A 144179-nucleotide genomic window follows, 5' to 3' on the forward strand; every position below is an offset into this window, starting at 1 on the left:
AATATTTTTTCAAATGGCTTAAAATGTAAATACTCTTTTTAAAGTTGAAGGTATTTATGGTGAGCAGATTTGTCCTCCCAGACGCGGGCCAATGCTAAGTGCCTCTGCGGCTAATCCGGTCTGGCAGTTATGCAGTGATGTCTTAGATCCAGTGCACACATTCACTTCCAGCCTGCCAAAAGCAGACCTGAATTCAAATACTATTTGAAATAATTTCATATACTTTATCGTTGCTTGATTGAGCTTGACTGACTTAATGGAACCAATAGATAGTTGGAAAAGGGCATTCCAGGTCGCCTAAAGTAAACACTTAAAGAATTTGAAGATTTTAAATTGTATATGAACCCAGGTCTGCCTGCTACTGGAGTTAACCTCCACTGGTTAATTCAGCATAGGCTTCCTTCAGGTCATCCACACTGAATGTGTCATTTACAATTCAAAGCAGGGCAGAGTTTTTAATCTCAGGTAAATGTAAACGTTATTGAATAAAATAGACTATTGGTGAGAGTTTCAGGCCTGTTTTTAAACGGTAGGCTATTTTGTTTTTTAATCGTCAAATGTTAATGTATATTTTCATAATGGTCTATTGCTTTGAAAAATATTCTAGGTTTTTATGTTGTGGTGGAAAACTAACCGTTTTTCTATGGATTGCCGTACACATGACATGCATCTATATGGGTATGCATATCGTGCACCACTTACACACAGACATCCCCCTTTAAACCTTAAGTATACATGTTAAAAATAAACACTATACACACATTTTATCTTCAAATATGTCAGTGTGAATGTTGGCAGTGTTTTATCACTGGTGTCCCAGCAGTGGATGGCCTGTTCTCATTGTGCTGTGGCTGTTGGCAGCAGGCTTGAATCGTGTACAAGACCTCTGTGTGCCCCCACCCCCACAATCAGACACTCCACACCAGACACTTGTCCAAGGACACATATTCTGACCAACATAGTTGTGTACTGCAAGTACTTGATGCATTGAACCCCACAAGTGAAAAGGCCATTTCTGTTTGTAATGATATGAGGTTTGATCTATGTGGATAGAAATGCTAATTTCTTAGTTTGGGTGTTCGGTTGGGTTGTGGTGGTAGAACATGTTGATCAATGGGCTTACTGTATGAATTGTATGATACAGTATATCCTGCATGTAGTGTAAAAAAATATTAGAAAAACTATTTCAATTTGTATATTTTTTTATCAGCCTTTAAATAGCGCCACTAATGGACACAACCATTAACTCCTCAGTGCTTTCATTCTCCTCTACCCGTAGTGCTTTCATTCTCCTCTACGCTACCCTCGGTGCTTTCATTCTCCTCTACCCGCAGTGCTTTCATTCTCCTCTAACCGCAGTGCTTTCATTCTCCTCTACCCTCGGTGCTTTCAATCTCCCCTCTACCCTCGGTGCTTTCATTCTCCTCTACCCTCGGTGCTTTCATTCTCTTCTACCCTCAGTGCTTTCATTCTCCTCTACCCTCGGTGCTTTCATTCTCTTCTACACTCAGTGCTTTCATTCTCCTCTACCCTCAGTGCTTTCATTCTCCTCTACGCTAACCTCGGTGCTTTCATTCTCCTCTAACCGCAGTGCTTTCATTCTCCTCTACCCTCGGTGCTTTCATTCTCCTCTACCCTCGGTGCTTTCATTCTCCTCTACCCTCGGTGCTTTCATTCTCCTCTACCCTCGGTGCTTTCATTCTCCTCTACCCTCGGTGCTTTCATTCTCCTCTACCCTCGGTGCTTTCATTCTCCTCTACCCTCGGTGCTTTCATTCTCCTCTACCCTCAGTGCCTTCATTCTCCTCTACCCTCAGTGCTTTCATTCTCCTCTACCCTCAGTGCTTTCATTCTCCTCTACCCTCAGTGCTTTCATTCTCCTCTACCCTCAGTGCTTTCATTCTCCTCTACCCTCAGTGCTTTCATTCTCCTCTACGCTACCCTCAGTGCTTTCATTCTCCTCTACGCTACCCCCGGGGCTTTCATTCTCCTCTACGCTACCCCCGGGGCTTTCATTCTCCTCTACGCTACCCCCGGGGCTTTCATTCTCCTCTACGCTACCCCCGGGGCTTTCATTCTCCTCTACGCTACCCCCGGGGCTTTCATTCTCCTCTACGCTACCCTCGGGGCTTTCATTCTCCTCTACCCTCGGTGCTTTCATTCTCCTCTACCCGCAGTGCTTTCATTTTCCTCTACGCTACCCTCGTGTTCTTTCATTCTCCTCTACGCTACCCTCGGTGGTGCTTTCATTCTCCTCTACGCTAAGGCTCGCAGAAAGCTGTTACGTCTGACGGGGCTCCGATCAATAAGTTCATGATAAAGCCTCTCTGTCTAGACTCTGGACTAGTGCATGCATGGTGCAGTCTCTCCCCTCATCCCTCTTCTGCCCATCACCACCCATACTCCTGTCAGAGCCCCTGACAAACGTCAGCCCCTCAGCTACTTTTGCTAATGGAAACTGACTCTGTTCTACACTGTTAGTAGATGGGGAAGGGAGGATATTTCTCTTCATCATAGGGATTGGAAGAAACAAGTTCCACTGTTTGCTGCCAGATGCAGCATCAATTATGCAGTACACTGGAGCCGGTGGGTATACACTACAGTATTAGGACAGGCACATCATTCTCTACCCCCTCCTCCCGACAGACCACTGTTGTGTTCATCCACTGAGGCTCTGCTGCGTTGGTGGATGTGCTGGTAACATTTAAAGGCCAAAACTCAGACTTTTCTGTGTCGGCTGGCTTGTGTCCTCCCCCCCCTTTGGGAATGTTAGGATTCATGCCCCTTGGTTTATAAAGAATTTTAACAAATCTGTTTTTTGTGAAATACCATAGAGGGTAGGCAATAGACTTCATCTTAACTGGACTTGCATCATTATCGCTTAGAAAATAACTCTTAGATAAAGAACTCTCCGTCAGTCTGATGTGAAATTCACTTGGCGGCCTGACTACTGGTGCTGTGGGTTCACAAAACCTGATGTGAATAATGAATAGAACGGAGATGTATCCTCTCCTCCTGGATACTTTCAGTCCTCTGCTTTCAAAGCAGTCCATTTAATCTCAGGGTTGTCCAATTTCTGTCCAAGTGAGTAGGTTGGTTACGTGCCAGCTGCATGTCGGTTCCATGGACATCAATCATTAATTATACCTCACTGTGTCTGTGGCTAGCTTATAGGCTTCTGGCATATGACTAGAATATGTTTGGACTGATTTCCTTAAAACGTAGTAGAAAAATTATTATATTTCTGTGGAGATATTTTCATGTAATTGCAAATACAATTTCTAATAGTCTTTACCCTAGAAACCTCAGTGAACTGTTTTGGTTTAATAGGGCCCTTTTATGTACATACTGTTAGTTTATCTGTGATCATTGTTGAAAAGGACCAACTGCCTACCAAAAGGCAAATAACATTGCTAACTCTTTTATAATTATTTTAATTGCACATTCGATGCTGGACAGATTGCTCACTAAGATCCTGAATTCTGGGACCAGTGTGAACACTGAAGTAATAAAACGCACGTGGAGAGCTCTGAGTTACGGTGTATTCTTATCCCATGGTGATGATTGGGGGGGGGGGGGCAGCTTATAAGTTATCCGAGGGGCCTTTGTTCGTCTGATCCCTCCGTAGACCTCTCCCATCAGTGGTTTAGTGGTGCCTGGAAAAGTGTGTATACTTTTAATTTGCCCCAAATTTCCCAAACGGCCCACCCAAAGAAGAAAAGGCGCCCTGTGTAGAAAAATTCTATGAGAACACCGTGACATACACTCTGAATTACCTAAAATGAGAACTCCCATGTTGGTCTTTCACAGTCAGGCCAATCTAAGCTGTACTGTGCTAGTAGGCTAATAGTAGGCCTACTATTGAAACAGATAAATGAGGCTGTCAAATGACTCAGAAATTCACAGGTTTCAGATTTTTTCCATTATGTTCAGGTTTTCACTCAGTCACACTTTTTTAATAGAACATCCAATTTTGTTGTTTTTCTAAGGCCACAACAATGCTTAAACCACATCAGGAGACAACTTTGGAAGTGTGGGAAGTTTTAGAAATGTACATTTTATTTTTTAGTGTAGGTGTCCTTTAATTCAAAAGCAGGCCCCTAGCACTGTTGGGTTAGCGGTGTTTCTGTAACACATGAGGTGACATTTGCAAAACAAATGGTCACTGGATTGATGCAAATAATCATGATATCATTCTTCCAGGTATACATTGCTCACTTGGGTAGACACTGGTTAAATCAGTGTTGTTTCCATGTCATTTCAATGAAATTACGTGAACCCACGTGGATTAGACGTTGAATTGACATCTGTTCCCAGTGGGAGACGACTTTGTAGCTAGTTAACATTTAATAGAGATGGTTTTTGGGTAAGCCTTTCCATCTACCAGAAGACTGTTACAGTGCCTTCACTGCTAGACAACCATTTTCAGGTCTTGACAGATTTTCAAGCAGATTTAAGTAAACTGTAACTCAGGCACTCAGGAACATTCACTGTTTTCTTGGTAAGCCTCTCCAGTGTAGATTTGGCCTTGTGTTATAGGTTATTGTCATGCTGATATGTGGATTAATCTCCCAGTGTCTGGTGGAAGGCAGTGTACCCGAGAAACTCCCCAGTCCTTAACGATTAAAAGCATACCCATAACATGATGCAGCCACCACTATGCTTGAAAATATGGAGAGTGGTACTCAGTAATGTGTTGTATTGGATATAACCCAAACATAACACTTTGTATTCATGACAAAAAGTGAATTGCTTTGCAATTTTTTTTGCAGTATTACTTTAGTACCTTGTTGCAAACAGGATGCATGTTTTGGAATATTTTTATTCTGTACAGGCTTCATTCTTTTTAGTATTGTGGAGTAAAACTACAATGTTGAACCATCTTCAGTTTTCTCCTATCACAGGCATTCAACTCTAGCTGTTTAAGTCACCATTGGCCTCATGGTAAAATCCCTGAGTGGTTTCCTTCCTCTCTGGCAACTGAGTTAGGAAGGATGCCTATATCTTTGTAGTGACTGGGTTTATTGATACACCATTCAAAGTGTAATTAATAACTTCACCATACTGAAAGGGATATTCAATGTTTTTGTTTTGTTTACCCATCTACCAATGGGTGCCCTTCTTTGCGGGGCATTGGAAAACCACCTTGGACTTTGTGGTTGAATCTGTGTTGCAAATTCACTGCTCGGCTGGGGGACCTTATAGATGTGTGTGGGGTACAGAGATTAGGTAGTCATTCAACAATCATGTTAATCCCTATTATTATACACAGAGTGAGTCCATGCAACTTATTATGTGACTTGTTAAGAAAATATTTACTCCTGAACTTATATAGGCTTGCCATAACAAAGGGTTTGAATACTTATTGACTCAATACATTTCAGCTTTTCATTTTGTACTAATTTGTAAAAATGTGTAAAAACATAATTACACTTTGACATTACGGGGTATTGTGTGTAGGCCAGTGTAAATTTTTTTATCTAAACAAAATACATTTTAAATTCAGTCTAACTCAACAAAATTTGGAAAAAGTCAAGCGGTGTGAATACTTTCTGAAGGTCTATCATTAACATTGCTTTATTTTTCCTGCTTGAAACTGACATTTTACTTCATATTATGAGGTATGTCTTACCTTGCTTCAAAGTAGCCTATAGCCAAAATCCCTCCATAGCAACATGGAGGCAATTGTTTTATAAAGACTTCCTCGTATGCGTTCTGCTGTTTTATTGGTTTTCTTTCAACTTTCTTTTTTATTGTCTAGCAGCCAAAGGCATCCTAGTCATATTAGCAACCGATAATAGTTGTTGCATCTTTAGATATCACCTCTTTCTAAATTCCTAGCGGATATTTCTAAACTGTGTGTGGTTGTGTGGTGAGCATTTTAGAAAGATGTTTTCCCGCAAATTGCATTTGGGAACATTCACGCTTAGGCCTAACGCCGTGTGCATATTGCTGCACTTTAAATGTGAAGAAATAATAGTTTATCAACATTTTAAGCTAAACATTCTGATCTGTTCCATCAGCCTTATTAATTGATACGATGTATACCTCCACTGCACTACTTTGATACGCATCATGGGGATTAAGAAGTGAGTAAACGCAATGACCACTGAAAAATAAGTGGGTATGCGGCATATACCCTACACTACACCATGGTCTCCTACTTGAATAACAAAACCTATGGTTGGCCATTGGCCATGTTGCTCATCCCTGTGTCCATCCCCCAATCAGTCTCCGCTCTCAGCCGCCATCACAGTGCAGGGCGACCGGCGCCGGCCATGGTGTTGTTGCCATGGAAACCCCAACCCCTATTGCGCCTGTGGGGATAGGATTGAGTGAGTTGCGGCTCTGCAGGGTTTGGGGATTATGCTCAAGATGCATTAAAATAGGGTCTGTTCTCCCCTTATTAAAATAGGGTCTGTTCTCCCCACATTAAAATAGGGTCTGTTCTCCCCACATTAAAGTGAAATATCTCACCGTGTGTACCAGCGAAGACTTGCGTAAGCATCAGAATGTAGGAACATAATGTTTTGCTGGGGGTTGTGCCAAACCTTGCATCTGTTTACATTATCACCATGACACTTTGTGCTCTGCAGCAACCTTTCTCTTTATCCAGGCAGCTCCCTACATATTTAACATGACTGAGAGAGAAAAGGATCAAAGGACTGCCGGTGCCTGTGACAGATCAGTGTCAGAGCAGCAGACCTGTAATAATAAGCTGAACACCCCTCTGTTCTACCACTGTGGACTCACTCCATACAAACACCAACAATACAGAACAAAGCTATTTCATTAACACCTTCAAATGAATAGATTTGACCATGTTGAAATGTTAATGAATAGATATTGCCATTTCTCCAAATAGTATCTCCAAATATTTTGAAATGCCTAGGTGCACTCACTGCTCAAACATCTGGAGTGGAGGTGCTGGCCTAGCTTAAGTGGATACTGCAAGTAAACACAAGGTGTGGAAATCTCCATGTAAAATACTAGACTTAATCTACTAGAGCTAGTGTAGTATTTTTATATGAGATTGATGCACCTTGATTTTAAACCAGCTCTGTGTACTTACTATCCTAGCCCATGAAGACTACTGCAGTGACAGCCACACACTACTGTTTAGTGAGAACACTGCACTTTGTAGTTTGAGATGGGTTAAGATGCCAAACACATTTCCTCTTCCTCTCCCTCTCCTCTTCCTCTCTTTTCCTTGAATGAGGGGGAATCTCCTTCCTTGCTCTAGGATGCACCATACATCATTTATGATCCCTTTATTAATTGAAGGTCTGTCTCCACCGTGTGTGTATATGTCTGTGTTTGTGGGCCAACCCACCCTCTTTTATGCATGAGTCTGTAGTAGTAGTAGACCACATTTGTCTGGTGAAGTGAGGAGGTAAAACTCAAGACAGGCTATCTGGGACTGGGAGCAGTTAGTTTAGGCTGGTTTCAAACACTCCTAATGAGGCTCATCTGGCTCAGCTCTGACCACTGATCCCGTAGCCTGGTCCCAAGACTGTATTCCGTATTTACACAGAAAGAGCAATTCCATTATACTGGGAGGATTCTGCAATAGACAAAGTACATAATATATGAGGACAATGCAGAGACTAACCATATAACTAGGCCTAATAAAAGTGTACTCTCTACAGGCAGTTCATGCATTGTGTGTCTTCAAAGAAGAAAAGACAAGGGATGTACAATATATCGGTGAACATATCGGAATCGGCCAATATTAGTTTAAAATGCCAACATCGGTATCGGCCTGATGTCTAGTTTAACACCGATCTGCAAAACGGATGTCAAAGCTGACGTGCATACCTATATAACGTAGGTACATGGCGTAATGACGCCACGTAAAATGTTGCGCTACACGTGCAACACAGCATTCCTAACCTAGCCCACAATGTCTGCTGTGTGGATCGAGCAGTCAACAAGTCGAGCAGTCATTTGAAAGAGTAAGAAAGTCGTATTGCATGCTCATGAATGTGCTGGTTGTCATACCGCTGCTGCCATTTCAATGGCATTTCAGAACATGTTTGAAACTTGGAAACATGAACACACTAGCTAGCTCCTTTCGAACAACTGACTCGAGAAATAAGCTCATCAACTGCACCTGCAGCATACATGATACCCTCTGTCATGGCATTGAAACACCTGCACAACAAAACTGCCGACACAGGCTGTGAACAAGCGATTCGGTGGCATTCTCTCTTTACTGTGTCGCCACCATGCTCAATGCTATGTACAAGGACCGCTACTTTGATGCAGACAAGAAACAGGGTTTATGTGAAATGTTACATACACAGCTGGACAAGATGGAAACAGACACAGTGACAGTGCACACTGAGAAAGAGAGGCCACAGACCGACAGAGCTGAAACTTCACTGCTTGACATGTATGACATGCACTCAACACTGCCCTTTCCCACCTGGACAAAAGGAACACCTATGTGAGAATGCTGTTCATTGACTACAGCTCAGCGTTCAACACCATTGTGCCCACGTAGCTCATCACTAAGCTGAGGACCCTGGGACTAAACACCTCCCTCTGCAACTGGATCCTGGACTTCCTGACGGGCCGCCCCCAGGTGGTAAGGGTAGGCAAACACGACTCCAACACCGTCATTAAGTTTGCTGACGACACAATAGTGTCACAATCACCGACAACGATGAGGCAGCCTATAGGGAGGTGGTCATAGAACTGGCTGTGTGGTGTCAGGACAACAACCTCCCACTCAACGTGAGCAAGACCAAGAAGCTGATCGTGGACTACAGGAAAAGGCAGGCAGAACAGGCCCCCATTAACATCGACGGGGCTGTAGTGGAGCGGGTCTAGAGTTTTTCAAGTTCCTTGGTGTCCACATCACCAACTAACTTTCATGGTCGAAGCACACCAAGACAGTCGTGAAGAGGGCACAACAAAACCTATTCCTCCTCAGGAGACTGAAAAGATTTGGCAGATCCTCAAAGTTCTACAGCTGCACCATCGAGAGCATCCTGACTGGTTGCATCACCGCCTGGTATGGCAACTGCTCGGCATCTGACCGTAAGGCACTACAGAGGGTAGTGTGTACAGCCCAGTACATCACTGGGGCCAAGCTTCCTGCAATCCAGAACCTATATAATAGGTGGTGTCAGAGGAAAGCCTATAAAATTGTCAGACTCCAGTCACCCAAGTCATAGACTGTTTTCTCTGCTACCGCGGTACCAGAGCACCAAGTCTAGGACCAAAAGGCTCCTTAACAGCTTCTACCCCCAAGCCATAAGACTGCTGATCAATTAATCAAATGGCCACCGGACTACTTACATTGACCCCCCCCCCTCCATTTGTTTTGTACACTGCTGCTACTCGCTGTTTATTACCTCAACTAACCTGTACCCCTGCACACTGACTCGGTACCGGTACCCCTATATATAATATAGCCTCATTATTGTTATTTGTTACTTTTTCTTATTATTTTAACTTTAGTTTATTTTGTAAATATTTTCTTAACCAACAGTGCAGTTCAGGAAGAGTTAAGGGCTTGTAAGTAAGCATTTCATGGTAAGGTGTACTCTTGTTGTATTTGGCGCATGTGACAAATTGATTTGATGATGAAATCCTGGTTGAGAATAAAACGACTGATGAACGAATGAACGAAACAGCACTGCAAGTAAGTGAAAGAAATATAAGTGTTGATGATGTTTTACTGGTAATGGGGACATATGTGAATGCCAACAACATAACTTGTTGGTCTCTGTGTGTGTAAAACCTTTATTTAACTAGGCAAGTCAGTTAAACTTCTTATGGCTGAAGGGGCAGTATTGAGTAGCTTGGATGAAAGGTGCCCATTTCAAACGGCCTGCTCCTCAGTCATAGTTTGTAATATTTGCATATTATTATTAGTATTGGATAGAAAACACTCTAACGTTTCTAAAACTGTTTGAATTATGTCTGTGAGATTAACAGAACTCATATTGGCAGGCAAAATCCTGAGTTGAAATCAAGACAGGAAGTCAGAAATCTGAGCTTGTCTGTATTCACCAGAGTCCCTTGAGAAATCCAATTGAGTTATGAATGATGTTGCACTGCCTAGGGGTTCCACTAGATGTCAGCAATCAATAGAAATTCCAATGAGAGTTCTATGATGTTGTGGGAGAGAATGAGAGCAGAATCAGTCAGGTGTCCATCAAGCAGCCATGTCCTGATCATGCCTTTTCTTCATGCAAGCCACTGACGTTCCATTGCTCACGCAGACAAGAACGAATACTCCAGTTGGAACTTTATTGAAGCTATATGTTAAAAACATCCTAATGATTGATTCAGTACTTAGTTTGAAATGTTTCTTCGACCGGTAATATCACATTTTGAAGTTTTTGTCCGATATAACGCTGACCAGAATTAGCGTTTGGATATGTAAACCAGACGCGCTAACAAAAGAAGGTATTTGGACATAAATAACGGATTTTTTCGAACAAAACAAACATTTATTGTGGACCTGGGATTCCTGGTGTGCTTTCTGATCTAGATCATCAAAGGTAATGGAATATTTATCATGTATTTTATTGTTTATAGTGACGCCATCTTTGCAGCTGTGGTATGCTACTTTTGAGCGCCGTCTCAGATTATAGCGTGCAATTATTATTCCGTAAAGTTTTTTTGAAATCTGACATAGCGGTTGCATTAAGGAGAGGTATATCTATAATTCAATGTGTATAACTTGTATTATCATCTATATTTATGATGAGTATTCATGTTGAAACGATGGGCTATGCAAAGTCACTTGATGTTTTTGCATTTAGTGAATCTTGTAGCCTCAATGTAAACTCAGATTTTTTGATATAAATATGAATTTAATCAAACAAAGCATGTATGTATTGTGTAACATGAAGTCCTATGAGTGTCATCTGATGAAAATAATCGAAGGTTAGTGATTCATTGTATCTCTATTCTGGTTTTTGTGAAGCTATCTTTAGCTGGGAAAAATGGCTGTGATTATTTTTGGTTTTGTGGTGACCTAACATAATCGTTTGTAGTGCTTTCGCTGAAAAGCCTATTTGAAATCGGACACTTTGGTGGGATTAAAAACAAGATTACCTTTAAAATGATATAAGACACATGAATGTCTGAGGAATTTTAATTATGAGATTTCTGGTTTTTGAATTTGGCGCCCTGCACTTGGACTGGCTGTTGTCATATCGGTCCCGTTACCGGGACTGCAGCCATATTAAGAACAAGTTATTATTTACAATGATGTCCTACCCCGACCAAACCCGGACCATGCTGGGCCAATTGTGTGCCCTATGGGACTCCCAATCACGGCCGGATGTGATACAGCCTGGATTCGAACCTTAGACCTCTTTGGTCTTGGCCATAGTGGAGTTTGGAGTGTGACTGTTTGAGGTTGTGGACAGGTGTCTTTTATACTGATAACAAGTTCAAACAGGTGCCATTAATACAGGTAACGAGTGGAGGACAGAGGAGCCTCTTAAAGAAGAAGTTACAGGTCTGTGAGAGCCAGAAATCTTGCTTGTTTGTAGGTGACCAAACACTTATTTTCCACCATAATTTGCAAATAAATTCATAAAAAATCCTACAATGTGATCTTCTGGATTTTTTCTTTCTCATTTTGTCTGTCATAGTTGAAGTGTACCTATGATGAAAATTACAGGCCTCTCATCTTTTTAAGTGGGAGAACTTGCCCCACTGTACATACATACATTCTAAGTGATTTTCAAGGGGTCTTTCTCCATTCTGAGTTTTTTATACTGTTCAACCCCCCAAAAAATGAAGTACATTTCTGCATTTCCTGCGCTCATTTATGGTAATTTCCACACTGCGACGTAGGGCTGCACGATATGAGGCAAACAATCTAGGCCGTATTTTTAACCAAATGTTGCAGTTGCGATTTGACACTTAGGTGAACTGTTGGAATCATAAAAATATAATGATTATTATAAGTATATAGTTTGTATTCAAAGTGCCCACTATTAAATTCTGTCTTTGACATGACAACAAATGAAAATGCGAGGGAGGAGTTATTGTGACAGGGTAGGAACCAAAGTGTTGGTCAGTGTTTCCTAGGGGATCCTATAATCTTTGGCTACATTGAATGTTTTCTCTTAGCTGCTTCATGTAGTTAATATATTCATGCTTTCCGTATTCCTCTTTGATTTAAAAGATACATTTGCACAAACATCGTTGTCATCAACATTTTTGCATGTGCTGCATTGACTATGCAGACTGAACGCAAGTGTGTCATGGTCGAGGAGCAACAAATGCGCTCCTTGAGTGACGGGGCTGGGCTAGCTCTGTGTGGAAAGCGGCAACGAGAGAGAGAGAGAGAGCATGGAGAAATGACTCAAGTAGTGGAGTAAACTATAAAAATGGAGACATGGTGTATCACATTTAACAAACCAAACATTCAAATACTGTTATAGAAGGTAACGTAAAAACCCAAACTGGTCCGTGCATCAATACAGGTATATCGTAAAATATGGTATACCGCCCAGCCCTAATTCTTGTCCACGCTCACTTAAAAAAAAAAAAAATGTTCAGGTCGTCTAATAATTTGGTCATGTAAAAATGATTTGAACTCGCATTTCACGATCTGACATAATGGCAGGCAACAATTTAGGCTTTAAATTAGTGACTCTTTTTTTCTTCATGGTTTTAGGTCCATTTCTAAGCATTACTGAACAAAAAGTCGTTCATTTGGCTCCCAAATGGCTCTTCGTTCAGTAATGCTTAGAATTGGACCTGAAACCATGAAAAAAAAAAAGTAACTTTTAGGTGAACAGAGCTAAATGATCCGGCTCACAGAAAAGACTCGGAATGCCCAGCACTACGCAACACAGCTCAAAGGGGACAATGGTGTCTTAAAAGGGCGATAACATACTTTGTAAAAAATGAATTGGAGTGAATAATTTGTAATTATTTATACATTTTATAATAAAATAATTATTAGTAATAATTACAATCGGGATGTTGTGTCCAGTGAGGTAAATGCAGATGGACAAATCCATGCTTCAGCCTATGTACATTTTATAGCCACTATGATGCATCATTTAGGTTACAGGTGATAATGCATATTGCTAATAGTACATCTGATAATAGAGGCCATAGTCCAATCTGTTAAAATAATTTTTACCCATATGTTTTTGGGCTCATTTCTGGAGGTGATAATTACATTTTAAGTGTTAGCATAATTTTTTTCCCATACATTTTGAGTAGAATGTCTGTTTAAAAAGTCACCAGAACTGAGCTTCAGTCCTTCTATATGGGACCCCGGACTCACTGTTACTTCAGGAATTCAACCAGTGTTCTCTTTAAATGTGAGTAATGTGCTAAAGTGTGTGTCTGTAACTGTGACATTCTCAATTTGGCTACACCATTGTAGTGCATATTTTAAGCAGGCATTATGAGAACCCAGGGGTCCTGACTGAAGTGTGACCAGCTTTCTGTTCTTTCCACAGCTCTGGGATGTGCGTGTGTAAGACAGGCGTGTACGGTGACAAGTGTGATGATTGCCACCCAGGTTTCTTCCGGTTCAGCAGCACGGGTTGCCAGCCATGCCAGTGCAATAATCACTCCAACTACTGCCACCCACAATCAGGTGAGTCACCCTCGCTGTGCCCAAGGTTGAAACAAATGTCTGCCATGGCCTCTACTCTATGCCAGGGCTGTGCAGACTACAGAGAAGCCACACATTTGCACAGATGCAGAAATGCATTAAGCAAACTAACTTTTATTAATCAAATTAACTCTAGGGAAGCCTTTTCCATGAAATCATATTCGTAACATGTCCCCAACAGAGCTGTTTATGCAGTAAACACGAAACTGCATTAGTTGTTATGTAACGGTAAAAAAACTGCCATACTGAATTCTCCTCCAGAGCGATTCACTCCCATGCTCCCTGCTGACAGACTGTTTGGGGAGTTGCAGTGATTTGATTTGTATTCACACTGTGTGATATTGCCCTGGCCTTAAAAGGAAGAAAAAAAATAAAATCCATCGGCTGTTAAAATGAGTTTGTCGACCACAGCCAACGTAGCTTCCATTCCGCTAATGAGGAAATGCCAGAGTCATCACTCCGCTGCAATCACTGTGATAAGCATTTTCGCCTGTTCCCTTTCACTTTTCCATAGTTCACAGCTGGGCAGAATGGCAGGCCTAAGTACGTGCAGCATGATAAGCAAATTACGCACCTTTCCTCCTACACACATTAATGAGTATAGATCTGTATATAATGACGAGATGCCGATGTCTCCGCCCTAACAATGGTAGTGGTTGACCCAAAGGCGGAAAGGCAGGAGACCATTTTAGGGCCAAAATGAGCCCATAGAAACACATTGGGCATATTTTTGGACAGATTTTGGCGAGAGGGAAATCTCTCGATTTGCATTTTCCTCTCTGTTTACACACACACATCTTCTCTGTTTACACACAGATGCCAAGCCCCTCCCCCCGCCATTCACAACAACAAAGATGAGAGATCACTTCTTCCCCTCTGACAAATGGTTTCAGTTCACTATTTGCATTTGAGGTTTGGTCGAACAGAATCGGTCATATGGAGACCCAAACACATTGTCATTATTTTACTGTATTAGAGGAGAAGTTAACCTTTCTAACGAAACCATGTTTACGTCTCAACTCCTCAGATTACATGCAGAGCAGACACTACTAAAACGGGAGTTTCAAACAACTTTGATTTTGGAAAATGAATGCTCACTTTGTCGCGCACGGCTTTGCGGTACCACGTACCCGTTATACTAGCTGTTTAGTCTGTGTTTTAAAAACACAATTATATAAGGAATTGGCAACTCGTTCTCATTCTGAGAAATAAGGTAGGCCACTTGATTTCAACATCTGAACAAAGTGTACAGGCTAGCATCCTTTTAAACACTTTGAGACGGACAGAAGTGTGTGTTCATAACAATTCAACTGTTCTGCCTTGTTCGCTAGCAAATGGATCCAAGTTGACTAAACTTGAAATATAAATATTAGCTGGCTACTCACTATCACGTGGGCTTGTGCTTGAGAGATTGTTTATAAGACCTGTGTTAATTTCCTATAATGCCTTCTACAAGAAGTTAGTAATTGGGCTATAAGTGAATGTGCATTATGCTTGGTTCAAAAAAGCAGCTTAAACTATTTTAAAAATAATGTTTTATTATACCCATATGGTATACGGTCTGATATACCATGGCTGTCAGCCAATCAGTATTCAGGGCTCGAACCACCCAGTTTATAATCAGGGACAATAAAAGGCCACTCTAAAATGTGCAGTTTGTCACACAACCCAATGCCACAGATGTCTCACGTTTTGAGGGAGCGTGCAATTGGCATGCTGACTGCACGATGTTCACCAGAGCTGTTGCCAGAAAATGTAATGTTAATTTCTCTACCATAGGCTGCCTCCAACGTCGTTTTGGAGAATTTGGCATTATGTCCAACAGGTCTCACAACCGCAGACCACGTGTAACCAGGCAGTGGGTGGGCCTGGCTTCCAAGTGGGTATGTCTATGCCCACCCATGGCTACGCCCCTGCCCAGTCATGTGAAGTCCATAGATTAGGGCCCAATTCATTTATTTCAATTCTCATATCCTTATATGAACTGTAATTCAGTAAAATCATTGAAATTGTTGCATGTTGTTTTTATATTTTTGTTCAGTATAATTCAATTATTAGTGGGTCTTATGGTTGTGGAAGGCTTATATTAAGCCTAGGTATAATTTCACAAGCCCTGAATTCATTAGATTATTGATGACTGTTTTAAATGCAGTGTATTTGACTTTTAGTTGTACAACAAAGCTAATTTATAGAAAACATTTTAAAAAATCGAGATATACATTGCCTTCGGAAAGTATTCAGAACCTTTGACTTTTTTCACATTTTGTTACGTTACAGCCTTATTCTGAAATGGATTGAATAAAACAATTTCCACAGCAAGCTGCACACAATGCCCCATAATGACAAAGCAAAAACAGGTTTTTGGAAATGTTTGCACATTTATTAAAAATAAAAAACATTCCTTATTTACATAAGTATTCAGACCCTTTGATATGAGACTCGAAATTGAGCTCAGGTGCATCCTGTTTCCATTGATCATCCTTGAGATGTTTCTACAACTTGATTGGAGTCTACCTGTCATAAATTCAATTGATTGGACACAGGCCAAAAACCAAGCCATGAGGTCGAAGGAATTGTCCGTAGCGCTCCGAGACAGGATTGTGTTGAGGCACAGATCTGGGGAAGGGTAACAAACATTTCTGCAGCATTGAAGGTTCCCAAGAACACAGTGGCCCCCATTCTTAAATGGAAGAAGTTTGGAACCACCAACACTCTTCCTAGAGCTGGTCGCCCGGCAAAACGGCGCAATCAGGGGAGCAGGGCATTGGTCAGGGAGGTGACCAAGTTCCCGATTTGTCATTCTGACAGAGCTCTAGAGTTTCTCTGTGGAGATGGGAGAACCTTCCAGAAGGACAACCATCCCTGCAGCACTCCACCAGCAGCCTTTATGGTAGAGTGGCCAGACATAAGCCACTCCTCAGTAAAAGGCACATGAGAGCCCACTTGGAGTTTGCCAAAAGGCACCTAAAGACTCTCAGACCATGAGAAACAAGATTCTCTGGTCTGATGAAACCAAGATTGAATGCCAAGCGTCACGTCTGGAGGACCTCAGATTAGGGCGAAGGTTCACCTTCCAACAGGACAACGACCCTAAGCACACAGCCAAGACACTGCAGGAGTGGCTTCGGGACAAGTCTCTGAATGTCCTTGAGTGGCCCAGCCAGAGCCTGGACTTGTACCCGATCGAACATCTCTGGAGAGACCTGAAAATAGCTGTGCAGCAACGCTCCCCATCCAACCTGACAGAGCTTGAGAGGATCTGCAGAGAAGAATGGGAGAAACTCCCCAATACAGGTGTTCGAAGCTTGTAGGCGTCCTACCTAAGAAGACTCGAGGCTGTAATCGCTGCCAAAGGTGCTTCAACAAAGTACTGAGTAAAGGGTCTGAATTCTTATGTAAATGTGATATTTCAGTTTTTTTTATAAATTAGCCCAATTTTTTTTTTTTGCTTTGTCATTATTGTGTGTAGATTGATGTCAGGGGGAAACAATTTAATCAATTTTAGAATAAGGCTGTAACGTAACAAAACGTATAAAAAGTCAAGGGGTCTGAATACTTTCCGAAGGTACTGTATATCATGAATCGCCCATAAGTTAAAAAAACTCAATGATATTTCGGCCATACTGTATCACCCAGCCCTACGGTATACACAAGGCACTCATAATACCAGTCATGTGAGTGTTGCAGTGTCATTCATAACGTCCTTTATAACACATCACTGGTCTACGACTATTATGGACATGTTTTGACTTTCTGTGTATATTGGGCATTGTCACATAGAGAAATGCATCAATTTAGAGACAGTAGCCAAGTTAATGCCATGGTAAGGATACTGTTTTGTGAGTGTTGATCTGGACAATGATAATTACATCTATACAGAAGAGGAAGTAGGACCGACACCCTCCCAGCTTATGTAGGTTACCATGAAGTAGCATACATTTCAAGCTTATGCAATGCTTTTCAGTGCTTGAATGCTAGTCTTGAGTCATACAATCAATATTCTTCACGAGGGTTGAAAAATCCAGAAATCCTAGATGGAGGATTCCTGGAATGAGGAGGGAGTAAGAAGGGAGGGACTCCTCCTCTCACCAGAATTTCGACTGCTTGCCGCTCCAGCCTTAGAATAGGGTGTGTACTGTACGGTCCAGTTACTCATCTATCTCACTTTCAGATCACCTATGATCTCTAGCCTGGTCCCAGATCTGATGCCATGGGAGTTGGCTATATAGTACAAACACACCAGGCCTTCTGAGCACAGGTCAGAATAGCAGAACTCTCCGGAGAGCTGGTTGCCTCAGTGGGCCTAGGGCAGTCACCATCTTTGAATACAGGACATGAACAGGAGACCTAATGATCCATCGCCATCTTTGTTCTGTGTCCCAGGGGATGCCAGGGGGCCTTGTGTAGGAAAATCCCCAGCGGAGGTGTCTTACAAGGGGGTTTGTCTTGGTAGACACAGCCCCTTTGATCCCTGCCTTCAAAGACGGATTGGAATAAAAGACACCCTTGCCTAGTGCCTCCTAAGCTGATTCCATTATGTTTCTTGGTGTGTCAGACTGTCGGGGAAATATGCTCTTCATCTGGTGTGCTGCTACTACGGAGAAGCAGTTCGAGGCCATTGTATAAGAAAAATTGGATGTCAAGACTGAAAGCTCAAAGCAATCGAACCTCCATTGCGGTATTTACACAGGCATTTTCTTGCCATGATCAAACAAAGTCTCAGAATGGTTTGCCATTGTAAAAACCTACTGATTTTAAGATCACTTTATTGGTCAATTGCACTCAAGGTCAAACTGTAATTCCGCTTGTAATTCAACCCTCAGAAAGGCACACATACATACACATACAGGTTTTTTGAGAGTTGCAGGGGGCTGTTGTGGGGGGTTAAGTGCCTTGCTCAAGGACACAACGGCAGGCAATGGCATCTAGGATTTGATACCAGAAACCCTCTGGTTGCCAGCTCACGTCCCGGCAGATCTTTCCCGATGAACCCGGGATTTGAACTGGCAAACCTCCGGTTGCTGGCTCCTACTCATTGATCACTAGGCTACCTGCCACCCGACTGATGCTACCAGTTAGAGCCTACCATGGAGGACAATATCAGAATGACAGGTGTGCAGATGTGAACAAGACACTGCGATAATAATAGTAATATAATGTTATTCTTAAGCATTTCCCTTAAAAACATTAAAACACCACCTGTATGTACAAGACATATACATTAAAAACGGATTCAAAACCATCTTGAGGGAAGCAACACAATATCTGATAAGCGCTATTTAATATGGTCTAAACCTTATCTTTTTGAGACAAGTGGGAGTGGTCAAAGAGAAATTAGTGAAACTACAGCCTCAATGTGAGGTAGAGGACCAGGGAAGGAGGTTGCACAGCGGTGTAATGTACTCCCACTACTGTACTTTAAATATACTACAACTATAACCTGTGGTCCCCATCACCACATGCAATGACATTGGCATAGTAGGACTAACTATGTAAGCCAAAATACCAGATGTGGGTTCAACTACTAAACTCTGCAAAAAAAGAAACATCCTCTCACTGTCAACTGCGTTTATTTTCAGCAAACTTAATATGTGTAAATATTTGTATGAACATAACGATATTCAACAACTGAGACATAAACTGAACAAGTTCCATAGACATGTCACTAACAGAAATGGAATAATGTGTCCCTGAACAAAGGGGGGGTCAAAATCAAAAGTAACAGTCAGTATCTGGTGTGGCCACCAGCTGCATTAAGTACTGCAGTGCATCTCCTCCTCATGGACTGCACCAGATTTGCCAGTGCTTGCTGTGAGATGTTACACCACTCTTCCACCAAGGCACCTGCAAGTTCCCGGACATTTCTGGGGGGAATGGCCCTAGCCCTCACCCTCCGATCCAACAGGTCCCAGACGTGCTCAATGGGATTGAGATCCGGGCTCTTCGCTGGCCATGGCAGAACACTGACATTCCTATCTTGCAGGAAATCACGCACAGAACGAGCAGTATAGCTGGTGGCATTGTCATGCTGGAGGGTCATGTCAGGATGAGCCTGCAGGAAGGGTACCACATGAGGGAGGAGGATGTCTTCCCTGTAACGCACAGCGTTGAGATTGCATGCAATGACACACCACCCCAAACCATGACGGACCCTCCACCTCCAAATCGATCCCGCTCCAGAGTACAGGCCTCGGTGTAACGCTCATTCCTTCGACGATAGACGCGAATCTGACCGTCACCCCTGGTGAGACAAAAATGCGACTCGTCAGTGAAGAGCACTTTTTGCCAGTCCTGTCTGGTCCAACGGCGGTGGATTTGCCTATTGCGGACAGTCTGAGCACTGATGGAGGGATTGTGCGTTCCTGGTGTAACTCGGGCAGTTGTTGTTGCCATCCTGTACCTGTCCCGCAGGTGTGATGTTCGGATGTTCCGATAATGTGCAGGTGTTGTTACACGTGGTCTGCCACTGCGAGGACGATCAGCTGTCCGTCCTGTCTCCCTGTAGCGCTGTACGGACATGGAAATGTATTGCCCTGGCCACATCTGCAGTCCTCATGCCTCCTTGCAGCATGCCTAAGGCACCTTCATGCAGATGAACAGAGACCCTGGGCATCTTTCTTTTGGTGTTTTTCAGAGTCAGTAGAAAGGCCTCTTTAGTGTCCTAAGTTTTCATAACTGTGACCTTAATTGCCTACCGTCTGTAAGCTGTTAGTGTCTGAACGACCGTTCCACAGGTGCATGTTCATTAATTGTTTATGGTTCATTGAACAAGCATGGGAAACAGATGTTAAACCCTTTACAATGAAGATCTGTGAAGTTATTTGGATTTTTACAAATTATCTTTGAAAGACAGGGTCCTGAAAAAGGGACGTTTCCTTTTTTGCTGAGTTTATTTGAAATAATTTCAAATACAGTACATGACCAAAAGGATGTGGACACTTGCTCGTCGAACATCTCATTCCAAAATCCTGGGCATTAATATGGAGTTGGTCCCCTTTTGCTACTATAACAGCCTCCACTCTTCTGGGAAGGCTTTCCGCTAGATGTTGGAATATTGCTGCGGGGCTTGCTTCCATTCAGCCAGAAGAGCATTAGTAAGGTCGGGCACTGATTTTGGGTGATTTAAGCCTGGCTCACAGTCCGTGTTCCAATTCATGCCAAAGGTTTCAATGATGTTGAGGTCAGGGCTCTGTGTAGGCCAGTCAGGTTCTTCCACACCGATCTCGACAAACCATTTCTGTATGGACCTCACTTTGTGCATGGGGGCATTGTCATGCTGAAACTGGAAAGGGCCGTCCCCAAACTGTTTCCACAAAGTTTGAAGCACAGAATCTTCTCAAAAGTCATTGTATGCTGTAGCGTTAAGATTTCCCTCCACTGGAATTAAGGGTCCTAGCCCGAACCATGAAAAACAGTCCCAGACCATTATTCCTCCTCCACCAAACTTTACAGTCGGCACTATGCATTTGGCCATGTAGCGTTCTCCTGTCATCCGCCAAACCCAGATTAATCCGTCGGACTGCCAGATGAAGTGTGATTCATCACTCCAGGGAACGCGTTTCCACTGCTCCAGAGTCCAATGGCGGCGAGCTTTACACCACTCCAGCCAATGCTTGGCAATGTGCATGGTGATCTTAGGCTTGTGTGCGGCTGCTCTTCCATGGAAACCCATTTCATGAAGCTCTTGCGCTGACATTGCTTCCAGAGGCAGTTTGGAACTCTAGTGAATGTTGCAGCCGAGGACCGACCATTTTTATGCTCTACGCGCTTCAGCACTTGGTGGTCCCGTTCTGGGAGTTTGTATGGCCTACCACTTCAAGGCTGAGCCTTTGTTGCTCCGAGACATTTCCACTTCACAATAACAGCACTTACAGTTGACCAGGGCAGCTCTAGCAGGGCAGAAATTTGATGAACTAACTTGTTGGAAAGGTGGCATCCTATGACGGTGCCATGTTTAAAGTCACTGAGCTCTTCGGTAAGGACATTCTACTGCCAATATTTGTCTATGGAGATTGCATGGCTGTCAGCAACAGGTTTGACTGAAATAGCCAAATCTGCTAATTTGAAGGCGTGTCCACATACTTTTGTATATGTAGTCTACTTTAGTGGTGCTTGATTGAGCTTGCATGTTGCAATGGAACCAATTAAAAAGGCCCTCGCATGCAAACCCTGTCCCCTGGCACACCAGGCGAAATAAAATGTTCTGATATATACAGAGCTCAACTGAGTAAACTAACTGCAAAGTCTGACACTAAAAACTACTGCTATTGGTTTAGGGGGTCCATAGAGCCCAAAGAGCAAAACTTTTCCCGAGCCAGCTGGTCAGCTTTACGACTTCAACTGATGTGGGTTTTTCTATTGGCATTCATTCACTTTCAAGAGCAACAGAAAATTGTAATCCCACCACCTCACCAGCCACTGCTGTGCGGCTTAGCCCTATGTTGAAAGCAGTGGCCTGATTGAGTAGCATGAAATCATGTGGCTGTTGCCAAGCCTCTGTCCAAATCAATATACCTGTCTACAATGGCGTCATCCTGTCCACAATTAGGTCAGTCAGATAAGGCCAACTGTCACGAAGCAATCAGGTGTTAAATAGATATATATTAGCAGAGGGATTTGTCGTGGTGAAAAAGGTGCGTAAGCACTGAACCGCCGTCGGCATGACGGGTGGCGAGTAACCTAAACACGCTACTGCTAACAATGCTAATTTAGCATGCTACTTGCTCCTCGTAGTTGAGATGCTTTCTGGCTTCTAGCAAATAATGTAATTTTACAGTTTTAAGTTTAATGGGGTCCTTAGAATAAAACAATAGATCAATTTTAGATTTGAGTTGTAGTGGAATGCCTGTGAGGGAAATATCAGGCCTATAGCATGGCGGGCTTGTTTCAACAGCTCATCACTAAGTGATTATGTTAATTTGATTAGGTTCACTTAATATTTCACCGTCTCTTATGAAGGGGGGAACATATGTAAAAATCCAGTATTTCCCAAGAAATTCCATTTCACCTTGAAAATGACTGTTACTTTGTGGGAAAATTCTTGTTACTCAGTACTGCCTATACTTGCCATATTCTGTAGGCTAGTTTATGTTCAGACTGTATGTAACATTATAGAAGTTCTCCTGTTGGGATCATAATGAAAGCACTAGGGCTGTCCCCGTGTCTTGTCTTTCGACAAATCGATTGGACAAAATTAAAACGTATTTTTCCATATATAGACACACCCTATGTGTTTTTAATAAAATAAACTCTATGTAGGCTACTGAACTTTTCTGATGCTTTAACCACACTGTTTGATTAAATAATTAAGACCCACAAATTACTTGACGAAGCCAGAGATTAAGGTCTTGAAGTTGCTGGTAATAGGCTACACCAGCAGTCAACAACCTTTTCCATTTGGATTGCCAATTTAGCTTAACATTTCTACCCATCTGCATGCCAATTATGATTTTCCTATGCAACTTTTCATGGAGCAGTTTCATTAAATTTATAATAGTCTTTGTATCTCAATCATTGTCTATGGTTAATCTACATTCTATCTAAATGAAAATTATACAAATCTAAAGGTAACTTTTATTGCCATTGCCAACTATGTAAAAATAGCCTACATAAAGCCAACAAATAAAAACATTGCAGCCTGCAGGTAGAAAATGTCCTAATAAAAATGAATATCCTATCAATCACATTGGCTACCCATGGCCTGTCTGCAACAAACTTGAAACATTGTATCAACTAGGTGGCAAGAGACTGGCACTAGCAAAATTGCAACATTGTATAAAATATTCTGGGCCCTGAAGAGTTTCCTGCACCAGTGAGCTCTGGATAGACAGCTGTAGGCTATTTATGCAAGGGATAAGAAGTAATCAGGTGTTTTATGACGTTTCCACTGGATCAGAGCATTACATTTTGCCATTTCATGCTGAGTGGTTATAGAAAGGGAGAGAGATGGAAATATGTATTAAATACTTTGAGGAACTATTGACATTCTCAATTGATTCTAAAAACCGACTTTGTTTACTTGCTCTTTGAGGTGAAAACCTTTCTTTGAGAAGCTCCACAGTTTATTATTGGTGGTAAATTAAGACAATCGCAAATACTATCAGACAACCCCAAATCAGCACATGTATAGGCCTACATTTGCGCGCAGGCCAGGTATACTAGTCCTACTTCTATATGCGTAATCAGGTGTGAGTCCTTACTCAATATTGACGGGCGCATTTCAAACAGAAGACCATGAATAAATTGACAACTTGTAAATGGAATGAAATAAAAAAAACTTGTTTCTCACAAGTGTAACATAGGTTGTGAGTTCTGCAAACATAATGTCCACTCCGACAATGAGAACGGTAAACGACTGTAATAATAATATATTGAATGCATTAACAAATTATTGTATCCAAACAAACATTGCAGATTAGAAATTATTGGAATTAACGGTAAATGTAGGCTACTACTGGTGATATATGTTATGGGGAATTGATAGACACAACAAACCATGCACACCAATGAAGTTATGAAACAATGAATACACAGGAAATGGCGGGAGACAGCGCATTCTGGAGGGAGAAGTCCCTTCTGCATCTGAGCCACACTGCCATTATTCTTGGACTGTGTCATCCCCGCAGCCTTCTCAATGGATTAGTCCACTGAGACAGGCGCAAATCAAACAGGTGTCTCGTGTGCTATGATATATTTACAACTGCACAATTTATTATTATTATTATAAAATAAAATAAATGTAAAGCCTCTTGACCAAACAATCGACCAGTTTACTAAATGGGGTCAGCCCTAGAAAGCATACACAGTTTGAACACTGTTCCTCCCCCTACAGAGTCACTTCCTGGTCCTCTGAGCTTTGCAGTCACATTAACTCTTTTGCACTTCCAGTTACCCGGCTGAGTTTTTTTACAACCCTCTGCCTGTCTTTTTCCAACTCAGTCAGAAACTCACTCTCCACTGCCCTGCGCACTAGCGCCACTTCCGCCCTTCTACCCTTGTGACTCTACCTCAGTCGCTCAACACTGTGTCAGTCAGCACAGTCAACTGTTTACTTAAAACCCCTTGTCCCTCCTCTTTTTCTCTCAGGCATCTGCTTGAACTGCCAAGGGAACACCAAAGGACCCGGCTGTGAGGAATGCAAGTATAATTTCTACCGGAGGCCCGACGCTGCCCTTACTGAAGTCTGCGTCCCCTGCCCCTGCTCCAGCGTCACCTCTTCTGGCAGCTGCCACCTTGGTGAGTCTCCGAATCTACTGTGCCACTGACCACCACCTCATTTAATAACTCTGCCAACTCTGGCTGGCTGTGTCTCTCCCCTTTGTGGGCAGGAAGCAGGGAGGCCAAAGCGGGAAGTGCCCCTACATTTGTTTTGGTTTACAAGACTGACTAACTGGCTTAATTATGTAATAGTAGCTGCCAAGAAGCAGCCATTATAATTTTCGACAGACATCTTGTACTAACACACAGCAGAGTTTAGATCCTTTTGACTAGAGAAGGTTTAGGATTCAGTAAAGGACCAATGTTCTATCCCCCTCTTAGTCCATTTTCTGTTTCCTATTGAGATTTGTTAACAAACCACATCTATGAGAACAATTTCAACATTTTCAATGTTTCATCATGTTCACAAGTGTTGTAATAGCCCTGGTTGTAATAGCTTGTTGTCTGTCAGTACAGTCAGTTGTTCCATGCCAGAGTGGTGTGTTTTTATCTCAGTGGAGATCTCTCTCTCACCTTCTCTCTCTCACCCGCTCTCCCCTCCCTCTATCACCCCCCCTCCCCCCGTCTCTATTCAATTCAACAGGATTTATTATTTTTAATAGACAATTTAAAAAAAAGTTAAATAAACAGTTAGAAATTAACAGTAAACATTACACTCACAAAAGTTTCAAAGGAATAGAGATGTTTCAAATGTCATATTATGGCTATGTACAGTGTTGTAACGATGTGTAAATAGTTACAAAAGGTACAATAAATAAACATAAATATAGGTTGTATTTACAATGGGGTTTGTTCTTCACTGGTTGACCATTTCTTGTGGCAACAGGTCACAAATCTTGCTGCTGTGGTATTTCACCTAATAGATCTGGGAGTTTATCAAAATGGTGGGTCTGTGTAATCTGAGGGTAATATGTGTTGCTAATATGGTCATACATTTGGCAGGAGATTAGCAGAAGTACAGCTCAGTTTCCACCTCATTTTGTGGGCAGTGTGCACATAGCCTGTTTTCTGTTGAACGCCAAGTCTGCCTTCGACGGCCTTTCTCAATAGCAAGGCTCACAGAGTCTCTAAATATAGTCAAAGCTTTCCTTAATTTTGGGTCAGTCACGGTGTTCTGGTATTCTGCCACTGTGTACTCTGTTTAGGGCCAAATAGCATTCCAGTTGACTCAGTTTTTTTGGTTAATTTAAATGTGTTGCTGTCCTAGGGCTCTGAGGGGTCTGTTTGTGTTTGTGAACAGAGCCCCAGGACCAGCTTGCTTAGGGGACTCTTCTCCAGGTTCATCTCTCTGTAGGTTATGGCTTTGTTATGGAAGGTTTGGGAATCGCTTCCTTTTAGGTGGTTGTAGAATTGGAACTACTTTTTACTGGATTTTGATAATTAGCGGGTATCGGCCTAATTCTGCTCTGCATGCATTATTTGGTGTTTTACATTGTACATGGAGGATGTTGTTGCAGTCTCAATTTGGTGTTTGTCATATTTGTGTTAATTCTTGGTTGGTGAGCGGACCCCAGACCTCACAACCATAAAGGTAAATGGGTTCTATAACTGATTCAAGTATTTATAGCCAGATCCTAATTGGGATGTCAAATTTTATTTTCCATTTGATGACGTAGAAGGCCCTTCTTGCCTTGTCTCTCAGATCGTTCACAGATTTGTGGAAGTTACCTGTGGTGCTGATGTTTAGGCCGAGGTTGGTATAGTTTTTTTATATGCTCTAGGGCAACGGTGTCTAGATGGAATTTGTATTTGTGGTCCTGGAAACTGGACCTTTTTTGGAACACCAATATTTTTGTCTTACTGAGATTTACTGTCAGGGCCCAGGTCTGGCAGAATCTGTGCAGAAGATCTAAGTGCTGCAGTAGGCCCTCCTTGGTTGCAGACAGAAGCACCAGATCATCAGCAAACAGAAGACGTTTGACTTCAGATTCTAGTAGGTTGAGGCCGGGTGCTGCATGCTGTTCTAGTGCCCCCGCCAATTCATTGATACACTATAAATACAAAGGTATGTGGACACCCCTTCAAATTAGTGGATTCGGCTATTTCAGCCACACCGTTGCTGACAGGTGTGTAAAATCTAGCACACAGTCATGCAATCTCCATAGACAAACATTGGCAGTAGAATGGCCATACTGAAGACCTCAGTGACTTTCAACGTGGCACCGTCATAGGATGCCACCTTTCCAACAAGTCAGTTCATCAATTCTGCCCTGCTAGAGCTGTAACGGCTCAGCTACGAAGTTGTAGGCCACACAAGCTCACAGAACGGGACCGCCGAGTGCTGAAGCGCACACTCACTACGAAAATGCCCCTGGAAGCAACGTTAGGAGCTTCATGAAATGGGTTTCCAATGCCGAGCAGCCGCACACAAGCCTAAGATCACCATGCGCATTGCCAAGCAACGGCTGGAGTGGTGTAAAGCTCGCCGCCATTTGACTCTGGAGCAGTGGAAACGGGTTCTCTGGAGTGATGAATTATGCTTCACCGTCTGGCAGTTCGACGGCCGAATCTGGGTTTGGCGGATGCCACGAGAACACTACCTCCCCGAATGCATAGTGCCAACTGTAAAGTTTGGTGGAAGAGGAATGAATAATGGTCTGGGACTGTTTTTCATGGTTTGGGCTATCCCCCTTAGTTCCAGTGAAGGGAAATCTTGACTGGCCTGCACAGAACCCTGACCTCCACATACTTTTGACATTTGCTCAGTACATTGTTTTCACTGAGGAAATGTACGAGTCTGTTGTTAATGATGATGTAGAGGATATTCTCAAGGTTGTTGTTGACTCATATCCCATGGTTGGTATTGGGGTCAAATTTGTCTTCACTTTTGTGGATTGGGATGATCAGTCCTTGGTTCCAAATATTGGGGAGAATTCCAGAACTGAGGATGATGTTAGTGTTTAAGTATAGCCAATTGGAATTTGTGGTCTGTGTATGTTTTATCATTTCTCCCCCCTCTCTCTCTCCTCCCCTCTCTGTGTGGTCCACTCCTGTTCATGCTGTATAACATACTTGAGATAAAGGCTCTTTAGAGGACACTGATCAGACCGGGTGTTTTCTGATCTGTTTTAAAAAATGGCTTCTCTTTAAGACCTATTCTAGACTGATATTTAGCGAAGCAAAATTCTGTCTGGTGATCCCAGGCCATCTTCTCACCATAATCTACCACCTACCAATCAAATAGCCTTCCCCACCATAGCCTTTGGGGGTTTGTTTCATTTTATGAAGCCTTATAACTTTAGCCCCAATTAACGACAAGGTTTATTTAGCAATCCCTGATTTAAAGTAGTTTTCTCTAGAAGGAGATGGCACTCTGTAGGGATCACTGCCCTGCAGAACGATTCTCTTACAAGCAGGCTTAAGTCATCTATCAAAGTGATAAATGCATCTAATATACATCTTATCCTCCTTGAAATTACTCCTGATGCTTCCTTCTTGTGAAGGAGAGACTGCAAAAGTAGCCATTTCACAGTGATTAAGTGCTCTGTGTTTGGACTGCAGGGTAAGTAGGCAATTAGTGACCTTCTGCACAAGGATAAAAAGTGGATTAAATACACACAGGTTGTGCTCATAAGCAGGGGTGCAACTTTCACCAGGCCCCTCCACATTCTGAAATTGCATTTTTGTGCCCCCTACCAGTTTTATCATTGGAATGTGATACAAATGAGGCTACTGTGTGCTTTAGGACCATGCGAATGCCTCCGAGCGGTCAGGTAGGCTGTTTTGGAGTGTTTATCCGAGAGAAAAAAAATATTATGTCCCCTCCACTTCTAAAACCAAAGTTGCGCCCCTGCTCATAAGGCCATTCATGGAATGACTTGAAAAGCATTTTCGCTGGAGATTTAGATTTTCCACTGAGCAGGCTTTTTAGTTCAGGAGTTTGCCTAATCTGGGTTATGAGAGTTTGCATATGAACTCAGGATTAATGGGATAGTTCACACATGATAAAATATATTTTTTAAATCATACCTTAAAATTAGTCTATGGGCGAAGAGAGACAATTCCAATGTGTTACTTAGTCACTGCCCTGGAATGCTGTTCAGACTGTAGGCGTGCCATCTCTCAATTAATTCAAACCAAGTTATTACACAATCACTTTGAGGAATAGCAACTCTGCCAGGGATTGTGTCATTAAACTACTTGGTTTGAAGGTATTATGATGATTTTAGCCTACTTTTTTGGGGGGGATTTTGAATTGCTTAGATTGGTATATTTAAAGGCAAGGTGCAGTCAAAAACTTGATTTTGAAATAATACTGTGAAATTGTGGAAAGGATAATAATGCCCTTTTAGTGTAAGAGCTGTTTGAAAAGACCACCTGAAATTTCAGCCTGTTTTGGTGGGATGGAGTCTTGCCCTGCCTGGTGACATCACCAGGCTGTAAATTAGTTTATGGATCAATAAGAAAGAGAGTTCCAAACCTCTCAGCCAATAACAGCTAGTTTTCAGTTTCCCCCTCCCCAGTCAGACCACTCCCCCTCCCCAGTCAGACCACTCCCCCTCCCCAGTCAGACCACTCCCCCTCCCCAGTCAGACCACTCCCCCTCCCCAGTCAGACCACTCCCCCTCCCCGGTCAGACCACTCTCCCTCCCCGGTCAGACCACTCTCCCTCCCCGGTCAGACCACTCTCCCTCCCCGGTCAGACCACTCTCCCTCCCCGGTCAGACCACTCCCCCTCCCCGGTCAGACCACTCTCCCTCCCCGGTCAGACCACTCTCAGACAGTCCTAGCTAAATTCTTGCTTGAGGAATTGCTCTTGGCTGAGAACCACATATTATAAATAAATTGAAAACAGTCACAGTAAGGTACTTAATTGCTACCCAGAAATGATTTGACATTGAGATAAAAACGGCTGCATTGGACCTTTTTAAAGTTATTGCATGTAACAGTATACCATCATATTGTTGAATTGCTTACCACCACCTTTAATGGCAATTGATTCACTCTTGTCCTTCATACTCTACCTATATAATGGCACAATATATTAGATGTACCTAGATTGTCCTTGATGTGGAAGCGTCACAGCTGTTTTAGCACCGTTCAGTCTTCATTCAATCTTTTTAGTATCTATTGATGGATCCAACTCCCCGTCTCTGTCATTTAACTACACACACTACTACTACTATTCACTCACTCACACAGCGTTTAATGCACAGTAAGAATGATTGACAGCCAAACTGAAGGGACCACAGAGAAAGAGACTGGTTGCCCTGGCAACGCCAACAAGTGTTAAAATGCCTGTACCCCTGATAATGCACTGGGAGGGCTGTGAAAGCCCCTCTGGCTAAGTTGATGATGGGGATAAATGCTCCTGCAGTCCAATGCATACAAATGGAGGGTCAATCAGATACAGTGCATCCTGGGGTGTTTTTGTCTACCGAGCAACGCCTGGCTGCTGACTATGAAATAGGCTAGTATCTTTTTTAATAAAATGTTATGCTGTTTCAAATGAAACAAAATACCCTGCTCTTGTTAAAGCTTTTAGAATTCATTTGGTTTGCTTGTTCCAGAGATTATTGCATCCATTCATCCAATACTTCACTGACTGTATACAACAGCAGCATACTGAATGGAATTCTGTGTGTTATGTTTATTTGAGTTAGTAAATCCAAGAAGGATAATGTAGCATTTTATTGCATTTTATCACCTACCAATCATAAAATCAAATTATATAGCTATGCCGATATTGGATGGGTATTTCACGACTCATTCACATTTTTACAACAAACTTCTGCATAAATGCTTCTTCAGCACGTTTAGGAGCATGTCTTCTCCTGTTAAACTTTACAACTTGGTCCCTAGATTTGGATGTGCAGTGGGGGCGACAGCTTGACCCCTTGAGCGTGTGTTGGGTGGCAGGTATCCTAGCTTTTAATAGCGTTTGTCCAGTAACTTAAAGGTCGCTGGTTCGAATCCCTCAGCCAACTGGGTGAAAAATATGTCTGTGCCCTTGAGCAAGGCGACCCTAATTGCTCTTGTAAGTCGCTCTGGATAAGAACGTCTGCTAAATGACTAAAATGTAAAAAAATATATATATATGTGCTTCGGCACGTCTCATCTCATTCTCCACTGACTCAGAAGATTGAAGTGTGTGTGTTTGCTGAGGAGGAGAGAAGGATGAGAGGGGAGGGAGGGGAGATTCCTGTCGTCCACTAAGCAGTGAAGGAAACTGGGGGGAGCCCCCTAGCTACCACATGCCTCCTCGCTCGTGTGTCCCAGATCTTGGTTTCGTTTCACATGCTCTGTCTAGCATGGGTAGCATTGGTCACAGCGTCACTGGCCAAGACGCTGAGCGAATTGTAAGCGGGAGTGTTATACTGTAGTCTAGTCTATCAAGCAAACAGGCTTGGAGATGTATAATATAAGGGTCGTGTGGGTTGAGGTCTCTGTCAGTCACCTCACAACACCCCTGACCCATGGAAATCCAAAGCCATTTTTAATATGATGTGATAGAAGGAAACTGCAACAACCAAAAACATTTTTTTGTTTATTCATATGCTGCTAAAAGCTGAATTTCAATATACAATACATACAGAACCTCATAGATTTCAGACCAATGCTGATTCTTGTAATTTTGTGAGCGTTTTCCATCTAGGGAAGGATCCTGCCTCCATTAATTTGCTATCGGGTCAGAAATTGGGCCATCCTGTGTACACATGACCCAAATCTATGAATATGTCACTTTGAGGTTTTAATTAACTACTTGAAGGCCTATGAATGTCTTTTGGGAAGAAGCCTCTACACTGGTACTCAGTTAATAATTCAACAATTCACTAGATAAATGATCAACATGGTACTGTACATACATGTAATGTTAAATGGTTTCAAGAGGCAGTTACGTGCTTTTCCTGATTGTAAGTCCTCGTTTTGAAAGGTAGCATGCTGTGTTTCCTGTATCTGTTTGTTAGTTCCTTGTCAGTGGTGCTGACAGATGAGTTTATTAAGGGGCCACGTGTCCAGCTGGCAGCCACCCTGCTGTTTCCTTCCACAACACAGGAGCGGACCAACAGTACAACTTCCTGTCATCCTGTAGTTTTCAGACCAGAGGTTCCCCTGCTTTGTTTCCCCCTCCAGGGCCACTCTATATCCCAAAATAGTATTAACAACCAGTGTATATGAAACACTGAGTACGTTTACATGCACATTAATAATTTGATATCAAACTGATTATGGCAGTAGGCTGAGTATGGCATTAGTCATGTAAAAAACACCTTACTCTGCTTATCTTAATCGATGTAAGGTCAAAATCGAAGTAACACAATTTCCCCTCTACTGTTCACTGGAAGCTGCACATTGAGATAAATAAAGTATGGTGGGACAAGGGGACGTCAGAGGTTCCAGTTTTGCTTTAGTTATGGCCATGACCTTGTAGGCTCAGGCAATTTCTGCAGACAGATACAAGTCTGTGTTTTGACCAACATTAATACAGCAGTTCTGTATGTTTTAAAATGGGACTCCCCTGTGGCAAAAGTCAAATGAATTGCACATGAAGGATTTATCACCCAATACACTGAGGCTGGATATTTATTAGGCGAAAGGTAAAAAGGCCAATGCTAGAAGAGGAAACTGTTTCTCTGTCTCTCTCTCACTCTGTCAAATGACACTTTTTCACTAGATAATGTAGTGTCATTAGGCTCCCTACAATGATCTGGCACGCACCACACAGGTTTTAATCGTCTGGCACGCACCACACAGGTTTTAATCGTCTGGCACGCACCACACAGGTTTTAATCGTCTGGCACGCACCACACAGGTTTTAATCGTCTGGCACGCACCACACAGGTTTTAATCGTCTGGCACGCACCACACAGGTTTTAATCGTCTGGCACGCACCACACAGGTTTCAATCGTCTGGCACGCACCACACAGGTTTCAAGGAGTGTCTGAGGAACCTGAATAGTTCCAGCATGCGTCACTAACCTGTCATTGTGTGTATAAGCGTGTGTGTGAAATGAATTTTCAGCCTCTGCTGCAACAGTAAATGCTTTTAAATGAGCCCCTCTAATATTTCACTAATTGTCACCGCCTTCTATTTCCCTGCTGTGACTGATGATGGTCATTATCCTCCTAGCCTGTTACTCTGCACATTACCTGTGAAATTGGTTTAGCTCAAAGTGTATTCCTCCTGAGTGGCAATCATCTGATGAGTCGAGGTTCTTTGATCTGCTTGGTTTACATTCTGTTGGCAGTCCTTTGCAGAAGGCAAAGTGACAGAAGGTACAGAGAGGGGTTCTAGTGCTTAGATTTAGTTTATATGTCACCATTCACCAAGCCTTTGCACCAGAGCAAATTTCACACCTTTTTGTTTATCTTCCTCACAATTGAAAAATTATGAGGTAAAGTTAACTCAAATAGTAAAACAGTAGAAGAAATGGTGCTTTTGCATTCTTTAATTACCTCTCGTTGCCATAAGAGCAAGTGACTGATCGATTAATTAATGATATCTGACAATACATTTGAAGTCAGTACTCACTCTTAATGAAAGCTATTAAACTACAGTACCCCCAGTGGGCAGAAGTGTCTGAGAACGAGATTACTGTACGCACAGTCTCTCTGGCATGTTTTTTCTCTGAAGACCTTAGACTTTGTGGGCCACGACACATCCATTTTGAGTTTAGTGATTCAAATTCAGGGCATAAAAAACAAAGACGATGCATTTTGAGGAGATCTTGTCATGGTTTGTTTTCACAGTTAGTTTGAACACGACTCGCCTCTGGCGGATAACAGAGGCTTCTGTTGTTAATCCTTTTTTCATTAGATTTGGAGTAAAGAGGGCACAGAAACAAAGGGAGAGTGGAACCAACCGCACAGATTGTGGAGCTCTGATGTAGAACAGAAATGTGTCAGTCATATGTTGGGGATTCAGTTTAATAGTACAGGACTAGCTGCTCATGCAATTTCACCATTTAGGAGGTGCATGAATGAGAGAATGGACACACCACCTTTCTTTCTGATATTATTTGTTCTAGACTGTTTGGCCCTGTGTACTTCTGGTTGTAAAATGCATCTGGTGATAGGATTGTAGCCACAGAGGGACATTGGATGTTTCTGGTCAACTAGGTGTACAGTATGTGCAGAGCACAAATCACTATCTTAGTGTGACGGGATCTTGGTGTGACGGGATGGGCGTTGAAAGTTAGTGTACTCAGCCTCTTGATGGTATCCTAGCATCTTTGTCAATAATAATAATAATATATGTAATTTAGCAGATGCTTTTATCCAAAGTGACTTAGTCATGAGTGCATACATTTTACATATGGACAGTCCTGGGAACTGAACCCACTATCCTGGCTTTGCAAACACCATGCTCTACCAACTGAGCAAGGCCATGACGTACTGTATGTTGACTTCTTATCCACAGAGAGAATAAATGAAACCCGTCAATATAAGCAAGTGGGGGGGACACTTTACCCTAGCACATTCCTGAATGCTTCACATGTGAAGTTGTCTCTGGTGGAACTGTAATGTTACATCTCTGCCACAGTGCTTATGCATCCTGAGAAAAGTTGTTTTGTGCAGAGATTTGCCGTCCAAAAAATAAATAAAAGGACGTCGTAATATTAGCGTTTTGTTCTCACAAAAAAGCTCTTATTGTGCTGCGTAAAGCATCATTTCTATTTTTCAGTTTGAAGTGTTCAATTGTCTATCATACAAGCACAACCCATGCTACAGTCAAGCGCTCCAAAATGTTTATCCCAAAGAATGCTACCACCACCTAGTGGTAGAAGGTCTTCTTGACTCCCCATACTGAATCATGCTGTGATGTTTCTATCTTCCTCCCAGACCCCAGGGGACAATCTGTGTGTGACCAGTGTAAGCCAGAGTACCAGGGGCCCCACTGTGACCAGTGCAAGGGTGGCTTCTACAATGCGGACAGCATCTGCCTTCCTTGCAACTGCAGCGGGAACGCCGACCCCGGGACCTCGCCCCGCATCTGCAACCCTGAGACGGGTCACTGCCTGAGCTGCGTCAACAACACGTCGGGGAAACACTGCGAGCGCTGTGCTGAAGGATACGTGGGTAGTGCCATCATCCACAGCTGCAAAGGTCAGAATCATTTAATAATAATCATCATCTTTGTTCTACCGACTATCTTTTTTTTTTTTTGCTTCAAAGCAATTAACTCTGGTAGTGTTAAATTTAATCTTGCTTACTGTCTGTGTTAAATTAAAATGTTGACAATGTAACTCTAATGCAGTGTTATTTTTTCATCACTCTTATAAGCGTTAATATAATACTAGATTATAACAATGGATTCATATGTACACTGTGAAAGTGTTAAATATACATTAACAACGTTTCTATGACTGAGATATTCTCCTGTAATCACCATTGAATAATTCCACTGTAATATTAAAGATGTATAATAAAATCAACAAACAAAGCTGAGGATGCATAATAGTAAAACAATTAGCAGTGACCTTTATCAAGAGTGTTCATTGTGCTAAACAGACACACTTGCCTCTCTTCCCCAGCTATAGTCACTCCCACCCCTGAGCAGAACACGACAACAACCGCCTCCACCACCACCCTGACCCTGCGCTCCACCACCACTACCCCCTCTAGTGGCCAAACTATGACTTCCACCTCCAACGCCACCACCACTCAGCTGACCACCACAGCCTCCAGCACCACACCAGGTCTCCTCGCCAACACCACGGCCGCCATCTCCGAGGTCTCCTGGACCCAGTTCAATGTCATCGTCCTCGCGGTGATCATTGTGGCAGTGGTGGTGCTGATGGGCGTGGCGGGCGGTGTCTATACCTACCGTGAATACCGCAACCGCAAGCTGAACGCTCCGTTCTGGACCATCGAGCTTAAGGAGGATAACATCAGCATCAGCAGCTACCACGACAGCCTGCCCAACATGGGGGACGTGTCGGGCCTGCTGGAGGAAGAGGCCAGCATGGAGGTGGCGCCCAACGGCCAGCTGGCGCTTAGCAGCCCCATCAACATGTACAAGGCGTGATGATGGGCCATGGGCGGGGATGCTTCTTCTTCTTTGGTGTTTTAACGGCGGTGTGCAAGCTAATATTTATTGGTGTTACCGCAGCCTTCTGGACTAGTGTGATAAAGACGCATCCTCCGGGAAACTGTATTCTGTCCCATCTCTACCACACCCACCAACCCCACCCGTGGTGGCCACACCCACCATGAAACTCTGACTGGGGGAGGGATGTCTCTGACTGGGAGAGGCAGGGAGGGGGGAGGAAGGTCTCAGACTGGGAGAGGCAGAGATGGGGGGGAGGGAGGTCTCTGACTGGGAGAGGCAGAGATGGGGGGGAGGGAGGTCTCTGACTGGGAGAGGCAGAGATAGGGGGGAGGGAGGTCTCGGACTGGGAGAGGCAGAGATAGGGGGGAGGGAGGTCTCTGACTGGGAGAGGCAGAGAGGGGGGGAGGTTTATCGTCCAGTCCTCAGGATTTGAATAATAAATGATCTGCTTGTTGTGATGACTTCAACAGAGAGAATAATGTTGCGGTTACTAAAATGAGGAGGAGCTGGAAGGATGGACTAACTACAGAATCAGAAATCCAGTGACTCCTGAGTCACCCAGACTGGGAGAAAACATGTAACATGACAACCTGAGTTTGAATGGTTCAGAAGGGCCTGGGAGTTTGAATGGTTCAGAAGGGCCTGGGAGTTTGAATGGTTCAGAAGGGCCTGGGAGTTTGAATGGTTCAGAAGGGCCTGGGAGTTTGAATGGTTCAGAAGGGCCTGGGAGTTTGAATGGTTCAGAAGGGCCTGGGAGTCTTTGTGCCCTTCATGATTCAACCTTTGAGCCACAGGGAACCACATTGAGCTAGGAAGAGAGTGAAGGTGAGCATGTGGAGGTCCGTGAAGGCTGAGTGTCCAGCCAGGCCTGTGAAACCAGTGAACTGAAGCCCACTCTGAAACGCTGCATCACACAATCAAAAACATACTGAATATTGACAGTATGTGCACCTCTTCATATACACATCCTCAAACACTATGTTTGCACACACAGTACTGCATACACATGCACAAGCACTAAATAAAACACACACACATGCACACCTTGTACCATAATAAAACACATACACACAAAATAAAGAGAGAGTGTATTGTCCTGGTTGGTTTCAATGGAGGATAACTTGTTTCAAAATTGTTCATTTACATTGTATAATGAGAGAGAAAATGGACAATAGTTTTGCGACGATTATTATTCATACAACACTGCTGTGGGGCCATTTTGGTATGTTTGACACTAAAATGAAACGATTGCAGGGCTCTGGTACACTGTTAAGTCTAGGACATCTATTTCACTAGGAGAAAACAAGAGGCTCCAGAATTTAAACAAGTGTTTTTGTTCATTTTATTTGATAATTTATTGCTTTTTGTTTTCCTCAATAAGCTTACTGCTAATGTGTTGCACAGCCAGATTTTAGCCATGCAGATGCCAGAAGGCCCATTACAGAAAATGTATTGGTTTACGGCTGAAACTGACGTTAAGGCAGGAGAAGCCATTTTCATGGTTTCTTATTTTATTCATAATAATAATAATAATAATGAACTGGATTTGTGTAGCAAGTGCTCAAATAGTTTTACTATTATCCACTACTTCCACCTGGATGATGACGCTCGAGTTCAGTAGGCATGAAACAGAAGAAAAAGACTGAAACGGGGAGACACTAACTGGACTTGTTTTCTTTTTTAAAAACATTTTACCACCCGTGTTACCTACTGAACATGACCCAGCTGTCACAGTGGACAGATGAGGAAGTGCATCATACTAATTAAGAATCAGGGGGTGATTATGTGGGCATGATTGTCTGAGGGCCTGACTGGGAATTTAGCCAGGACAGCAGGGTTTAACAACACCCAGACTCTTGCAACTTTTTTGGAGCATAGCTAGTAATACTTATGGAAAAGGATTAAACCATTTAGCGGTGAATTCAAAAGCATGCGGAAATAGGGAAGGCAGAGCTCTTACCCAATTATTTTGAATACAACGCAAACTGGTTTGAATTATTAGATTTGGTAGAACTATTGTCACCATACCAGATAAAGGTTTCTTTGAAATTGTTATTACCTGACCTTGTGCACCGAGTGTACAAAACATTAGGAACACCTTCATAATATTGAGTTGAACCCTCTTTAGCTCTCAGAACAGCCTCATTTATTCAGTGCATGGACTCTACAAGGTGTCCAAAGCGTTCCACAGGGATGCTGGCCCATGTTGACTCCAATGCTTTCCACAGTTATGTCAAGTTGGCTGGTAGTGGATCTCTGCTCTGAATAGCTTGTTCAATCTCATCCCGCAGATGCTCAATTGGATTTAGATCTGGTGACTGGGCAGGCCACTGTTTGTGGAACCATTCCTGGACAATCCTAGCCTTGTAGCATGGGTCATTTTTTCCTGCTGAAAAAATCAATTTGCAGATGGATACACTGCTGCCATGAAGTGATGCACTCAGTGTATATCAAATGTCCAGTTTCAGTTATCAAAAATGGTTCTTACCTTCCTTCAAGCTGCTCAACGGATCTGAAGCTTTGAACCGACCCCCCCCCCCCCAACCATTTCCCTGCAATACATTTCTCCCCATCTTTCCACCTAGAGATAATATGCACTTACTCCCTCAGGTACTGTCCTGCTCATTGTAAATATGAACATGATGTACAGATTGGTTGTAAATAAGAAGCTACTATTGTAGATAGGAGAGGGTGAATTATTTTCAGGACTGGGAGATTCTGGGCCTCTGGGTTGTTTAGACATCCAGGCATATTAGGGGTATTCTCAACTCTGATCTCTTCCCATTGAAACGACATACCAACCATAATTCTTCCATAGAAGCATAGGTGCTGAGATTTACCAGATGCCTTTTCTGTCTGATACACCTTGTACATACCACAGCTAATGTAACCTACCAAAATTAAACTCTGTTTTTGTTTAATTTTTGTGTCAGTGTTGTTAATTTATTATATGAATGGTGCAATATGCAGAAATTGCTCCGGCATTTCCTTTTTGATCAAATTCGAATAGTTTGCCAAATTTCAGTTTGTGACAAAACAAGCAGTCATTGTGTACCATCTAAAGCGCTGTGAAATTGTATTTTCAGTTTGAAGCTGGTGTACAAAACCTAAAGTAAAAGACGCAAAAACTAAACTTAAGAACGGGTAGCATAGAAATAGCACACATACTTTAGAACAGATCTACCACTTCTCACTTAATATGGATTTGGTCCCCCCTTTGCTACTACAACAGCCTCCACTCTTCTGGGAAGGCTCTCCACTAGATGTTGAAACATTGCTGCAGGTACTTGCTTCCATTCAGCCACGAACATTAGTGAGGTCGGGCACTGATGTTGGGCGATTAGGCCTGGCTCGCAGTCGGCGTTCCAATTCATCCCAAAAGTGTTCGATGGGGTTGAGGTCAGGGCTCTGTGCAGGCCAGTCAAGTTCTTCCACACAAACCATTTTTGTATGGACCTCACTTTGTGCATGGGGCATTGTCATTCTGAAACAGGAAAGGGCCTTCCCCAAACAGAATCGTCTAGAATGTCATTGTATGCTGTAGCGTTAAGATTTCCCTTCACTGGAACTAAGGGGCCCAAACCATGTAAAACAGCCCCAGACCATTATTCCTCCTGCACCAAACTTTACAGTTGGCACTATGCATTCGGGCATGTAGCTTTCTCCTGTCATCCACCAAACCCAGATTTCATCCTTTGGACTGCCAGATGGTGAAGCCTGATTCATCACTCCAGAGAACTCGTTTACACTCTTCCAGAGTCCAATGGCGGCAAGCTTTAAACCACTCCAGCCGACGCTTGGCATTGCGCATGGTGATCTTAAGCTTGCGGGAGGCTGCTCGGCCATGGAAACCCATTTCATGAAGCTCCCGACAAACAGTTCTTGTGCTGACGTTGCTTCCAAAGGCAGTTTGGAACTCGGTAGTGGGTGTTGCAACCGAGGACAGACACAATTTTACACTATACGTATCAGCACTCAGCGGTCCCGTTCTGTGAGCTTGTGTGGCCTACCACTTCGCGGCTGAGCCGTTGTTGCTCCTAGACGTTTCCAATTCACAATAACAGCACTTACAGTTAATCGGGGGAGCTCTAGCAGGGCAGAAATTTGATGAATTGACTTGTTGGAAAGGTGGCATCATATGACGGTGCCACGTTGAAAGTCACTGAGCTCTTCAGTAAGGCCATTCTACTGCTGCCAATGTTTGTCTATGGAGATTGCATGGCTGTGTGCTCGATTTTATACACCTGTCTGCAACGGGTGTGGCTAAAATAGCCGAATCCGCTAATTTCCACATACCATGTACACTATATATACAAAAGTATATCAGGGATCATCAACTAGATTCAGCCACGGGACGATTTTGTTCTGGAGCGGATGGTCGGGCGGCCAGAACATAATTACAAATCATTTGTAGACTGAAAATTGACCGCAAGAATCATTTCAAACCTTGCTTACATTTGTATAAAATCACGTGTCTCTCTGTTATGTGTGAGAATATTTGGACAGATTTCTTAAATTAAAATCACTTTGAGCTGATTTCCTGGTGTTTTTAGTCTTATGTTCACACTGAAAATTCAGAAAACCCGCTCAGAAAACCTGGGGGAATTAATGTAATTTATAAATAAATATTTTATCAATCAAATAAAAATCAACATACTGTATCTGTGTTTGTGCGCATCACTTGCATGTGTGCGAGATGAGTGAGCCGTTGCTCAAGGAGAGAGAGACAGTCGGACATTGCAGTAGCATGTAATTTAGCCTAGAAAATATGATAGAACAGACTAACATGCTGACCAGACCGCACGCGCAGATTGATTTTGTCCCCCCACACCCGATGCGATCAGGACACGTTGGTTGAAATATCAAAATGAACTCTGAACTAATTGTATTAATTTGGGGACAGGTCGATAAGCAAACATTTATGGCCATTTAGCTAGCTAGCTTGATGTTGCTAGCTAATTTGTCCTGGGATATGAACATTGAGTTGTTATTTTACCAGAAATGCACAAGGTCCTCTACTCTGAAAATTAATCCACAGATAAAACGGTAAACCGAGTTAGTTTCTAGTAATCTCTCCTACTTCAGGCTTCTTCTTCTTCTTTGGACTTTATATGGTGGTTGGCAACCAACTTTAAGCTGCATTACCACTACCGACTGGACTGGAGTCTGGACCTCAGTTCATCTTTCAATCACCCACGTGGGTATATGCTCCTAAAAACCAATGAGGAGATGGGAGAGGCGGGACTTGCAGCGCCTTAAGCATCACAAATAGAACCAAGTTCTATTTTAGCGCCTGGCTACGCAGACGTGCGCGAGCAGTGTAGGTGCAATGATTGAATAACATGTATGTGTACATTTATTTTGCAATCCTAGCGAATGTGACGCAAGTGATGTGGTCAGCATATAATAGCCAATTCATTGGTAGCCAATTCAAAACATACTGTATCTTGTACACTATAGTTAACTGTTAAGCTATTATTAGTGTGTATTCATGTTTTTGTCATGTCCCAAAAAACTTTCCACCGACACGCACGAATAAGGCCATACAAAGTTTATTAACTTATTCTGACAATTCATTTAAACAGTTATTTTTTATGAAACTAAAAATGAATTTTGCCCATAGTATTAATAGTGATTTGGGTCAATCGCGGTGAATTGAATCATGTGAATCAAAATACCAATTAGGTGTGGATGCAAAGCAATGCACAACTCTAGATTTCTAACATACTCATATTATTACTGTGGGCTTGTAAAGCAAGACCCCCACTTAAATCTTCTAAGTACTTATTATTATTCTTTAGTAATTCAACTCCTCTTAGACCGTTTTAAGCTAGAAATGACGTTCAAACTTTAAAATGTGTAGACTGGTCTGGATTGAATTGCTTGTATTCAACTTTTTTATATCTTATATACAGTGCATCTGAAATGTATTCAGACCCGTTGACTTTTTCCACATTTTTGTTACAGCCTTATTCTAAAACGGATTCTAAAGAATGTAAATATCAGTCTACACACAAAACCCCATAATGGCAAAGCAAACAGGTTTTTAGAAATTTTTGCAAATGTATTAAAAATAAGCTGAAATGTCACATTAACATAAGGATTCAGACCCTTTACTCAGTACTTTGTTGAAGCATCTTTGGCAGCGATTACAGCATAGAGTCTTCTTGGGTATGGCGCTACAAGCTTGGTACACCTATATTTGGGGAGTTTCTCCCATTCTTCTCTGCAGATCCTCTCAAGCTCTGTCAGGTTGGATGGGGAGTGTCGCTGCCCAGTCCCTGCCACTGAAAAACATCCCCACAGCATGATGCTGCCACCACCATGCTTCACTATAGGGATGGTGCCAGGTTTCCTCTAGACGTGACGCTTGGCATTCAGGTCAAAGAGTTCAATCTTGGTTTCATCAGACCAGAGAATCTTGTTTCTCATGGTCTGAGAGTCTTTAGATTCCTTTTGGCAAACTCCAAGCAGGCTGTCATGTGCCTTTTAATGAGGAGTGGCTTCGTCTGGCCACTCTACTATAAAGGCCTGATTGGTGGAGTGCTGCAGAGATGGTTGTCCTTCTGCAAGGTTGTCCCATCTCCACAGAGGAACTCTGGAGTTCTGTCAGTTACCATCGGGTTCTTAGTTACCTCCATGACCAAGGCCCTTCTCCCGCCGATTGCTCAGTTTGGGCGGGTGGCCAGCTCTAGGAAGAGTCTTGGTGGTTCCGAACTTCTTCCATTTAAGAATGATGGAGGCCAATGTGTTTTTGGGGAGCTTCAATGCTTCCCCAGATCTGTGCCTCAACACAATCCTGTCTCAGAGCTCGATGGACAATTCCTTTGACCTCATGGCTTGATTTTTGCTCTGACATGCACTGTCAACTGTGGGACCTTATATAGACAGGTGTGTGCCTTTCCAAATCATGTCCAATCCATTGAATTTACCACAGGTGGACTCCAAGTTGTAGAAACATCTCAAGGAGGATCAATGGAAACAGGATGCACCTGAGCTCAATTTGGAGTCTCATAGCAAAGGGTCTGAATACTTATGTAAATACGTAAAAAAAATAAAAAAAATTATACAAAAATGTCAACCTGTTCGCTTTGTCATTATGGGGTTTGCGTGTAGATTGAGGATTTGTATTTATTTAATCAATTTTAGAATAAGCCTGTAACGTTACAAAATGTGGAAAAAGTCAACAGGGCTGAATATTTTCTGAAGGCACTGTATACAAACCCTAGACAAGTATTTCGCTACACGCACAATAACATCTGCTAGCCATGTGACCAATAAAATTTGATTTGAGATGACTGGTGGGGGCGCTGTTTTGAAGCCACTGCGCCAGCATTTTTGTACTCCACCACAATTTTTTTTAAAGCTATAGAAATGCATTTATTTATGTCTACATTTGTTTTTGCCAAGTATATTCCATTAGAAGCCTTAATTTATCATTTCTTTATTATAATATGTGAAAAAAAACATAAAAATCGAACATTTAAAAACCTATTAACATTTTCTTTCAAATATAATTTTTTGAGAGTACTAATTTTAGTTTCCCCACGAAAAAAAAACTAACTTTAATACATGTAATAGTGTTCTTTGAAACATTTAATTGAAATACTGTAGAATTCCATTAATTTGGCTCCCGAGTGGCACAGCGGTCTAAGGCATCACTACAGACCCTGGTTTGATTCCGGGCTGTATCACAACCAGCCGTGGTCGGGCGTCCCCATAGGGCGGCGCACAATTGGCCGAGGTTGGCCATCATAAGTAAGAATTTGTTCTTAACTGACTTGCCTAGTTAAATAAAATAAATACAAATGCTTATGGAGGACTGAGTAGCAGTATGGTGGACGGTAGTTTAAATGCCTCTCATTGTCCAATACATAACATATGCAATATGTTAGGGTTTTTATACATCATAAATCCAACCCCTGTTTAGAGCTAGTAAAGGAACAAAAGAACTACTACCATTATTTGGGCTGATTTCAGTAGCTTCTGTCTGCAGGTTCTTGTGGATCTATGTGGCAGTAAAGGGGTGGAGTGGGTCAAGAGCGAGCCAACCAGCAAAACTGTGAAGGGCGGAACTCTGCACTGTGGTCGACTGTCGAGACCTATGTGTGCCGGTGTATACGGAGTGACAGCTCATCCGTTTCCAACTATTATTTTTAAGATGTTTTATTGACCAGTTAGGATATTATAACTGAGGAGAGTTTGTGCCAAAATAGCGGCTGGGCCATATGATTCGTTCCCACGCGGAAACAGGCAGATCATTTCTGAAATGCGGTAGTGTTAGCCACTAGATCAGATTTTGAATTTGAACATTTCACCATGGTTGTCATATTTGAGGTGATATGTCATGTTTTCACTGTTCTCATCATATCCTCGTTTTCTGTCTTCTAGTGACCGCAGCAATGGTGTTGGGGTATTTAATGGTATTTAATACCAGACAAGGCTAACTATGTCATGTTGGCTACCGCAACAAAGGGTACTACAACGCTCTGAATCAAAAAGCATGTGTTTGATTCAGCTAAGATGACTCTGTCTCAACTCAAAACATTTCCAAATATCTTTCAACAGTGTGTGATATAATACATTTTATTAATGTCATTATTCTGTGCTTTTGCTTGTAACGCAAACGGAAAACCATTAGAGCCCTGATGACCTCATAGTGAATATTGCATCATCATAAGATAATTTCACATGTATTTAAAGTAGGATGTCACGTTAGAATTGGAACGCTTGCCCACTTGCATATTAATGTTACATCATGTTACAAAAAACTGCTATTTCGCTTATTCTAAATAAAACTTTTAAGCATCACCATTTTATTTTGTTAAAATAGCATACGTTAGAGGCCAAGTTCACGTTTACAACATTGTTACTACTGTTTATCGGGCTAAAGTGATGCACTAATAGCTTAGCCTGTGGAAACAGCCTGATCGCTGCGTTCACCGTTCAATTCCAAGGGAGCGCATGAATGGCAACAACACCAGGATACAGTGTCCTTCGCTACCGCTTGCCAAATACTGCTGTCCCGCAGTTCAGTTACGCCGAGGCGCGTAGCTAGTATAGCCAGGACGACAACAAGCAGACGCATACAAGCAACAGTACACTGACATTCATCAAAAATAAACAATCGTCAGTTTTAAAACTGCAACTATTTGGAATAAAACTAACAGTGAAATCCACTGCGACTCAACAAATGGCTTCAAAATCTAAGTTCAAACTCTTGCGGTAGTTTAATGGTAAACCTATCGGTAGCTGGACTCCTAGCCACAACTTCAAAAGCATGCGGATATGGAAGGCAGAGCTCTTTCCCAATGCGTTTAAATGCACCGCAAACTGGTTTGAATTATGCGATTTCGGATAACTATTTACACCATACGCGAGAACGGTTTCATCACATGCCCAGTTTCAGTTATCACTGCAATACATATCTTTCCATCCTTCCACCTAGAGATAATATGCTCTTACTCCCTCAGGTACTGTCCTGCTCATTGTAAAAATGAACATGATGTACAGATTGGTTGTAAATAGGAAGCTACTATTGTAGATAGGAGAGGGTGAACTATTTTCATAACTTTGGGAATTCTGTGCCTCTTCTCTTTGGGGCGGCAGGTAGCCTAGTGGTTAGAGCGTTGGGCCAGTAACCGAACAAGGCAGTTAACCCACTGTTCCTATGCCGTCATTGTAAATAAGAATTTGTTCTTAACTGACTTGCCTAGTTAAATAAAGGTTATATATTTATATATTTTTTATTTTTTTATCTGAGTTAGTTTGACATCCCACAATTGGGGCATTGTGGGTATTCTCCATATTGCATTAGTCCGATTGGTTGAACTCTTCCCACTGAAACATACTAATAATTATTCCATAGTAGCAGAGGTGCTGAGTTTTTCAGACCATTTTTCTGTTCAATAGGCTACGCCGTGTACAGGTAATGTAACCTACCAAAATAAAAATATGTGTCCATACTGTTCATTTATTTTCTTAGTGTCTCACAGAATTCCTTTTCGAGGTTTGGGTGGTCACTTTGAAAATATGGATTTTGTGTTCACATTTTTGAAGTTGTAGCTTATTTCTGACACCCAGGGTTTTGAACGTTTTTTTATTTTTATTTTTAAAGTTTGCTGGTTATTTAGCAACGTCCAAAATCTTCTGGGTCGCATTTTTACAGCAATGCTAGTGGAAACTGAACCAGCTAGTGGTGCATACAAAAGCATGGGGCACATGAAGGAAAGCAGCTCTTTTATTTCAAACGCACTGAAGACAAAAACAACGACCATGTACTGAGCAAGGAGACCAACTGACATTTACATTTGTATGCCATTTTGGATTTGGGATGGTCAGTCAATGTTTTCACTTTCAATATCAAGAATAGTCTGTTCATAGTCTTGTCAACAATGAGCACTTTTATGTATAGTGTGAGGTTAACAGTTTATATTATTTACAGTATAGTGTCCTTAAATGCTGTGAGAATTGGTTTGATACCAAGGCAATTTGACAAACCTTGTCTAATCATATGATACTGAATTTAATAGAAAAATTTGTCAACAGCGATAAACTCAAATTCCTACTGATTAAGCCTACTGATTAAGCCTACATGACTTGCAGCTTGTTTCTTATCACACAGCATGCCACATACTGTACATTGGGTCACTCCAGATGCATCATGGTGAAAAATACTGAATGAAATCTGCAATTTGAGGATATCAACATACAAGGTCAATGGAAAGACCTTAAATTTGCCAACAGGTTTGTCTATGTACAGGTAAGATGAGTTTTTATACAGCTAATTTAAACACTTCTCTAACCATTCCCTCGACTACAGCAGTTGCCACTTCTCTCAAACTCTTAAAAACACCTATTCAATTGATATTTGTGAGAGAACAGTTTGTGCACAGTATTAAAAAAATTGAAGGAAAATCTATTTCACTGAAGTAGTAGCGATGGAATGACAAGCAAATTGTGCCCCAGTCATTACCATAGAGCGATGAAAAAAAAAAAAACATTAAAAAACACATCATTTTCTTTGTTGTGAAATGTTCACTGTCGGTGCATTGTCTAGTTCAATGGAGTGATAAGGAAAAGTAAAAGGGTCGCAAAATGCTTTTCTACCACAGAGGATGTATTACATATCAGGGTACTGACTTAAAACAACCAACCTGCCGATTATGGCTACAGTGCATATACCTTAGTATTTACACACAAACATAATGCGTCTAACATGCATTTGAAGTCATTTGCAAAGACATCTATTTGAACACTTATTTTGCATCGTACTTGTTGACATAGCGTTCAAGATTTCAATCAAGTTTCATATGATCCACAAACCCTGTCGTTCCACCCTTTTCCATCTCATACATTTATATTGTATGTCGCATGACCGCACAACGGTTCAGTTATGATGGGCATTTGAGAGAATACACTGATTATAGTGTGTCCGCAATTCAGTAGTGTAAGCCTCTAGGACTGCTCATAGACAAGCAACTGCTCAGCATTTAATCTCTATGCATCTCTATGTAATAGTTGGCTCAAACTCATACAGCATCTGTAATTGGGCCTTGTTCGCTTCGCAGTCTTTAGTTGGTGTTGAAATCAAAAACGTACTTCGACAATTAAAGCTTTGTGCGGCAGGAACATAGAATCAATATTAATTCATGCTGATGTCAAACATGAGCTGCTGTTATTTAAATCCAATTAAATAAATAAGGTTGACTTTCCCAAGCGTTCTAAAAGACAGTCAGCGTGTCAGTAGCAGTTTCTTGTCGTTGGCTGCAGCATATTGAACTGATGCTCTGTATCACAGAACATAAATACTGCTTAGATCCATGGTCCGTAGACAGGTAGCCTGTGTTCAGTCCCATGTTGTTCAATGTTCATTAGGCTTTACAATGGAATTTTTAAAAAGATGTTTCGCAACAAAACGAAAATGAAAATTTCTTATTGGACGAAGTCCAGGTAGTCCCACCCTGTTTGTCTACTTTTCCTGTTTGGTGCCTTATGAACCCTGGCCCTTCTTCCTCCCACAGAAAAGTACCTAACTTCCTTCTGTCTCTCAGAGAAATGTCTTGTAAGCACATCGACGGCACTAGCTTCTGCGAAGGCGAACGAGTTTGTGGTTGTTGAATTTACTCTAATCCTGGAAACCATGATGATGATGATGATGATGATGATGAATGATTGACAGCAGCGGCCCACCATTGTCAGCTTCCCTAAAAGGCTGAGGAGGAGTCAGAGGACGAGACAGGTAGCAGACTCCATCACTCACTTAGCAGGGTAACACCACGTTAACAGGCCATCACGGACAACTGTCGTGGGAAGAAAAGAGATACATGTATAGGAGGTGAAACTGTAAAATGTTCTTGTAAATCATAATTTGAGAGGATGTGGTACTCACTGTGGGGAGTGTACTCACTGCTACACCAGCCCGTCGTACAGCGATAGAGCCTGGACGATGGACGGGTCTGCTTTGGAGCCCTCCTGGAATTCCTTCAGGGTCAACAATCCGTCTGCGTTCTGAAAAACAACAAATCCTCACATTTGAATAATACCTTATTACATATTACCGAAAGGATAATGGCTGGACTGCTGTTCAATATTTAAACCAGTAGAGGGCACTCTTCGTCAGTCTCAGCATAGTGTATAACAGCCTATTTACTGCACCCTTATACAACCCAATCAGTCAGCGTTGGTCTGGCCCAGTTCCGAATGCCTCTTCAGAGAGTATCTAACTCCATTGGGTTTGATAAGGAGTCTCTCTGACAAAAAGCCTCAGGGCTTGGGCTAGCTAGTGCCTCCTTGAGGGGGGCATCAGAGTTTTCCGACTGAAAACAGGCCTGCTATGTGAGCAGTGCCAGCCGCACAGGGCACATGTATCCTCCTGAGGAGGCTAGGAAGATACATTGGAGCCGTTGGCCTATCTTTCACATGCATTAGACAGGTGTGTGTGATTGGTTTACTCTACCTTGTCCATCATGGCAAAGATTCGGTCCACTCTTTTCTCTGGTGTGTTTTCTTCCTCAGGCAATTCCACCGTGTTCCCCTTTTTTGTGACAAAATGTTACATTTTATTTCATTTAACATATGCATGGTAACACAGACGACAAACCCCCCCCCCCCTCCACCCTCACAGGCCCTTTTTACAGAAAATATCACAAATTGCAGATCATAACAATTCTATTTTTTTAACAACAGAAGTTAATAACTCAACATTTGCCTCTTTAGCACCATGCATGCAGGACACAGAAAGATCCAGTTTGCAATGTTCATAAATGAAAGCACACATTGACATAATGGCAGAGAGTGAAGCTCCTGCCAATGTAAAGCAATCATTTTTTGCGCTGCTGTAATTCTGGCAAGACATATTCGCTTTTCACAAACAGTAAGAGCCATGGAAGAACAGTGATTGACAGTAGTGGTGTTGGTGAAAAGGGAATATTTTTTTGCAACAATGGTGGATAAAGACATCGAAACCTGATTCGAAAATGAGGAGACCTCTGGACATTCATGAAACCATATGCAAAAAAGTGCCTTGGGAACCATGGGGGCAGAGCAAACAATTTGGAACGGGAATTATTTTAATTTGAAATATTTTACGTGGTGTGGTGTATAGTCAATGTATGAAATTAAAATCGGTCATCTGATGATTGTGATTTCTTGATGATAATGAGATGTTGGAACAGGCCGAGCAGCAGTTGACGGCAGTCTTGTAAGGATAGATCCCTACACCATTGTGTGTTAAGGGATAGAGGTTTATTTGCAGCTGTCAGAAAGTATGTATATCATTTATAGACTAAGGCCGGTATTCAATCCGATCAGAGGAAGAGATGTGTTATAGCACGCTTGACATTTAAAGGTAGTCCTAATTTCCAATTGAGCCGACGTATGCAGTATTTACCGTGAATGCAGTCTCTGCAAATCCGGGAACATTGCCTTTAAAAGGTGCATAATTGACAAAGTGAGATCGGACTGAATCCAATGAGCAGTTGATCAAGCATAGTTTTTTTTACAGGATTCGTAGTTAGCTCTGTTCCCCATGGTGCACCATAAGCCCGGAGCACTGCCCATAGCTGCAAATAAACAAAAAGAGGTCCCTGGTAAATTATATTGACGTTGTACCCACCGTGTTCCCCTGTACGCGCGGCTGCGCGCAAACAAACAAACACACACACATAAATGCCTCAGTTACCTGCATGAAATTACGTAATATTTATTTAAATGCTATACACTACACGGGACAAGGTATCATCTAAACTGTCTCAAAATGGCTCACTTAAGAGCAACAACCAGACGTTCCCATTGAAATGTTGAAATACTGATTATGATGCTCCGTACCCATCAACTAAATTACGAGAATAGATCAAAGCTGAATATTTGATGTTGAGACAACCGAGGAAGGACTTACCACCATCTGGTAAATGGCGTCCACAATATTCAGCATCTCATCCCGGGTTATGTAACCGTCGTTATCCAGGTCGTAAAGCTTGAAGGCCCCTGCAAAAGCCATAAACAGCACATGAAGGAAACTTTTTTTTTAACCCGGTTTTTCTCCCCAATTTCGTGGTAACCAATTGGTAGTTACAGTCTTGTCTCATCGCTGCAACTCCCGTACAGACTCAGGAGAGGCGAAGGTCGAGAGCCGTGCGTCCCCCAAAACACAACCCAGCCAAGCCGCACTGCCTCTTGACACAATGCCCACTTAACCCGGAAGCCAGCCACACCAATGTGTCAGAGGAAACACATTACACCTGGTGACAGTGTCATCGTGCACTGCACACAGCCCACCACAGGAGTCACTAGTGCGCGATGGGACGAGGACATCCCTGCCAGCCAAACCCTCCCCTAACCCGGACGACACTGGGCCAATTGTGCGCCACCTCATGGGTCTCCCGGTCGCGGCTGGCTGCGACAGAGCCTGGACTCGAACCCAGCTAGCACTGTGATGCAGTGCCTTAGACCACTACGCCACTCGGGAGGCCCAGAGGAAACTTTTTATATATTCGTTAGGACTGCTAATATATACAGTAAGGTGACACCTAATTTCACTACGATTGAAATGCATCCTAATACCTCTCTACCTGTTAGCCAATTACTGCATCAACAACTGTCAGCAGTTGATCAACTCCTGCTAATGACCTGAGGCGTGCAGAGGTGTGGCTGTGTGTGACAGTGAGGGAGCATCAGCATGTGTGAAACAGGGTGTGTGTACGTGTGAGAAAGTGTGTCAGTATAGCTCGACACTGTGCATACATAGCGTTTATTCCTGTTATCCCTGCCGTTCAGCTACAACGACAGCTGTGACCACCTACAGGCGTCTGGGAAGATTAGAGATCACCTTGTTGATGCAGGAGCCAACATGACTAGGTCAAAGGTCAGTGTGAGGAAATGGTAATGCAAAGCAGTGAGAGAACGGGATAGGGAGAGAGAAAGAGAGGGAATTGGTGTGTTATTTTTATTGCTGTTGCTGACTGGGTTTGAACCTGGGTCGACTGCGCTAGCCTGCTGAGCTAAAGCTTAGGCCCTAGGATATTTTCTCCAGGCTTACATCTGAGCTTCTCGTCCAGGGTCCCTCTGGAGGTGACCGACAGGGCCTGGATGAACTCGGCAAACTCAATACGTCCATCCTGCAGAGAAACAGAAGGAGAGAGGGAGATAAAGAGTTAGTACAAGAAAAGTGGAGGGAAGGAGAGAGACCGTGGAGGGAAGGAGAGAGACCGTGGAGGGAAGGAGGGAGACCGTGGAGGGAAGGAGAGAGACCGTGGAGGGAAGGAGAGAGACCGTGGAGGGAAGGAGAGAGACCGTGAAGGGAAGGAGAGAGACCGTGAAGGGAAGGAGAGAGACAGTGGAGTGGAGGGAAGGAGAGAGACTGTGGAGTGGAGTGGAGGGAAGGAGAGAGACAGTGGAGTGGAGGGAAGGAGAGAGACAGTGGAGTGGAGGGAAGGGAAGGAGAGGGACAGTGGAGTGGAGGGAAGGGAAGGAGAGAGACAGTGGAGTGGAGGGGAGGGAAGGAGAGAGACAGTGGAGTGGAGGGAAGGAGAGACAGTGGAGTGGAGGGAAGGAGAGACAGTGGAGTGGAGGGAAGGAGAGACAGTGGAGTGGAGGGAAGGAGAGAGACAGCGGAGGGAAGGAGAGAGACAGCGGAGGGAAGGAAGGAGAGAGACAGCGGAGGGAAGGAAGGAGAGAGACAGCGGAGGGAAGGAAGGAGAGAGACAGCGGAGGGAAGGAAGGAGAGAGACAGCGGAGGGAAGGAAGGAGAGAGACAGCGGAGGGAAGGAAGGAGAGAGACAGCGGAGGGAAGGAAGGAGAGAGACAGCGGAGGGAAGGAGAGAGACAGCGGAGGGAAGGAGAGAGACAGTGGAAGGAAGATGTAGGGGAGCTCAGGGTGCACCCCCCCCTCCAAAAAACACATACAAATTGTTCAAAAAGTAGTATACTGGGTCTTTAATAGTCCTGTTTTAGTGGACCGATATAGCCCCCCCCCCCCCCCCCCCCCCCATTATGGTAAAGCATGTTTGAAAGAGGGACGAAGGATATGGAGAGATGAACATGAAAGTGATAGACGCATAACCAAAGAAACAGTCACAGCCATACAGGAGAGAATAATTGACCAGACACAGAAACAGGCTATTTTCTCCACAGAAGAGTGAGAGACCAACCATTCAATCTAATCTCACAAATGGCTCTCGGAAAGATAGCAGACAAAATAACTGGAGTCTGGCTTCTCAATGGAAATGACTGCAGACAGAGAGGACACTTAAAGCAAGCAAACATTTTTTAAGCCATTTAGCAAAGGCTTTTATCCAAAGAGACTTAGTCTTGCGTGCATACAGCTTTTACATATGGGTGGTCCCTGGAATCAAACCCATAGTGCAAGCGGCATGCTCAACCAACTGCGCTACAGAGGACCAGTACATTAGCCATGACATAACCATTTCAGTTGTGCAATGGAACCCAATCCAAGCATTTTCTAAGGGATGTTAAGTGATGTCCTTTCATACACTAAGCCAGTAAGGGTGTTAATTGGCTTGTAAGAAAATAAAGTGAACAAAAATGCAGTCCGCAGGCAGCCTGTTACCTTGTTCTCGTCAAACACATTGAAAACGAAGCTGGCGAACTTGGTGGGGTCACCGAATGGGAAGAATTGCTTGTAGATCTTCTGGAAGCCAGCTGAATCCAACTGACCACTAGGACAGTCCTTAATAAAACCCTTATACCTGGGGGTGGATGGAGGGAGGAATGGGGAAAGGAAGGAGAGGGGGATGCCCAGGAAGAGTGGAGGGAGGAGAGAAAAGAGAGAGGTGGTGAGTGGTGAATCGTTGAATGGAACAATTACTTCATTCAGTGTGACTGATGAAACTCATTCCTAAAGTAAGGATCCCTGAGGCCTGCTAGAAAGATCTGATAAAGAACGTCCTGCTATCAAGTAGCACAATGATAAGAGCGTTGTCTGCTTGAAAGGAGGCATAATAAACAAATCAAATATCCCAAACATACTGCACCAATGTGTCGGAGGAAACACTGTTCAACAGGTCAGCCTGCAGGCTCCCGGCCCGCCACAAGGAGTCGCTAGAGCACGATGAGCCAAGTAAAGCCAAACCCTCCCCTAACCCAGACAACGCTGGGCCAATTGTGCGCCCCCTTATGGGACTCCCGGCCACGGCCGGTTGTGACCCAGCCTGGGATCGAACCCGGGTCTGTAGTGAAGCCTCAAGCACTGCGATGCAGTGCCTTAGACCGCTGCGTCCCCCGGTAGGCCTGCACCCCTTTTTTCAATACTCAACACAGTGGTTCTCAATCGTGGGCCTGGGGACCCAAAGGGGTGCATTTTTGTGTTTGCGCTAGTGATTCACATGATTAAAATCAACAACTCCTCATCAGGCTTTGATGATTTGAATCAGATGTGTAGTGCTAGGGCAACAAAAAAAAAGTGCACCCCTTTGGGTCCCCAGGCCCAGGATTGAGAACCAGTGCTCTAGCATGATACTGAGCCTTTTTCTAAAATGTTTTATGAGATTGGAGAACACATTAGTAGGGATCTTAGACCATTCCTCCATACTGAATATTTTCAGATCCTTCATCATTTGTTTGTTCTTATGGACTGTCCTCTTCAATTCAAACCACAGGTTTTCAATGGGGTTCAAGTCCAGAGACTGAGATGGCCATTGCAAAATGCTGATTTTATGGTCAATTAACAATTTCTTTGTGGATTTTGATTGGTGCTTGTGGTTATTATCTTGCTGGTAGTTTCAGCCTCCTCGCAGAGGCAACCAGGTTTTGGGCTAAAATGTCCTGGTACTTGGTAAAGTTCATTGTGCCGTTGACCTTAACAAGGACCCCAGAACCAGAGGATGCAAAATAGCCCCATAACATAAAATCCACCACCATATTTTAACCGTAGGAATGAGGTACTTTTCTGCATACGCTTCTATTTTTCAACGCCAAACCCACCACTGGTGTGCTTGGCCAAAGAGCTCTATGTTCATGTCACCCTTGCACCACTAAGCCAAGTGCCAATGCCGTTGATCAAACTCCCGGCGCTCTTACCTTACTGCTACTCAAACAAAACTACTCCTAGCCTTGAGAAAGACCACAGTCTTTCATCCAAAACCACACTGTTCAGTAATTTTACTTTCCCACACTGTATCTGAACGAGGAAGAGATGAGGGACTGACACTGCTCCCACAAAAGGGTGTAAGCAGTAGGCTCACTAGTGGATGACAGCGACAGCCCCTGTTTTATTACCGTTTGATGTGTTGTTTGCCTACTCGGCAGACGATTCCCTGGCAGACGATTCCCTGGCATTGTGATTTGTAATCTCTCGCTCGGCTCTATTCATGTCAGCTAGCTAGCACTGTAAACGCTTTGGGTGAGAATCTTCTTCCAGCACTGACTTTACAGCACGGGGTGATGCAAAATCACTTCAAAGACAAGCGAGGCAAAATAGGGATCGGCAGGGTATTGTGGTTGGTGGCGGGCGGAGAAGTTTGTGTGTGTGTGTGTTGTCTCTTTCCAATGGCTTCCTCTCACAGTATGATCTGTGAGCTGTGATAGAAGCTCTCGTAGGCCTTTTTGCAGCTATAGACAGAGACAAACACATTTCAGTCTAGCCCAACTCACAAAGATATGACTGGGGACAGGGGCATGAATGGGTACTGGGGACAGGGGCATGAATGGGTACTGGGTACAGGGGCATGCCTGGGGACAGGGGCGGGACTGGAGCATGAGTGGGGACTGGGGCATGACTGGGGACTGGGGCATGACTGGGGACTGGGGCATGAATGGGTACTGGGGACTGGGGCATGAATGGGTACTGGGGACAGGGGCATGAATGGGTACTGGGGACAGGGGCATGACTGGGGACTGGGGACTGGGGCATGAGCGGGGACTGGGGACTGGGGCATGAATGGGTACTGGGGACAGGGGCATGAATGGGTACTGGGTACAGGGGCATGCATGGGGACTGGGGCATGACTGGGGAGCATCAGAGTAAAAGCTGTGAGGGGTCAGTTGCTGTCTCTCCTTCTTCTTCTGACTGCTCTTCCTCCTTTGAGTCTACATGTCATGTCGTTCAGTAACATGTCTCTCCGCGGTTCTCGATAAGTTTCTTATCAGAGTGGGAACTCGACCCAGTGTCAACAGCTATCCATCTGTGGTGTGTACGGGGAGCCACAAGAGGGGGAGCCACGGAGCTTGGCACAAGCAGCAAAGTATTTGGAAATCAGAAAGGTTATGAGGTCAAAATAACCTAGCACTGGTCTGAGGTGATGCGTTGCGACAGAAACGTCCTTTGTTTTGATTGGCTATGTCGAACATAAATGTTTAGCTGCTTTTGCGACACCACATCTCTTATGTTCTGCTCTTATGGCCAGTTTCAACGCATTGCATGTGTCTGTAAACTTCACTCAATACTCATTGATATGTTTTACTTATTTAAGTTGTCCTACGGCCAATCGTGCGTGTTTTATTTTTCATAAAAACAGTGAGTTCTGCCTAAATTTAGTAATGAATCTGGCGACCGGCAAAACGGGTAACCAATCGGAAGCTGGCCGCAACATCAGAACACAACACCACCTTCGTAACCCCAGAGACTAGCCAGAGGTTATAATGACTATGAGGAGATAACGACAGGGTTGTATACGGCTACCAAGGCAGCAGCTTCTCAGGGTGTGGCCCTCTGGCTACAGGCTGAGGGCCAGGCTGGTCTAGCGAGGTTATGTCTGCAGCTGCCACAACTAGTGGAGGTGCCAGAAAAGTCTCAGGCAGGAGAGCTGTGCCACTGGGCTGTGTTGTGGTACCTGGCCCACGTACATATGTGTGTGGCCTGACACCTCAGCCAACACACTGAGTCTGGGCACAGAGCCTGGCCAGCCCACCACCATACCTCAGAGGATGGCCAATGATGGATTGTTTTCATCAAGCCCTTTTCACTAGGTTTCACAGTGTTCTTTCTCCCCACTGTATGGGCATAGAAGTCAACCCATCCAATGCCAAATTGGGTGAAACACGGCAGCCATTTTGTGACTGAGCGCTCACCACACTTTATAGTGGAGGAGAAAGCAGTGATTTTGCCTATTTGAGGCAGGGGATAGTTATAGGGCATTGCTACTACATTACTGTGACGGGCCAGGTATGAAATGTAGAAAGGACACCCATTGTCTTGTGATGTCACAGGATCTTTACCAACCACCTCAATTTAACGTCTCATTCGAAGGACGGTGTCTGTCCAAATTCAACTCGAGGCATCAGCTACAATACTTTGAAAGCTGTAACGCCTTACAAAGAGCCTTCTATTTCAAGATGTGGTTATGAAAACCCAGTGATGCATTCGGGTGTCCATGGTAACGAGGGCTGAACAGGAAGGTTGTTGTAACATAAACACTGTAGGAGTTTGCTGAAGGTTTTAGCGTTCCACAAATATGGTCGATGCAAAATCGACAAAACAGAGAGTGCCACTGATTTCTGGTGCCGACTATAATGCCAGCTGACTCACCACCGACAGCTGTTGTGCCCTTGAACAAGGCACTTAACCCCAAACCTGCTCCAGGGGTGCAGTGCAGCAGTTGAACCTGAGGTTTTCACAGATGTATTGCATTGTTGTTGACTGACGGTACACAAGTATAATGGAGCATTTGCAATACGGGGTTGACTTAGTTGTTATCTGAGACAATAAGAGAAACTTACCATTGTTGTACCTCTTTTTCTGTGACTGCAGACAGAAAACAGAGAAAAGGAGATTGTTAGAAGATGAAGAAATGGACATAAAGACAACACACAAGACCGACAGGAGGTTTTCACTGTTGGCTGCTTCATATGTTATTGTCGCTGGAATAACTTACATCTGCTGGGAGTGAAATGCTATGTGTAGCCCTGCTCATCTTAATCATTTAAAGATAACATATATACATAAAAAGCCTAAATAAAAGGTAGAGAATGTATGAATAATGAAACTCCCCTATGGAGTGATTTTAGTGCCAACAGAAAGTCTATTTCTTAACACAAATTCAAAATGAAGAAATTCAGATTCAATTTCTGGTGCAACTAATATAACTCCATACATCTCTATACCATCCTGGTTTACCATAGCTGTGTTTTCCCTCCTATAAGAATGAACATCAATACATGATAAATGTTAACACCATGTGCACTGTTAACAAGTGTATATTCTGTTATTATTATGTTATTACTCCAGATATCAGCGTTCACCAATTGTATTTATCAGGAGTCAACTGCATTTGTTAAAACCTAGGTATTTTCTGACAAACGATTATTTTTCTTATGAGTTCCTGACAAATGGCAAAGCAACAGCACCACAAGTCCACGACCTCAACTCAAACATCTTCCAACGTTAGAATGAGTTCTATGCTCAGACTCCAGCTACGGGGCCTTTTGAACCAAATCTGCCATTAAACATTACAGTGAATACGGTGAGCATTTCCAGAGAGAATGACAATGACATGGCTCTATTAGGCTCTTCTTTCTAAGGCTAAGGGGGCCAAGGTGACATCACAGTAGAGATGGGGACCAATTATGTGATTTATGGTTAGTACAAGCGCAGCATTAGAAAACGTCCAGTACATTGGTTCTATTTGGATGGGCTTGCACGGGCCTCCATCACCATTCTGTTGACAGCACAGGCAGCTTAGTGATGAAATCAACTTAATGGGCTGCCTCTGTTCTTCAGAAAGAGACAGATGCCAGTTTGCATAGCATCAGAGTGTTTAAAACTCAAGAGAGATATTGAGACAGCACTTGACCTAATAGTGGATCAAGAACAGTGGAGCAGGAACTTCATTGCCCCCTCCCCCAAAAAACAGAAACCTACTGCCATTGGATACACTACAGTTCAAATGTGAACATTTCTGACATGATGCCATTGAGATGTGAGGTCTACCTTAAAATAACAGATCTCCATACTTCCTAATCTCCTTTACTCAGTCGTACAGGTGGAAGAAAAAAAACATCCAACTTCATTAAATAAAATCTACTACCTTGGGTCCGGGAACAAAAACCTTGTGGGCTCACGGAAGCAATTCATCTCCATGGAAACCAGAGAACATATGTATAGCAGCGGGAACAAAAGGTAGAGCTGCAGTAGACAATAAGAAATGTTCTGACTGTGTGAGTGCAGAACGTATATGAGTGAGAGAGTATTAAAAATGAGTTATTAGCCTGCAATTGGTGGCAGCAGTGGGATGTTATGCTGTTGTTAAACAATACTCCCTGTTTATGGTCAAGGTATATGTCACGCTCCATACCAGATAAGCCGATCGATCTGGGCCAGGCTTAGGTTCAATTTCCATGCAGATAGGTAGGTAGTACACTCGTAGAAAAAAGGGTTACAAAAGGGTTCTTCGGCTGTTCCCCATAGGAGAGCCCTTTTTGGTTCCAGGTAGAACCCTCTGTAGAAAGGATTCTACATGGAACCCAAAGGGGTTCTACCTGCAACCAAAAAGGGTTCTTCAAAGGGTTCTCCTATGGGGACATCCAAAGAACCCTTTAAGGGTGTAGGAGGAGGAGAGTACTGGGAGGAGGAAAGTAGGGGGAGGAGGAAGGGAGAAGGACAGTAGGGGGAAACAAAGAAAGAGGGAGGCTTTAAAAGGATAAAATATAGGGAGTGAGCCTCTCCAAGCGAAGGGCAGAGCAATAAGAAATAAGACGAGCTGCAGTCGTGCTGAAAAGAAGAGGACAGAGTGGAAGAGAGTAGGGAGAGGAAGCAACAAGAAAGAGGCAGACAGAGAGAAAAAAGGGAAGAACAAAGGAAGAGCTAGATGGAAAGGGGAGAAGGGGAGTGAGAAGCAGGAGGGATGACTAGACCTAGAACGTGCATAGTGCAGAGCTATCGAAAGCTTTGTGGATCAGTGTGTGCACGTGTGCATGGTATAGTGAGTTTGACTGTTGCTTGTGCTGATGGATTGAGGCGATATGATCCTTTGAGCCAATGTGTATGACTGTGTGTGCAGTATGGAGAGAGTGTGTGTACTGTGTGTGTGGGTGGGCGTGTTAATGGCTTTAGCGGAGGCTGGCCCTTAGAGCTATGCCAATGAGAACCTAATTATACCCTTCCATTTCTCAAGGAAAAACAATTACAGAGTAAAAAGAAACTGAGCAGAAAACAGGAGAAGCTTGCATAATCTGACAACAGCAAGATCATGCAAGACTGCAAAAAAGGGCTTTATAAATACATTTGATTGACTGATTTCAACAAGTCAACCAACTAAATCAGCTAACTCAAAACCCATTTACGCCAGCCCCCTAGGTTATCACCAGTAACCCTGCACATTGATTTGGTACTGACCTGTATATAGAGTATATTCTCGTGTGTTTTTATTATTACTGCACTGACCAATAAAACCTGATTTGATTATTTGTATCTTATCTTCTTACCTTTGATATTTAGTACGGCATTGTTGGGAAAGAGCTTGCAAGTAAGCATTTCACTGTACACCTGTTGTGATTACACCTGTTGTATCCTGTGTACTTGACAAATAAACTTTGATTTTATCTGATTGATTTGTCATGTCTTAGTGGACAAAATCAGGGTTTCCCAAACTGTCCTGGGGCCCTCTCTTGGTGCACCTTTAGTTTTTTGCCCCAGCACTCACTATACAGCTGACTCAAATAACCAACTCATCATCAAGCTTTGGTTATTTGAATCAGCTGTGTAGTGCTGGAGCAAAAACCAAAACGTGCACCCAGGGGGGACCCCAGGACCAAGTTTGGGAAACTCTAGACTAAATTACCTCAGTGAGAGATGTGTAGTAAACGAAAGCTGGTTTCTCATCATTCCTTTTTGCATGCCCAGCTCTTTCCTCCTCAGGACTGAATAGACTTCCATGACAAATTCACTCTCCAGAGTATATGAGAGCCATCTTAAGTGCTTCTCGTCATATCGCTATCACCCTGCATTAAAATTGAAACATTGACTGTGGTGAATGCTGATTGCTGAGGCAATGAGACTAAATGGAAGTCATCTCCCTGTGATGAAGATGCATACAGAACCAAAGAGTGATGTCTCAACCGCACCCTCTCCCCGACAGCACTTTAGGTTGGCATACTGCTATAATTAGGAAACGCGAGACCCCGTGTGAGAGCATGAAATTAGCCCCTTTGACATGCTCGCTTCCCTTCTCAATAGGGGGCGTCTTCATCCACACATACACACACACTAGTTCACACGTTACGCCTCACCATGAAAGATGTCTCTTGCCATTACATACATTCAAACACAGGAACATAATCTTCTGATTTATTTCTGTGAAATCTCTTCTGAATTCTAACTAGCTAACAAATTATCAAGGCTGAGCAGAGAAGCTTAAATATGCACTATGTGGAAATCGGTCCATTTCCTGGTTGCAAAAATGTGTATAGTTCGCTCAATTCAGAGAATCATTGTCGCATCTAAACCGCTGTGAAATATCTTTTCCTTAACCAAAGATATTTTATTTTCAGCTGTTTGAAGCTGGTGTTAAAAACCGAATGTAAATGCAAAAATGAAATAATGGGAAGGATAGAAATAGCGCACAAAGAACAGATCTACCGCTTCGTAGACTTTTTTATTTAATTTAATTTTTTTCACCTATATTTAACCAGGAAAGCTTCTTAGACTTGCTTTCAATGAGAATGACAGGTCTATAACACACATTTCTATGTGAATTTGGTTGGGTCGCACAAAAAGTGACATATTTCAGCTTTATTATCTAAAACTACCACCAGGACATATACTGTACATCAGTAATTGTCTGGTAATAAATGTCAACTCCAAATAGTTAATGATGACAATAATAGATTTGATTTAAAAAGCACTTTTCATAACAACAACGATTATGGTGACATCCTTACCGCCCATGTAAGGTGACATATTACTATTGTCAGGTGAAATTGTTGCATACAGCACCTTTAAAGATGCACTATGCAGAAATCGCACCGTCAATTCCTGGTTGCTAAAATTAGAATTATGCGCCTTATTTCAGTTTATGTGACTAAACAAGGAAGTATAGTGTAGAGCAGGGATCATGAACTAGATTCAGCTGCGGGCTAATTTTTTTCTGGAGCAAATGGTCGGGGGGCCGGAACATAATTACAAATAATTTGTAGACTGCAAATGAACCGCAAGAAGCCCAAACAGATATAATATTGGAATAAAACATAATAATTTCAAACCTTGCTTACATTTGTTTATGATCATGTGTCTTTCTATTATTCTTGGAAATACATGGGAACAGATTTGCCAAATTAAAATCACTTGATGCTGATTTCCTAGTGATTTTAATGTATTTTATATCCAACAATGAAAATTGAACAAATAAAAATATATTTATTTTTGTTTTGCTCAGAAAACTTAGGGTGCCTTCAAACTCATCTCTGGACCTCGAAGCTGGTTCCACTGCATTTTTTCATTGTCCCCCTTTAATCAGGGACTGATTTGGATCTGGGACACCAGGTGTGTGCAATTAATTGGGGCGGCAGGTAGCCTAGTGGTTAGAGCGTTGGACTAGTAACCAAAAGGTTGTAAAATTGAATCCCCGAGCTGACAAGGTTAAAAAATCTGTTGTTCTGCCCCTGAACAAGTTAACCCACTGTTCCTAGGCCGTCATTGAAAATAAGAATTTGTTCTTAACTGACTTGCATAGTTAAATAAAGGTTAACAAATGTACAAAAAAATATCAGGTAGAACAGAAAACTAGCAGGTTCTGGACTCGTGGGGTAAGAGTTGAATAACCCTGCTGTAGAGAATGATTGTATCTAAACCGCTGTGAAATATCTCTTTAATAATGGGAAGCATAGAAATAGCGCACATAGGCCAGATATACTGCTTCTTAGACTTGATTGCAATGAGAATGACAGATCTATAACACACATTTCTGAATGAATTTGGTCAAGTCACCCAAAAAGTTACATATTGCAGCTTTAAATATTGTGTTTTTTCAGAAGATACAAAAGAAGGTAGCTTTTGAGAATTTCAACCATCTCATTGAGTGTTCTTGACCAGAGAAACAGTGAGACATAACAGACATGATAGTCGGCTTTTATCGTTATCCGCAAGAGTTTACCTTCACTCCGTGGGGGTGTTCCTCGAGGTCTGGTTCAACCTTTGACCCTGCTAAAGGTCAGAGTTTATCTCTGTTAGTATGGTGGTGAGTGATAAATAAGCCACACACACTACTGTAGGGGAAAGCATTCCGCTGACACCATGTAGACATATCTATTGCCTGTAAAGGTTTCTCAAAAGGACAGATACAGCTATTTAGTTATTGCTTTACTTGATTCAATTTTAGCCTACTCTGATTTAGTGCAACATATTATTTGGTCGACATTGTTCTAGAGCATGGCTTCATAATCTTCATCAGAAGTATTGCATCAAGTGCTAAGCAGATTTCGAGTGACTACTGAGTCTCTAACGTGTATTAGCACACCTGAGGGAAAGCCATTCAATCTGAGAGGAAGATGTACTACAATGGTTGCTGTGTCCATGTCTTCAAACCACATTACCGAATGGCTATCACCTTCCAAAGGCTGTACGACCAATTTACAACAGTGTAATAAACTGAAATACTTTTCAGATATTCAATATATATGATTTAATGAGTCTCTCTTTAGTTGGGGATTTGAGATTTGCTCGTTAACATCTTAATGTCCAAATGTGTAGTATGGCAGGAGTAGCTGAAAAGTTTACATAGCAAAGAAAGTTGCATAATTGTCTCCCACCATAGGATCGTCATTACACATGTGTCTTTCTTTCTATTTACTTGGCTTTTGCATACAATTAATCACTATCCACGACCTGGACAAAGCACCTTACCTGATGATCACTTGGCTGTCTCTCAACAACAGTGTGCTGATAGCCTGCTTTAAAGTCAAGGATCGCAACCAACGGGTAAGTCATGTCATTTTACCTAAGGCTCTATTGTAAAATGCTAGATTCATTTCAAGGCATCCTCTTCTGTAGCAATAGATACATTCAATACAATCAAATGTTAATGTTTTTTAAGGTTGGGACATCAAAGACAGCACAGAACAGTGGCGGTTGGAGAGGGAATGAGAAAGTAAAAAAAAAAAAAAAAAGTGTTAAAAAAAAGAGGAAAAAGGTCTGCTATATTAAGACATAGACTGGTAGAAAAGAGAAAAGGGATCAATGAAAAGTCTAACCTAAAGACATAGAAAGAGAGTGCTATACTTACAGTAGGTTTTCCTGGTCAGCTCCTCCACCATCTCAGGCTTTAGTTTGCTGTTGGACTTCCCCATAGCTCAAGCATATGCCTTTAAGCCTTTCTCCACGTGCTTTAAAAGACTCCCAGTTCTGCCACCTTCATTACCATTAAAAAAATATATATATATAATCAAAAAATACTTCTTAATGTCTTGCTCTTCAAGTATCAGACAAAAAATGAAGTGGAATTATAGAAAACATGTAATAAAAACGAGCAGGAAAAGGCAAAAAATGCTATGAAAGAGCAGCAGTAGCGTTAGTCTCTCCTCTCGGCGTAGCAGGATGAGTCTGGAGAGAGGAGGGCTGTAGCCTGTAATCCACTCAGCCGTGTCCCTCCTGCTTCCTGCAATCCTGCCTTGCTGCTGCTGGAACACCCTACTGGGAATAGGGTGGAAGAGAGGAGGGAGTGTGTGAGTGTGTGTATACAGTATGTGTGTGTGTGTGTGGCCAGCCGGGGATGTGTTGATACTGTTCGCCCCTGGCAACAGGAGCCACTCCTCCTCATGTACTCTCTCTCTCTATGTATACAGAGCCTTCAGAAAGTATTCACACCCCTTGACTTTTTCTACATTTTGTTGTGTTACAAACTGGGATTCAAATGGATTTGTCATTTTTTGTCAACAATCTACACAAAATTATCTGTAATGTCAAAGAGGAAGAAAAATTCTAACATTGTAAAGAAATTAAAATAAAACACTAATATATCTTGATTAGATAAGTATTCAACCACCTGAGTCAATACATGTTAGAATCACCTTTGGCAGTGATTACAGTCTTTCTGGGTAAGTCTCTAAGAGCTTTGCACGCCTGGATTGTAAAATATTTGCACATTATTCTTGTTAAAATTCTTCTAGCTCTGTCAAGTTGGTTGTTGTTCATAGCTAAACAGCCATTTTCAAGTCTTGCCATCAATTTTCAAGCCGATTTAAGTCAAAACTGTAACTCGGCCACTCAGGAACATTCAATGTTGTCTTAGTAAGCAACTCCAGCGTATATTTGGCGTTGTCTTTAAGGTTATTGTCCTGCTGAAAGTTGAATTTGTCTCCCAGTGTCTGTTAAAAAGCAGACTGAACCAAGTTATCCTCTAGGATTTTGCCTGTGCTTAGCTCTATTCCGTTTCTTTTTATCCTAAAAAACTCCCTTGCCAATGACAAGCATACCCATAACATGATGCAGCCGCCACCATGCTTGAAAACAAGGGGGTAATTGAGCTTGACAAAATGTGCACTAAAGTATCTTCCAATAAACACCAAGGATATGTGTGGCTATTGAAAGAAAACCTTTAGATTTTCCAGTTGACTTCAACAAGAGTATAGGCCTATGAGAAATTCAATTTTTGCATGGTACCCTTTTTAATAAGATATTGACTGGCAGGCTACATCTCAAAGGAATAATCCAAAAGTGCTTCTCCTACTACCTATATTACAATAGGCATGGTGGGCACATGGCTTCAGTTTTCTCCGTAACTCTGAGGTATGTACCTTTGAGGTTCTATATATAACTAAACCATGCAGAAAATCATCAGAACAAAAAAGCCCCGGTTGGCTAAAGCCCATCCCACCTGTCTCTGTCCCTCCCAGAATAATCTCTAACAGGAGGACGTTATACACGGTAGACTACAGTGAGCTCCAAAAGTATTGGGACAGTGAGAAATAATGATGCGTGAGAAAGTTACAGAGACAAACATAGAAATGCATCCAACAAGTTTGTAGAAACATACACTTAATAGTATCATTGCGTGCTAGGAATATGAGACCAAATACTAAACTTTTGACTACTTTAATACACATAAGTGAATTTGTCTCAATACTTAAGGTCCACTAAAATGGGGGGACTGTGTACAAAAAGTGCAGTCGTTACTAAACGATTCACCCGATATGGATGAAATACGCTCAAATTAAAGCTGACAGTCTGCACTTTAACCTCATAGTGATTGTATCATTTCAAATCCAAAGTGCTGGAGTACAGAGCCAAGACAACCAAAAATGTGTCCCTGTCCCAATACCTTTGAAGCTCACTGTATTTAAAAAATGTTCCACCTTTGTAAGTAGGTCACTGATAGAACAATGATTTAAAGGGGTTATAAAAGAGACTTAAAGCTACAGTGACACCTTATGGGGGTCATTGTGTATCATGCTACTAGACTAGCTCAGATTTTTTAGGAATGGGCATTTTACATTTGGCATAGGCCTATGTTGTATCATATAATGTCATATGTTGTTCAAATGTATTTATAAAGCCCTTTTGACATCAGCAGATGTCACAAACTGCTTAGTGCTTATGTTGTATGGATTCGCTGCAGAAAATCATAGTTTATTTTGTTACCAGATTGAATTTCTGTTTACACTGGCAGATTCCAGCGATACATGATACATCAGACAAACAGCTGCCTGTCAAAGCCAACCGGTTATTGCTGCAGATGTTCTTATCATTGGGGAGAGGCTTTACGGTTCGCAATTGAACTGATGAAGCTTTGCATGTTTCATGGCAGGAACACAGTCCTCACCACGTGACATGACGAAAGGGACAGTCCATCTTTGCCATTGAACCACTTGCCTGTGGAGAAGCCTCAAATCTACTAATCACCCTCTCCAAGGGATCTGGCTTGCATGTGTTACACGCGGAATATGGACCCGGGTCTCCCACGGGACCAACCAATGTCTTAGACCAGCGTTTCCCAAACTCGGTCCTCGGGATCGCAAGGAGTGCACGATTTGGTTTTTGCCCTAACACAACAAACATAGTTATGTTTATTTTTACATATTTATTAACTTATTTCCCGGATATCTTCCGAACTACCCACAATGCAGTATTTCTCAACATCATATGGAGGATCTACTCTGTGCTATTGAGCTTGTATGCTAGCTCTGTAGCTAGCTCATGCAGGCTAACATTAGCCACACCTCATGCTCTTCACAGACTTTGTGGCTGTATTATCTAGTGGGAACCCTTTGGTACATTCTTGCCATGGGCTCAAAACAAATAAAATAAAATTCATACCTGCTTGCTCTAATTGTGTAACGTACCTCATAGGTTCTCCTTTTTGATTTGTCAACTTTTCGGCATGTTCTCTGTGAAGTAGGCTACGGGGCTTTTGTAACTTTTTCCATCTTGGCTAAGTGCTAGAGCGCTAGTTGACTGACATCTGAAATCTATCTATTTTGTATATAATTTGCTATAGCTATTGGATTTTCCCTGAGTTGGGTTGTGCTGTGTTAGTTGTGTTCTAACTGGTCTCCAGTAGTTGGGCTCTAGCATGCCGACCGTAGCCGTGCTGACTGGCTAACTCATTATAGGGAATAGGCTGGCTTGCCGGGTCCTCCCTATTACATCACACATTCTTCGGAATTATGATCGGTTTTAAGTAACTCCAAAAATAGAAATGTGAGGTGTAACATTGTATTGGGACTTTTGATGTGTATACTAATGCAAATCCATATGTTACATGTAGTTATGTTTATGCTACTTACCCTTTAGCCTGGCCAGGAAAGAGGCACAGCTGACAACTGACACTACTTTGCTGTGGTCTGAGCTGGTTAAGCAGCCTACCACACAATTAGTGTGCCTTAAGAAGATGAGTACACACACTTTGAACAGAAAGAGAGATGAGCAAAGTAGGGTAATCCGAGAATAGACATGCTCATCTTGAAATAGAGTTTGTGGGGTGGGGGGGGGGCATTAAATGTTGGGTTGAAGTAAAAACAAAATGCATATTATATGATGGCATATTTTTGCCTGTTTAATGGGTAAATAGCCTAATACAAGAGGCAAGTCTTGAATATGTTTGGGAATGCATTTTAATTCAGTTATTTCAAGAGATTAAATGAAAATCATGAGATGTCTATCAGAGGTCTGATAGAAGGGCCCTGTACTAAATATGAATGCAATTCTGGAATAAAAATGTAATTGAACCAAAATAGACCTACAAGAGAATGTAGGCTGCATGCTGGTCAAGGTGATCAAAACTAGTACATTTGACTGCATAGCATAGCAAGCTTGGAGCAATATTGAAGTTCCAATCCATTCATTATGGACCTAATATAAGAAAGAAATTTAAACATTATTATTTAAAAATTATCTTCGTGCTAGACTGCGCTCTATTCTGTAGGCCTAGCCTATGGACCCCGGCAAAAAGTGTCATTTTCAAAAACATGTTTTTGTTGTCAGATGTTTACCTCACTTGCTGTTCACCTCATCAGGCTCACCTCTTCGTGAATTTAAAAAAAGAGGAACGTTTTAGGCTTTGGACAGTCTTCGCCTTTGAAGCAGATAATGTGGGTAGGCCTATTCATTCATCCTTTCTGCACGAAGTCAGTGCCACCTGTCCTGTCGGTGCTGACTCTTGTCCCTCTCTGTCCACTTCTGCCAAGTCGCCAACTGGCTGAACTGCTCTCCGGCTCATCTAGTCTGACATGAAACACCGATACCGAAGTTACTTTTTCGTATCAGGTTAGGAGAAATTTACACAGCAGGCTAAGATAATTAACATAGCAGGTTAGGAGACTAAAATTAAGTTTAGGAAAATGCTCTCATAACCTGCTATGAAAATCACTTTATATCAAAGTGGCTTGAAGTGAGTATGTCCCCTAGTCTGACATCACGTGATCCTTCGACCCTTCAATGGGACTCCCTAAAAGCATGCAACATGGCTCTTCTATGGAAAAGGCTATAAGGGCACGTTTGATGGCCAACGTAATCTGTGTCCTTATAGTCTCCCCTCACTTCTATACAGCTACGACCGGAAGTGACCTTTCGTAGCAGGTTAGGAGAACATTTACGCAAACCCTAACTATTTTCTTAACCTTAAACTAATTCTCCTAACCTGCTACAAAAAAATTACTTTCAGTCCTAGCTGTATCGAAGTGGCGTGTTTTCATGGAATCTCCCCTGTCAATGCCATGCAAGGATCGCATGACCCATTCTCTCATTTCAAGGATCGCATGACCCATTCTCTCATTTCAAGGATCGCATGACCCATTCTCTCATTTCAAGGATCGCATGACCCATTCTCTCATTTCAAGGATCGCATGACCCGTTCTCTCATTTCAAGGATCGCATGACCCATTCTCTCATTTCAAGGATCGCATGACCCGTTCTCTCATTTCAAGGATCGCATGACCCATTCTCTCATTTCAAGGATCGCATGACCCATTCTCTCATTTCAAGGATCGCATGACCCATTCTCTCATTTCAAGGATCGCATGACCCATTCTCTCATTTCAAGGATCGCATGACCCGTTCTCTCATTTCAAGGATCGCATGACCCGTTCTCTCATTTCAAGGATCGCATGACCCATTCTCTCATTTCAAGGATCGCATGACCCATTCTCTCATTTCAAGGATCGCATGACCCATTCTCTCATTTCAAGGATCGCATGACCCATTCTCTCATTTCAAGGATCGCATGACCCATTCTCTCATTTCAAGGATCGCATGACCCATTCTCTCATTTCAAGGATCGCATGACCCATTCTCTCATTTCAAGGATCGCATGACCCATTCTCTCATTTCAAGGATCGCATGACCCGTTCTCTCATTTCAAGGATCGCATGACCCGTTCTCTCATTTCAAGGATCGCATGACCCATTCTCTCATTTCAAGGATCGCATGACCCATTCTCTCATTTCTCGTCTCATTTGAAAAGCAATACCAAAATACAGGCATTTTAATAAATTCAAACATAAGGGACGCCTATATTTTTCTTGATATCAGGCTACTACAGTATCCGCAATGTGTAGGGCTCATGTTAAACAAAGATGCTTTATTCAAAGCAAATTGAGAAAAAAAAGCCTATTCGTAATTAAATAATTTTGGCAGATGTTTACAAGGCTAGACGACTAGCAATATCCACTAGACTTTTCTATTGTTATCTACTTTGCAATAAAAGTGTTTTGGTAGGTATATAGGTCCGTCATCTGTCATTTTATCGATGTATAAATACATTTTGTGTATTTATGTTTTTACGGTTCTAACAAATCTGAAAACTGCTTTCAGTGGCACACAACACAGGAGGTTGGTGGAACCTTGAGATAACGGGCTCGTGGTAATGGCTGGAGCGGAGTTTGTTGAATTTTTGCGCCGTTCTGGACATTAGTATGAGCCGTTCTCCCCTCAGCAGCCTCCTGTACATGGCGAGAGAGCAGTCCCTCCGAATTGTGGTGCCAGACTAACCAACCTCCCACACATCTCAAGCCTGTCAATGTATTATTGAAGGCATGCATCTGTCTCCCTCAAACGCCACAGGAAAAAAAAACAGTTCCAGAACAAACAAGAAAGGGTGGGCGAGGGCTTTTGTTACATGCCTCTCTTCCAGACCCCCTTTTAAACATGTCCCCATCAAAATTCTAATTGAGCTCTGAAAATGTGATGCATAGCATTTAGGAACAATTAATAAGACAGCTTTAAAAACAAAAGACGTCAATTGAGGATCAAAAAAGCCTTTATGAACAGAGGATAAAGTATTTACATGGTTGTTCATCTCCTTTTGTAATTTAACGATATATGGAGTCTTTAAACAAACACAGCTTATGTGCAACATCAAACATCAGCAAACATAATTATCTATCTCCCATTGCTTTCTGGTCTGGAGGCCAATGTGTTTTGCATTACTGTTATATGAACAAAATATAGACATTATACCAACATCTTGATCAACAAATAATGGCATCATCGGTCAGTATACCCCTCTCCACCACTGAAGATGTGGTCTTCTGCTTTGGCCATACTGACTTTAAATACATACATTTATCAGTCACCTCTGACCATATGGTTGGTATATGGAGAAGTAAAAGTACATCAAGATATTGTATATTCTATATGGCGTCTCAGTTTCTCAAGGAGTTAGACAAGTTTCATTGCTACCAAAAATAAAACTTGACAGGCCAATGGATTTTTCCCTGAAAATGACTTGCTGACAAAACAAATTGCAACCCACAAGCTAGACTCACACGAGGCAGGGAACCTTGACCCAAATGGGCATCTGTAAGCATCTCACAAGCATAAGTCACAGTACCACTCCACTGCAGATGAAGCACCACAAATTAAGGAAGAATAGGGAAAACAGCAGTAATCTGATGCACAACACAAATAACTTAGGTGAATAGAAAAGAGATCTGTCAGTTTATGTGAGATGCTATATTTCATTAAAACTATAACTTAAGTTTTTCCACTTTATGGTTTGCAAGAAGGGATAAATAAATATACAGTGTTTGTTCTTTACCACTGGCTTTTGACATTGTCTCCTCATCAGAATGTATCTGGTTGTGTGTGTGTGGCAGATAGCGAGTCACAGGAGATATCATGCTGCATGTACATTAGAAAATAAATAAATAACAAAGATAAATAATTACCAAGCACAGCAGCCTCAGTGTATCAATTAAAACAGACAAGGAATTGTGGACTTAGTTACTTGGAGTCCCCACATTTCCTTCACTCTAACATCAAAGGGAATTCTGATTCAGAGGGTCATTTCATTGATATACATTAACATACACATACAGTTAGAACCCCCATTGTTAAACCATAGTTGGGGGTTCCCCTGTTAATATTGGGCTGCTACCCACACTCAAGTGAAGTGGGTTAAGAATTCATGTCTGGGCAATGAGTGTCCGTCACCACACTTGTGGCCACATAGTCCAGAGACGCTGTATTTGGCTGAGCTGGGGTACTACATCTCCCATCAGGCCATGCTCTCCCGCTCTTCCGTCGGTCCATTTGCACTCCTCTTCACTTTCTTCACTCCATCCCCCATCGCCGTTGAGGTCGTTATTCTGAGGAGGCAGCAAAAAAAGGCATAGGATTTAGTCCCAAAAATATTTTTTTTTATAAATAAAAAATGTAAACCCTGAAAACCTCCAGATGGAACAAGCATCTTGAAACGTTGGTCTAACTTCCTTTGGATAGTCCCTCACCCGGGCAGCTCAGGGGCCAGGACCATTGGATTTGGATGAAGTACTATGATAAACTGGCCCCAGACCATTAAATTACCCAATTAACTAGGTTTATTAGCCATCCCTAGCCACCCAACCAGAATAAGAAACAGCTGCATGTTGCAGACAGTTGACATTTAATAAGTTTGTTTAATAAGATAATCAATCACCGTATTCTTATTGGCAGACTCAACAGCCTTGGTTTCTCTAATGACTGCCTCGCCTGGTTCACTAACTACTTCTCAAATAGAGTTCAGTGTGTCAAATCGGAGGGCCTGTTGTCTGGAACGCTGGCAGTCTGTATGGGGGTGCCACAGGGTTCAATTCTCGGGCCGACTCTTTTCTCTATATATAATCAATGTCGCTCTTGCTGCGGGTGATTCTTTGATCCACCTCTACGCAGACGACACTATTCTATATATATCTGGCCCTTCTTTGGACACTGTGTTAACAAACCTCCAAACGAGCTTCAACACCATACAACACTCCTTCCGTGGCCTCCAACTGCTCTTAATTGCTAGTAAAATGAAATGCAGGCTCTTCAACCGATCACTGCCCGCACCTGCCCGCCCGACTAGCATCTCTACTCTGGACGGTTCGGACTTAGAATATGTGGACAACTATAAATACCTAGGTGTCTGGCTAGACTGTAAACTCTCCTTCCAGACTCACATTAAGCATCTCCAATCCAAAGTTAAATCTAAAATTAGCTTCCTATTTCGCAACAAAGCCTTCACTCATGCTCCGAAACACCCTCGTAAAACTGACCATCCTACGGATCCTTGACTTCGGCGATGTCATTTACAAAATAGCCTCCAACACTCTACTCAGCAAATTGGATGCAATCTATCACAGTGCCATCCGTTTTGTCACCAAAGCCCCATATACTACCCACCACTGCGACCTGTATGCTCTCGTTGGCTGGTCCTCGCTACATATTCGTCGCCAAACTCACTGGCTCCAGGTCATCTATAAGTCTTTGCAAGGTAAAGCTCCGCCTTATCTCAGCTCGCTGGTCACCATAGCAACACCCACCCGAAGCACACGCTCCAGCAGGTATATTTCACTGGTCATCCCCAAACACCTCATTTGGCCGCCTTTCCTTCTAGTTCTCTGCTGCCAACGACTGGAACGAATTGCAAAAAACAAAAACAAAACACTGAAATTGGAGACATATCTCCCTCACGAACTTTAAGCGTCAGCTGTCAGAGCAGCTTACCGATCGCTGCAGCTGTACACAGCCCATCTGTAAATAGCCCATCCAACCAACTACCTACCTCATCCCCATATTTGTTTTTCTGCTCTTTTGCACACTAGTATTTCTACTTGCACATCCTCATCTGCACATATCACTCCAGTGTAAATAGCTAAATTGTAATTACTTCGCCACTATTGGCCTATTTATTGCATTACCTCCTTAGCACACACTGTATACAGATTTTTCTATTGTGTTATTGAATGTACGTTTGTTTATCCCATGTGTAACTGTTTTTGTCGCACTGCTTTGCTTTATCTTGGCCAGGTCGCAGTTGTAAATGAGAACGTGTTTTCAACTGGCGTACCTGGTTAAATAAAGGTGAAATATATATATATATATATTTAACCAGGTACGCCAGTTGCGAGATATATATGAAGAAAAAAAACCCATCTAGGCATCCAAATCAAGGCTTACCTCTATGTAGAGTTTGACCAAATACCTGCCTCAAGCACACAAAATGGGAGTACCATCTAAAGAACCCGAAGGAATTTTTGAAATATTCAGAATGTTCCACTTTCTTTGAAAGCCTCCTCAGGCTGCTCCACAAACATACAGCCCATGTTTAATTCATACTGTGTGTGGTCCCACTTTGAAAATGTCCCTAACACTTAGTGTATGTATTTAAATGGTATAGTATAAATACAGATTGTATATAGTCCTCCAGTGTGGGATTCTTTATGTACACGAGGGTGTCCAGGTCTGTTTTGATGTAGATCTGTGTGTCGTCAGTCTAACATTAGAAGTGAACACCATTATTTTTAACCCACCTGCTGTGTTCTGGTCAAATTGGACCGATTTACAAGTTCTCTCTGCAAAATGTAGTTAATTTAATCTGATTGTCATAAGGTTCCATGACTTTGTCCACACAGGACATCTGAACATACAAAATACATTTTGATGATTTTCATTACATTTCGGGTGTCTTATTTAACTTTTTTACAGTTGTGGTGTTCCCGGTCAAAAATGACCAGTAATTAGAAGTGAATGGGTGAGACTACAATTAGTGTATAAAATTGAGTTCAGGCACATTCATCAGATGGACACACTTGATCTCCCAGACACCCACATGCATGTGTTTGAGCTCACACACACCTCACTCCCCTTCTTGGCTTCCATGGCAACCCCCACGGGAACCTTTCCTCAATAGAATCTTTCCCCCCATGGGAACAACACCTGTTGGCATTCTCACAAACAATCGCAACATTGTTTCAATAATATATCCAACTTTTCTCGCAGCTCTTGTACAGTATATAAAGCATTTTTAAGGCCTTGTTCACAATTCATTCTGTGGCAGCATAATGACCAAACGACATACTGTATGTGAGGATCTTGATCATATCTTTGATCATGACACTGGTGAGGAGAGTCCTTGTTAAACTTTGACACAAAGTAGTATGTAATAAATAGCACAATAGGTTTCATCTGAGTATTTGTTATAGTCAAAATAATCCATACATTGTGCTTTTTTTTAAACTCAAAAACGAGTTGTATGAACTCAGGTCAATGAGACCTACAGGCTATAAATAGCAAATAGAAGTTAAAAACTTGTAATGTTCACAATAACTTAAGTTGACAAAAAGATCTAACATTAGGTGATAATATATGTATTATTATGGATTTAGAATCAGCTATAATGGGGCGGTCATTTTGGACCGGGAACACAGAATTCATTAACATGAAACAAACAACAGGAGGGTTAAATCAGGAGGACAAGAGAGAGCATGTAGATTATTTATAGAATGGGGCTTAAAATAGAGCCTTGAGGGACACCACATGAGATCCCACAGTTAGGCATAACCCATGGCAACATAGTGTATTTTACTCTGATCACATACTTTGGTTGTTTCTCCCATCTTAGTTTAATGCACTTCGATAAGCCACTAGAAAAAACAGTTACAGACTAGGTCATGCATATAACAAAATAGTTGTAGGGAAGTTCCTGACCTCCAGACAGAGAATCAAGGCACATTACCTGGGCCCATATTTATAAAGCCTCTCGGAGGAGTGTTGATCTAGGATCAGTTTTGCCTGTAGATTATGATGAATGGACAGAGGGGACCTTAACCACTCATACTCTGAGAGGCTTTAAGAATACAGGCCTCCATTTCATTTCATGAAAAAAATATATATTTAAAGTCCTCTTGAGAACGCAAAAGCCATATTTTCTTGACTTGCCTCAGTAAACATGTGTACTGGGACTGACTAGATGTATGATGTATTGAATGTGAGTTAAGAGTTGTGGCTGGAATAATCAATAACGCAAGGCCAAGAAAGACATTTCAAAAGCAACCACCACCACCTCATTATGTTCAATAACAGCTTGGAAGAGAAGACATCTTCGTAAACCCGGCAGCTGAGTCAACTATATACCACACTTCTATTCAGAACATCCACTGAAGCCCCGCCCGTCAGGAATAAACAGGGGGAAAGAAGTGTGTAGAAAATGTGAAGCCCGAGTCTGTGTTTGTGTGTGTATGCTACAGTATGTATTTGAACACAGTTTGGCATGCATGACAACAGGCATTGGATTTGTTTTTTGTGTACAGGTGAGTCTGTATGTTTGTATTATACGCCCCTGAGTTTAAAGTCATTACTGTACACTTGTGTGTGTCCACTCCCCCTTTAGCTCCTGGTCTGTGGGTCTGGTGCCAGCTCCCCAGGCGAGCGACCCAATTCTGGGCATCCAGGCCGGCGGGAGGAGAGCAGGACGCTAGAAGCCGGACAGGAGAGGGAGGGGGAGAGGGAGGACGGCGCAGCCTAGACCCAGTTAACCAGCTGCACCTGGCACTCCTGCTCCTCGCCCCAAATAGTTGAACCTTTGTCGCGCTCCATTGCTGTAGCAGTCTTGCTAGGTGTGCTATTGGCTCATTATTCCACCCAGCCAACTCCTGGCATTCAGGCCCTATTTTCTCGTGGACAGATGAACCTAACATAAATGATAGCAGCGACTGTCAACAGACTGTGGGATACGACAACTAACAAGGAACTTTGGTCTAGTACGCAGATCTTTTTGTTGCGAATCATTTTGTTGACAAATCACAATTTCGCAGGTGCTCACATCTTTCGAATTTCGGAAAGGGGAAAGAACATTGGGTCCCTAGACTTGCAGAGTTTCCATTTAAGGGAGGTGCTTAATATATTTTTGAACTTGCTTAAATAATTGAGCATCTGACCAAATTACATACACTTTTTGTTTTGGGTTACCAAGAATATTCAGGCCCTAAATCAAAAATGATCAAATTTCTTCCTAGGAGAGCTACAGTTGTGTGTGCAGGCATTTCTGTGCATTTCTCCTTTGCAAAGATAAACCAAGAAGCTGATTAAATAGCATGATCTTTACACAGATGCACCTTGTGCTGTGAACAATAAAAGGCCACTCTAAAATGTGTAGTTTTGCCTCACAACACAATGCCACAGAAGTCTCAAGTTGAGGAAGCGTGCAATTGGCATGCTGACTGCAGGAATGTCCACCGGAGCTATTGCCAGAGAAATGAATGTTCATTTCGCTACCATAAGCTGCCTCAAACATCGTTTTAGAGAATATGTCAGTACGTCCAACCAACCTCATTACCACAAACCAGGTGTAACCACATCCGGCTTCTTCTCCTGCGGGATCGTCTGAGACCAGCCTCCCGGACAGCTAATGAAACTGGGTTTGCACAACCGAAGAATTTCTGCACAAACTGTCATAACAGTCTCAGGGAAGCTCATCTGTGTGCTCGTTGTCCTCACCAGAGTCTTGACCTGACTGCAGTCTGGCGTCATAACTGACTTCAGTGGGCAAATGCTCACCTTCGATGGCCACTGGCATGTTGGAGAAGTCTGCTCTTCACGGATTAATCCCGATTTCAACTGTACCGCACAGATGGCGTTGTGTGGGTGAGCGGTTTGCTGATGTCAAAGTTGTGAACAGAATGCCCCACGGTGGCGGTGGGGTTATGGTATGGGCAGGCATAAGATATGGACAACGAACACAATTGCATTTAATCGATGACAATTTGAATGCACAGAGATACCGTGACGAGATCCTGAGGCCCATTGTAGTGCCATTCATCCACCGCCATCACCTGATGTTTTAGCATGATAATGCATGGCCCCATGTCGCAAGGACCTGTACAAAATTCCTGAAAATGTCCCAGTTATTCCATGGCCTGCATACTCACCAGACATGTCAACCATTGAGCATATTTGGGATGCTCTGGATCGACAGCATGTTCCAGTTCCTGACAATATCCAGAAACTTTGCACAGCCATTGAAGAGGAGTGGGACAACATTCCACAGGCCACAATCAACAGCTTGATCAACTCTATGCGAAGGAGATGTGTCGCGCTGCATGAGGCAAATGGTGTTGACTACTGACTAGTCCTTCTGATCCACGCACCTACTTTTTGTTTAAGTATCTGTGACCAACAAATGCATATCTGTATTGCCAGTCATGTGAAATCCATAGATTAGAGATGAATTAATTTATTTCAATTGACTGATTTCCTTATATGAACTAACTCAGTAAAATCTTTGAAATTGCTGCATGTTGCGTTTATATTTTTGTTCAGCATATATAATTCATAAATACAGCTGGTTCTGGGAAGTGTTTCCAAAATACTATTTGGCCCCTTTGGGTGAGATACAACAGTCTACACAGAGGGAGGTAGAGAGAGAACAGGGAACAAGGACACATGGTGCCACCAGCTACACTTTGGATATAATGAACAACAAAAAAAGGAGAGAAAACGGGTAGAAGAGCCTGGAGAGAGGTGGAACAAGGGATGAGGACAAGTGCGGCAGGCTCCATTGTGACCTGGATGGAGGGATGAAGAGAGAGAGAATTGGAGAGGGAGGGGAGGATGAAAGCTCGGGAGGACATTGATTAAGTATCTCAGGGACGTCGACATACTGACACTCTAAAAACAGATTGAGTAAAAAAAAATGATAAAAGCGTCTAAAATAAGAAGACGGTAGACAAGGTGAATGGAAGCAGGTCTGCTGGTGTACTGTATGTAGGTTGGCGCACCAAATATCCATGTTCCTTTTAAAGTGGAACTGACAGCGTTTTAACTACTTTGCAGATATGAAAGAAACAGACAATCATAATATACAGTGGGGCAAAAAAGTATTTAGTCAGCCACCAATTGTGCAAGTTCTCCCACTTAAAAAGATGAGAGAGGCCTGTAATTTTCATCATAGGTACACTTCAACTATGACAGACAAAATGAGAAAAGAAATTCCAGAAAATCACATTGTAGGATTTTTAATGAATTTATTTGCAAATTATGGTGGAAAATAAGTATTTAAGTATAGGCTGATAAGTATAGGCTGTCTGTCCCGCAATTTCAGTGTGTTTTTTAAAATATTTTTTAAATGGTTGAGTTTGACAACCCTGGCTAGCTAAAAAGCTGGAGCCTAACGTTAGCTAGCTAGCTGCTGGGAAGATGTCATGTCATAGGAGGAGTGGGTGAGTGACCGACTTTATCCCCTCATCGTTTTTTATTGGCTACAGATGCTGCAGGTGTTATTTGGTTAGCTAGCAAGAAATGTTAAATCGCTTTGCTAGCTAGCTTGCTATGCTGAACTTGAACGACTTATCCACAGTTAGCATATCTCTTAGTTGTCAATCAAATGTATTTGGCATCGATCAAATAAGCGGGCAGGGAAGTTCCCATTCAGTTGTCAAAACATGGGTTGGGACAAGCATGCATTGGCAGGCAAGCTGCAGAAGGACGAGCAGACTACTAGTCCCCATCATCAGTGCCATTTTGACAGCTAACTAGCTGAAGGTTGAGAGGGTTTATCTAACGTTTGATCTTAGCTCATCTCGCTCTGGCTAGCATTAGTTGTTGATCTTGTTGATGTGAATAGGCAGCTAGCCTAACTTTTCATGGTTGTTTGATCAATAGGCTCCCGAGTGGCGCAGCGGTTTACGGCACTGCATCTCAGTGCAAAAGGCGTCACTAGAGTCCCTGATTCGAATTCAGGCTGCATTACATCCGGCCGTGATTGGAAGTCCCATAGGGCAATGCACAATTGGCCCAGCGTTGTCTGGGTTTGGCCGTCATTGTAAATAAGAATTTGTTCTTAAGTGACTTGCCTATTAAAGGTTAAATTAATTAATTAAATAAATAAATAGGATAGTGATGTTCCCAATTGTAAGACTCCTATGATATTTACATATTTGCAGAAATCCATTCAGGTAATATTTTGTGGCTTTTGGCGAATGTTTTCTAAAGATTTACAGTCGCGCTGTTGCTTCTGCCTGTAAACAGACAATCCAGTTCAAGGTGAATGATGGCAGGCCTGTGTGGCAAAACGCTTCATTGCATATAGGCCTACTGTAGCTCTGTGGCTATGGCGCACCGGTCTGTGTAGACTCCGGTCCTGAACACAGATTTACTGCAGTGTCTATTAATTGTTCAAACGCACGGCCGCTTTCCCAATATATGGCTTCGAATTTTCACGAATGCCTTACTATACATCCTTCCCAAACATTCTATGAATTTACAAAAAATGACCATATCTAAACGGTCAGTTGTACAACTGAATGCATTCAACTGAAATGTGTCTTCCGCATTTAACCCAACCCCTCTGAATCAGAGAGGTGAGGGGGGCTGCCATAATCGACATCCACGTCTTCGGCGCCCAGGGAACAGTGGGTTAACTGCCTTGCTCAACTATGTACTCGCTTGTCAGAAAATGTAAAAATAAAATAAAAATGTAATTCTTGCTGGGAGTCTATATGAACAGATTTTAATAAGATTTCATGTTACTAAAATGCTGTCACTTCCACTTTAACTGGGTTCCTCCCATCGGGTGCCACAGGGGCCTTGGTAGAACTTTCTGCGTTGAACAGGTGGCACACCTAGGCTGACAGGGAGAAGGCACACAGCTGTCCTCCGACCAGACCATATTGGGAGGGGTAACACTTAAGAACAACAGGGGGAGGCGACAAAATTGACACAGCTTTTCATGTGGGCCACAACGGCGAGGAAGGATAGAGGAAGTAGAAAAAAGTGAGGTGCCTGGTTTACAGTAAGTGAGGGTTCTATTTTGACACCATCATGCCAACCCATACCGCTGATATTTTTTTGTTCACATTGTCCTTTCCAGCATGAATAGAGCCCCTATGGTAGATGCATAACCAGGCCAGACCAGTACAACTTGACTCACTTGATTCGGCTCAGCAGTGTGAAAAAGCATACAATACTCCTGGACCTGTAGTGACGAATTCGAGACAAAAGCCATAGCCATGTGTGACTCGTTTCAGGAAACCAGGCATATGTCGCGAGTCACTACTTCACAGGTTGAGGCATTTGAAAGTTATTTATTTGATCAATATGCGTTTTTTGGCAGAAATGCCTTCTGGAACATGGAAACTTACATGTGCCTTAAAAACAAACTTGTATGCCATCTGTAAATACTAATAAAATTGTTAAATTATAAGCCTAGTTGGTTTAGCCACAGAAAAAGAAAGGACCTTCCCACTAGTCATGATTGGCTGAGATAATGGATGGGCTGGACATGAGAGATTAGTTCGATTTGGTCTGCCATGTAGCATGCTTCTGTCTATAACAGGAGCTTCTCAGTATGTGTAGGTAATCCCTTCTAAAGCAGCTTTTTTGAAAGATATCATGAAGAACTGCACAAGTGTTGCTAAGGCTCTCCACTTTCTGGAGAACCAAGTTTTGAAATCATTGGAATGCCCGGTGGAAGCAGAGTATGATACCTAACGAGATGGAGAAAATCCAGGCGTTTGATTGCAAATGCGGAGGGAGTCGAAAAGAGAACACAGAAGACTGTTGTATAAAATACCTGTCTGGATTACATTTTCAAACTAAGGGCAACCATGGCATCTGTGACAGAGAGGAATAAGCATTCATCCATGTATATGGGTAAGAATCTAGCTAGATACATTTTCGGATATTATACGTTTCTAATTTTGTCTGAAAGTCGTCTCCATTGCAAGTTAAAGTGTACAGTTAGCTGGCTAGCCAATGTTAGCTGGCTGGCTCGCTAGCTAACGTTACGTGTATGATCTGTGTAGTAATGTTATTTGCATCTCAGATCCATTTGCATTGCTAGTTAGCTAGCTACCTAACATTGACCCAAGCTAGTTGGTTAGCTTTAGCTACCTGTAGATTAATGCAGTAACATTATGTGTTGGGATTAAAGTTCACTGTTTAGCTATCTAAACAAATGACTCCACTATGCAAGTAACCATTTCACTCTGCCCTTTACACCTAACAAGCTAAAAAAAACAACATTGTTTAGAAAGTAGCTTTTAGTTGCCTGGTTTGGTAGATTGACATATACTAAATTCATGATGTCACTGCGACCCCTGTATACAGACATGTCGATAGAATAAATATAAACCAGCCTTTAATCTTGAAATCTTTGGTTGTACACTACCATACTCCACGTTTAGCACATGGCCTCATGTGAATCCTTAAAGAGATGGGTGGGGATAAAACAAAGAGCTTTCCAGTAGATGTCCCATTCAAGGCCCATTTTCTCAAAAGTGGGGGTTATAAGTTTATCAACTTTCAAAGCAGAATTTTATTTCCATTTCATCCTCAACTGCAGTGTATGATATACCATTTTCAAGAGTCCCTACTTTTATCCAATGTAAAAAAACACAATTTCAAAGTTTGCTACATAAGACCGAATCGAGGCTGTCGGTCACATTTTGTCTGAGCTTTGACTATAACTTCTGACTATACGTTCCAAGATGCTGATTTGTGCGTGATAATGATTTGGTGCTAATCAGACTCACACTTCCTCCATCTCCACATCGTCCTCCACAGAGAGCAGCAGGTAGGGGTTGTAGGAGGCCGGGCGGAACTTATGGCCCGTCAGGAAGAAGAATGCCAGCGTGGCCAGCTCATCCAATAGCTGAAGACAAGGAGAGAGATCAAGAAAGAGACATGGGTAGAAAGAAAAATTGTGTCAGTACATTGTAAAAAAAATTAAAGCCTTTCAAAATGGATCAAATGTTTTCTTTCAATCAAAACTGGTTTTACTAAGGATTAACATACTGTTAAAGTATTTAACTTGGACTACTGTGTATATATATAGTATTATTTTACCGTTAAACAAAACATAGGTGGACACCCACCTGGTACAGCCACTTCCACTGAAAGGGAACAATGAACTTGATGAGAATTGCGATTATACGGGTGAAATAAATATAGCATACAATCTGAAGGAGAGAGAGAAATACAGACATTAGATAAATGCTAAACAATTTTCTGAACACAGATATAAACAAGAAACCGGAGCATCCTTCTTTTCAGTCACACTTTTTAGAGAGCGAGAGAGACAGGCAAATGGGGAAACAGAAAGAAAAACACATTTACAAGGCATAATCAGGAAGATTGGCATTGGCTGACAATATGAACGCCGATACAACAGAGAGAGAAGGGGGAGAAAGCGAGAAAACTAAAGCGCAACCCATTTGGTCTGCAGAGTGGACATTACAATAAGAGATGAACATTTTAAACACCAACAAGACAGATAAAGAAATAAAAAACAGAATGTCAGAGAGCGAGACACCTCAACAGCTGTAATATCTTTATGGAGGGGTTTCATACGTGGCTATTCACGATTCAATTAATACAAAGAGGGAGATGTAATTACTCCACCGAAGTGGAATGAATGAAAGATGAAGTAAGACACGTGCACACATATACTGTACAGACTCCCTAAAAACACGCCACTTCAATACAGCTACCACTTTTCCTAGCAGGTCAGGATAATTAACGTAGCGGGGTTATAGCGAAAATGCTCTCCAAACCTGCTACGAAAAGACACTTGTGTTGAAGGAGTGTTTTTAGGGAGTTCCGTACAGACAGACGTAGACACAATGCTTGGTTTGTTTCCATTTAAAAGGCGTGCATGTGGCTGTGTGTATGCATTGGTGTGTGCAAGCAAGTGTGTGTGTGTGGCCTATCGTCACACCTGCAGTGTGTATTGATGGAGCTGTGTGTGAGGAGAGAGAGTGTCTGAAGAGCATGAAAAGAGGAACCTTACCATCACATAGTAGTGCCTGAAGAGCTTCAACTGGGCAAGGTTGATGGCAGCTGCAAAAAAATGACATTCATTAGTAAGATAGCAAAGACCTGTGAGAGCTTTTTAGTAACACACACATCTGTCAGCTCCCTCCAAAAATAAACATGGCTCATTTGAGACACATTTTAGAGCAGTTAGGAGATGAAGAAAAAGGTTTTCTATAAGTAGAGTATGAGACACTTTTTATTAAAACACCTCTAAAAAAGAACATTGAATGAATCAGACGGGTAAAGGTTAGGGGTAGTTCTAATTTGAGGAGTTTTGCATGATGATTCAAAAAGCAAGTGATCCAAGATGTTTGGCCCGATATAAATCCGTAGAAGGCTAAAAAGGCCCATCAGAGAAGGCTGTGTTGGATGTAATAACGCTGAAAAGTGCCTTGATGCAATCTGAACCCCTTCCAACAGAAATGTGACCCGAGGGGAAAGAAATGGAGGGCGACTTGTACAGTCATTTATCATTCTCACACTGTACAACTTCCTCCACAGAAGTGGGACTTCAAAAAGGGGACAGTAAGCATCAAGTGTGGATCTTACTGTGGCCTAGTTAGGATAAAACAGGCCACTTTGAAACCAGGTGAGCAATTATGGAAGTGTGGTAACAACCTACTGTGGAATCGAGGAATTTTAACGCTTTGTGCCATAATCTACTCAGCCTATGGTGGTTACCTACCCATAGAGACAGACTTCTGAAGCTACACTAGGTTATTCAACCCTAAAACATTTATAAAAAGACTCCTGCGCTTTCTAGCAGACGAGGTAGACATACAGACATTCATGTGGCTCTGTGTGATAACGTCTGCTCTGATGAATAAATCATATGTACCACACATACTGTACACAAACGTGCGCGCGTGCACACACAATTTTGACACTAAATAACGAAGCGTTAAGGGAGTTGATACAGGTGCACTGAGGAGGAAACAAAACTCAATTAGCTGCATGGAACTCGTTCATTTGGAATAGTTACTCCATTATCTCTATGGGCTGTTCATTGACTTTAAGGAGCAACCACGTGGAATTGGAACTGGTCAATCAATTACATTTTACAAGAGGTCACTCAGAGAGAAAAAATAACTTGAAGGCACGATTCCTAAATCTTCATGAATGTTGACTGAAAATCGACTTTTTCTCGTGTTGAATTGTACGCTATGTAGTTTTGGTTAGACAGCAACCCATTTCTATTTGATCTGTTAAACAACTAGGAATTATAACACTAACACCAAGAATATATGGTATGAACTCCCTCTTTACAGTCAAAATGGCACAAACAAATCTCTTGGGGATTGTAACAGCTGTGGATTTGGTGAGGTCTGTCCTATATCCTACTGCTTATTGTTCAATTAAAAACTGTGGAATGGAGTCTGTCCAAAATGAGACATTTGACCCTATTCACACACAGACAGAACCTTCTATGAGCTCCCATTCATGATAGGAATGTCATGAGAGCCAGCTCATTGACAAGTGCTATAAAAAAAAAATATATATGTCTGTTACAGTGCCCTGATGAGATGAGCCCAACCTGAATGCATGTGAAATGGCCTGACATTTCAGTAATGAAACAGACCTGGTAGCTGTGCTTTCCCCTTTCCTCGCCTGGTCTAATCATGAGTAGAACGGGAATTAATGCGGTGGCTGAACACTTCAATAGAAAAACTTCTGCATGGAACAAGGAGAAGGGGAGCACAATAGGCCAGTGTTCCGGAGTGATGGTTTTCTGTTCTACCCGATAATTAAACTGAACAAAATTATAAAAACGCAAACATGTAAAGTGTTGGTCCCATGTTTCATGAGCTGAAATAAGATATTCCCGAAATTTTCCATATGCACAAAAAACTTATTGCTCTCAAATCTCTGTCAGTGAGCATTTATCCTTTGCCAAGATAATCCACCCAACTGACAGGTCTGACATATCATAAGCTAATTAAACAGCATGATTTAATCAGGGACAATAGGTCACTAAAATGTGCAGTTTTGTCACACAATGCCACAGATGTCTCAAGTTCTGAGGGAGTGTGCAATTTGCATGCTGACTGCAGGAATGTCCACCAGAGCTGTTGACAGAGAATGTAATGTTAATTTCTCTACCATAAGCCACCTCCAACGCCGTTTAACAGAAATGTCAGTACGTCCAACCGGCCTCACAAACGCAGACCATATGTAGCCACGCCAGCCCAGGACCTCCACATGCGGCTTCTTCACCTGCAGGATCATCTGAAACCAGGCACCCGGACACCCAGACATTTCTGTCTGTAATAAAGCCTTTTTGTGGGGAAAAACTCCTTCCAATTGGGGAGCCAGGCCCAGTCAGTCATGTGAAATCCATAGATTAGGGCCCAATGAAATTATTTCAATTGACTGATTTCCTTATATGAACTGTAACTCAGTAAAATTGTTATATGTTGCGTTTTATGTTCAGTATAATTGCACACACCTGGTATCCCAGGTCTAAAGCAGTCCCTGATTAGAGGGGATCAATAAAAAAAATGCAATGGAACTGGCTTTGAGTTTGAAAGGCACTAGACCATATTATATATCACATATGGAGGAAATGTTGGTGAGCAGGAACAGGCCATTTAGTAATACTTTTTGGACAAAGAAAAAGCGTTTCGGGAAGAAAAGAAAACCAATTCGTACACCAAGGCAATGGCATTAGATCCTGGTGTCGTTTTCTAAAGACAAGCGCTTAGGGGTCAGCAGTGAGAACATATGGCAGGGGTCGGCAACCCTGTTACTTCATGTTTCTGATTTAACCAACCTAGAAGACTAGGTGTGTTGAATTTAGGCAATCACTGAAATGATCAATTAGCTCAATTGGCCAGGTGTGGTGCCTAGTTGGAACAAAATCCTGCAGTAACTGTGGCACTCCAGGAACAGAGTTGCCTACCCCTGCCATAGGGTATCCTGCTATGCTTTGAGAGGCCTTATTGCTGTCGACTGACTACGCTCACAGAACAAAAAGCTAAAAAAAGGACCCTATTTGGCAGTGTATTGGCAAGGGGACGGGACACCTTTATGTTAGCTTCAGCATATCTTTACTGAGAAAACCGAATATGTTGTAGAGCATTATGGGTAGCACAGCATGCTACAGGCAGGCGATGGGTGACGTAGTCAGGAAACTACAGTTAACTTCGTCATAAAAAAAGCTTCTATTGGTTCTCTCCTGACTCATCCATCTGACACATCCATCTTTCTTTTGAATTAAATAAATAAACCTGGAGCCTTCACATTTGTATGAGCTATAGCAAGTTCCTTGGCAATATGACTTGGCAGCGGCATATGTTCGTACTGGTCCCCTGTGGAAATCAAACCCACAACCCTGGCATTGCAAGCGCCATGCTCTACCAACTGAGCCACGCGAGCTACCGAGACATTGGTTTACCAACAAAAGAGTGTGGAACTGTGCAACTACAAGCATGTAAACCCTGGCATGGAAATAGTTAAAGGCTCTCATTCACATCCACAGCTCATCCACAGCTCCTGACCATCATAAGCCAATCAGAGATTTAACCAATCAAAGCTCTTATAAACCTCAAAATGAACCACCCCAACGACAACACCTTGGGTCCCAACTTTCCTCAATGTCTGAATGTGTGGGAGGGATGAATGAATGGTTTAAATAAAGCTGAACTATGACCGACTATGATGAGGAATGCAGGGTGAAGTACAAACAGTGAAGGGCAATGAATAAGTTAGTCAGTCAGAGAGCATCCAGCTACAGCAGAGCAAAACACTCACTATAAAACTAAGCTTTTAGGAGAAAGTCAAAAATAACACTGCCCATGACCTAGATCAGGATTTGCCCTTAAAATATTCACAGACCACCATTTCACTCCAAAATACTTTGTTCTTTTTCTCAAAAGACTTTAGAATTGTTTAAACTTTTATGAGGGGTTACTTGGGTTGTAACAGGAAAATAGCTGGGGTGAAAAACTATTCCAGACCACAGTTTTAAACTTTGTGGTTGGGAGTAGGACCATGGACGGAGTTGATTTTAAGTGGAAATGTCCCATTACATGAAAGATTTTAACTCCCTGCTTGCCCTTGTTATTGAATATGCTGTCGCAGTAAGGTGGCCAACTGCAGAGAAGCACTGGCTCACAAAAATGAACGTTTTCTTAAGCGAAAAGGAAGCATACCTTTCCCATCTGTTGATGAGGCCTCTTGTAAATGTCTGATGGACCTGTGGACAAGTGAGAAAAGGAGAAATGTCATACCAAGTGGAAAACTGGAGGAGAGCAGACATTATCTAAAATAATCGCTCTTTCAAAGATGTCAGCTGGTCTCTGGGTACTTTGTGGCGGGGCACCTAAAAAACCAAAACCTAGGGGAAACACTGCCCATAGAGAACCTCAGAACTCACCAGACCACGGGGAAGAGGATGGCGCCGCAGCACAGCAGGTCCACCAGGAAGAGCACCTCTTTCCACAGGCCGTACTCCGTGGTGCCCTCCTCTGTAGACTCTAAGATGATGTACGCCACGTTGGCCAGCACCTGGAGGGGTCAAAGGTCATGTGCTCCCATCAGTGCCACTGCAGTCCCCACTAGGATGCTTTTTGGGTAAAGATTTCTAAGATCAGCCTATCCCTTGTCACTATATAAATATGACCCAGCATCATGGTAGTCATGCCTTTAAGCACAAATCTAGGATCAGCCTACCTTGTCATTGTAGACGTTATCAAGTACAATGGTAATCTTGCCTCAACAGTTAGATGGTTCTAGATGGATGGTATTGTACCTGTAGTGGAATGACAATCATGAAGATCTTCTTGTCCTTATCTGAGAGGATGTGCTTGACAAAAGCCCAGCCGGTCCCTATCAGAGCAATGGTGATGAATAAGAGTGCCCCCTTCAGTCTGCAGGAAGAAACACACGCTCATACCAAGTGACAAAACGACATTGATAAGTTTCAGTGCAGGTGAAGCGGAGACACAGAGGAGGCCATTTTACTGGTGAGACTTACAGGTGAGTGATGTAGTAGACCACAGCCCATCCTTCTATGGGGAAGCCCTGGTTAGAGATGTAGTAGTAGTCAATCTGGAAGACAAAGGTCTCAGACATCAGTTAATGACTCAAGCTGATGTAAAAAAAGGGGGACAAACTAAACTATATTCTATTTGATTTAATTTAATTTTTACTTCTAAACTTGGAAGCACCCCCTTTTTTTGCAGTTAAATACAGCAAGGCTTGGATTGTAGTCTGTGTGCTCACCGCGTGGAAGATGAGTGATAGAGACTTGGTGAAGGGGAGAGCAGTCATGAGCCAGTGGATTTTATAGACATCAGCACTGCCAGAGAAAGAACAAGAGACGGGGTAGAGAGAGAGAGAAAAGAGGGAATTAACATTGGTTAGGTTCATGCCATTACATTAATAATTAATCTCAACAAGGGAAATAGTTATCCTTAAAACATTTTGAAGAGTATGATGATATTACGTTGGTATGGAGGTAAATGGTTGGCTATCTGGTGCCCTCTACTGGTCAATGTAAAACAATGCAGGTGTGACTGAGGCAAGACCACCGCTAATCATTTACGTTTTAGTAATTTAGCAGATTATCTTTTCTAGACCAATTTACAGTTAGTGTATTTCCACAGCATTTGCTCAGGAGCTCATAGAGCAGTCAGAGCACTCTGAGGTAAAAGGTCATGACATGAGACAAAGGGTAGCCCACTGTGGCATGCTGACTGATCAGATTAGTGAGATACCTAGTCAGTTGCACAACTGAATGCATTCAACCAAAATGTGTCTTCCAACCCCTCTGAATCAGGACAAATAGAATAGTCATTAATTATTCTTCAAGTCTTAACTTCTTTGGGACCGGGGGGGCAGTATTGAGTAGCTTGGATAAAAAGGTCCCCAGAGTAAACTGCCTGCTACTCAGTCCTAAAAGCTAGAATATGCATATAATTAGTAGATTTGGATAGAAAACACTCTGAAGTTTCTAAAACTGTTTGAATGATATCTGTGAGTATAACAGAACTCATATGGCAGGTAAAAACCTGAGAAGAAATCCAACCAGGAAGTGGGAAATCTGAGGTTTGTAGTTTTTCAACTCTTTGCCTATCCAAGATAGTGGAAATGGGGTCATATTGCACTTCCTAAGGCTTGCACTAGATGTCAACAGTCTTTAGAACCTTGTTTGATGCTTCTACTGTGAAGGAGGGGGGAATGGGAGCTGAATGAGTCAGAGGTCTGGCAGAGTGCCACGAGCTGGTCACTCGCGTTCACGTGAGAGGTAGCTTGCGTTCCATTGCAATTCTACAGACAAAGGAATTCTCCGGTTGGAACATTATTGAAGATTTATGATAAAAACATCCTAAAGATTGATTCAATACTTAGTTTGACATGTTTCTACGAGCTGTAATATGACTTTTCGTCAACTTTCGCCTGGACCTGCCCGCGAGTCGTCAGTTTGGATTGTTTACTAAACGCGCGAACAAAAAGGAGGTAGTTGGACTTAAATGATGGACTTTATCAAACAAATCAAACATTTATTGTGGAACTGGGATTCCTGCGAGTGCATTCTGATTAAGATCATCAAAGGTAAGTGAATATTTATAATGCTCTTTCTGACTTTGTTGACTCCACAACATGGCGGATATCTGTTTGGGCTCTGAGCGCTGTACTCAGATTATTGCATGGTGTGCTTTTTCGGTAAAGCTTTTTTGAAATCTGACAGCGGTTGCATTAAGGAGAAGTTTATCTAAAGTTCCATGCATAACACTTGTATTTTCATCAACATTTATGATGAGTATTTCTGTAAATTGATGTGGCTCTCTGCAAAATCACTGGATGTTTTGGAAGCAAAACATTACTGAATGTAACGCGCCGATGTAAACGGAGATTTTGGATATAAATATGAACTTTATCGAACAAAACATACATGTATTGTGTAACATGAGTGTCATCTGATGAAGATCAAAGGTTAGTGATTAATTTTATCTCTATTTCTGCTTTTTGTGACTCCTCTCTTTGGCTGGAAAAATGGCTGTGTTTTTCTGTGACTATGTACTGACCTAACAATCGTTTGGTGTGCTTTCGTCGTAAAGCCTTTTTGAAATCTGACACGTTGGCTGGATTCACAACAAGTGTAGCTTTAATTTGGTGTATTGCATGTGTGATTTCATGAAAGTTAAATTTTTATAGTAATTTATTTGAATTTGGCGCTCTGCATTTTCACTGGATGTTGGCCATGTGGGACGCTTGACATATCCCAGAGAGGTTAAGGAAGGCACAGCCATTATCAAAACAGTGCTGACATCTCCTGTGCCGCAATACACCCCCCCCCCCTCCTCCTGGGTAACTCACCGCTGAGTGCGGAGAACGTGCAACCACAGTGTGCCGAGGAAAAAGAAGAACATAGACATGATGATGTAGAGCTTGGGCAGGGGGATCTCCCCAGCAGACAGGAAGCTGTTGGGGTTCTTCTCCTCGATGCTGATCTGAAAGCATCACAAATGTTGGTTATACAGTAGATATAGCAATCTGAACATTTGACCAATCAGACACAAATAAGCAAGTGTGGCTAAAATAATGTTTCATTTTATTATAAAATAATGTTCAGGATGTGATTTCGACAACATAGAAAATTAGGAAAAAGTGGATATTGGTACGGGGCTAGGTCCATTTCAATGACGTACGAATAGGGAATGATGTCCTCCTGACAAATCAGGAAAAATCCCACCCGATAAACCAGATACAAACTTCAACTTGCAACAAAAGAAAACTACGAAGAGGGTGAAAGAAACACACTCACTTCAATGCTGAAGCGGAGGGGGTTAACCATCTGAGTGTCTTTGCTGTAGCAGTTGTGGAAGTAGAAGTTGTACAGGCCTTGCTGCTCGTCTGTGCTGACGTTGAAGTGAAACTGCACGCAGGGAGGAGGGGGGGGGGGAACACCTGTGACCTATGTAGCCCAACTCAAGCTAAAGAAATTATATTAGCCTGGTGAACGAGCCTTACCTGAAAGGAGAAGACTTCTTTGTTTCTATGGAGTGGAAAAGGCACTTCAGCCTTTTTCTGTGAATATCAAGAGAGTGGGATCAGAAAACGTGCTTTGATTAAACGACGGCTGGATCGCAATCCTTAAAAAGTCCTCATTCACAAACCCTTGGCTAAATTAGTAACTGGGTAAAACCCTTTATCTGGGATGCAGCCCTTGGGAGCCACTGGTTTTCCTGTACAATTTCTATTTGGTGACAGACCGACATAGATAAGTGAGAACAGGTCCCTTGGTGAATAAAATCCACTAAATCAATCAAAACCACTTAATCAGTTTTCAGAGGAAAAACAGTGACAGTCCAACACAGAGATAAAGCATGTTGGAATTGCTGTGCTAATAAACTTGTTTCACAAAAAGTTCTCACAAAACGTTTTGTTGAATAATACTTCAATTTAAATGTGCAAGAGCAAAGTTGTATAAATTATGACCCAGGAAACACAGTCACGTATTTTAATGGTGTGTGACGCCAAGAGCTTTGTAATTTGCTTACAAAACCGCCAGACACCAGGGCTCCAATGAAAAATATGTACCTTTTTATTGCGTGCCGTCGGCATGGGTAAATGGACGAGGGAGCAAGATTGAGATCCAGATACTTATTTTCTTACATTGGTTGAGGTCAAAGGGTGACAGAGTAACTATACTGAACAAAAATATAAATACAACATGTAAAGTGTTGGTCCCATGTTTCATGAGCTGAAATAAATTATCCCAGAAGTTTTCCATACGCACAAAAAGCTTAACTCTTTCAAATTTTGTGCACAAATTTGTTTACATCCCTGTTAGTGAGCATTTCTCCTTTGCGAAGATAATCCATCCACTTGACAGGTGTGGCAAATTAAGAAGCTGATTAAACAGCATGGTCATTACACAGGTGCTGGGGCCAATAAAAGGCCACTCTAAAATGTGCAGTTGTGTCACACAACACAAAGCCACAGATGTCAAGTTTTAAAGGTAGCGTGCAATTGGCATGCTGACTGCAGGAATGTCTACCAGAGCTGTTGCCAAAGAATGTAATGTTCATTTCTCTACCATAACCCGCATGTTGTTTTAGAAAATGTGGCAGTATGTCCAACCGGCCTCACAACCACAGAACATGTCTATGATGTTGTGAACAGAGTGCCCCATATTGGTGGTGGGGTTATGGTATTGGCAGGCATAAGCTACAGACAACAAACACATTAGCATTTTATCGATGGCAATTTGAATGCACAAAAATACCGTGACGAAATCCTGGCCCATTTTTTTTTTAAAGGCATATGTGACCAACAGATGCATACCTGTATTCCCAGTCATGTGAAATACATAGATTAGGGCCTAATGATTTTATTGCAATTGACTGATTTTCTAATATGAACTGTAACTCAGAAAAATCTTTGAAATTGTTTCACATCGCTTTTGTATTTGAGTTCAGTATATGTTATATGAATATTCTTACCTCTGCAACATCCCGCTTGGGTTTACTCTCACCTAGGATTCAAATGACAACATTGAGAACAAGTTTAGTACAACAGATAAAACAATATATTCAACCATTGGTCATAACTTACACTGCTCAAATGCAGAATTCCTCAGCTATCTCGAACTTTGGCGTAAATCTACCATCAATGCAAGTTTAAAACATGTCCTCATCTCAAGTCAGTATTTATTCAGCCCTAAATAAAAATGTATGAACTGTAATGAGGAACCATACCATCACCATGGTCTCCCACAGGGTTTGTGTCATCTTTCCCCTTTACAGGTTTCTGTTGGTCACCTCCAGTCTCAATGCCTATTGTCTCTCGGAGGCCAGGGAGGATGTCAGGGAACACATTCTCCTCAGATGACATCTTCATCTTCACCCTGAGTCACACACAAACAAAATACATGTTTAGCCAAAGTTATGGTATAACATAACTTAAAAAAAAATGTTTGGCTGCTTAAAGCCACACTCCTCAATATGATTCAATCCACAATGAGCCCATAACTCTTGCCAGGGCGTCAATGTAGAAATGATTTGTTCTTATATCAAATCAAATTTGATTTATCACATGCGCCGAATAGAAAAGGTATAGACCTTACAGTGAAATCAGTTAAGAAAAATAACTGTTAAGTAAAAAAATAAGTATCAAATAATTAAAGAGCAGCAGTAAAATAACAATAGCGGGAGGCTATATACAGGGGGTACCGGTACAGAGTCAATGTGCGGGGGCACCGGTTAGTCGAGGTAATATATAGATGTAGAAGAGAGTTAAAGTGACCATGCATAGATAATAAACAGAGTAGCAGCGTAAAAGAGGGGGGGCAATGAAAATAGTCTGGGTAGCCATTTGATTAGTTGTTCAGGAGTCTTATGGCTTGGGGGTAGAAGTTGTTAAGTCTTTTGGACCACGCTCAATGCCATCAGAAGAATCCCAGAACATATTCCAGTCTTTGCTAGCAAAACAGTCCTGTAGCTTAGCATCTGCTTCATCTGACCACTTTTATATTGACCGAGTCACTGATGCTTCCTGCTTTAATTTTTGCTTGTAAGCCGGAATCAGGAGGATAGCATTATGGTCAGATTTGCCAAATGTATGGTGAGCTTTGTACGCCTGCGGAGTAAAGGTGGTCTAGAGTTTTTTCCTCTTGTTGCACATGTAACATGCTGGTAGAAATGAGGTAAAACAGATTTAAGTTTCCCTGCAATAAAGTCCGCGGACACTAGGAGCGCCGCCTCTGGATGAGCATTTTCCTGTTTGCTTATGGCCATATACAGCTCATTAACTGCACTCTTAGTGTCAGCATTGGTTTGTGGTGGTAAATAGACAGCTACGAAGAATATAGATAAACTCTCTTGGTAAATAGTGTGGTCTACAGCTTATCATGAGAAACTCTACCTCTGGCAACCAAAACCTCGAGACTTACTTATATTTCGTGCACGAGCTGTTGTTAACAAATATACCGTCACCCCTTGTCTTACCAGAGGCTGCTGTTCTATCCTGCCAAAAAAGTGTAAAAGCAACCAGCTGTATGTTATTCATGTTGTCATTCAGCCACGACTCGGTGAAACATAAGATATTACAGTTTAATGCCCTGTTGGTAGGATGTACGTGCTCGTAGTGAGTCTATTTTCTTATCCAATGATTGCCAACGTACAAAGGCAGATTACCCACTCGCCGTCGGATCCTTACAAGGCACCCAGACCTACATCCCCAATATATATATCTGTCTCTTTCTCCTGCGAATGAGATGATGAGGGCTTTGTCGGGTGTCTGGAGTAAATCCTTCGTGTCCGACTCGTTAAAGAAAAAATCTTCTTCCGGTACGAGGTGAGTAATCGCTGTCCTGATATCTAGAAGCTCTTTTCAGTCATAAGAGACAGTGGCAGAAACATTATGTACAAAACAAGTTAGAAATAACGCAGGAAAAAAAACACATAACAATAGCACAATTGATTAGGGGACTGTAAAACCGCAGCCATCAAGTTGACTAGCCTGATTAAATAAAGGTTAAATAAAAAAACTATTTGTAAACAATGGTAACTCTTTGTAGAAGGGTACATGGGGTTCCCTGCGGTCAGATAGAAACTCACTCATTTTTCTTGAAGTCAAATAACAGCAATGCCACAGCGACGTCACTGCTGGGAGACTTCTTAAGGACACAGTAGTCCAGATCTTGATCATCCTGTGCACACGCACAAACACACCAGACATTATTGATCTCCCCCTGTTAGTAGGAGTAGCTCCTGTGTAGGCCTAGCCCATGTTGAAAAGCTTCAGTAATAACAACAAACAGATCTTAGACTAGAATGGATACTCACTAAATACGTAGAGAAGCCATTGCTGCTTGTCCTATCCAGACTGAATCCAACCTGAATAGGAAACGGGCAAAGATTACAAAATAGATGTTGGTCAGAGCCATGCATTTTGTAAATAAGAAGATTAAATGTACCTGGCTACATCATTTCCCAATGGGACTTCTCATGCAATGACAATTCCTAGAAAATTTATTGAACAGACCACTGACAGACATTGAAATGGATCTTACCGTGGAGCTGTCAATCTTGTCCAGATCCTCCCCAGTAAGGGTAAGACTGGACATATTCACTATCATGTAACCATGTTTGTAGAAGCCAAAAGTGTTCAGGTGGACTTTCTGCCGAATGTCATCCTGAAAGAATGTAAGTGACAAACCAAATTTGATTTTGATCAAGGTTACTGTTAATTGACATTGTAGCATCAGTGCATTAGAGATTAGCTGGCCACCACACTTAGTCAATAATTGTGGCCTACCATTTTCAAATCATAGTACAAGGTGACCAGCTATTAAATCAAAAGCAACATAACTAACAAGTGTTGCTTGTTAGCTAAAACGTTCAGTGGATAAACATGTTAAATACAATTAATGACGAGCAAGTATTGCGACCTTATGTCTTATCCACGCGTAATTAGCTACACTAGACGATGTATTTATTATGATGAACCGCAAACTAGCTAGCAGCTAGGTCTGATTGGCATGAAACCCTATTCACTTGTATGACAGTAAGCGGCCATATGAAACTGGCAAATAAACCTACCTCGAGTTTAAGATGATGTAACCTGCAATGGCTTTCTCTGAGAAATAACAAAAATAACACAATAGTAGCCGTAAACATATATATTTTGTCGGTCGCCATTTTTCTAAAAAAGCATAATTGCAAGCAACTCACTTCCGGCAGGATTTACGCTCTGACGCATAAAATAAATTATGCTACGTCGTACGTTTTTCTTGTTTTGCGTTTAAGATAATCTTTTGTTTTGGGTAAAGCATTTTTCCTCGTTTGTTTAACAACAAATGACATGTTCTGCTTGAAACATTGAGAATGTAAAACAATTTCATCTGCATTACATTGGCTACATTCCAGGCCGTGTACAAAGCAAGAATCACCAAATATCAATGCTGGAAAGAGTGGAAAATGCAGTAACCACTTAAATACTAGTGCTTCCAAACTGGACAATATGATGCATAAGAAAACACATCCGTTAATGATTCATTTAATTATCTTAAGTGCACATACATTTAAAACTATAGCATTTCTCTGAAATGTTAAGACCACTTTAAAAAAGATTTGGGAATAGTCTAGCAGTTTCTAAACCCCAGGGAAATATTGGCTCCATTCCAGGCCAACTACATTGCAGTCACCTGCCAGATCGCACAATGCCTGGATCATATCATCTACCTGTAGCAATCTTATACCTGGCTGTGCAGTCGATAGTGTACCCATTAGTTGCTGTGTGTACTGCAGCATGACTGCAATATAGTCAGACTAGAACAGGGCCAATCACTCAAATCAAGCGCTAATTTCCATGGTACTTTGGGTGTAAGCATTAGTCCAAAACGTTTTGCAACAAGAAACAAGAGTTTCTACTTTCTATTGGACAAATTCATGTAGAGCCCTCCCTGTTTCATTCCGTTTGGTTCCTAGTGAATACAACCCTGGTGATTTTTTTTTGTGGGGGAGAATTTATTCATTAGTCAGTTTCCGAAACAGTCTCCTCCGCAACAGAAAACTTTGTCCAATAGAAACTATTTTTGTTAAATTTAGGTAGGTCCCTCCCGGTTTTGTTCCATTTGGTTACTAGATTAAGAAAGGTTCTATTGCAAAAAGCTTTGCAACAGATACCGACTTACAAATACACCCTACCTCTAGTGTGTTTCTTTACAGTAGACATACAATTGCGCTCTCAGACACAAATTTAGAAGACAATGAACATTCTGAAATGTTAGTCACAAAGCAACTGCAGTATAAAAGACTTATCGCTTATGACGCCTTAGAATAATTTACAGACATGTTAGTTTACATTGTGCTCAACGCTAAAGGTCTAGTTTTATTGTAGAGGTGTTCGATTTTTTTATTGAAGGGAGAATATCTGATTTACCAACACAATGATAGCTACACGAAGCACATTTGAAATGTTTAAGAATACAGTCAACAAATAATGCAAGTCTGTGAGATCGGCAAATGAGGATCTCACTAGGAAATAGTGAAACAAAACAAAAATTAAAAACTGTCCTCTTTGTAAGAAATCCAGTTCATGTTGCAACCCTCTCCCTGTCTCTTATTGGTAGCAATGAAAGGACAGGAAAGAAAGCCATTCTTGTACACAACCCAAAGAAACGTACTGGGTGGAAAGTGTGAGGCCTTTGACTAACCGTTTCCACACTTTCTTTGGATTACCTGTCATTTTAGGGGCCTACCGTCCCACTGCCTTCTTCTCAAATGCTTTTAAAGCACAATACCACTTCACATAAACAATAACAGTAAACACCCGTGTCATACTGGAAGTCGCACAAATGAACCCCCCAAGAGTTATTGTAAACAGTTTTAGCTTCAAGTATAAGACTTAGGGTTAATATTTGTTTTCGATTGTTGGAGACTAATTGACTTGAATCTGTTTGTGTTGCATGAGCCAGTTTATAATTGCACAATCCACTTATTAGTAGTAATAACTTGTCATTGGTTAGGATGTTGGGACTGGAGACTTATTGCAGTGCAGGGGGGGGGGGCTAGATTGTGTGTGAGACACTAGTCTCTCTTACACACACCTGCCCACAAAGGATCTGGACTCATGCTATCAATAGGAGGAACAGAGTTCTTGCCCAGCACTGACTGACTGTTTATCCTAGACACAAAGAGGTGACCCCGCCTAGCCAGAAGGCATAAATATATATGCATGTGTGACCGGTTTGTGTGCTATGGAGCTGTAGCATCCAGTTTGTGTGTAATACATCTAGTTTAAACTTCCTTTGGTGTCTATCTGGAATTTGTACCAGAACCTTACACTGATTGTTTTCTATCTCTGGATCTCTTTTCGTAGTGTACTGATGTGTCTGTTTTAAAATGTCATTGTAGGGCTCATCTATAAAAGAGACCAAGGTCTCCAAATGGCTCCCTGTCAAAATAAAATAACGTGTGATCCTCAGTAAGGCTCTGTGTGGTACTGGCTAAAACATTTGACATGAACTTGTATTGGCCAGAGCCCTCTATTTATCAATTGAAATAGAAGGTTCTAGCAATGGCCATTTCTATTAGGCTTACCAAGGACTGGGGGTGACACAAAACCCTGTTGCCTGGTACAAATTGAATAACCTGCCAGTAAGCATAGCTAACAAGCTTTCCCTTAGGCTGCATGATATCCCAGCACTTAGCTCTCTCCAGAGAGGGTTTCTTCTTGATTCTGCTTACCAGACAAATCTATCTGATCTATTGCTGTTCTGACAGAACCATTCCTTTAAGAGGCAAAGGAAGGGTCGAGGTGTTTCAGGACGCCCCCAACCAGATGGAGGCTTCCAGCGACGAGGACGTGGATGCCAGTGGCATCTCTTAGCGGAGCGGCTTTGGCTGTCACGCTGGGCTTGACGGGGATGACCCTCTTGTCCGGGTGTGCCAAGACAGAGTCCCTGCCCTGGCTGAGCCACTGGAGGGCGCTGAGGATGCAGGGGAAGACTAGGGTTTTGCTGCAGCGCTCGGCTGCCACCAGTGGGAGAGCGTCGCGGGAGATGAGCAGCTGGGCTCCAGGCTTCTCTTCCTGGCCGTTGAGCAGGCGCCAGCTCCTCTGGTTGTCCAGGCAACGGGTGAGCATATTTTCCACAGAGACATTGAAGTTTTGTTGGTCTGAGAGGAGAGGGAAGGCGTTCGGGGGGGGGAAAGGTTACACAATGCTACATTCTTCCAGAATCAAAATGGGTATAATTTAAAATGGCAGATTGTACCGTCAAAGGGAAATCACATGCAGAACCATTTTATTTTCACACATTAATAGCCAGAACATAAAAGCAACACGTCGGCCATTAGATTTGTGACAATGTTTGCTGGTTTGGACACCATGTTAACACAGCAACATCCTTCTTTGCCCTTCCATTGACAGTGAAGTGAGAACATGCTCACATTTACACCAATGATTAACACAGATCGCGTCGCATAATTACAACGGCAGAGCTATTCATGTCATCATACTAGGCTACTGTTTGATCTGTCAAGCCACAGTCATCGACAACGTAGTTGGTGTATGTTATGCCTGGCTAAAAATCACAATGTGATAGCCTTACCTGCATTACATGATGCAATGGCCTCTGTGATGTTGGGGCAGAACACAGCAAAGTCAAAATGGCATGGCTGAAAACCCAATACAGGAAAAACTAAATCAGTTAAGTTGTCCTACAAACATGGCATATATTTTTATATTTTAGTCCTACAAACATGGCATATGTTTTTATATTTTAGTCATTTAGCAAACGCTCTTATCCAGAGCGACTTACAGGAGCAATTAGTGTTAGAAGCCTTGCTCCAAGTGCACAGAGATTTCACTTAGTCGGCTTGGGGATTTGAACCAGCGACCTTTCAGTTACTGGCCCACTGCTCTTAACCACTAGGCTAGCTGCTGTCCATACAGTGCGTTCTGAAAGTATTCAGACCCCTAGACTTTTCCCACATTTTTTTTTTTTTACAACCTTACTCAAATGTTTTCCCCCCACTCACAATACTCCATAATGACAAAGCAAAGGCATGTCTAGAAATGTTTGTACATTTTAAATCTCACATTTACGTAAGTATTTAGACCCTTTACTCAGTACTTTTTTGAAGCACCTTTGTAAATCGCTGCGAGTAGGGTCTTCTTGGGTATGACTCTACAAGCTTGGCACAGCTGCATTTGGGGAGTTTCTCACATTTTCTGCAGATCCCCTCAAGCTCTGTCACGTTGGATGGGAAGCGTCGCTGCACAGCTATTTTCATGTCTCTCCAGAAATGTTTGATCGGGTTCATGTCCGGGCTCTGGCTGGGCCACTCAAGGACATTCAGAGACATGTCCAGAAGCCACTCCTGCATTGTCTTGGCTGTGTGCTGAGGGTCGTTGTCGTGTTGGAAGGTGAACCTTCACCCAGTCTGAGGTTCTGAGCGCCCTGGAGCAGGTTTTCATCTCTGTACTTTGCTCCGTTCATCTTTCCCTCGAGCCTGACTAGTCTCCCAGTCCCTACTGCTGAAAAACATCCCCGCTGAGTTTGAAGGTAGGCCTTGAAATACATCAACAGGTACACCTCCAATTGACTCAAATTATTTCAATTTGCCTATCAGAAGCTTCTAAAGCCATGACATTTTCTGGAATTTTCCAAGCTGTTTAAAGGCACAGTCAACTTAGTGCATGTAAACTTCTGACCCACTGGAATTGTGATACAGTGAGTTGTGAAATAATCGGTCTGTAAACAATTGTTGGGAAAATTACTTTTGTCATGCAAAATAGGATGTCCTAACCGACTTGCCAAAACTATAGTTTGTTAACAAGAAATGTGTAGAGTGGTTGAAAAAAAACAAGTTTTAATGACTCCAACCTAAGTGTATGTAAACTTCCGACTTAAACTGTATGCATCTGTTTACTTGTAATAAATTTGCAAACATTTCTAAAAACATGTTTTACCTCTCAATATGGGGTATTGTGTGTAGTTGGAAGAAATAATTGTTTCTCCATTTTAGAATAAGGCTGTAACGTAACAAAATGTGGAAAAGGGGAAGGGGTCTGAAAACTTTCCGAATGCACTGTATATGACAATACCATCACAACAGGATGGTCTGACATCATTTGTGATTGCGAAACATTGATTTTGAATGTTTAGTACTTATCGTTGTTGGGCAGTTAACCTAGCCTAGTGTACGCACCACCAGTAACTTAAGCATGGCTGCCGAGTCTCTCTCCCCTGTGGCGTTGAACAGTAGCACTCTGACCACAGGACCACTGAGGAGACATAGGGGGTAGGTATACGGTTAGGATACCAGAGATAATCTACTGACAGACTTCGCTTGAATTGCAGAGCTCAACAAATGGTAAGGTGCATAGACCACAATTGACAGGACAACACACAGACCTAGTGGAGCACAAACTCACACGTAGATACTGACCCTGTGGTTCTTTCGTGTTGAGAGGCAACCTCGCTGAACCAGCTTACACAGGCCAGCATGCTACGGGTGGTGTGGGCTCCGTCCAGGAAGTAGGTGACTGGGCCATGCTTCAGAGTCTGGGTCCTCCCCGGCCACGCAGTGTCTTCCAGCCCTACCGCCCAAGAGGAAAGCGATGTACTGTTGCTGAATACCAAAATGGAACGCTAGCATCTACTGTAGATCTAAAATGATTTGATAGGTGTAAGCAGGAAGTTGCGCTGGGAGGCTTCCTTGGTTGTTGGTGCTGAAACAGGGGAACGAACCATGGACCTTGATATACAGTCCACCTAGTCCTCTGCTATAAAGCCATTAGTAATTCAACCCCCCCACCCTCAAATTCGGAGAAAAACACTTAGTATTTTCATGACCTATCAATGCTCAGGTGATTGTGTTCACCCCCGTGGTTTTCACCAGAGGCTGTTATTTTGCAGGTGAGTGTGTTGGAGTTGTTCTATTGAACTGACCTTTCGCCATAATGGGGCTTGGCTGGAAGCCAGCGGCCGGCGACACGCCTTTACTCTCGTCAGCGGGGGAAGGGATGCTCTGGTCTACAGGAGAAGAGTAGAAGATGAGGAATACACATGACCTGAAATCACCAGACAATCAAACCATACCATGTCCAATAATCTCACACCTGTATACACCCAGGTTGTTCCTTTACCCTACCACCCACAGACCAGCTTCAAACACTCACTCCGACCTACCAGGAAGGCAGCGTCTCTGTAGCCAACTGTGGCTGAGCTGCAGGGCAAGGGAGGCGTTGGAGCGCTGGTGGTGGCCAGCCAGGCCCAGACGCAGAGGTCCTGAGTCAGCAGGGTACTCCTCCAGTTCTGGGCACACCCAGAGAGGACACTGAGGAGGAGGAAGAGTCAAAGTTATTCAAGGACAGTCCAAGGGATAGATATCAACGATCATAATTCACATCAAAGTCCAATATTATGCAATTGTTTGTGTTACCCTGAAATGTAACATTATTAAACCATTTGCTCATTTACTGCTTGCATATATCATAGAATTCTTACGAGGCTCTTTGAAACTGTCATATGCCCGCCCAGGATAGTTTTTTTTTTTCATTAAACGACTGAGGAAACTTCTGCTGACTTTTTAAAAGGACATTTTACTCAAATTAATAAAGTGGGGCACCACTGCTAAATAAATACAGGGGAAACATTGTGCTCATACTTGATTATAGGCCAAGTATCTACAAACAGTCTACAGACAATGTTGTATCTTGTTTTATGACTTCTTTATTGGCTCACCCCAATCTCCTTTGCTCTCTCTTTGAGAACCATCATAGGGCCGTCGGGTTGCTTCACAGTGAAGGCAGGAACTCCTGGCTGAGGAGACACAAGAAATAATTAAATAACGTCAGTAACTCCTGTTTATTTCAGCATAGTCAAATGTTAGCACTTGTGGCTTTCTTGGTGTTTTACTACATGCATTAAACAATCATGTGTCAATTGAGGCTACTTTGTAACATTCTAGAGGTGGTGTTCTGAAAATGTTCTGAGTCAGAATGTATCAAAAGTGCAGCCTTGACAAAGCAAGAGTTAAACTGTACTGCAATCTAACCTTAAAAATGCCCCCTTTCTGCCAGGCAATTTTCTCGATGGTATCCCCCAGTATTGAGGTGTGATCTATACCCAGGGAGGCGATGCCACACACCCACGGCCTCCTGTCAGAGGAGGACATACAGAGCATAGACTACAGAGTTCAGTGGACTCAATGGATCTTCACACAAAATAACTTTGTTTATACAGCAGGGAAAGTGAGAGTGAGATAAATGGTCTGTAAGTTACTGCATGAATTACATTTTTTATCAGATTTCATGTTAAAGGTAGACTCTAAATGACATAGCCATGTGGTAGAAGTGAGCGACACGCAACACTCTGATCTCACATCATCCGAGCATGTGCACGGGTTCACTTCACGCTGTTAGAGCGTGGTAGCCACGGGAACAAAACAGAGAAGTTGAGCCTCGTGTTTCAATGCTCTTAGTGGTCGCGGAAAATGACCCACTAGGTGGTTTACTTTCTGCATCTACATCATAGCGCTGAGTCTACCTTTAACTAGTTTGTATTAGCTACTTGTTTTGGAAGTGTAACCAGCAGGTGAAGGGTGAGAACAGAAATGAACTGCATGTCAGATCTGCCAGTTCTCGTGTTGGTGACCATCTAATGTAGTACTAGCTCTGATCTGACCATGGAGAGGTCCTACAGGCGAGAATGATTTGTATCTCAATTATGGGAAAGTACAGGGGCAAGTCAAATTAATAATTTGTTCAGCGTAGAAAATGTATTCCATACATAGTTAGTAGATAAGCATATCAAACCTGAATGCTTGTGCCTACGTCGTACATCTTTTGAAAGTCTTTAGCTCATTAAAAAAAGGTCTGTTCTCAACAACCCTCTTCAAATAGCACCCAATGTCTCTCTCGCTCTATCAACTAACAATAAATGGAGACCTTTCATTGCAAAATGGGGCTGCTGACAAAATGGAAGGCTTGACGAGACAGTCAGTCACGCTTTGTTAATGAGGTCGCACCATAGGACAAAATGGTTGAAGGGCTTGTCAAGTGAGTTCAGTGAGACATTAGGCACACAGCAGTAGTCACTAGAGACTTTGGAACTGAGCCAGGGGGTACAGTGAGGGGAATTAGGGTATGCTGCAGAGGGGGATTCCATGAGAGGGAATGGTTACATCAGCTGCAGCATCATCATAGAGATCTATTTCTAATCAAATTAAAGGCGATTACGGACCATTGAACTAAATCCTGTTTGTTTCCCATCCCATAGGATCCAATTCCATGCTTCTTACCGGATTATGTTTGTGCAGTCGTAGGCTCCACCAATCCCAACTTCAATCACTGCCAAGTCCACCTGCATCACAAGACAATATGGGTGGCTGAGCTCAACCCACATTTCTATTCAGTCATTTCAAGAGGTCAATTGAAAGAATTGATAAGTGCCACTTTTTTTATTTTACCAAGAAGAATTGAGTCATGAAATGTAATTAACTTCCTGATTTGATGAGAGTCGATCTGACCCTGTGACAGATAGGCCATAAATCTCAGGAGATTGTTTACCAGGAGATTGTTTACCAGTACAGGGTGTGACTCATTAGTAGCCATGAAGATGCCACCACCAATATAAAAGGTCACCACTATGCATTAGTGTCTGCAAAACATGAGGGGCCCCTTGTCTCCTTTTTCATGCCAATCCTATCAGGTGTGTGAAGAAATGAACAAGGACTGAAGGGAAAGGGAGCAACCACCAGTCCCAGACACCCCAGCAACGCTGCACAGGGACACCAACAGAGGTATGATGGGAATACAGGACCTGATATGAGAGATGTGGTACACTGGTTATAGCGACCTACCTTCTCCTGCAGGAAGACGTGGAAGGCCAGGATTGTTAGGAAGCGGAAGTAAGCGGGCATACTCCCCCCGTGAGTGTCCTGAGAGGGGTCAAAGGTCAACAGGATATTACTATAACAGCTTCGTAGTATCCCTTCAACATCTCAATGAGCAGATATGCAACCTCATTTAAGGGCGACAGCTACAGCATGGGACATCTACAACAAATCATATGACACTGGTCATTATAGGACGAGAGGTTTTTCATTTTCTCCCTAAACTCAATTATCAGTTCTAACGGCTAGAGACAGGAATAGTACACAAGGTAAAGTTGGCTGAATTCAGGAAATGGCCCAAACCCAGATGTATAACGGTTACAGGCAAATTGTGAAGGGCCCTGCTATTTTAAATGTATGAGTAGAACTAATTTAGTTTAGTACCTCCAACTTAAAGATATTTGAAGAATTTATTACATTTTATTTTCTCTACAGGAAAAGAAGAGGGAGCAATGTGTCATGGTTGGAGAATGTGTCATATTCTGAAACACATTAAGGACACACCCTTCTCCTCGGAGGTCAAAGACCAGGAGCACAGAAAGCAGAACTCCAAACCTTCACTACAATTGGAATCGGAACCTTTTTCCACAACTACCTTGGTTTCATACAGCCGTCCATACACCTGCCAGAAATATTTTGTGAAGAGTTCTTTGCCGATTGGTTTTCCATTAATTCTTATCCTCTCCCTGACTTGTACCAAATGTGGGGAACTGCAATCGACAGAAAATAATGTGTTAAGTCAAAAACATGAGTTACAATATATAATTGAAGATGATCAATTCTTAAAAACAGGGGTATGGTAAGCGAACCTTTGCAGTAGAGTAGAAATTCACTGAAACACTTATCAATTTCTTATGACTAAAATGAGTCTCATTTCTCCAATACATCTTCAGAAGGGTTAAAAATCCAAAACATGGGAATGTTTAACTAACACTAATCTAATAAAAACAGTTCTGTACGAATGAGGTTTATGCAGCAGGCTAGGTCTAATTAATTAATAAATATATTTTTAAAAAATTGGTAAAATCATGACGTCTGATCTTCAGGTCGGAAAGTCTGAGCTCTAGAAAGATGCCAGAGTTTCTGACTTGGATGACCGCTCAAAACAAATTTTCCCAGTGGGATCGCTTTTTCTGAGTTCTCAGTTGCCTTGAACGCACTGAAGGCGGAGATTTCCGAGTTCCCAGTTGTCTTGCACTGCATCATGCACAAATTCATGTTGTTCCTATGACCAAAGAAAGTGAAATATTCCTCAATATTAAAATAGACAAACTGCTAATAACAATAGAAACTCAGGGCTATCGATACACTTGGCTAATCATTAATTGCAGCGCCAAGTGGATGTAGGGAGAAGTGCGTTGTGTTTTGTAATAGTGTTGAATTTAAAAAAAAGTGTTAACAGAGCTGAATAAAAAGTCGTGAACTCACTCAAAAGCCACAGCTCTTTGCTATATTCTTTGACAGTCTCTGGCCATGGTTTTAAAAGTTATGAAATCTCACATAGGCTGTGGATGCTGTATGGTGATTTGAGCTATCCGATTGGCCAGCGCAATAGGCGCACTCGATCGTGACCACTGCTCTGTAACTACTACACAAGAACGTTGGCTCAGCAGTACGTGAACTTAATGAATAATGTTTCATGCAGAAAATCAGATGACAGATTATGGCTGGGTTAACTGGATGAGGCTGGTAACCACAAGTAAATGTCCTTAACTCAGCATCAAAAACAGCCCTTTTTTTCTCAACAATTAATTTGTTGTAGGTAGGACTGCTCTGGATTTGATACTTCTTGATATGTACCTGTAAAATCCAGTCCGAAAACCGTAACTTCTCAGTATTTGTTCTGTGAAGGCGCATGTTGACCCCTGAAAGATAACATTTTGAAACATTACTCACCTTCTTCCCACAATGCCATATCAAGTTGTTTACAACATTTGTTTGGCAAACTTTGCACAAGATACGAGCTTGGGGCTAGCTCATAGATTAGTGGATTTAAACACACACACACTCCACACCTTGCCTTTCGTTCCTGTGACATGAATGATATTGAGATGGTCAAGTTCTTCCACCTTGGAATGAAAATGGGAAAACATTTAGATTAGGAGATAATCAATTCTTGACCATTTCAAATGACAATCCAGAATAAATGGTAGGGGGAGACACTGCTGTAGAATATATTTACCACCAGGCCTGCTCGCTCCAGGAAGCCCCTCATGGCCTGGAGCTGGAGTTGAGGGTGACCCCGCTCTCGACGCACTTGCTCCAGGGCACAGGCATTGGTCTGCAGGGTATTGAGGGTGCACACTGCATCCTGTAGTGCCAGAAAAAAACACAAAAGTGCATGTAGTTTTCCATATCTCTGGAAGGTATTTTATTTTACATTTATTTAACTAGGCAAGTCAGTTAAGATTAAATTATTATTTTCAATGACGGCCTAGGAACAGTATTTGTGCCTTGTTCAGGGGGAGAACGACAGATTTTTACCTTGTCAGCTCGGGGATTCGATCTTGCAACCTTTCGGTTACAAGTCTAGCGCCAGCAAGTTAACGTACTATCTATCTAACGTTGGCTCGCTAGTTTGACAAGTTTATGGCTCACGTTCAAATTGATCAACAGCTTCTATACATACAAATAAATGAGAGCCATTTTCCAACTTCGCCATCTATCTAGTAATCATTTACCTTCAAATCAGCAAACTAGTGTTCACGTGCAAGGGACAAATACTTTTAAAACTACCGAATGTTGCTGGACTGGCTTTGGGGTGGACATTAGCTAATCTGCTATCTGTTCTAAGTTATGAGGCTAGGCAGCATGGCGGGTCCGTTTTAGCAAACTTCGCAGCATGAATGTTTTCCTGAAGTTATTTGTAAAAAATAATTAATAATGTTCCGCTGAGCAATTTAATATTTTGTTAGCCTACTTAAACTAGTTAGTATGCAAACCCCAACGCCCCAATTAAAAGTGTGCACTTTTTAAAAACGTAGCTACTGTACCAACCATACCTGCTCAACTTTCACTTACTTGCAAGCTAGCTATCTCCACAAACGGTCTCTAATATCTAGCTGGATAGCTCAGCCCACAGGCTAACTTATGTGTTGCTGGTAAAATCATGGTGCGAGATTATTAACAAATTAAATATAGCTGCCAAGGTAAACTCATGCATTCAACAGACAGTGACAGTCTGCTTAAAGTTTAGACCGTTCTGTAGCATGTGAAATTCTTTTGTTAAAATGTAGTTAAGCGTTTTTTCCCCGTTATGAACTATAGTCTTAATGAAACACGTGTGTATCGAACACTACAAAGTGGAATTGGCAAGGTTTTAATTTCATGGTCTTGTGTAAGATTTTTGGGGCGGCAGGTAACCTAGTGAACCATGAACTTGTCAAACTAGCGAGCTAACGTTAGATAGTACGTTAACTTGCTAGCACATTGGCTAGCAGATGATAGCCACAGTATCTTACCTGATACTCCATTCTGTGAAGTCGCGGTTCTGCCTTTGTACTTGAACACTTCACTGTGGTAAACTTGGACGACCAGTCTTTCTGGCGGAGGAACGCGGCAAACACGCGAGAAAAGCGTACCATCATGGGGCTTGTGTAAGCGCACACAGGAAACTGCCGCCAAATTTGGGCGATATTCCTGTCAGAACGTGGTGTCGTCACGCCACGCCTCTTGAGAGAAATGTCTTCTTCTTGTTCTGTGGTGTTTATCGGCGGTTGGCATCCAACGTTTTAGTGCATTACCGCCACCTACTGTACTGGAGTGTGGACCATAAACAAGGGGGAACTAAATCCTACCTGCCAGCCCCGTTTCTCTTAAAAAAAGACAGCAACATTTTTGAAGCTGTATCTAATGATGTTCTACACATTATGTTCATAGGAGAGAGGAGGTGGATGTGAAGGTGCAAATGAGCAAGTCAGTGGCTAATGGAATAATATGGACAGTGGTGGTGCAGTGATGCCAGGAGCAATGAAAGAGCCACACCAAGGGCAAGAATCTATAGAATACCGCATTATGAGTCATACTACCCATATAACCTAGCGGTCAAACAGGGAAATGTTTCCAATCATTTTTACACCATTCGTTTTTCCCATGGGGGATTTTAGAAACACTTAAACTAAGGTTTGTGTCTTGTGTAGGCTTACCCTACACAAGGCCAAGGTGATTTTTATCAATATATTTGCCCGTATTTATCCCTCAAAAATGAAATGATAATTAGCTGCTAATTCATAGAAATTTCTGTAGGACCTGGACATGGCTTTTTTAGTATTGTTTTCTCTCTCCTTTAGTTGCATCAATTACTTTCATCTACTGTTCTGGATGAGGAATTGGTGTAAAAGTATTTCCTTTCGAAATATTCCACAAGGTGGCACCATACTACTATGAGCGGTATAAAAACATGACCTTATCCGAATCATATACAGCACATTCCAATTTTAGTCTCTCAATTTGCAATTATAACCATGCGTATATCAGACAATATACCACGGGTATGACACAAAAATACTTGTTTACTGTTCTTTTTTTTACAGCAATAAAGCACCTCTGGGGTTTGTGGTATATGGCCAATATACCACGGTTATGGTTTGTGTCCAGGCACTACGCTTCATGTTGTGCTTAAGAACAGCCACACCCCCTTGGGTCTTATTGCTTAATTATACAGTGGTATATCAAAGTGGATGTAAAAAATGTATCCAGGACAGGAAACAATCTTGTAACCTCCACACTGGGCACACACTGGTTGAATAAACGTTTTTTCCAAGTCATTTCAATAAAATTACATTGAACCAATGTGGAATAGACGTTGAATTGACGTCTGAGCCCAGTGGGTCATGTCAAAGACGCTTAAAAGTGCAATCCGTAACATTGATTTCTGGTGACAAGTATCGGCAATGTTGTGAATGTGTTTGTTTCAGGTTGATTGTGTTTGCCACAGGTAATAGAGAGGATATTGGAACGACCTTAATGTACCGCCTAGTGACCCTGTCAAAAGGTGTGGATCTCTTGGTGTAACGGCTGAGGTGTTGGGTTGACAGTCGCTGGAACTGGGTTTGAGTCCCAGTCAGGGTTATCCCCAAATTTGCTACATTGGTGTCGGAACTGTCATTAAGGCCATCGGAGAGGCGTGTACATGTGAGGGACTTGTTATAGAAAAGCATGGGGACCGAATTGTAGTTACAACATTGTGCATTCAAAGTAACTTCCATATATAAGTCCCATTCGTCAATGAATATGCGAGACTGAGCTGGATGTTACAATACAGTTAATATTTCATTGCCATTCTAAACCAATACTTTATAACTCACTGCAGGACATTTTTATAGCACCATTAAATATTGAAGTCAGTTTTCAAATATTTTCTCTCCACACCTTTAATTACTTCAATATCACAATAAAAGGTCACGTTTTGTCACACCCTGATCTGTTTCACCTGTCGTACTTGTCTCCAACCCCCACCAGGTGTCTCCCATTTTCTCCCATTATCCCCTGTGTACTTATACCAGCTTTTGCTGTTGTCTGTTGCCAGTTCGTCTTGTCTTGTCTTACCAGTGTGTTTTTTTCCGTTTTCCAGTATCTCCAGTTTCTGTTTTCTATTCCACCTGGTTCTGACCATTCTTCCTGCCCTGAGCATGCCTGCCGTTCTGTCCCTGTTTGACTCTGCCTTGGATTACTGACCTCTGCCTGCCCTTGACCTGCCGTTTGCCTGGCCCCTGTTTTTTAATAAACATCTGAGATTCGAACTATCTGCCTCCTGTGTCTGCATCTGGGTCTTTTCCTGAGTCTTGTCAGTACGAACTGGCTATCACTGACCCAGCAGACTCGGACCAGCTCTGCAACGCCGTATCCTCCCAAGGAGCCACCATTGGAAGACACAAGGAGTTTCTTCAAAATCTTATGGAAGGATTCCAGACCTTAGTGGTACGTCATGACCACACTTTCAACACATTGCTGGAGCAATTCCGCAGATGATCTATTATGCAGCCAGCCATAACAGTAGCCTCACAGTAACCCCGCTGTCAGCAGCAGGTCTCCCCAGGCTCCTCGAGAACCCTGCTTACCTTCTTCGGAGCGCTACACTGAAGATTCAGGAACCTGTTGGGTGTTTCTCTCCCAGTGCTCCTTCATCTTCGAGCTGGAGACCTCTTCTTTTCCCTCAGACCGCTCAAAGTTAGAGCACCTGATAACGCTGATGTCCGGGAGGGCTCTCGCCTGGGCTATGGCGGTGTAGGAGCAACAATCTACCGTGTGCTTCAGTCTGGAGGAGTTCATGGCGAAGGTAAAAAAGATGGTCGATTCTCCGTTGTCCGGGAGAGAGGCTGCTCAGAAGCTACTCCTCCAACGTCAAGACTCCTGTAGTGTGGCAGACTATGCTGTCGCTTTCCGCACATTGGCCGCCAAGAGTCTCTGGAACACGGAATCCCTGTTCGACATGTTCCTTCATGGATTATCGGAGGAGGAGATGAGCTCACAGCTCGGGAGCTGCCCATAGATCTCGACTCTCTCCTCGCCTTGACCATACGGATTGATGGACGGCTATGGGAACGTTAGGAGGGAGAGGTCTGTTCCCAGTCACACTCGTTCGTTCACGGATCCCACCTTACCTCCGAGGAATCCCGGAAGTCCCCGGCCTCTACATTACCAAGAGAATCCGAGTTCCCCCGGGTATTACAGAGGTCTGCCAACTTGCCTCCTCAGCATATGCAACTTGGCACAGCTAGATTGTCTCCTGCCGAATGTTTACCCAGACTGAACACCAAGAGCTGCCTGTATTGTGGAACTACAGGACATTTAATTTCTAACTGTCCATTAAAAGACCAGGCAGAGAATTTCCAATCTCCCATTACTTGTACCCCGCTCCATGCCATCCTGCTGTGGGGTGACCAGTCTAAATCTCTCCGGGTACTCATTGACTCTGGGCCTGACTAGAGTTTTATAGACGCTACCCTGGTGTCAAAGTTCAGGTATCCCCACTCAACCCCTCTCCATTCCCATGGACGTCAGAGCACCGGACGGTCACTCTATTGGCAGAGTCACCCATAATACAGTTCCTATCAACCTGCGAGTGTCAGGTAACCACAGTGGGTCTATGCAATTTCTGCTCATCGAATCTCCTCAGGTACCTGTGGTATTGGGGTTTTCATGGCTTCAGAGGCACAATCCCCTCATCAACTGGACTGTTGGTTTTATCAAGGGTTGGAGCCCGTTCTGCCACGCTCATTGTCTGAAGTCGGCACAGGACATCTTCCTGCGTGCTTGGGAAAAGCCTCCGACCTCTCCGCTGTTCCCACGGAGTACCAGGATCTCCAGGAGGTTTTCAACAAGGCCCGGACCACAGCACTTCCTCCGCATCAGCCCTACAACTGCATTATCGACCTTCTCCCGGGCACTACACCACTTCAGGGGGGTGGCTTTATTCCCAGTCGGGTCCGGAGACCAAGGCGATGGAAGGGTACATTGGGGACCCAGGGTGCAGGGTGTATCCGTCCATCTGTCTCCCCCGCCAGCACAGGGTTCTTTGTGGAGAAGGACAAAACCCTGCACCCGTGTATCGACTACCAGGGCCTTAATGATATCACGGTTAAAAACAATACCCGCTACCACTCATCTCCTTGGTTTTTGAGGCTCTCCGGGGGCTACGATCTTCTCGAAGTTGGACCTAACCAGATGTTTGTCCTGGACTCTACCTGTACCCCGGTCCTGGAATGGGCTCATTCCTCCAGACTTGCCTGCCAATTTGGCTCCCGTCGAAACCTGGCTTTTGTACGACAACATTTTTGGTGGCCCACCATGGTTCCTGACGTCACTGCATTCGTCGCCACCCGCACTGTGTGTGTGCTCAGAAATAAGACTCTGCGGCAAGCTCTGGCTAGCCTACTTCAACCACTCCTTGTTCCTCACTGCCCCTGGTCCCATATATCCCTGGATTTCATCACTGGCCTCCCTCTTTCAGATGGCAACACCGCTATCCTTACGGTGGTGGATAGGTTTTCCAAACCCGCCAATTTCATTCCCCTTCCCAAGTTACCCTCAGCCACGGAGATGGCCCAGCTCATGGTGTAGCACGTCTTCCGGATCCATGGACTTCCGGTGGACATGGTCTCTGATCGCAGTTCTCGTCCCGGTTCTGGAAAGCATTGTGCACACTGATTGGGTCGTCGGCCACCCTGTCCTCTGGTTTTCACCCCTAGTCTAACGGCCAGTCGGAGCAAGCCAATCAGGACCTGGAGACGGCTTTTCGTTGCCTCGTCTCCACCAACCCCATCACCTGGAGCCAGCAACTTGTATGGATGGAATACGCTCACAACACCCTTCCTTCCCTGCTCGGGGTATCCATAGGATATCAGCCTCCGCTCTTCCCTGAAGAAGGGGTCAGCACACCCTTGGCCCAGAAGTTAGCCCGCCGCTGTAGCCGTACCTGGAAGAGAGCCCGGTCTGCTCTTCTCAAGACTACCTCCAGGTATCAGCGACAGGCAGACCGGCACCGGACCCCTGCTCCCCGCTACTGTCTTCGGCAGAGGGTATGGCTGTCCACTCGGGATCTGCCCATCCGGGTGGAGTCCCGTAAACTTTCCCCGTTTTATCAGCCCTTCCACATCGCTAAGATTCTTAGCCTCTGTATACATGCCACTTTTCATGTGTCCAGGATTAAACATCTGTCTCACAGCCCTTTGTCTCCTGTTTCCAGGCCCAGCCCTCTCTCCCGTCTCATTGACGGACATCCAGCTTACCCGGTGAGGCGCCTTCTGAGTGCTCGACCTCGGGGCAGGGGATTCCAGTACCTGGTTGACTGGGATGGTTATGGCCCAGAGGAGGGGTGCTAGGTCCCCGCTTGGAACATCCTGGACCCAGCCCTCATCGCTGAGTTCCGCCACCGGCATAATAAAATAAAAATTATAAAAAATTATAAATTTTTGCTGTTTTAAGATATCTGTTTTTTTGCATGGGCTGCAACTCAATCCACCGCATCGGCTGATGTCAGCCTTCCGCATCTGAGGTGAAAACCTGTCTTATTATGAAAACATCTGTAGTGTCTGAACAGTTTGGCCTACACTGTGTTATGACCCCTCTATGGAAGGATGAGACTCTCACGAACACAATGGTGTTCTCCGTTTTGCTCTACTGCCGATCTGCCAAGTCTGTAGTGTCCGAACAGTTTGGGCTACACACTAAAATGACCACTGTATGGAAAGGTGAGACTCTCATGAACACGTACATTGCTCTAGGGCACCCACAAGCCCCACAGGACTGGTCTGAATGTAGCCCAGTACCAGTTAAAAAAATGAATGGAAGTATACACTGAGTGTACACATTTTTTTTCATCAAATATTTTTTAAATATATATTTGTTGACACCAAAAGGGGTTCTAAAATGTATTTACCCTTTATTTAACTAGGAAAGTCAGTGTCACGCCCTGACCTTAGTTTTCTATGTTTTATGTATTATTTTGTTCAGGTCAGGGTGTGACGAGGGTGGGTATGCTTGTTTGTCCTGTCTAGGGTTTTTTGTATATCTAGGGGTGTTTGTTAGTCTAGGTTTATTATAGGTCTATGATGGCCTGAATTGATCCCAATCAGAGACAGCTGTTTATCGTTGTCTCTGATTGGGGATCTTATTTAGGTTGCCATTTTCCATTTTGGTTTTGTGGGTTATTGTCTATGTATAGTTGCATGTCAGCACTCAGTTATTATAGCGTCACATTGTTTTTGTTAGTTGTTTAAGTATTCTTCGTTAATTAAAGAAGAATGTATTCACATCACGCTGCGCCTTGGTCTCCTCATGACGAACGTGACAGAATAACCCACCATAAAAGGACCAAGCAGCATGATAAAGAGGAGTGGACATCATGGACCCGGGAAAAAAATGAGTGGAGGACATCCTGGACCTGGGAGGAGGTAATGGCAGGGGACAAGACCTTGCCATGGAAGCAGGTGGAAACAGCGCAGGAGGAACGGCGAAGATATGAGGGGACACGGCTAGCACGGAAGCCCGAGAGGCAGCCCCAATAATTTTTTTTGGGGGGGCACACGAGGAGATTGGCTGAGTCAGGGTGGAGACCTGAGCCAACTCCTCGTGCTTACCGTGGGGAGCGTGTTACTGGTCAGGCACCGTGTTATGCGGTGGAGCGCACAGTGTCTCCAGTGCGCTATTCTAGCCCGGTGCACTCTATTCCAGCTCCTCGCATTGGCCGGGGTAGAATGGGCATCCAGCCAGGAAGGAAGGTGCCGGCTCAGCGCTCCTGGTCTCCAGTATACCTCCTTGGACCAGGATATCCTGTGCCGGCTCTGCACACTATGTCTCTGGTGAGTCTGCACAGCCCAGTGCGTTCTGTGCCAGCAAATGCAGGGCGAAAATAAACATCCAGCCAGGACGGGTTGTGTCAGCTCTACACTCCAGACCTCCAGTGCGCCTCCAGAGTCCAGTACGTCCTGTTCCTCCTCCCCGCACTCGCCCTGAGGTGCGTGTCACCAGCCCGGTACCACCAGTTCCGGCACCACGCATCAGGCCTCCAGTGCGCCTCCAGGGTCCAGTACGCCCTGTTCCTCCTCCCCGCACTCGCCCTGAGGTGCGTGTCCCCAGCCCGGTACCACCAGTTCCGGGCACCACGCACCAGGCCTACAGTGCGCCTCGGCAGTACAGAGCGTCCGGCAACAGTACCCAGTCCAGAGAGTCCGGCGACAGTACCCAGTCCAGAGCGTCCGGCGACAGTACCCAGTCCAGAGCGTCCGGCGACAGTACCCAGTCCAGAGTGTCCGGCGACAGTACCCAGTCCAGAGCGTCCGGCGACAGTACCCAGTCCAGAGCGTCCGGCGACAGTTCACAGACCGGAACCTCCAACGACGGGCCACAGTCCGGAACCTCCAACGACGGGCCACAGTCCGGAACCTGCAACGACGGGCCACAGTCCGGAACCTCCAACGACGGGCCACAGTCCGGAACCTCCAGCGACGGGCCACAGTCCGGAGCTTCCAGAGACGATCTCCAGTCCGGAGCTTCCAGAGACGATCTCCAGTCCGGAGCCTCCAGCAACGATCTCCAGTCCGGAGCCTCCAGCGACGATCCCCAGTCCGGAGCCTGTGGCGACGGTCCCCAGCCCGGGGTCTCCGGCAACGGTCCTCAGCCCGGGGTCTCCGGCAATGAGCCATGGTTCAGCTCAACAAAGGCGGAGGGACCAGTGTAAAGATGGGGTGCGGCGTTCAGAACCAGAGCCGCCACCGAGGGTAGATGCCCACCCGGATCCTCCCCTATAAGTTCAGGATTGCGGTCGGGAGTCCGCATCTTTGGGGGGGGGGGGGGTACTGTCACGCCCTGACCTTAGTTTTCTATGTTTTATGTATTATTTTGGTCAGGTCAGGGTGTGACGAGGGTGGGTATGCTTGTTTGTCCTGTCTAGGGTTTTTTGTATATCTAGGGGTGTTTGTTAGTCTAGGTTTATTATAGGTCTATGATGGCCTGAATTGGTTCCCAATCAGAGACAGCTGTTTATCGTTGTCTCTGATTGGGGATCCTATTTAGGTTTCCATATACCATTTTGGTTTTGTGGGTTATTGTCTATGTGTAGTTGCATGTTAGCACTCAGTTATTATAGCTTCGCGTTCGTTTAGTTGTTTTTGTTAGTTTAAGTATTCTTCGTTAATTAAAGAAGAATGTATTCACATCACGCTGCGCCTTGGTCTCCTCCTTACGACGAACGTGATAGTCAGTTAAGAACAAATTCATATTTAGAATGACGGCCTACCAAAAGGCAAAAGGCCTCCTTCGGGGACGGGGGCTGGGATTAAAAATAAAAAATGTATTATAAACATAGGACAAAACACACATCATGACAAGAGAGACAACACAACACTACATAAAGAGAGACCTAAGACAACAAAATAGCAAGGCAGCAACACATGACAACACAGCATGGTAGCAACATAACATGACAACAACATGGTAGCAACATAACATGGTAGCAACACAACATGGTAGCAGCACAAAACATGGTACAAACATTATTGGGCACAGACAACAGCACAAAGGGAAAGAAGGTAGAGACAACAAAACATCCCGCAAAACATCCACAACTGTCAGTAAGAGTGTCCATGATTGTCTTTGAATGAAGAGATTGAGATAAAACTGTCCAGTTTGAGTGTTTGTTGCAGCTCGTTTCAGTCGTTAGCTGCAGCGAACTGAAAAGACGAGCGACCCAGGGATGTGTGTGCTTTCGGGACCTTAAACAGAATGTGACTGGCAGAACGGGTGTTGTATGTGTAGGATGAGGGCTGCAGTAGATATCTCAGATAGGGGGGAGTGAGGCCTAAGAGGGTTTTATAAATAAGCATACAGAGATGACCAGTTTACAGAGGAGTATAGAGTGCAGTGATGTGTCCTATAAGGAGCATTGGTGGCAAATCTGATGGCCGAATGGTATAGAACATCTAGCCGCTCGAGAGCACCCTTACCTGCCGATCTATAAATTATGTCTCCGCAATCTAACATGGGTAGGATCATCTGAATCAGGGTTAGTTTGGCAGCTGGGGTGAAAGAGGAGTGATTATGATAGAGGAAACCAAGTCTAGATTTAACTTTAGCCTGCAGCTTTGATATGTGCTGAGAGAAGGACAGTGTACCGTCTAGCCATACTCCCAAGTACTTGTATGAGGTGACTACCTCAACCTCTAAACCCTCAGAGTTAGTAATCACACCTGTGGGGAGAGGGGCATTCTTCTTACCAAATCACATGACCTTTGTTTTGGAGGTGTTCAGAACAAGGTTAAGGGTGGAGAAAGCTTGTTGGACACTAAGAAAGCTTTGTTGTAGAGCATTTAACACAATATTCGGGGAGAGGCCAGCTGAGTATAAGACTGTATCATCTGCATATACATGGATGAGAGAGCTTCCTACTGCCTGAGCTATGTTGTTGATGTAAATTGAGAAGAGCGTGGGGCTTAGGGTTGAACCTTGGGCTACTTCCTTGGTGACAGGTAGTGGCTGAGAAAGAAGATTTTCTGACTTTATACACTGCAGGTAGTTAGCAAATCAGGCCAAAGACCACTCAGAGACACCAATACTCCTTAGCCGGCCCACAAGAATGGAATGGTCTAGCGTATCAAAAGCTTTGGCCAAGTCAATAAAAATAGCAGCATTGAGGACATTTAAGGTTGCAGTGACACATCCATAACCTGAGCGGAAACTACTATAGACATCAAGAAAGCCAGTCAGTTGATTGTTGACAAGTTTTTCCAACACTTTTGATAAACAGGGCAGAATAGAAATAGGACTATAACAATTAGCATCAGCTTGATCTCCCCCTTTAAATAAAGGACGAACCGTGGCTGCCTTCCAAGCAATGGGAACCTCCCCAGAAAGGAGAGACAGGCTTGGCGATGATAGGGGCAGCAACCTTAAAGAAGATAGGTATACAGATTGCATACAGATTGCATACAGGGTGGCTTGGCATACAGTATTAACTCTACAGTGGATAATTTTTTAAATTGTAAATCTGCATTGTATTTGTAAAAAGACCCCTTCCTTCTGCTGTCATTAATGGCATAGGTACCAGTACTGTACTTAATAAAGTGTTACTGTAAACTACAAAGATTAGATTTTTGTGTCATTCCGCCATTTCAATGGACATTTTTACTGGATTTTGCATTGGTTAGGTCGGCACTCTCTCCCATTTATTAAATTCCATGACCAAAACTGGTAACCAGATTTTCATTATAAACAATTCCCTTTTTCTGCAAGAACGAACATTAAAGAAAATCATGAACTCAATAAAAGGATGTTTGGACAGGATTTAAAAAAAAAAAAATTGTTCTGTAAACCTGGTTAGCGGTTTAGATTGAATTCGCCCGACAACATCACATCTCAATAGGCCACTCTGTCACAACAGAATCAGAAGTATCATTGACTAATGTGTGTGTTGTTTTCTTGTTTACATTTTGCGGTGTGTTGCTACGAACAATAGAGGAACGTTCCCAAGTGGTGACACAGCTTCCTTCCTGTGTGTCAGATGAGTGTACTCTCTAGATGTAGGTTGCAAAAGAAATCTGAATATACTTCACTACACTTTACTCCCACCCAAAAGGACCAAGCTGAGGCTGCAGTGTCAACATGGCCCTCCGATTTGCAGGTGAGAGGTCTCCAACACACCTTGCAGATATGAATTACTTCTACATCAGCATTTATACACACACTGACAAACACAGTGTGATATCAAAACTGATATCCATATTCACAACAGTCTGAGTTTCACTCTGGGTCGATGAGTTAACATCTCAGTGAGTCAGAGATGGTAAATGTGGTATATATAAGCTTGACATTTCAATGTGAAATTCACCAAAGACTTTATGCCACTGTTATGCACCCATGTTAACCTAGATAGTAAGCCTTGAGTGTACCAGATAACAAAAGTCAAATATAATCTTCAGTCTGCATAAAGAGATGCGCTATTACAAATTTGAGTCACTCATTTCCTGTTTCCTGTCAGGAAGGTGTTAGATCCTGTATAGATCGATGGTAGTGAAACCTTTTTTTTTTTTTTTTCTTTTTTTTTTAATAGAAATGTACAACATGGAACACACAAAACAAACCCAAACACAGTTACATACCATTGCACATTCACCCAAATGACAAAGTTTCTTATTTGTCTACTTACCTTGTAAGCAGTATGGACAGACCAGTGACATGGTTTGAAATGACTTTGGGCATGTATTTTAAATGCGTACTATAATTTCCATTGGTTTTTGGTTTTATATGTTAGTATTTTGATGAATGTAAAGTGTTCTTGGTGTGCCCGCTCACAAAGCACTTCCTTAAACATAATACCTTGCACACATTTCCCCATACTTGGTTGACCACATTGAAGAGATTGGTGTCAATTCCAAGCACTTTACCCTGGAATATACTGTATCACTCCTCACCTCTCCGTTCTGGCACAAATAATAGGGCATGGTTTCGTTTCTTAACTGTTGTTCACTGTATGGTTAGACTGTTTGTTTCTGTGGTAGTGTTTGTTTGTCGGTGTGGTTGTGTTGTTGTGTTGTGTTTTGTTTCACCCGCCTTTCGAATGGGATGTTAAACGAGTGTACTGACTCTCTGTGGTCATTAAAAAAAAACATTGCACTTATCGCAAGAGTAGGAGTGTTAACCCTGGTGTCCTCGCTATATTCCCAAACCGGACCCATTTCCATCATGGCCAACTAATCATCCCCCTGATTCCCAATTGGAATATATCTCTCCTCACCTCTCCACCTGATAGCTTAAGTGCTGTGAGCGTTCTGGAACAAATTGCAGCCGTGCATCACCTTAGGGTGCTACACATTGGTGGTGGAAGAGGTGAGTTTCCCCCTACAGCACTTTGAGCATCTGGAAAAGTGCTATATAAATGCAATCAGTTATCAGTTTTTTTTCTGTCAATCACACCAAAATGAAAATGACCAATAACTAGTTAAGATTACATTATAAATATTCAGCTATGCAGCTATACATGGTAATGTGTTGCTTTTCCAGATTCCTACAATGACAGTTTATAGTAAGTTTTCCATCACAAAGCTAGAACATTATCAACATAATCGTCAGTGAGATGGAATTCCTATTGTAAGAGTCACAACACAGACAAGAAACAGCATAGAACTGATGCTGCAGGTTAGAGCTTGTATGAAGGAGAATGAAGGCAGATTTCTTCTTGGGATGTTATACAGTTTAAATAGATAAGCAATTCAATTATGTGCGTGCATGCATCTAGCATGGCTGTGTGTGTGTGTGTGTGTGTGTGTGTGTGTGTGTGTGTGTGTGTGTGTGTGTGTGTGTGTGTGTGTGTTCTTTCGTATTAATTTCTTGGTAAATGCCGACACCTCTTATATGAAATCTCTCCTTCAATGGAATGGAGGATGGGTTGTCCTGCTGTACATATAGAACTGCGCTATCACCACACACAGCAATAAACAGAGAGAGGGGGAGAGATCAGTGAAACAACAAGAGAGAAAAAGAGAGAGAGAGACAGAGGAGGAAGTGGTGCATCACTGGGAATCTTAATAAGGTACGCATTTTTATTTAACTAGGCAATCAGTTAAGAACAAATTCTTATTTACAATGATGACCTGCCCCAGCCTAACCCTCCCCTAACCCGGACGACGCTGGGCCAATTGTGAGCCGCCCTATGGGACTCCGGATCACGGCCGGTTGTGATACAGCCCGGGATCAAACCAGGGTCTGTAGTGACGCCTCTAGCACTGCATGAGGCTATTATACTAGCTGGAAATGTATTTTAGACTGACTGCATGTCTTAGATTTACTGTGAGTGATATATAAATCTAAATAAAAATATGTAAATAATAATGTTAAATGAAATATGAATACATTTAGTCAATTACAGTACATACATAGCAAAAATTGGAAAATCAATTCAATTAAACATGCAATCATGTAATCATGCAGTAAGAGTGTATTTTGCCACCAGGGCTTGAGAATATATTTTACCAATACACAATATAGTAATTATACAATAGTACAGAGATACCAGTGACAAACACATATTAGCAGTTGGTATTGCACAACCTAAAACTGCTTATGTCATTAAGTTTTTATCTTCAATATTTTTGTAAACAAATTATTATTATGTTAGGCAAAAACAGTGACTACCTCTAATGAAAACAAAAACGAAATATTGGGTGTGTGAAGCTCTCTAGTGGTCAAAGCCTGTACTCTGCAAGATGAAAGACAATTGTGTAAAGTTCACATATTAAAAAGCAGGTAACATAGCTTTATTTGACTGCCTCTTCCACATGACACCGTCTGACCTGGACACCTGTTGGTCCACCATGATCTTTTCCACTGAAATACACATGCTGTTCTTTGAAATGTGTTTGTAATACGTTGCTACCTTATCAGGATGAACTTGAGACAATATTTATTTTGTTCTTCGATTCCGCATGGCAAGCATAATGGTGTTAGGTTACTTTCATCTTTGGCTATTGGACATTGTGTTGAAGCTTTTCCATTTCCAATGGAAGTAAAGAAGTTGGTTTGTGAAATCAGATACTATTACTGCCACTGCTGCTACCACTACCACTACTACTACTACTTCTTGACCATGACTACTACTACTACTACTACTACTACTACCACTACCACCACTACCAATACTACCACTACTACTTCTACCACAACCACTACCACTACACCTACTACTAGTACTACTACTACTACTACCACCACTACTTCTACCACTACTGCTATTACTACTACCACTACTACTACTGCTACTACTACCACTACCACCAATACTACTTCTACCACTACTACTACTATCACTACTACTACTACTACCAATACTACCACTACTACTTCTACCACAACCACTACCACTACACCTACTACTAGTACTACTACTACTACTACCACCACTACTTCTACCACTACTGCTATTACTACTACCACTACTACTACTGCTACTACTACCACTACCACCAATACTACTTCTACCACTACTACTACTATCACTACTACTACTACTACTACTACTACTACTACCACCACTTCTACCACTACCACTACTACCACCCCCACGACCGTGACTACTGCCACTGCTGCTACCGCTACCACTACCACTACCACTACTACTACTACTACTACCACTACCATGACTACTACTACTACCACCACTACTACTACAACCACTACCACTACTTCTACCACCACTACTACAACCACTACCACTACCACTACTACCACCACTACTTCTACCACTACTACAACCACTACCACTACGACTACTTCTACCACTACCACTACTTCTACCACCACTACTACAACCACTACCACTACCCCTACTACCACCACTACTTCTACCACTACTACAACCACTACCACCACTACTACTACTACTACTACTTCTACCACTACCACTACTTCTACCACCACTACTACAACCACTACCACTACTACCACTACCACTACTACTACAACCACTACCACTACTTCTACCACCACTACTACAACCACTACCACTACCACTACTACTACTACTACCACCACTACTTCTACCACTACTACAACCACTACCACTACTACTACTACTACTTCTACCACTACCACTACTTCTACCACCACTACTACAACCACTACCACTACCACTACTACTACTACCACCACTACTTCTACCACTACTACAACCACTACCACCACTACTACTACTACCACTACCACTACTTCTACCACCACTTCCACTTCCACTACCACGACCACTACTACAACCACTACCACTACTACTACCACTACTTCTACCACCACTACTACAACCACTACCACTACTACCACCACTACTTCTACCACTACTACAACCACTACCACCACTACTACTACTACTACTTCTACCACTACCACTACTTCTACCACTACCACTACTTCTACCACCACTACTACAACCACTACCACTACTACTACTACTACTACTACTACTACTACCACTACCCCTACTACTAATGAAAATACAGTAATAACAATCCAGGGACACTTAGAATTAGTGGTGACTTGAGGAACCCTGGAGATCCTCAAGGAACCATTGCTAGTCAATGGTTCATATTTGCACCTTCGGTTATTTGAGGGATTCTTGGAGGAATCTTTATTGGTTCAATGTAGCAGTGGGTTCCTGTCGGAACCCTGGAGTGGAGGCGTGGCTTAGTAGGGGCATGGCTTTAAGCTAGATCTTTTTGAGTAAATGTAGGTCTTATTCGTCTGTTCTGTTGTATTGTCGTCACATGTTAAGGTTGAACACTAACAGTGTATATGTTCCTCAAGAGCCTATGCAAATCCCAAAGTTGGAATAGTTACCATTTTATTACTGTATGTAATCAGCAATGTTAATATGATTCATATTATATTAGAATATGTAATATGCAAAAAATATTCAGGGAACATTATAATTTGCAGTGTACAAACTTAACATGATGAACAGGAATGACATTTACGGGTGGCCAAAAATAACTATCTGAAAGCCATGCCTCCAAAAAGCCACATCTCCAATCTGCCACCTCTACAATATATTATTAAAAAAATGTTCAAAATTGAACCCCTCCCATCACAAAAAGATTCCCGTTTGAACTTTTACACAGGGGTTCCCTTTCAGTGGGGTTCCTCAAGGAACATTTTTCAACTGAAAAGGTTCTGCCAGTGTGGCAACCCAAAAGGTTCTTCCAGGCACCTTTACTTCTAAGAGTGTAGATAATAATGATAGTTAGAATATCTTTATTTAAAAAAAATCATACTTTGCCCCCTAAGCTCTAAAAACAGATAGGGACTGTAGTGATGCCAGACTATAGAGCATGTCAGTGGAGAAAATACTCGTACCATTCATTCAGACCCACAACACTGGGGTAATCCAATTTCTCTGGCAATTCTCCAACAATTGAATTGATCAGCTGGTCTAGAGGCACTCTAATTGAGACATGGAGGGTTAAGAGGAGGGTAACAGGAAGAGGAGCATTAATCTTTTGACTATGATAAGTGACGTGTGGACAGGCAGATGCTGAGGGGGAAGCAGTCTAATGCTCAACAGAACTATAGGGAAGGTTACTGTATAGGGTGGTGTGTGTGTGTGTGTGTGTGTGTGTGTGTGTGTGTGTGTGTGTGTGTGTGTGTGTGTGTGTGTGTGTGTGTGTGTGTGTGTGTGTGTGTGTGTGTGTGTGTGTGTGTGTGTGTGTGTGTGTGTGTGTGAATATGGGTGAGTGAATGCCGATGGTTGTCTAGAGGGTGGTGGGCTAAGTGGTGACTCACTCTAGCAATAAGCAAGAGACTTTGGAGGGATCTCAGGCTGTCACACAAATAACAAAAATCAATTAGTGTAGGTCTGGAATATGGTCCAAAATCAAGCACCATATATCAATTAAGATATACAGTACCAGTCAAACGTTTGGACACACCTACTCAGTCAAGGGTTTTTCTTTATTTTTTACTATTTTCTACATTACAGACTAATAGTGAGGACATCAAAACTATGAAATAACACAAATGGAATCATGTAGAACCAAAAAAGGGTTACACAAATCAAAATATATTTTAGATTTTAGATTCTTCAAAAAACAGCCACCTTTTGCCTTTATGACAGCTTTGCACACTCTTGGCATTCTCTCAACCAGCTTCACCGGGAATGCTTTTCCAACTGTCTTGAAGGAGTTCCCCCATATGCTGAGCACTTGTTGGCTGTTTTTCCTTCACTCTGCATTCCAACTCATCCCAAACTATCTCAATTGGGTTGAGGTCGGGTGATTGTAAAGGCCAGGTCATCTGATGCAGCACTCCATCACGCTCCTTCTTGGTCAAATAGCCCTTACACAGCCTGGAGGTGTGTTGGGTCATTGTCCTGTTGAAAAACAAATGATAGTTCCACTAAGCACAAACCAGATGGTATTGCGTATCGCTGCAAAATAGTGTGGTTGCCATGCTGTTTAAGTGTGCCTTGAATTCTAAATAAATCACAGACAGTGTCACCAGCAAAGCACCCCCACACCATCACACCTCCTCCTCCATGCTTCACAGTGGGAATTACACATGCGGAGATCATCCGTTCACCTACTCTGTGTCTCACAAAGACACGGCAGTTGGAACCAAAAATCTCACATTTGGACTTATCAGACCAAAGGACAGATTTCCACCGGTCTAATGTCCATTGCTCGTGTTTCTTGGCCCAAGCAAGTCTCTTCTTATTATTGGTGTCCTTTAGTAGTGGTTTCTTTGCAGCAATTCGACCATGAAGCCCTGATTCACGCAGTCTCCTCTGAACAGTTGCTGTTGAGATGTGTCTGTTACTTGAACTCTGTGAAGCATTTATTTGGGCTGCAATTTCTGAGGCTGGTAACTCTAATGAACTTATCCTCTGCAGCAGAGGTAACTCTAGGTCTTCCTTTCCTGTGGCGGTCCTCATGAGAGCCATTTTTATCACAGTGCTTGATGGTTTTGCGACTGGACTTGAAGAACTCTAAAAGTTCATGAAATTTTCCGATTTGACTGACCTTCATGTCCTAAAGTAATGATGGACTGTCATTTCTCTTTGTTAATTTGAGCTGTTCTTGCCATAATATGGACTTGGTCTTTTACCAAATAGGGCTATCTTTTGTATAACACCCCTACCTTGTCACAACACAACTGATTGGCTCAAATGCATTAAGAAGGAAAGAAATTCCACAAATTAACAAGGAACACCTGTTAATTGAAATGCATTCCAAGTGACTACCTCATGAAGCTGGTTGAGAGAATGCCAAGAGTGTGCAAAGCTGTCATCAAGGCAAAGGGTGGCTACTTTGAAGAATCTAAAATCTAAAATATATTTTGATTTGTTTTACACCTTTTTGGTTACTACATGATTCCATATGTGTTATTTCATAGTTCTGATGTCTTTACCATTATTTTACAATGTAGAAAATCCCTGGAATTAATAGGTGTGTCCAAAGTTTCGACTGGGGCTGTATATCGATATGGACTGTTCAGTATTTCCTTTTAGTGAAGAGTTATCACATATTTTGAATATTTACTTTTCCCCTACTCAAGGATACCAATAATGTAAATTTTTCCCCATAAATGTCCATTTGCAAATGTCTGATGTATCAAGTAAGTGTTTCGAATGATCACTTATGTTGTCACACACACTCAATAGTGAGACCAAAAGATACAGGAAGAAATGCATGGTATGAAACACGAGTAAACACAACAATTACTGTAGTTTTTAAAGGTGGTGTCAAGTCTTCAAAAAAACTACTACATGATACATTCCAACAGATAATCTGGCACGATAATCACTAATGTTGACTCTTGTTTCTGTTGCAGTTCAGCGGAAGAACAAAACAATGACAGGTGAGTAAATATTTTTCCACTATTATTCCACTACATCAGACATTATTGTTCTCTATGCCAAAGGATTTATTTTTGTCCCTCCTTTTTTTTGCTTTTCATAGACAACCCTATTTACTAGCTACATCATTAACTAGTCTTGTTATTCTGTTAGCTAACCTCAATCAAACATAACTTCAATATGGTTGTACCTTGAAGGAAGAATATTTTCCTTTGAACTGTAAAGAAGTTTAAAGATTAATGATTTTCAGGGAAAATATCAAAGGATTTCAGTCTAACTGTAGCTGTGAGGGATGTTTAAAAAATTGTTTTACTGCTTAGTTATAGTAATTGGACACCACAATCTGTAATACCGGTTAACTTTTGTGTGTGTGTGTGTGTGTGTGTGTGTGTGTGTGTGTGTGTGTGTGTGTGTGTGTGTGTGTCTTCCAGACTGTGGTTTTGAGAGGGAGTTTGTGGATGCTCATAATGTCTATCGCAGGAAGCATGGTGCCCCGCCCCTAGCGCTGAGCAGAGACCTGTGTAACTCTGCCCAAAAATGGGCAGACCATCTTCTGTCAATCAAAAGCCTGAAGCACAGCTCCACCAATCACGGAGAAAACCTTTACTACGCATACAGCTCAACCCCCAAAACACCTGTTGGTGAGCATATGTCAGAAGAAAAAAAAGGGAAAAAAAGAAAAAATATCTAATAAATTCTTTATTGTGCAATACATTGAATATGTTACATCTGCTCCTGCCATGCCCTCTACTTCTCATCCTGTCTCCCTAACCTGCCGCCACTCCCCTAGTGCTCTCTCCCTCTCTCGCTCTCTCTGTGTGTATGTGGTTTTGTGAGTGGAGACAGGTGTGCTGGAGGCAGAGCAGATCCCCACCAGCTGCAACCTGTTCCATAATCAAGGCCTCTACAAATACTCAGCCCTGCCATTTCCACACTGCCAGTTTGTAGCCTCTGCTCAGTCAGTCTGCGGTTCAAGATGTGTGTTCCTGCATAGCGCTTGTTATCCTGTTGTGCATGGTTTTCCTTAGCCTGACGCTGCTTTTCACTCCGCTACAGTTCCGTCCACTCTGACTCTGGTCCCTGCCTCCAGTCCCTCGTCTTGTCAGTCCTGCTTCCCTGCCCTGTACCCCATCTCCCCCCGCTTTTCAATAAATACCTTAGTTACCTTATCCTGTCTCCTCGTCTGAGTTGCACTTGGGTTACGCTCTGCGTAACATAATATGCAGCAGAGCTCAACTAGTGGAAAGTACAGTATTGAATAGAGCCTACAGTGGATATTTTGTGTACACAACTTATCCTCTCCATTTATTAACTAGCATATGCAGACTGATTTTGAGCGGATAATTTTTCTGAATGCTCATTTGATAACAAATTGGTTCCGCTTTTTATCTTTTTCTGATTGTATTTTAAAAGGGAAGGATGCAGTGGACAGTTGGTACAGTGAAATCAAAGATTACCACTTCAATAAGCCTGGCTTCAGCTCCGGTACAGGTGAGATACACAATCGGCAGACTCTAGGGTAAAACAGGTGTGTACTGCCACCACAATAAAAAAAAAAGTTACTTCTGGAGTTTAACCTTGCCAATGAATCACCTGTTTATTTGGATTCATTTCATAGACCACATCTGACTCTATTTCCAATCACTGACAGTGTCCAAATAGGCCTCCTACAGTACCTGTTGCTCTCCATCCTCGACATACTGAGCGTATACATATACTAACTTCTATACTAACAGTGCCCCCTGCTGTTGTTTCCAGGTCACTTCACCCAGGTGGTTTGGAAGGACTGCAGCGAGGTAGGTGTGGGCCTGGCCACAGATGGGCAAACGATCTTTGTAGTGGGCCAGTACCACCCAGCTGGCAACATGTGCAACGCGGGCTACTTTGAGAAGAATGTCCTACCACTGGGTAGCTCCACCTCTAGCGCCCCCAAATGTTTCCCCACAGGTAACACATCATTGATTGGTTGCAATGATTGGTGAACAAAAATTGGAAAAGACAATTATATTTAAATCCCATACAACAGCCCAGTTACGATTGTCTCTCGGCAAATAAGCTACTACTAAAGATAAACTAGGTATTTCTGAATGAACCCATTTTATGACACAGCATCGGACACCTCAATCTCTCAACTGACAAATATATTTTCTTTCTTACAGTCGGAGAAGGAGGGGGCCTGAGTGTACTCCAGTCTAAAATTGCCAGATCCTCTTCACCTGCATATAAGGCTCCTCCTCAGGCAAACGGCACTGGTGAGATGTTTTAAATTCATTTTCAGTAAATGTCTCCCATTATGTAAAGAAAACATAATATTGGATAGGTAGTAGGCCTAATTTTGCCCTCTGAATTTTGGCCATAAATCTTACAGCCATACAATCCTTTCAAATACTCGCAAGTGTCTCGGTCGTTAGGAGTTGGAACAAGTATTTCAACTTAACGTCCATCCATCTGCCTGTCTGTCTGCTTGCTCTAAGACCTGGGCCAGTTCCACAGAGACTTCCTACAGGCGTGTAACAACCAGCGGACTACTACCACTATCACTACTACTACCACCACCACCACTACCACTACCACTACTACTACTACTACTACCACCCCCACGACCGTGACTACTGCCACTGCTGCTACCGCTACCACTAGCACTACTACTACTACCATGACTACTACTTTCGTTTCTTAACTGTTGTTCACTGTATGGTTGTACTGTTTGTTTCTGTGGTAGTGTTTGTTTGTCGGTGTGGTTGTGTTGTTGTGTTGTGTTTTGTTTCACCCGCCTTTCGAATGGGATGATAAACGAGTGTACTGACTCTCTGTGGTCATAAAAAAAAACATTGCACTTATCGCAAGAGTAGGGGTGTTAACCCTGGTGTCCTCGCTATATTCCCAAACCGGACCCATTTCCATCATGGCCAACTAATCATCCCCCTGATTCCCAATTGGAATATATCTCTCCTCACCTCTCCACCTGATAGCTTAAGTGCTGTGAGCGTTCTGGAACAAATTGCAGCCGTGCATCACCTTAGGGTGCTACACATTGGTGGTGGAAGAGGTGAGTTTCCCCCTACAGCACTTTGAGCATCTGGAAAAGTGCTATATAAATGCAATCAGTTATCAGTTTTTTTTCTGTCAATCACACCAAAATGAAAATGACCAATAACTAGTTAAGATTACATTATAAATATTCAGCTATGCAGCTATACATGGTAAAGTGTTGCTTTTCCAGATTCCTACAATGACAGTTTATAGTAAGTTTTCCATCACAAAGCTAGAACATTATCAACATAATCGTCAGTGAGATGGAATTCCTATTGTAAGAGTCACAACACAGACAAGAAACAGCATAGAACTGATGCTGCAGGTTAGAGCTTGTATGAAGGAGAATGAAGGCAGATTTCTTCTTGGGATGTTATACAGTTTAAATAGATAAGCAATTCAATTATGTGCGTGCATGCATCTAGCATGGCTGTGTGTGTGTGTGTTCTTTCGTATTAATTTCTTGGTAAATGCCGACACCTCTTATATGAAATCTCTCCTTCAATGGAATGGAGGATGGGTTGTCCTGCTGTACATATAGAACTGCGCTATCACCACACACAGCAATAAACAGAGAGAGGGGGAGAGATCAGTGAAACAACAAGAGAGAAAAAGAGAGAGAGAGACAGAGGAGGAAGTGGTGCATCACTGGGAATCTTAATAAGGTACGCATTTTTATTTTTTATTTAACTAGGCAATCAGTTAAGAACAAATTCTTATTTACAATGATGACCTGCCCCAGCCTAACCCTCCCCTAACCCGGACGACGCTGGGCCAATTGTGAGCCGCCCTATGGGACTCCGGATCACGGCCGGTTGTGATACAGCCCGGGATCAAACCAGGGTCTGTAGTGACGCCTCTAGCACTGCATGAGGCTATTATACTAGCTGGAAATGTATTTTAGACTGACTGCATGTCTTAGATTTACTGTGAGTGATATATAAATCTAAATAAAAATATGTAAATAATAACGTTAAATGAAATATGAATACATTTAGTCAATTACAGTACATACATAGCAAAAATTGGAAAATCAATTCAATTAAACATGCAATCATGTAATCATGCAGTAAGAGTGTATTTTGCCGCCAGGGCTTGAGAATATATTTTACCAATACACAATATAGTAATTATACAATAGTACAGGGATACCAGTGACAAACACATATTAGCAGTTGGTATTGCACAACCTAAAACTGCTTATGTCATTAAGTTTTTATCTTCAATATTTTTGTAAACAAATTATTATTATGTTAGGCAAAAACAGTGACTACCTCTAATGAAAACAAAAACGAAATATTGGGTGTGTGAAGCTCTCTAGTGGTCAAAGCCTGTACTCTGCAAGATGAAAGACAATTGTGTAAAGTTCACATATTAAAAAGCAGGTAACATAGCTTTATTTGACTGCCTCTTCCACATGACACCGTCTGACCTGGACACCTGTTGGTCCACCATGATCTTTTCCACTGAAATACACATGCTGTTCTTTGAAATGTGTTTGTAATACGTTGCTACCTTGTCAGGGTGAACTTGAGACAATATTTATTTTGTTCTTCGATTCCGCATGGCAAGCATAATGGTGTTAGGTTACTTTCATATTTGGCTATTGGACATTGTGTTGAAGCTTTTCCATTTCCAATGGAAGTAAAGAAGTTGGTTTGTGAAATCAGATACTATTACTACTATTACTGCCACTGCTGCTACCACTACCACTACTACTACTACTTCTTGACCATGACTACTACTACTACTACTACCACTACCACCACTACCAATACTACCACCACTACTTCTACCACAACCACTACCACTACACCTACTACTAGTACTACTACTACTACTACCACCACTACTTCTACCACTACTGCTATTACTACTACCACTACTACTACTGCTACTACTACCACTACCACCAATACTACTTCTACCACTACTACTACTATCACTACTACTACTACTACCAATACTACCACTACTACTTCTACCACAACCACTGCCACTACACCTACTACTAGTACTACTACTACTACTACCACCACTACTTCTACCACTACTGCTATTACTACTACCACTACTACTACTGCTACTACTACTACTACTACTACTACCACCACTTCTACCACTACCACTACTACTACTACTACTACCACCCCCACGACCGTGACTACTGCCACTGCTGCTACCGCTACCACTACCACTACTACTACTACCATGACCATGACTACTACTACTACTACCACCACTACTACTACAACCACTACCACTACTTCTACCACCACTACTACAACCACTACCACTACCACAACCACTACCACTACCACTACTACTACTACTACCACCACTACTTCTACCACTACTACAACCACTACCACTACTACTACTACTACTACTACTTCTACCACCACTTCTACTACTAAAACCACTACCACTACCACTACTACCACCACTACTTCTACCACTACTACAACCACTACCACCACTACTACTACTACTACTTCTACCACTACCACTACTTCTACCACCACTACTACAACCACTACCACTACTACCACTACTACTACTACTACTACTACCACTACTGCTATTACCACTTCCACTACCACTACCACTACTACTACCACCACCACTACTTCTACCACTACTACAACCACTACCACTACTACTACTTCTACTACTTCTACTACTACTACTACTACTACCACTACCACTACTACTAATGAAAATACAGTAATGACAATCCAGGGACACTCTTAGAATTAGTGGTGACTTGAGGAACCCTGGAGATCCTCAAGGAACCATTGCTAGTCAATGGTTCATATTTGCACCTTCGGTTATTTGAGGGATTCTTGGAGGAATCTTTATTGGTTCAATGTAGCAGTGGGTTCCTGTCGGATCCCTGGAGTGGAGGCGTGGCTTAGTAGGGGCATGGCTTTAAGCTAGATCTTTTTGAGTAAATGTAGTTCTTATTCGTCTGTTCTGTTGTATTGTCGTCACATGTTAAGGTTGAACACTAACAGTGTATATGTTCCTCAAAAGCCTATGCAAATCCCAAAGTTGGAATAGTTACCATTTTATTACTGTATGTAATCAGCAATGTTAATATGATTCATATTATATTAGAATATGTAATATGCATAAATATTCAGGGAACATTATAATTTGCAGTGTACAAACTTAACATGATGAACAGGAATGACATTTACGGGTGGCCAAAAATAACTATCTGAAAGCCATGCCTCCAAAAAGCCACATCTCCAATCTGCCACCTCTACAATATATTATTTAAAAAAGGTTCAAAATTGAACCCCTCCCATCACAAAAAGATTCCCGTTTGAACTTTTACACAGGGGTTCCTTGAAGACCCTTTCAGTGGGGTTCCTCAAGGAACATTTTTCAACTGAAAAGGTTCTGCCAGTGTGGCAACCCAAAAGGTTCTTCCAGGCACCTTTACTTCTAAGAGTGTAGATAATAATGATAGTTAGAATATCTTTATTTAAAAAAAATCATACTTTGCCCCCTAAGCTCTAAAAACAGATAGGGACTGTAGTGATGCCAGACTATAGAGCATGTTAGTGGAGAAAATACTCGTACCATTCATTCAGACCCACAACACTGGGGTAATCCAATTTCTCTGGCAATTCTCCAACAATTGATTTGATCAGCTGGTCTAGAGGCACTCTAATTGAGACATGGAGGGTTAAGAGGAGGGTAACAGGAAGAGGAGCATTAATCTTTTGACTATGATAAGTGACGTGTGGACAGGCAGATGCTGAGGGGGAAGCAGTCTAATGCTCAACAGAACTATAGGGAAGGTTACTGTATAGGGTGGTGTGTGTGTGTGTGTGTGTGTGTGTGTGTGTGTGTGTGTGTGTGTGTGTGTGTGTGTGTGTGTGTGTGTGTGTGTGTGTGTGTGTGTGTGTGTGTGTGTGTGTGTGTGTGTGTGTGTGTGTGTGTGTGTGAATATGGGTGAATATGGGTGAATATGGGTGAGTGAATGCCGATGGTTGTCTAGAGGGTGGTGGGCTAAGTGGTGACTCACTCTAGCAATAAGCAAGAGACTTCGGAGGGATCTCAGGCTGTCACACAAATAACAAAAATCAATTAGTGTAGGTCTGGAATATGGTCCAAAATCAAGCACCATATATCAATTACGATATACAGTACCAGTCAAACGTTTGGACACACCTACTCAGTCAAGGGTTTTTCTTTATTTTTACTATTTTCTACATTACAGACTAATAGTGAGGACATCAAAACTATGAAATAACACAAATGGAATCATGTAGTAACCAAAAAAGGGTTACACAAATCAAAATATATTTTAGATTTTAGATTCTTCAAAAAACAGCCACCTTTTGCCTTTATGACAGCTTTGCACACTCTTGGCATTCTCTCAACCAGCTTCACCGGGAATGCTTTTCCAACTGTCTTGAAGGAGTTCCCCCATATGCTGAGCACTTGTTGGTTGTTTTTCCTTCACTCTGCATTCCAACTCATCCCAAACTATCTCAATTGGGTTGAGGTCGGGTGATTGTAAAGGCCAGGTCATCTGATGCAGCACTCCATCACGCTCCTTCTTGGTCAAATAGCCCTTACACAGCCTGGAGGTGTGTTGGGTCATTGTCCTGTTGAAAAACAAATGATAGTTCCACTAAGCACAAACCAGATGGTATTGCGTATCGCTGCAAAATAGTGTGGTTACCATGCTGGTTAAGTGTGCCTTGAATTCTAAATAAATCACAGACAGTGTCACCAGCAAAGCACCCCCACACCATCACACCTCCTCCTCCATGCTTCACAGTGGGAATTACACATGCGGAGATCATCCGTTCACCTACTCTGTGTCTCACAAAGACACGGCAGTTGGAACCAAAAATCTCACATTTGGACTTATCAGACCAAAGGACAGATTTCCACCGGTCTAATGTCCATTGCTCGTGTTTCTTGGACCAAGCAAGTCTCTTCTTATTATTGGTGTCCTTTAGTAGTGGTTTCTTTGCAGCAATTTGACCATGAAGCCCTGATTCACGCAGTCTCCTCTGAACAGTTGCTGTTGAGATGTGTCTGTTACTTGAACTCTGTGAAGCATTTATTTGGGCTGCAATTTCTGAGGCTGGTAACTCTAATGAACTTATCCTCTGCAGCAGAGGTAACTCTAGGTCTTCCTTTCCTGTGGCGGTCCTCATGAGAGCCAGTTTTATCACAGTGCTTGATGGTTTTGCGACTGGACTTGAAGAACTCTAAAAGTTCATGAAATTTTCCGATTTGACTGACCTTCATGTCCTAAAGTAATGATGGACTGTCATTTCTCTTTGTTTATTTGAGCTGTTCTTGCCATAATATGGACTTGGTCTTTTACCAAATAGGGCTATCTTCTGTATACCACCCCTACCTTGTCACAACACAACTGATTGGCTCAAATGCATTAAGAAGGAAAGAAATTCCACAAATTAACAAGGAACACCTGTTAATTGAAATGCATTCCAAGTGACTACGTCATGAAGCTGGTTGAGAGAATGCCAAGAGTGTGCAAAGCTGTCATCAAGGCAAAGGGTGGCTACTTTGAAGAATCTAAAATCTAAAATATGTTTTGATTTGTTTTACACCTTTTTGGTTACTACATGATTCCATATGTGTTATTTCATAGTTCTGATGTCTTTACTATAATTTTACATGTAGAAAATCCCTGGAATTAATAGGTGTGTCCAAAGTTTCGACTGGTGCTGTATATCGATATGGACTGTTCAGTATTTCCTTTTAGTGAAGAGTTATCACATATTTTGAATATTTACATTTCCCCTACTCAAGGATACCAATAATGAATGTACATTTTTTGGTAAAATGTATGATTTCCCCATAAATGTCCATTTGCAAATGTCTGATGTATCAAGTAAGTGTTTCGAATGATCACTTATGTTGTCACACACACTCAATAGTGAGACCAAAAGATACAGGAAGAAATGCATGGTATGAAACACGAGTAAACACAACAATTACTGTAGTTTTTAAAGGTGGTGTCAAGTCTTCAAAAAAACTACTACATGATACATTCCAACAGATAATCTGGCACGATAATCACTAATGTTGACTCTTGTTTCTGTTGCAGTTCAGCGGAAGAACAAAACAATGACAGGTGAGTAAATATTTTTCCACTATTATTCCACTACATCAGACATTATTGTTCTCTATGCCAAAGGATTTATTTTTGTCCCTCCTTTTTTTTGCTTTTCATAGACAACCCTATTTACTAGCTACATCATTAACTAGTCTTGTTATTCTGTTAGCTAACCTCAATCAAACATAACTTCAATATGGTTGTACCTTGAAGGAAGAATATTTTCCTTTGAACTGTAAAGAAGTTTAAAGATTAATGATTTTCAGGGAAAATATCAAAGGATTTCAGTCTAACTGTAGCTGTGAGGGATGTTTAAAAAATTGTTTTACTGCTTAGTTATAGTAATTGGACACCACAATCTGTAATACCGGTTAACTTTTGTGTGTGTGTGTGTGTGTGTGTGTGTGTGTGTGTGTGTGTGTGTGTGTGTGTGTGTGTGTGTGTGTGTGTGTGTGTGTGTGTGTGTGTGTGTGTGTGTGTGTGTGTGTGTGTTCGTGTGTGTGTGTGTGTCTTCCAGACTGTGGTTTTGAGAGGGAGTTTGTGGATGCTCATAATGACTATCGCAGGAAGCATGGTGCCCCGCCCCTAGTGCTGAGCAGAGACCTGTGTAACTCTGCCCAGAAATGGGCAGACCATCTTCTGTCAATCAAAAGCCTGAAGCACAGCTCCACCAATCACGGAGAAAACCTTTACTACGCATACAGCTCAACCCCCAAAAAACCTGTTGGTGAGCATATGTCAGAAGAAAAAAAAGGGAAAAAAAGAAAAAATATCTAATAAATTCTTTATTGTGCAATACATTGAATATGTTACATCTGCTCCTGCCATGCCCTCTACTTCTCATCCTGTCTCCCTAACCTGCCGCCACTCCCCTAGTGCTCTCTCCCTCTCTCGCTCTCTCTGTGTGTATGTGGTTTTGTGAGTGGAGACAGGTGTGCTGGAGGCAGAGCAGATCCCCACCAGCTGCAACCTGTTCCATAATCAAGGCCTCTACAAATACTCAGCCCTGCCATTTCCACACTGCCAGTTTGTAGCCTCTGCTCAGTCAGTCTGCGGTTCAAGATGTTTGTTCCTCCATAGCGCTTGTTATCCTGTTGTGCATGGTTTTCCTTAGCCTGACACTGCTTTTCACTCCGCTACAGTTCCGTCCACTCTGACTCTGGTCCCTGCCTCCAGTCCCTCGTCTTGTCAGTCCTGCTTCCCTGCCCTGTACCCCATCTCCCCCCGCTTTTCAATAAATACCTTAGTTACCTTATCCTGTCTCCTCGTCTGAGTCTGCACTTGGGTTCACCTGCTCCGCTCTGCGTAACATAATATGCAGCAGAGCTCAACTAGTGGAAAGTACAGTATTGAATAGAGCCTACAGTGGATATTTTGTGTACACAACTTATCCTCTCCATTTATTAACTAGCATATGCAGACTGATTTTGAGCGGATAATTTTTCTGAATGCTCATTTGATAACAAATTGGTTCCGCTTTTTATCTTTTTCTGATTGTATTTTAAAAGGGAAGGATGCAGTGGACAGTTGGTACAGTGAAATCAAAGATTACCACTTCAATAAGCCTGGCTTCAGCTCGGGTACAGGTGAGATACACAATCGGCAGACTCTAGGGTAAAACAGGTGTGTACTGCCACCACAATAAAAAAAAAAGTTATTTCTGGAGTTTAACCTTGCCAATGAATCACCTGTTTATTTGGATTCATTTCATAGACCACATCTGACTCTATTTCCAATCACTGACAGTGTCCAAATAGGCCTCCTACAGTACCTGTTGCTCTCCATCCTCGACATACTGAGCGTATACATATACTGACTTCTATACTAACAGTGCCCCCTGCTGTTGTTTCCAGGTCACTTCACCCAGGTGGTTTGGAAGGACTGCAGCGAGGTAGGTGTGGGTCTGGCCACAGATGGGCAAACGATCTTTGTAGTGGGCCAGTACCACCCAGCTGGCAACATGTGCAACGCGGGCTACTTTGAGAAGAATGTCCTACCACTGGGTAGCTCCACCTCTAGCGCCCCCAAATGTTTCCCCACAGGTAACACATCATTGATTGGTTAGAATGATTGGTGAACAAAAATTGGAAAAGACAATTATATTTAAATCCCATACAACAGCCCAGTTACGATTGTCTCTCGGCAAATAAGCTACTACTAAAGATAAACTAGGTATTTCTGAATGAACCCATTGTATGACACAGCATCGGATACCTCAATCTCTCAACTGACAAATATATTTTCTTTCTTACAGTCGGAGAAGGAGGGGGCCTGAGTGTACTCCAGTCTAAAATTGCCAGATCCTCTTCACCTGCATATAAGGCTCCTCCTCAGGCAAACGGCACTGGTGAGATGTTTTAAATTAATTTTCAGTAAATGTCTCCCATTATGTAAAGAAAACATAATATTGGATAGGTAGTAGGCCTAATTTTGCCCTCTGAATTTTGGCCATAAATCTTACAGCCATACAATCCTTTCAAATACTCGCAAGTGTCTCGGTCGTTAGGAGTTGGAACAAGTATTTCAACTTAACGTCCATCCATCTGTCTGTCTGTCTGCTTGCTCTAAGACTTGGGCCAGTTCCACAGAGACTTCCTACGGGCGTGTAACAACCAGCGAATGGCACACGGAGCCCCAGCCCTCACACTGGACCCAGCCCTGAGTCAGGGGGCGCAGGCATGGGCAGAAACTCTACTGGGAGAGCGGGTGCTGAAGAACTCATCCTCCTCCCATGGTGAAAATATCTGGGCCAAGACGGGGTCAGCGGGCATCACTGCTACGGGTAGGGAGAACCAGGAGGACTGGATGGTCTGCAGGGACAGGGATTTCTCAATAGGCAGTATATACGGCGGGCATATTTTGAATGGTTCCGGATGGGGATCGCTAACCCTATGCCTAACCTTAACCCTTACCATAACCTTAACGTTGACGCTAACCTCACCAACCCCATCCCCCCAAGCCTAACCTTAATCCTAACCCTAACCTATTTCGAACCCTATGCCTAACCTTTGGATATGCCTAACCTTTGGATATGCCTAACCTTTGGATATGCCTAACCTTTGGATATGCCTAACCTTTGGATATGCCGGCTGAACATCCACTTCTTTCTCAATAAGTACATTCCCAGGGGATCCCTCAGGGTGTGCACATTTTTCATCTAATGTATGACTTCTTTCTTTCTCCGATAAGGTCAAGAGGTGGTGGACGCCTGGCACAAACAAGAGGAGAACTATGACTTCTCCAAACCAGGACATCAGGACAAAACAGGTAAACCTATCAGCATTAAAAGTAGAAGACAAGTATTTTTTATTAAAAAATAAATGTAACCTTTATTTAACTAGGCAAGTCAGTTAAGAACAAATTCTTATTTACAATGACGGCCTACACCGGCCAAACCCGGACGACGCTGGGCCAATTGTGCGCCGCCCTATGGGACTCCCAATCATGGTCGGATGTGATACAGCCTGGAATCGAAACAGGGACTGTAGTGACGCCTCTTGCACTGAGATGCAGTGCCTTAGACCGCTGCGCTACTCGGGAGCCACTCGGGAGTATACAGTAATGTAATGTGCTACGCCAAAGGGGTCTAAAAAAATAGCTCTAAAAATTACACCTTGCTTTAAACAGTCATCTCTGACCACAGCATGTCATGTTTAAAGTCTGCCTTGCATTGATATTTTCCTCAATGTTAAACGTATTGATAATCCAAAATAATTTGGTGATAATTGTGCCCCATTGTCAATCATCGCTCCCTTTCTATCATTTCCTCTCCCTCTTTTTTTCTTTGTTCATCTGTTTCAGGGCAGTTCACACAACTGGTGTGGCGTAGCTCCAAGGAGGTGGGCGTAGGCATGGCAAACGGTGGCACGGGGATGCTCGTCGTGGTGGCACACTTTAAACCGGCTGGCAACATCAGCAACCCTGGTTACCACGCTCAGAATGTGATGCCAAAAGGGTGGAAAGTTACCGCTAAGCCAGTGGAGGTCGTCACTTCGAGAATGCAGGCGTTGGCCGTGACCTCACTGTCAGGTGAGCAGCATCACAGAGTGTGTAATGTGAACCTTGTTATGATGCTTTATGACAGGTTTACAACATTGTTGTGATATTGTTGTGAAGGCACTATGAGTGGGGGTGACAAAGTGTCACTCATACCTTTTTAAGGATTAATAAAGACTTAATATACCGTGTAACTCTCCATGTCCCGTATAGCCAATGAGCTTGGCCAGTTCGGCCGGGCTCTTCTGAAGTCTCTGAACCAATACCGGAGCCAGCACGGGGCATTACCTCTGGTGCTAAGCCCTGCCCTCACTAGGGAGGCCCAGGATTGGGCGGCTCACTTGGTGAGCATCAACACACTGATGAACAGCGGCAAAGGCCACGGGGAGAACATATTCTACTGCTCTGGCTCCAGCACAGCGACCCCTACTGGTGAGGCACATACCTGCACTGCACTGACATACAACTTATAAGGGCCAATGGGTAAAAAGAAAGTCAAGGGCCTAATTCCAATATGAAGTATGAGTATCATGAACTAACTCCGATACTGGATAGGATGTTCACATAGTAGTCGACAATCCAAAGTCTCTGTCAATTGCCCAAAACTTTGGTTTGTTGTTGTATGGGGTCGCAGGAAAAGGCTCTGCACAATGCTTGCAAAGTTCCCAAAAATGTGCAATCATTTATATATTGTCCTTCTCTTGCATATGAATTATAGGATCAGATGTGGCCGAGTCTTGGTACAAGGAGATTGAGAAGTATAACTTCTCATCCCCTGGTTTTCAGAGTGGAGCAGGTAAGGTGTCCAGTGCCCTGACACCTCATAACAACACAATGCTATTGATATATAACCTCATCCACAACAGTCAATGTACAATATAGAAAGTATTTTGTGCTATTATTTAATCAAACTCAAAATCAGGAAAACAACAGTGCTCCCTGGCAGTGAATTTACCATAATCAATAACACCTACGACATGAAACACAATTAAAGTCCATAAGAAATTGTTAGGAGTGAGACATGCTGGCCGAAAATGTATTTTTTTCTGCATTTGGTGTTTGTTTGAAAAATAAAATCAGTTGATTGGTGGTATTCTTGTCCTAGGTAATTTCACTCAAATGGTCTGGAAGTCCGCAAAGCAAGTAGGCGTGGGTTTGGCGACCAGTGGGCGGGGCACGTTTATCGCCGTGGCGTTCTACGACCCAGCGGGCAACATCACCAACCCAGGCTATTTCCATGACAACGTGAAAACCAAAGGAAGCACACTTTAGTCTGAGCCATACATATGTAGTATGTATGCCGGCACTACCAAAGGTTTCTATAGGAATGGGGTGCTTATCTGGGCAAACACGTTGTTGCTGTTATCTTTGGTTGTTGCTATGATTTGTCCTCTTTTGGAAGGCTAAGAATCTTTTTTTGTTAGTTCATTGTTTTCCATAGATGGCGCCATTCTAACGCGACACGCAGTTGCCAGGAGCCATCAGTGTAGACGGCCGTTGCACCGTCTTATGCGAGACAAACTTGACCTTAACTTTTTAAACTTCTATCTCAAATGATACCCTTACATTGTTATTTTCTAACTAACAACAGTAATTTGGGAAATCTGTATAAATGGCTTAATAGGAAATAATTTTAATGGTTATGGGTATTTTTTTATAACTGCAAAATAAAAGTGAGATTTTCACCAGACAGTTACTTTTATAAGTTACTTTTTTCTGTTACCTCGAGTTATTTGGCTATGAACTCGTCCTATAATCGTATTTGTGGCCAAAGCATAAACTGGAGAAAAAAACTACCTCAAATAGACCGTTTCATAATTGCTTGCTATTTCCTCATAGAACATGATGTCATGTTGGCTCGCTGAGCTGGCCAATCAGTGGCCAACTTGCATGAACATTTCTAATGACCGGTATACTCCCACACCATTCTGTTGTTGGGGTATGTCCACACCATTCAAACACATATAATAAGGATCTTTACAGATCGGTGTCCTACCCGCGGGACGGTTGAGCTAATGTGCGCTAATGCGATTAGCTATAGGTCATATTTCGTAGAAGTCTGGAAACACTGGACAGTTACTTAAAACACGAAATGTAATGCCTTTAATCTCGTGCACGTTTTTGTCATTTACTATCCATGAATAGAGAAATGCTCGCTTTTTAAATGTATTCATTGATGTTTATCAAACATGTTGACATACAGACTGAGACTGCACTATGTTGACATACAAGGGGCAATACATGGTGGAATTAAATGTTTGTAGGTTGTAACATTTGTGCCACACTTCGAAAAACATATTCAACGAGAACTTACATCTAGTTAGCATCCTTGCTGCCGTCTTCCACCAGCAGAGGGAAACAGCTTGTTACCTTTCACTGTATTCCCTGTCAAATAAACAGGCAATCTAACTGGAGACATGTAAAGAATCTGTCTCTCACACACACAAACACACACACAGACAGGGTGAACAATTGTTGCTCGCTTCTGTAACCACAGGGACAGACAGGCTTTGCATGGGGAATGCAAACAGAAACTAGAATAGCATGGCATCACATTGCACCATTGTTCTCTATATCCCTAGGAGGAAAAGTAACGAGTTGTTTTATAAGTGCCATCATAGTCACATTTTAAACAAGGTCCGCAGATAAAAGCTCAGAAGCTTTTGGTTTTGCATTGGGATCAAATAGGATTCTAACGATAAAGCAGGAATATGGTGCATGAAACTGTTTTCTACCTGTGTGCTTTGAGGATTATAACTACTGTGTTTATAGTTTGGAATATTAATTGAGCTTAGTTGGTAATGACAAACACAAGATCGAGAACATTCTGTTGAATGAAAAACACCTGACCAGTTACTGTAACATGTTAACTCTGTACATACAACCTTGTAACTAAAGAACACTGATATCAAAGTAATAGTAGGGGATCAAATTTAAAGTTAAACAGTCAAAATTCGGATATGTTTATGGATGAACGTTTATTTTTAACGTATTAATTCTGCGTGGTTACAGGGTTAAAACAAAAACAACTCAAAGGGTTAAGTTTAGGTATTAATTCTGAGTAAGGTTAGGGCTATGGTTTGGGGATGGCTTACTACAAAAGAATTAAAAACAACATGCTGTTTCCATCAAGTATATACTATACTCCTGGCTTGGTAGAGCATTGTGAACTGCCATGGCGCAGTGGTCACAACAGCACACGCTTCGGGCTAAGCGGCGCACTCCACCTCCAAGCATAATGAGTTCAGGCCAGTGGCAATAGTTTTACATTTTTGCGATGAGCCCTGTTCTCAGGAGCCTTTTCAAACATCCGAAATCAGAGCCTATTTCTAGTGATCAGGCTGGTCTATTTAGTCCCCATGTTACACAATACATGTTTGTGTGCGTGCGAGAGGCGACAGAGTGGTACGAGAAGAAAACAAGCTAAGAGTATGTTAGGGGATAGGATGTGGGCCAGAGGCCTTGCCTCCCAAGGGAGGGGTGAGGGGGATGCTAGCCAGCCAACAGTGTCAAATCCCAGAAAGTTTTAGGTCAATAATTGTTCCCTTAAACCTCCATCTGTCCAAATATATGGGTACTCGTCAATAATATTCCAACCAAAAACATTCTGTGAACAGTACCAATGGTTTGGGTATCAATTGTATGTGTGTTGAACATCAAAACAGGATATAACGTAATATTTCCCTTTGACATATCCAATCCATTTTGGAACAAAATTCTTATAACAGCTTCAAATAATACCTAAGCATATTATTCATATTATACGCACTCACTCACTCACTCACTCACTCACTCACTCACTCACTCACTCACTCACTCACTCACTCACTCACTCACTCACTCACTCACTCACTCACTCACTCACTCACTCACTCACTCACTCACTCACTCACTCACTCACTCACTCACTCACTCACTCACTCACTCACTCACTCACTCACTCACTCACACTCACTCACAAAAACCACCCCCTAACAAACACTGTGAAACACCAGGCAGCTCACTTTACTGATTGGGAAACAAAAAAGGAAGGTAAAGAGAGAGGCACATTTGAATCTTAAATTCTCTGCATAACTAACAATGTGAACAGTGCAGCAATGATTTGATATCAATTGCATGTGTCTTGAACATTAAAACAGGACATAACATAATATTTTCCTTTGACCTGTTAGACCCATTTTGGACCAAAATGTTCATAATGCCTAAGCATATTATTCTAGCTTTACCACCCAAATAGAAGTCAGACAAAAACATTAGGTCATCTTATTAAATAGGTAGGCAGTGAGACATGTTTTTCCATTCGAGGGTGAGACCCGCTCTAAAATGCCTCCAGGTGTTCTGTATCTGGCCCGCCAGAAATGTAAGTCAAGCTTGGCGGGCAATGTGATGATTGGTCCTCCCCTGACTGCTCAGGGGCAACCGGATTGGGCACAGTTTTTTTTAAACGTGAGTTAAGTAAGTTTGACAGTTGGGTGTTTTTGTTTAACTCACAGACAGTACACACAAGCAGCGCTCGCACACACACACATCTCACCCTTAACGAACACTGTGGAATGCCAGGCAGCTCACTTTACTAATTAGGAAATAAAACAGGAGGATAAAGAGTCACATTTAAATCTCGACTGCTGCATAACTAACACTGAGACTTTGCTGTAATGAATATCCATGGATAATCTAAACAGCTTTTCAAGTATAAAACAATTGAGTACTTAGAACATGATGGTCAGAAAAGTTGTGCTAGAGTGGTATGTGTGTGCATGTGCGCGCGTGTGTGTGCTGACGTGCGTGCTGACGTGCGCGCAGGTGTTCCAACCTTGTTCTCTTTCTCCCCTATTGTGGGTGATCCCCAGAGGAAATTACTTTGGCGGGAACAAAAGCTCCCCTCTGACTGACAAAACAAAAACAACTCTATGGAAACAGCCGATACCAGTGAGCTTTAAAACCCTACACACACACGCACACACACACACAAACACTGGGTGGTGGAGCCAGTTGGACAGCGTAAAGCACTCTAGGCTTACATTATTGATAACCTCTCTCTTTCTCTCATTCTCCCCTTCTCTTTTATGTTCGCTCTCTCTTTCTCTCTCCCTCACTCT

The 144179-nt window shown here is 42.6% G+C and overlaps 5 protein-coding genes and 1 long non-coding RNA gene across 9 annotated transcripts; 3 read left to right on the forward strand and 3 right to left on the reverse strand.

Moving 5' to 3' along the window:
• Positions 1–24611: 24611 nt before the first annotated feature.
• LOC120026246 (multiple epidermal growth factor-like domains protein 9) lies at positions 24612–36013 on the forward strand (the record flags this gene model as incomplete). The annotated part of the gene is made up of 3 exons (XM_038971066.1): positions 24612–24846; positions 34612–34875; positions 35304–36013. Coding segments are annotated over 3 exons (993 nt in total), but the record flags the coding sequence as incomplete, so codon positions are not given.
• A 10317-nt stretch (positions 36014–46330) lies between these two features.
• On the reverse strand, positions 46331–63793 carry ncs1a (neuronal calcium sensor 1a). Its single transcript, XM_038971314.1, has 8 exons — positions 63493–63793; positions 56996–57020; positions 52890–53028; positions 51360–51438; positions 50220–50308; positions 48780–48857; positions 48213–48331; positions 46331–48123 (listed from the first exon to the last, which is right to left on the reverse strand). The coding sequence occupies exons 1-7, from the start codon at positions 63554–63556 to the stop codon at positions 48233–48235; spliced, it is 573 nt and encodes a 190-aa protein (XP_038827242.1). The 5' UTR covers positions 63557–63793; the 3' UTR covers positions 46331–48123; positions 48213–48232.
• Positions 63794–69938: 6145 nt separating this feature from the next.
• Positions 69939–95636, reverse strand: gpr107 (G protein-coupled receptor 107). Of its 2 annotated transcripts, XM_038970580.1 has the most exons (18): positions 95303–95636; positions 94774–94896; positions 94547–94597; positions 94319–94410; positions 92459–92607; positions 92204–92235; positions 90729–90785; positions 90523–90633; positions 90075–90208; positions 87978–88053; positions 87730–87803; positions 87505–87622; positions 87130–87260; positions 86906–86949; positions 82729–82778; positions 81815–81898; positions 81473–81591; positions 69939–71290 (listed from the first exon to the last, which is right to left on the reverse strand). In XM_038970580.1, the coding sequence occupies exons 1-18, from the start codon at positions 95399–95401 to the stop codon at positions 71200–71202; spliced, it is 1635 nt and encodes a 544-aa protein (XP_038826508.1). In that variant the 5' UTR covers positions 95402–95636; the 3' UTR covers positions 69939–71199. The 2 variants fall into 2 exon arrangements, with proteins under 2 accessions (XP_038826508.1, XP_038826509.1); XM_038970581.1 differs by lacking the exon at positions 90523–90633.
• LOC120025872 lies at positions 94795–104015 on the forward strand. Its single transcript, XR_005473043.1, has 3 exons — positions 94795–94906; positions 97988–98340; positions 101128–104015. It is a non-coding gene; the product is annotated as an uncharacterized LOC120025872 (long non-coding RNA).
• On the reverse strand, positions 95744–107715 carry LOC120025870 (folylpolyglutamate synthase, mitochondrial-like). Of its 2 annotated transcripts, none has more exons than XM_038970578.1 (15): positions 107569–107715; positions 106290–106418; positions 106123–106176; positions 105908–105972; positions 104703–104817; positions 104075–104152; positions 103514–103575; positions 102269–102371; positions 101956–102033; positions 101401–101548; positions 101161–101244; positions 100658–100808; positions 100418–100493; positions 98815–98881; positions 95744–98380 (listed from the first exon to the last, which is right to left on the reverse strand). In XM_038970578.1, the coding sequence occupies exons 1-15, from the start codon at positions 107692–107694 to the stop codon at positions 97998–98000; spliced, it is 1719 nt and encodes a 572-aa protein (XP_038826506.1). In that variant the 5' UTR covers positions 107695–107715; the 3' UTR covers positions 95744–97997. The 2 variants fall into 2 exon arrangements, with proteins under 2 accessions (XP_038826506.1, XP_038826505.1); XM_038970577.1 differs by having other exon boundaries at positions 104700–104817.
• Positions 107716–118114: 10399 nt separating this feature from the next.
• glipr2 (GLI pathogenesis-related 2) lies at positions 118115–140770 on the forward strand. Of its 2 annotated transcripts, none has more exons than XM_038970658.1 (17): positions 118115–118223; positions 125912–125938; positions 126368–126577; positions 127350–127427; positions 127695–127883; positions 128096–128188; positions 135076–135102; positions 135602–135811; positions 136593–136670; positions 136938–137126; positions 137339–137431; positions 137654–137866; positions 138274–138351; positions 138886–139113; positions 139294–139512; positions 139799–139876; positions 140186–140770. In XM_038970658.1, the coding sequence occupies exons 1-17, from the start codon at positions 118205–118207 to the stop codon at positions 140350–140352; spliced, it is 2196 nt and encodes a 731-aa protein (XP_038826586.1). In that variant the 5' UTR covers positions 118115–118204; the 3' UTR covers positions 140353–140770. The 2 variants fall into 2 exon arrangements, with proteins under 2 accessions (XP_038826586.1, XP_038826587.1); XM_038970659.1 differs by lacking the exon at positions 118115–118223 and adding an exon at positions 120047–120131.
• Positions 140771–144179: the final 3409 nt, after the last annotated feature.

The sequence above is a fragment of the Salvelinus namaycush genome, chromosome 31, assembly GCF_016432855.1.
Source record: "Salvelinus namaycush isolate Seneca chromosome 31, SaNama_1.0, whole genome shotgun sequence".
NCBI classification, from domain to species: domain Eukaryota; kingdom Metazoa; phylum Chordata; class Actinopteri; order Salmoniformes; family Salmonidae; genus Salvelinus; species Salvelinus namaycush.

Coding starts and splice junctions, on each gene's coding strand:
- glipr2 (XM_038970658.1), top strand. Junction 126,578..127,349: donor AACCCCCAAAACACCTGTTG/GTGAGCATATGT, acceptor GTATTTTAAAAG/GGAAGGATGCAGTGGACAGT. Junction 128,189..135,075: donor TCCTCAGGCAAACGGCACTG/GTGAGATGTTTT, acceptor TTTCTGTTGCAG/TTCAGCGGAAGAACAAAACA.
- gpr107 (XM_038970580.1), bottom strand. CDS start 95,401: ATGGCGACCGACAAAATATATATGTTTACGGCTACTATTGTGTTATTT. Junction 94,897..95,302: donor TACATCATCTTAAACTCGAG/GTAGGTTTATTT, acceptor ACATTCTTTCAG/GATGACATTCGGCAGAAAGT. Junction 92,608..94,318: donor TTTGACTTCAAGAAAAATGA/GTGAGTTTCTAT, acceptor TGTGTGACTCAG/GGTGAAGATGAAGATGTCAT.
- LOC120025870 (XM_038970577.1), bottom strand. CDS start 107,694: ATGATGGTACGCTTTTCTCGCGTGTTTGCCGCGTTCCTCCGCCAGAAA. Junction 105,973..106,122: donor TCACAGGAACGAAAGGCAAG/GTGTGGAGTGTG, acceptor GTTATCTTTCAG/GGGTCAACATGCGCCTTCAC. Junction 103,576..104,074: donor ACGTCTTCCTGCAGGAGAAG/GTAGGTCGCTAT, acceptor CTTGTGATGCAG/GTGGACTTGGCAGTGATTGA.
- ncs1a (XM_038971314.1), bottom strand. CDS start 63,556: ATGGGGAAGTCCAACAGCAAACTAAAGCCTGAGATGGTGGAGGAGCTG. Junction 51,439..52,889: donor ATGTGTTTGACGAGAACAAG/GTAACAGGCTGC, acceptor GTTTCTCTGCAG/GATGGACGTATTGAGTTTGC. Junction 48,332..48,779: donor TCTTTGCCATGATGGACAAG/GTAGAGTAAACC, acceptor GTTGTTTTTCAG/AACGCAGACGGATTGTTGAC.